This window comes from Eurosta solidaginis, chromosome 1, assembly GCF_040869045.1.
Source record: "Eurosta solidaginis isolate ZX-2024a chromosome 1, ASM4086904v1, whole genome shotgun sequence".
Taxonomy (NCBI): Eukaryota; Metazoa; Arthropoda; class Insecta; order Diptera; family Tephritidae; genus Eurosta; species Eurosta solidaginis.
The window spans coordinates 347,659,499-347,803,677 of record NC_090319.1 but is presented as its reverse complement, the minus strand read 5'-3'; the positions used below and the strand labels follow the sequence as shown (position 1 = coordinate 347,803,677).

Sequence of the window (144,179 nt, the reverse complement as noted above, 5' to 3'; positions counted from 1 at the left end):
TTCGTTTTAGAAGTATGGTTCCTTCAGCAAAGTTTCTTATTTTGATCCCTAGAATATGATTTTCACAGAGCAATGGGCGATTTTTTTGCCTCCCGACAAATCGACCCGGCCTGATGTACATACATATATATATGTATTGTTTTCTCACTGAAATTAATTACCAATATATAATAATTTGCATAAACACTGATTGAACTTAATGTAAATAGCAACACCCATAATCAAATGCTAAACATATGAATGTGTGCGTTTGTATATTAAGTGACTTAAAATATGATACTAAACTAGTTAAATTTATATTTACATTATTCATTGAGTGGTTAGTTGAATGGATCTTGAAGTATAACCGTTTCCGTGTATGGGTAGAGACGACGATTTGGCGGGCGGTCGAAATCGAGTTTCAGAAATTTGTTTATTTTAATGGAATCGGTGTATGCTTTGTCACCTTGACCTGACACCGAATTCTGGTTAATAATATTTGTACGAGTTTGCAAATTTCGACATTTATCTGATATTGGTTGTACACGCGCACGCGCCGATTGTACAACTTGCTGATGCTTTGCATCCACTTGCCCTGAACCCAATTTTTGCTGATCACAATGGCCATCAGGATAGCAAGTGCTGACAACACGTGTATATGCTCGTACTTCACCTACTGGATTTTGTTTCTCAAAATAATGATCCAATTGGTTAGCTTCCGATTGCGAAATGTAATTACCCGCAACTCCATTCAATGAGTTGTCGATTTGTCTTAACTGATTACTTTGTTGAGCGAAATGGTCCGCGACAACGGCTGGCTGATAAGGTTGATTGTTGTTACTATAAAAGAGTTGAGCTGGTTGCGAACTTAGTGAAGCTGGTAGAGTTGCTCGTGATTGATGTGGCGTTAGCAGAGGATTTTGATGCGATGTATAAGGAATAGAGCGAGGTGGTGATAAATATGTTGCGCCGCCATATCCAAATTGATGATGTTCTAGCGTTTGTTCAGGTGACGATTGAGATAACTTCACTTCATAGTTCTTGCCAATAGGTTCTAATGTACGTACAACCGCTTTCAGTACGGGTATCGGAGGGTGGGCTGGGTTGTAGGACGGATTGTCTAGCTGCAAATTGCTATGGGTCGCGGCTGGTGGTGGAGCGCCATAAAGCGCATGCGGAAAATGGGTGTTGGGGAAAGATTGTACTGGCTGCAATTGTTGTGGAGGACCGTACCCGATGCTATAGCTAGGGATCACGTTTAGGAAAAATGTTGAAATCTGAAAATATTTTATATTGTTCCTTTTTTTTTGTGCTGCTAAGAATATTTGTTAAAGTAGATTTACCAATAAAATGTTTTGCATATTGATAACCGTATATTATTTAAAATTAGTACGCCGCTTGTTGTATGAACTTCCAAACAAAGATCAGCGCTCCGTAATCACGTTGGTTTCACTTTCGTTGTCCGCGCACAAATGTTGCTGCTGTTGGGTTTCAGAAAACTGCTTTGACCATTGATGAGTAGTCAGGCAAATGTGAATCTCTCGTAGCGTTGATAATTTAGTAATGTTTGATGATATTTGGTCTTATGAAACAGGTTTGCCTATGCTAATGCAGCTTAGTCTGTTCATTCAAAATAGTATTAAAAAGTGAAGGCATAAATAAACAGAGCCTCAAATGCTATGAGCTAATACAAAACTGAAATATTTAATAGGACAAATTCGCAAAGCTAATAGAGAAATAATAATAAGCAAATCAAAAGATAGCTAACTTAATTTAAATATTTTGGCTACCATTTTACGCTGAAGAGTTTAGACCTATAGGTTTGTACTAGTTTTGAACAAAATCTAGATGTTAGGGCAGTTTAGGGTTTCCTACAATGCATTAATGGAAGAAATACACTAAAAAGATGATTGCCAATAGCTGATTGAACTGACTCGCTTTCTTTCATAAATCTAACTGAACTATAATCTGATTGATTTTTTGAGAGGCAGCAAGCTTTGAGCTAAGCAGGGCTCTCATATTCAGACATTTTTGCGCTGTAAAAAGTTAATTTCAAAATGAAAAAGTATTTGACTTACAAGACCCGAAGCAGCAGTATTACGGGCATGACATCTTAAGTAGATTGCTATCGCAAAAGTTGGCTCTTATTGCGGTATCCAGTCTGAAGGCCTGCTCTCATTCAATCATATTTTGGTGCAACTACCAACTCTTCGACCTCGAATAGCTCAACGGGTATAACGTTTTTTTATTTCTTTTAAACCGCAAAGCACTTTTTGTATAACGAAAGATGCTCTGCACCCGAGGTTTCATTAATGCGATTGCATCAAACTGCTCCCATATTGGAAATTGCCCTCAACCGCCTCACCAGTCAGCAGCTACAGATCCGCTAACTGACGCCTTTCGCCCTCAAAAAAACAGCCCATATTTCTTCTTCGCATCTTCCTACTGCGATCATAGGCAGCGTTCTTGGATATTCCTCATCGGGCCAGTTGTCCCTTCTGGGGCTAAATCAAGCACCTCTAAAATGTGTCATTAGCTCGAAGTTGTTCTTAGAGCAAGTCCTTCAGGTAAGTGAGAATGCCATCAGTATATTCCGTGAACAATTTTTTTCAGCCGCTACGAACTTAACGAATCTCAACTCATTGTGAGATTTTTAATCGTGAAGGTTGAGTTGTGATAAATAATTCATTGGCGTCCCCTTATCGAAGTCTGAAGTTTAACCGTCATGCAACAAGCCCTTACTGTCTACAATCGGGACAGCAATTTCTAAATAGATCATATTGAGCCCTAACAGCAGTTTCAGTGTAACGAAAAAAAATTACATTGGAATGAACACATTTTTCGTCTTAAAATAATTGAATATCAATTTAATCGTCCCCTTCGCTATTTACACATAAACAATTTTTTTTTAAACCTGTCTCCAAGGTCTTGTGATTGTGTCTGCATGAAACAGCTTCGAAATTGGTGTCACCAGTCAATATTTCCTTTTGTCAACTCACGGCTTTTGTCTTCGTCTTTCCTTTTCCAAGCAAGCCGTTTACATCACATAAAATGGCGTGAGTACCAGGTATTTGTGAAGTTCGAAGTGTGAACAAACAAGTATAAGTCTAGAAAAAATAATGTTTTTTAGCTAACAAGAGCTCACATAGAGGTTAGCATTATACCACTACGAACTTTACTTTACCAGAAAAAAATAGTTTCGGTCTTTTTGAGTGGAGTTTTCTCGACTTCCTTCCAGTAAACGGCAAGTTCGCGAAATACTGTAGTGCATTTACTGGTTTGTTATCGACTTATTATCGTCGCGTCGATCGATTTTTCATTTAAGTTTTAGAAGCGTATCATTCATATAAAACCGATAAGGTGTCGATAACATCGATAATCGATAATACTCCGATAACAGTCGTAACAAAGCGATAGGAAATCGTTAACTTTTCTATATCAAATAAAAAATTTTCTTGAGAAAAATCGTTAACTTTACTATACTAAATCGATAATAATTTGGCATGTCTCCTATTACAAATCCATAGATAATCGATTAGTTTTCGATATCATAGCTTTATGATAAAAAATCGGTAAGTTTTTTATACCGAATGAGATATTTTTTCTATAGCAAATCCATAACTTTTTGATAACATATCGAGACATTTTTGATGTAAACTGTTAACGATTCGATAATAAATTGACGAAACGCCGTCCGGGTTTCTTTTCCTTGCCTGTCTTTATATTGCCTTCTTATCACAGGGTCATCGGGTTCTTATTGGTTTTTTATCGATTTGATATTAAAGTTGTATTATGGGTCTTTCTTAACAAACCGATAAGGCGTCGATAGCAGCGATAGTCGATCCGATATTAAATCAAAATTCTTCTGTAGCCAAATCGATAACTTTCCGGTAATAAATCGATAACAAACTGGCAGTACTCCGATTACAAATCGATAAATAAACGATAGCTTTTCGATAACATATTCAGAAGCTTTTGACACCAAATAAGATATTTTTATAGAACAAATTCATAAATTTTTGATAACATATCGATAACTATTTGATGTAGATTTTAAAGTTCTGATAATAAAATGACAAAACGGCGGCTCTTTTTCCTTTATTTTCTGTTCCTTCCCTTGCCTTGATATCGGCTTATTGCCGGGGCATCGGGTTCTTATTGGTTTTTTATCGATTTTATATTAACGCTTTAATATGGGTCTTCCATAACAAACCGATGAGGCGTCGATAACAGTGATAATCGATTTTGATAACTTTTTGATATAAACTGCCAACAAATTGACAAAATGCCGTCCGGGTTTCCTTTCCTTTCATTTACACTCTTTTACTTGCCCTGCCTTGTCTTGATATGCTATCTAATTTCGCTCATATCAACTCTGCGACAGATATGTTACACACATTACGCTAGAGTGTAGTGATTACACTTACGTTCTTTATTACAGCATAGCATACCACTTGAAAAGGTTATGCTTACACTCACGATTACACTTTACAACTTACGCTTACATTCAGGATTCTTCCATATCATGAGCAAAGATGTTCACACATCAACGCAGATTAGTCTTGAAGGCAGTCGTCTTCGAGATTTTCTCACCCTAGTGGTAAAGACGCTAAACATTTGATCCCATGTCGGGACAGTGGTGATTTGACTTAATCTTTTGGATTCTCCTTAGCGAAATCTGGAGGTTGACCGCTTTGTAGCAACCTGATAAATTTGAGATCCGTACGAAACAAATATTTAACCCACCACTCAGACTAACACTTTAAACAAATAAAATATAATAAAATAATTTAATTATTTTGCGCATAACAAAGGAAAATAGTTTTGTTGTTGGCTTGCGTGTTGTTATCTTTTAAACGTGTAATCTCTTACGCAACATGTGAACAACAAGAAAGGCCCACTACCAATCAATCATAAGCCGCCTTGAGAAGATAGTATAAAACATCGCCGTTGTAAGTCGAGCTACGAAACTGTATGACACAAGTTTTTGGAAGAAAAATTAGCACTTATGATTTCATAATTTTTACTGATTACTTATCAAATGATTTTAAATATCTCTATGTAACACGTTGGTAATCACGCAAGATATACGAGATCGTCATCATTATTGCATGTTATACCTACATATCGATGGCCATAAGCAAAAATCGCCTAAGTCCCATTTAAAAGAATAGGTGTTAGGCGTTCATTGCATGTAATCACACGTGTAGATATCGCACACCTAGATCAAAGCAGTGATCAACTCAAAAAATCGTAATGTTCAGAAAATGTGAATGTGCGCGAATGCACTTTTTATTTTCTACAAAGCCCTTTCTCGCTGATTAATGGAGGTATAAATAAAACAAGTATGCAGTTTGGTTGCTATTGTACTGGGAAACGCGATGATAATCATAGCTTCAAAATTTCAGACTTTTGAGTTAACTGCCTTTCAATTTAAGTGTGCGACATATATGCCTGATGAAAGACAACCTGCAAAATACGTGATTAGATAGGCTAACTGTGGCACGCGCTTTCATCTAATTGTTTGCTGCAGGCGGACAGTTGCGCATCTGCTCAAACACGTGTGCTGTAATTATGTCTACGAAGTAAGGGAAAATACTAAAATTAATTATTGAGCAATTTAAATTTAATTATAAATTAAAAAAATATAAATTAAAAAATTTAATAAGAGGTTTATTAAAGTGCACTACGCTCAGGAGAAATAGGCCAGAAACCAAACCGTGTTGTAATTTGATAATAAAACTAATTCCTAGCATTTCTCTACTAGTGGCAAATGTGGGACAATTGATAAGTTTTAGAAGACTACTATAAGGGACCATATTATAGAGGGAACTGGCTGTGGACTGATTCAATTTGATTTATAGGTGCCTGGTAACTTCGGTTTCAAATTATTCAACCGTATCGGTCAAACTAATGTAGCGAAAAGAGTAGGGGTGCAACTAAACTATACGAATTAAGGTCATATGGCCTTTTTTCCAATTGAGTTGAGAAATAAAAGCTGGGAGCGTGTCATTATTCTGTATTACAAAATTCTGGGTGACAAAATTCTTTAAATTGCAAAAAAATTCTGCTTGAACAAAATTCTGCATGTTTAATTCTGGAAGTAAAAATTCCGGAATCATGGCATGGCGTAGCCGGTGTTGGATCGGCTAAGGGTTATTTTTTGAAAGTCCGGCCGAAGGCCGCCTACGCAGGGTATACTACGCAGAAGGACATCACCATGGCAGTAGCCATGGTTATACCACACACCCGGACTTGGCATGGCGTAGTCCAGGGTTATTTTTTATAGGCGCGGCCGAAGGCCGCCTATGCAGAAAGGTGTTCTACGCAGAATTACTGTGGATGGCGCACTTTTTCAAAATAATTACATGGCCTTTTTAACATTGTTAACATTATATTTTAATACAGAATTTTGTAATACAGAATTTTGAAAGCAGAATTTTAAAAAGCAGAATTTTGTTTTTAGAATTTTGTACATACAGAATTTCGACACCAACCCATAAAAGCTAATAGCACTATTTCTACTGTAAATCGGAAATCAAAGCTATACACATTTTTTTTAAATGAGAAATTAAGTTAAAATTTATAGCCGTTCCGACTTTAAACAAGAATAAATGCCTGGCAACGCTGTCTCCTAATCACATGTTCATTGGGTATGATATCTTATCTGTCAGTCATTTTGACTGGGATTTTTTTTATTTTAACAGCAAACTTTTGATAAAATCTCCAAATTGACTGCGTATCCTGCTCAAACCGAATGATTGCAATAGAAGAGAGATGAAAGCCGCATCTAGTGGACTTAAGATATCACACTAGTCAAGATCCACAACTCATGTGCTTTTTTCTTAATTGGCGCGTTTATCTCGCTTAAAAAAAAAAAAAAATCGTGAAAATGAGAATAAATAACATATTACGGCAAAATGAAAACGTTACCTTACAACGGAGTAACTATGGTATTTTCAAGAAACCGGATTTTCCGGCTCCCCGCGTTACAGTTTTTATCGACCGCGATAAGGTCGCGTAAGTGATACACATGTCCACATTGCTTCATATAGAGTTAGCACCATTTAGGGCTGGAGAGCCTATTGGTATTTTTAACTTTTTTTAACTTTATACATCGTGAAACGCTTAAATTACTTTGTTGTTACAAACCGGCTCATACTATGTACAAATACACACCGAGTTGGCAATTTATACCATTTGGACAATTTATTACGCAATTTATCATATAATAAATTGTAATAATAAATTGCCACTTAATAAATTACTTCAAACTGCGAATGCAACCTTGTAAAGTGTGTTTATTGAGAAAATTTAAACGTCAGTTACGCATGGCTCAACTATGTGGTTGCCCCATCTCATCAGCTGATCAATTTAAATCGAAATTGCCTCAATTTCCTTTTCTGTTTGAACATAGTATTAGGCGAACAACTTAATTGTGTGTTAAGCACAGCAGGGTATAATAATAAAGACAAGTTATTTGAACACATGTATATACATTTATCTGTGGGGTTAAACAAGAAAAAATATTTTTGTATGCCATTTAAACAGAATGTGACAATAATAGTCAGACATCATATTTCAGCGAAAATATTATTATTTACCGTTTTAATTGTTTGCTTCTTAATTTTTTTTTTTCAACATTAATGCCTTTAATGGCAAAATTAAACTGTTTGCTTACATTTGTTTTTTATGTGTTGTCTTAAGAAAGCTACTACTGGGGTATTCCATAGTTACGGGTGGGACATTTTGACTAAAATTTGACTCAAACTTTAGGTTATTTTTACTTAACTAGTAATTATAGAACTTTTGAAATACAACGATACAACGCTTATGAAATATATAACTTAGGTATGTCATTCACATAAAAAAATACGACTTTCTGAGAGTGACGGGTGGGACTACGAAATCACACGCCTATGTAAGTGGATGACTGCACTTTCCGATTCGATACAAATTTTCCAAATTTGGCCATACCATATGATTTAATGAGAAACTAGGTGACCTGTAATATTGTCAGTGGAACTTTCATCAATTGATATTAATTCGCTTTTGACATTAATTCCAAATTCGAGAGAGAGTCAGTGTAAGAATCATTTTGGAATGAAATCATTTTGGCAAAAGCCAATTAATGTCGTAACTTCTACGACACCATCACAGAGCTTTGGAATAAAAAGCCTTAAATTTCAAATATAAGTCGACTATTACGGTACAATTTTAAAAGTTTTAGTCCCGGTGTTTCAGTACAAGAGCAACTCAGTTTGTCAGTTAAACTACGCTCAAACTTATTCTGCAGTTTTTCAGTCTACTTAAACTGAAGTTTAAACTGAGCTTTAGCGGCCGATCTGACAGGGTTAAACTCTAGTTAACCTATCGGTGATTCGCGTTCGTTCGAAATATCGTTGAATATACCCAACACGCATTTGGGCTTAAGTACCACTACAGTTCATGTTGATAATAAGGCATACTTCTAAAATCTGAATAGCTATTACGAAACGGTGACTCAGCTTGAGAATCAAAAGAGGGAATTTTTTATAAAGCGAAAAATTCTATTATTTAAGTTGAAATAAAATAATAAAAAAAAATGTTTAAGTTAAACGGTTTTATTGAAAACAATACTTACATGAAGTATTAATAATATTAAAAGCTATAAAATAATTAGGTAGGTCCTAGGTACTAGTCATCACACTCCTCATCAATCTAGGTTGTTGATTAGACATTTAAATAAAAGCGTTGGGCACGTGAAATTTCTAAAAATGTGAGGCGTAGCATAACCTGATTAAGGTTAAGTTGGTTTTATATATGATTATGAATAGAAATTTGACGCACCCAAAGCTTTTATTTAATTGCCTGATCAACGCCCTAGATTGATGAGGAGTGTGATGACTAGTACCTAGGACCTACCTAATTATTTTCTAGCTTTTAGTATTATTAATACTTCATGTAAGTATTGTTTTAAATAAAACCGTTTAAGTATCTACAATGGTTTTTGTAATTGATATTAGAGAAAAATTGTAAGTTTACAAACGGCGATGGTTACTAGGACATGTTTCTGAATTTCACTTCTTCATCAGCTAGCTTTTCGGGAGCTGAGCGTTGAACTCGAATCTCCAACATTCATATCAGTGCAAGCCTTTAGCTGCTAAGCCATATGAATGTCCCGTTGTTCGCTGTACAATTGGTCTCTAAGAGTTGCCTTTTTGTTTATATTCCTTTTGATCACCATGTAGGCACATACACTCTGTATGTAGTTTATTCCTAATGGTGTGGATATGATTTTTAGGCGTGCTTTTGAAAGCTTAGTAACATTTGTTCGGATTTTTACAGTATTTGTTTTTAATACTTTCGCTGTTACTATTATATCAATATGATCATATGTATTTAATTTGCGAGCTTTGCTCATATTGCTTTATACAATGGTTTTTGTAATTGATATTAGAGAAAAATTGTAAGTTTACAAACGGCGAAGGTGTAAACTTACAATTTTTCTCTAATATCAATTACAAAAACCATTGTATAAAGCAATATGAACAAAAATCGCTAATTAAATACATATATATAATTTATTTTTGATAAATTACGCTTCATGACTGCTATCAATTAGGTGTTTATTTCTCACAAATAGCTGTTGGCTTTGGTGGTACTAACTTGGATATTTTTTTTCACCTTCACCTCAACTCGATATCCAAGATTTGGGATATCAACTGGAGAAACGTGTTGAATATTCATTTGAGAACTGTACATTTCTCAAAATCTCTCAAAGGTTGGATAATAACTTGAAAATGCTAATGACGTGGGAGATGAACTCGAGAACTATAAATTTTACAAAATTTCTCAAAGTTGGATAGTGATTGGAAAATGAAGTTCGATATCCACTTGAGAACTATCTGTTTAAGAATAACTAGATAGTGATGTTGGATAACACCTCCGGAACTAGATATACATATATTTAGCTGGAGAAGTATCTTTTAAATGTTTGTTGGGTAAGCAAAATCCAGCTGTTCTCGTATCTACAAATTATATAAATAATAAGAAAACCAATGTTGCCGTACAAAAAAGCCTACCCCAAAGGCGGCCTTAAACTGTGACTGAAAAACTTCTCAGCAGTTAACTGGAGTTTAAGCAAACTTAGTTTAGGCTTAGCTTAACCAACTGTTGAAAACCCGGGCCTTAATAGCACTAATTAATAAACTAAAAAGATATTTTTTCAAAAGCTGAAACAATTCGGGAGATTTATATGAATTTTTCTTTTTCCTTGAACTTTGGAAATTGGTTCGAAATAATATATCAATATCGTATCGTCATGTGAATAGAAAATGTGGAATTAAAAATTGTGCGGTTATCGCCTGTGGCTATAAACTCTGGAAATTACTTCGAAAAAATATCTTTATATCATATTATAACATTAATAGAAAATATGGAATCAAAAATCATGCAATTTTAAATTTTCGGCCGCGGCGCTTTTTAACAAAACGCCAGATACATCAATCTCAGTACCTTTTGAATAGTCTAACAACCGGAACGCAATTCACAGTCTTATTAATCCCAGCTGCTCTTTGCGTAGGCGGCGTTGAGCAGTACGACAGGGTACTATGGGCAATTGAGATTCTCTTTCGTATTTGTAATTAAAGTCATTGATATCAATTCTCTTTCCAAAGCGGACTTAAGTTAATTGACGTTAGTTCTATTGACACTATTACACGTAACCAGAAACTTATATCCATCTTCTACTTAACGCGACATGGATTGTTTACAAATAAATAATATATAATTTTAAAAAAACTAAAAAATACGCAAATATGTTGCCGTTTTAGTATCTACAATCCACTTATATATTTGATGTTGACAGCACCGTAGCACAGAGGTTCAGATGTCCGCTATTAAACAAAACTCGTTTTGTAGCGAGTTATTTAACCACTGCCGTGAGTCTTCAATAATTTCCGCTAGATGGGTCCTTTGCTAATATATAGAACCACACTTTAACTTGTGACGGGTGGTACAGGTTGCATTGGAAGCGTATGCTCTATAAATATAATAAAATTGTCGATATCTGTACATTGAAGATATTTCAGAAAAATTGATGGAAGAGGTCCTTATTGGACAACCTGAATACAAATCAGCAGTTTTTAAAATTTTTGTCTGTCTATCGGCATGTCCGACTGTCTGTATGTTTGTACACGCATCATTCAGAAACCACTGCACAGAGTGCAAATTTCACTGCTACATCAGCCGAGGTTTAACTTAAATCTAAGGATACATTTCAAACACCTAGATCTCTAGGGAGTTCAAATCCAAAACATGGACTTGCTTAATTTTTAAATGTATTTTACAATATGGATATCAAAGAAAGCTGCTGATGAGAGTTTTAACAAATTCGAGATGTATCTCAACACCTTTCCCAGATATAGGCTAAAATATGTTTCAGGGATATTATTATAAATACAACTATTATTATAAGTAATAATACCTCGGAAGCGGCTTCGATATTACTAAGCTTTCGTATCAACGAATTCCTTATGGGGTACATTTTTAAAAACGATCCATAGTGTATGTTCGATTATAAAACTTAGGAGAAAACATATATAAAAAATTCTAGCTTGTCACATTTTTGGATTATTTAAATTTATGTTAAGAAGATAGCTCGAACTTTTCCATACAATGACATACCGACATGGTATATATATCTTGGTACATTGGGCGTAGTTTCTAAATGTGCATTACGTGTAAGAATTTTAAGAATTTCTGGTTGAAATTCAAAAAGACAATAATTCAACTCCACTTTTCTATCCGTGATGTCTTTTCTGACTCTACTCTATGTTTTAAATATAAATGTTTCTTTTTATCATATCTAAACGCACGAAGTATGGGTTTTACAAGCTACTGAACCATTTCTTCCAACTCGCTAAGCATTAGCTTGGAAATATAGAATTGACACTAATTATTTATCTTTAGTTCAGGTGCTCAGGTCTCTTTTGAAAAAAAAAAAAAAAACAATAATATAAGAAAAAAAAAAACATATTTTAAATAATAGTAAACAATAATTCCTATCCCACCTGATCTGTAGTAAACAAGAGTCTATTTTTAAATATGACTTTTCTTAATGCACTATTATGTATATAGTATGTACGCATGTAATTGGGTCACAAAGCTTACCAGACGATGTTTACAGAAAACACAAACTCCCAGTTGCCTGTGGCGTATAATGAAGACAAACTGATGATGATATATAATTAATGACTATCTCATTATTATTGTAAACAAACCTCAAAAAAGAATTAGAGGAATTGGAATTGATTAAGCATACATTATGACGAAAAAAAAAAAAACTTTTTTTTCATGACACCAAAAAAAAAAAAAAAAAATTACAGGTGATTGGATTTTAATGAATTTTTAATACAAAAACTGGTTCGAACAACTAATTGTTTATTAAAAGATGTTTGACATTAAAACAAATGCAAATAGCAAATGCTTAATGCACATTTCAATGACTACGTAGAGGAAAAATATTTGCAAGCAATAAGTCAAATTATATGTAACTGCTAAAGACCGCAACATAAGAATGCCCATAAAATGAAAAGGAGCTTTCAAAGTAGTGCCAATCTGCTAATTGCAATGTTTTGCATAGGTCATAGAATGGTTTAGTTGTTCTGCCGTTTCGAGAGACAACCTTAAGGTAAATGTATTTTTGAAGTGGCTATCTATTGCATTAGACATAGCCGGGAATAGCGCACTAACTTAAAAAACAAAGGCAAGGGCTTGACTGCTTTGGCTGTGTCGATGACTTCAAACTTTTCAGGAATGGAGCTGATCAACAACCCTGTAGGGAAAATATCATGTTCGAAACTGGTGCGCTTCTTCTGCATTCGGAACTACTACTAGTTCTTTTACATGATTTCAACTGGCGAATTTAACATGGCGATGTCCCAGGCCGTGGAAATAGGTCCACGCCGCATTATTTTTTTCTAGTTCCACTTTGGAACTAGCTGCTTTATTGGCACTTTTTCGATAGTTCCGAACTAGTTCAAAAATTTTCAGTTTAGATCTAGTTCTTTTCTGGTAATATTTCGTTGAATCCGAACCGGACCGTAGTTCTACATATTGCTTCTAGTACGATATTATCCCCTCTTTCGTTAGTTTCGAAACGGTGAGATAGTATGAGAAAAGAACGCATATTGATAGCTAAACCTCCCTAAGCTGGTAGCAGTTTTATTGTTGGTGGTTTAAGGAGTGCGTCAGAAAAAGTTAGTGCACGCTTTTTCGAAAAAAACTCTGTTAATAGGATTTAAAAATTATAAGTTTTATGGGAAAAACTTTGAAAAACATGTAAAATTATATTAGGTAAATCCCATCAGTGCTGGTTATTTGCGCAATAAATATGAGCCATTGTGGATAAAACAAGTATGATATCTTATCCGTCAACTGCCTGACAGGATGTTCAATATGGCTACTTTTAAGCTTATTGGCAGCGTTTTGACAGGGTGTTCAATATGGCGGCGCATAGGACCGGTTATCTTCAGCGGGTGGTAGACAGAGATAGAGAATGAGATAGCGATAGTCAATAAAAAATCAGGTGATCCATTCGTAATTTTGACATCTATGCAGAAGTTATCACACTTGTCTTAATCACAATATATGAGAAAAAAAAAAAAAAATATTGTGTAGAGGTTGTAGAACTTTTTGTAAATAATCCAAAAAGGAGTTATAAAAAGATTTTAAAAGAGATGCAAATTTTAAGACTTAGTATTAGCCGCGTATAAAATCAGTTTAAGGCAAATGTGAGGTTTCATCGCAAGAAAGAATACGGAAGAAAAAAGTGCACGTAGTGACCGTAAAAAGGCAAAAAGTGTGGACTCTATGTTAAAGGGAGATCAAAAATCTCTCAGGATGCAACAAAGCTCGTATGGTCGGGAGTTCGCAGTAATTCGTATGCAGATGAAAGGCAAACGTATGCAGAAGAAGGTCTGACATATAAAAAAAATTTTATCATCATTTTACAATGTTTTCATATTTATCTATAAGTCTTACGCTTAACAAACTTCCGCCTTTCAACGACTCCGCAATCGAAAATAACAAATCCGTAAGTCATGCGGATGCACCCCTTGTGTCGGTTGGGCTGCCTTTGGTGGTTAATCCGTTGGATTTATTATTATTATTATTAAGACGTACAAAGTTTAAAAATACTGGATCGTAATGCAACAAGGAATGTTGTGGCCAGGTCACGAGTAAAACAGTTGTATACAAAATTTGTTCAGAAATATGAATGCTGCGTAATGGACGATGCAACTTACGTGCTTGCTGACTTTTCACAACTCCTTTGCCAGGAACTTGTATAACGCCAGAAGGTAGTGTCTAGTTAGTATGCTTATCGTATGGCTTAAGTATTCTCTTTTCAGAGATATGATAGAGATCGTAGAGAGAGGTTATTGCCTTAATTGCCGCTTGACTACCTATTTATATATTGACGCCACTGCAGCTTAAACACGCTTTCTCCAGAATTTTGCTGCTATCTTTACGGCTATAACTTCCGTCTGAAAGATGCTGCAGCAATTTGGATGTAGGATCTATTTATTTATCGATTGACACAGTAAACAGCAGATTCGACCGCTTCCATTAATTTGGAACCATCCGTATACACATGTATAGTATCTTCTGTCATTTATGCACCTTGGCACCAACTCTCTATTTTGGTCCCAAGATCTCTTTCGAAACTCAGGCATGGAACCCTATATTCCGTTTGGCCTATATTAGATGGCGCTATACTGCTATGGCTATAAGGACTACACTCAAGTTATTTTGAAGGGCCATCCGTCGAACCACCTAAGCAATTAGTTTATAACCAGCGTCCAGCATTGGTGATAAAACCCCACCCTGCAGCATTCCTCTGTTTATAGATTTTGTTACCTCGTATAGACCCCATTGCAATGTGATTATTCTGCTGCTTAACATGGAACCGATCCAATTTGTTAAGGTTGTTTACGTCCAACAGTTTATAAACATTTAAAGCATTTGCGTTTCCGCTCACCCTTAATCACTTTTATAATCTCGTATTAATTATCCTAGTAAGAATAGGAAATGAGGTAACCAACAACTACGCGTATTAGCACCAAATCCAACTAATATTCTAAACAAAGTTAATCCCCTGCGAACACTTCTCAGATATTGATACTTTCAGCGACACAGCGACAACACAGCTCAGACTTTGAAGCTGGGCACCCATATAAATACCTAAACTGTTTTCTGTATTATGCTCCAGTTGTTTGGCAAGGCTAAGACTTTGTCTAGTTAAGTTAGCATTGGAGTTTTAGTTGAGAAGATGCGTCCATATTATTAGCTAAGCCAAGGCTTAGACGGTAGTGGCCAACACTTTAATACCATTGCCGTTTTGCTTGAAAGTTGACGAGATGGTAGAGAGAGAGGGTCAATGCATGCTTAGTAGAATGCATGAGTAAAGTACATGGATGGTTAAAAGTGTACGAGGGGGGTGAACATTTTTTTCTGCAAATTTCTAAGCAGCAGCAAAAACACATAACAAAATGGGCAGCAGCACTTAAACGGCTTCCTGCGATTGCGAAGAGATTTAGCAAAACAAAAGACTAAACATATGAGTAGTAAAAGAGTGCAGTGCAGTAGTGCCGTGATACTTTTATTTGGTGAAGCGATGGGGCTGAAGTTTGGAATGGCTCATTTTCTGTCTTGTCTTTCATTTTGTATAAAGTTGAATCCACATTACAAAAACAAAGGAATCAAAATTGAAAGTACTTCTTACTTTACAAATGCAACCTCCACTGCCACTAAAGTTTAAAATTATGAAGGCACTGGCCAGTAGCTCCTCGCGAAGGGATAAAGGTGCGCGTGGTCAGTTTTAACGACCAAATTGAAAAACCCTATCAGAACCCAGGATGTATGTTATAAAATAACTCCGTCCGTTTGGCAAATACTGGAAGCTCCCTAGGGGTTAAGCAACTTTCTGCTTTACATCTAACAGCTGTATCACTCCTAATAGCTGGGGTCTTAGCCTGGCAAGCACAGGGAACGAGCACAGAACGTGATCGATCGTTTCCTCCTCCAACCCGCACTTCCTATATCTGCTATCACTGACCAAGCCAAATTTAAAGGAATGTGACTCCAAAAGGCAGTGTCCAGTCAGAATACCCGTCATGAGGGAGGACTGTAGCTCTTTTTAATGACAGATGTAACTTTGTTAGTCTAAGTTTGTAGGACCTACACATAATTTTCTACACTTTACAGCCCCGCGCATGAACCCACGCCTTTCCCTCTTGGCGAAGCATGTGCACCTCTCGCCCTCGCTTAATCTCGCCCAGTCTAATTGCGACTTCTACGGAGCAAGCTTCAAAGGATGCGCCCTTTTTAGCTATTTCATCCGCTTTTTCATTCCCATCTATTCCCATGTGCCCTGGGACCCAATATAGATGTATGCTTCTCCCTGTTCCGATTCTCTCCAAAGACTGTTTACGCACTAACACGCATTTCGATGCTGTGCTATGCGAGATTATTGCTTTAATTGCTGCTTGACTGTTAATATAAAAGTTACCACGGTTGCAGCTTAAGCTATTCTCTTCCAGGGTTTCTACTGCTTTGGTTACGGCTAATATTTCCGCTTGGAAAACGCTGCAGTAATCCGGCAGACTGTATGATCTTTTTATTTCAGGATTAGCGCAGCATACCGCAGACCATACTCCTTCTACTACTTTGGAACCATCTGTGTACACATGTATCGCTTCGTCCTCCATTTGGGCACACTTGGATTCTTTGAAAGGCTAAAAATTAGATTTACTTATTGAAAGTAGTTTTATTGGCGTTCAAATTTTTCAAATCAAAAAATTCAGTAATAACAAATAAAGAAGTCTAATTTCGGGTGAAACCGAACATTACATACCCAGCTGTACACTTGAAATGCTGTTGTTGATTGTTTTGTGTGCTTTTGTTGGTAATAGTGTTACATATGGTTATATTCTGAACTACTTTTTCTTCGAGCTATGGATCCCGAAACATCGAAACTTGCTTATCCATAAAGGGGAAGTGCCACGCCCATTTTTTTAATTTTCAATTTTTCCTATTTATTGTTATAAATCCACTTGCAAAATGAAATAACATTGATATAAAGTTTTTTTGCAAAGATATAGCTTATTTTATTCGTCCACGACCTTTTTAAAGATCTTTTATATAAAAGTGGGCTTGGTCCTTACCCGATTTCGTTAGTTTTTCTTCAAAGCATTCCTTCTCTTTTGTTACGATAAGTTTTACGATTTTTAATTTATCATTAATAATATTTGTAAAATTGATTCTATCACAAATGGGCGGCGTCACGCCCATCTTAAAATTTTTTTTTTCAAAGTTTTATCAAGTCTAAATATCAGTCCACGCGTCAGATTTCATCATTCTAGGTGTATTATTTACCAAATAATCAGTTTTTTGTGTTTTCTAAAATGTTATATATATAAAAAGTGGGCGTGGTTATCATCCGATTTCGCTAATTTTCAATAACAACCTATTCTGGGTCCAGATAAACGCGTGTATCAAATTTGGTGAAGATATCCCAATATTTACTTAAGTTATCGTGTTAACGGACAGACGGACGGACAGTCAGACGGACGGACATGACTCAATCAAATTTTTTTTCGATACTGATGATTCTGATATATGGAAGTCTATATCGATCTCGATTCCTTTCTACCTGTACAGCCAACCGTTATCAAATCAAAGTTATAATACCCTGTGTACAAGTGCAGCTGAGTATAACCTAGTTTCATTTGGCAACTTGAGGGCAGTGCCGCACCGCAACGTCCAATTGTTATTATTATTAAATATATTAATGTGTCGATTATAGTTAGGTTTTATTTATCATGTTTCATGTTTAAGTTTGGGCAACACGTTTTTTAGTTTTATTTTTTACTTTAGGGATTGGCGTAATTAGGCCTTAAAAGAGGCATTACTATAAGGCGTATGATGTACTATATTTTGCTATTATTCTAAGGTTTATTTATCAGGAGTGAATCCAGTGTTCCTTATTGGTTATAACTGGTTACGCCAGTTTTTGCTGGGTATGTACATACAATATACAAAAACCACCTCAAAACTTAAATTGTTTTGTTGCTATGAAAAAACACGTGCCTTATCACCTACATACATGCACGCACTTTTCAACGACAGTGTCTGTCGTACTGTCTGCGATGTAACCCTGAATTTTCATGCGTGCATGTACTGAAATGAGAAAATGTAAATGCAACAAACGTAACACTAACGAGAGAATGAAAAACACGACGGTAATAAATGAGCGGAGACAAAATGAGGAAATTCGAAAACCATATACATATGTATATAAGGGACATTCCATGTCACTCATCTAACCTATGGATTTTCCATTACAGATTTTACTGAAATTTGTACATTCTTTTTGTACCATTTGAAAAAGTTTTCTATAATTTTTTATACTCAGTTGAGCAGAGCTCACAGAGTATATTAAGTTTGATTGGATAACGGTTGGTTGTACATATATAAAGGAATCGAGATAGATATAGACTTCCATATATCAAAATAATCAGGATCGAAAAAAAATTTGATTGAGCCATGTCCGTCCGTCCGTCCGTCCGTTAACACGATAACTTGAGTAAATTTTGAGGTATCTTGATGAAATTTGGTATGTAGGTTCCTGAGCATTCATCTCAGATCGCTATTTAAAATGAACGATATTGGACTATAACCACGCCCAATTTTTCGATATCGAAAATTTCGAAAAATCGAAAAAGTGCGATAATTCATTACAAAAGACAGATAAAGCGACGAAACTTGGTAGATGAGTTGAACTTATGACGCAAAATATAAAATTAGTAAAATTTTGGACAATGGGCGTGGCACCTCCCACTTTTTAAAGAAGGTAATTTAAAATTTTGCAAGCTGTAATTTGGCAGTCGTTGAAGATATCATGATGAAATTTGGCAGGAACGTTAGTCTTATTACTGTATGTACGCTTAATAAAAATTAGCAAAATCGGAGAAGGACCACGCCCACTTTTAAAAAAAAATTTTTTTTAAAGTAAAATTTTAACAAAAAATTTAATATCTTTACAGTATATAAGTAAATTATGTCAAGATTCATCTCCAGTAATGATATGGTGCAACAAAATACAAAAATAAAAGAAAATTTAAAAATGGGCGTGGCTCCGCCCTTTTTCATTTAATTTGTCTAGGATACTTTTAATGCCATAAATCGAACAAAAATTAACCAATCCTTTTGAAATTTGGTAGGGGCATAGATTTTATGGCGTTAACTGTTTTCTGTGAAAATGGGCGAAATCGGTTGATGCCACGCCCAGTTTTTATACACAGTCGTCCGTCTGTCCTTCCGCATGGCCGTTAACACGATAACTTGAGCAAAAATCGATGTATCTTTACTAAACTCAGTTCACGTACTTATCTGAACCCACTTTACCTTGGTATGAAAAATGAACGAAATCCGACTATGACCACGCCCACTTTTTCGATATCGAATATTGCGAAAAATGAAAAAAATGCCATAATTCTATACCAAATATGAAAAAAGGGATGAAACATGGTAAGGTAATTGGATTGTTTTATTGACGCGAAATATAACTTTAGAAAAAACTTTATAAAATGGTTGTGACACCTACCATATTAAGTAGAAGAAAAAGAAAAAAAGTTCTGCAGGGAGAAATAAAACACCCTTAAAATCTTGCCAGGTATTACATATATAAATAAATTAGCGGTATCCAACCGATAATGTTCTGGGTCACCCTAGTCCACATTTTGGTCGATATCTGGAAAACGCCTTCACATATACAACTACCACCACCCCCTTTTAAAACTCTCATTAGTACCTTTAATTTGATACCCATATCGTACAAACTCATTCTAGAGTCACCCCTGGTCCACCTTTATGGCGATATCTCGAAAAGGCGTCCACCTATAGAACTAAGCCCCACACCCTTTTAAAATACTCATTAACACCTTTCTTTTGATACCCATATTGTACAAACAAATTCTAGGGTCACCCCTGCTCCACCTTTATGGCGATATCTCGAAACGGCGTCCACCTATGGAACTAAGGAATACTCCCTTTTAAAATACTCATTAACTTTTTTTTTGATGCCCATATTGTACAAACAAATTCTAGGGTCACCCCTGGTCCACCTTTATGGCGACATCTCGAAAATGCGACCACCTATACAACAACCACCACTCCCTTTTAAAACCCTCATTAATACCTTTAATTTGATACCCATATCGTACAAACACATTCTAGAGTCACCCCTGGTCCACCTTTGTGGCGATAGTCCGAAAAGGTGTCCACCTATAGAACTAAGCCCCACACCCTTTTAAAATACTCATTAACACCTTTCTTTTGATACCCATATTGTACAAACAAATTCTAGGGTCACCCCTGGTCCACCTTTATGGCGATATCTCGAAACGGCGTCCACCTATGGAACTAAGGATTACTCCCTTTTAAAATACTCATTAACACCTTTCTTTTGATACCCATATTGTACAAACAAATTCTAGGGTCACCCCTGGTCCACCTTTATGGCGATATATCGAAACGGCGTCCACCTATGGAACTAAGGATTACTCCCTTTTAAAATACTCATTAATACCTTTAATTTGATATCCATATCGTACAAACGCATTCTAGAGTCACCCCTGGTCCACCTTTACGGCGATATTTCGAAAAGGCGACCACCTATACAACAACCACCACTCCCTTTTAAAATCCTCATTAATACCTTTAATTTGATATCCATATCGTACAAACACATTCTAGAGTCACCCCTGGTCCACTTTTATGGCGATATTTCGAAACGGCATCCACCTATAGAACTAAGGCCCACTCCCTTTTAAAATACTCATTAACACCATTCGTTTGATGCCCATATTGTACAAACAAATTCTAGGGTCACCCCTGGTCCACCTTTATGGCGATATCTCGAAACGGCGTCCACCTATGGAACTAAGGCCCACTCCCTTTTAAAATACTCATTAACACCTTTCATTTGATACCCATATCGTACAAACGCATTCTAGAGTCACCCCTGGTCCACCTTTATGACGATATCTCGAAACGGCGTCCACCTATAGAACTAAGGCCCACTCCCTTTTAAAATACTCATTAACACCTTTCGTTTGATGCCCATATTGTGCAAACGCATCCTAGAGTCACCCCTGGTCCATCTTTACGGCGATATCTCGAAAAGGCGTCCATCTATAGAACTTAGGTCCACGCCCTTTTAAAATACTCATTAACACCTTTCATTTGATACCCATATCGTACAAACGCATTCTAGAGTCAACCCTGATCCACCATTATGGCTATATCCCTAAATGGCGTCCACCTATAGAACTATGGCCCACTCCCTCATAAAATACTCTTTAATGCCATTCATTTGATACACATGTCATACAAACACATTCCAGGGTTTCCCTCGGTTCATTTTCCTACATGGTTATTTTCCCTTATGTTGTCACCATAGCTCTCAACTGAGTATGTAATGTTCGGTTACACCCGAACTTAACCTTCCTTACTTGTTAAAATTATTTTTCCCCATAAAAGTAAAATAAAATGAGTTTGTAGACGGTGCATAATATTCTATAACACAGGCCTGCAAAAATAGGCTTTTTTTGTTTTGAATCAGGAAGTCATTTCCGACGTATTTTCGCGCGCTGAATCCGAATCCGTCCTCATATTTGGCCCAGCATGTCAGGATTTTGAGATATCCTAACCTAAAACGATCTGCCAGGTCTGAAGCCACTTTGATAGGGTCCAATTAGCCGATTTACGATGGGCTTCATTATTTCGCACAACTCACTTGAGAGGAACCTTTATGCGATATAAAAAAGGTTGATTTTCAAAAATATTAATTATAAAGTGGTCCTGGACGTCGACCAATTTAAACTTAATTTTCTTTCTACTCAATTCCCAAGTGTCATCTGTTTATCTATCTTCGGTAGGAAACTATCCCATGATTGAATTTTACGAAATTTGCGTTATCGAAAAGTTGCATGGCTATTGTCCATTTGCAATTGTTTTTAACAGGGGCGGAAACTGTTATTCCTTTTATAATAAAATTCCGTGCAAAGCTATTAATTTTCGACTTTTAATATATTTGGATTAAGATAAAAATTATTTCCGGATTTTTATTACCTGGGTCCGATAGAACTAGTTAAACTCGGACTTTTAAAAATAAAAGTCCGGAAATAAAAGTTAAATCCGGACTTATATTTTTTAAGAGCAAAGTAAAAGTCCGGCTTGATAACAAAGAAACGGCTTATCCGAAATAAATTTTTTTTACGTTGGCCTTAAAAAATATAAGTCCGGATTAAACTTTTATTTTTAAAAGTCCGAGTTTAACTATTTCTATAGGACTCAAAAAATAAAAATAAAGATTTTACTTTTATAAGTGGACTTTTATGGAAAAAATGCTGTTTTTTTGTTGTGATTATTTACTAACAGCATAGTAATGCTAATATCCCCACAATATCTAAATTTTTTTGAAGTTTTCGCATTAGCGAAAGGACCGACGTACATGTCTCAATCAAAGGCTTTTTCGATGTTTATTATTTTGATATAATTTATGGCACGTTATAGATGAAAGTTATAAAACCCCTTTGTGCAATATAATCAAATTGCAATGATTTATTTTTTCAATTGGACTCATTCTTAAATGAAATTTTCCAAAATTTAATTCAATAGTCGTGTGGTATTTAATATATAAATCACTATTTAATAATAAGCACTATTTATTTTTATAAAATATTTTTATTTAACCGCTCCTAAAAGTATGTTACAAAACGTTTTTAAATATTTCAACCGAATGAAAATTTTTGAAAGACAATATTTTACAATTGAAAAATAAAAATTAACAAGAGCAAAAAAATTCAATTTATTTAAAGTAGGTACATTTAAAGTTGAATATAAATATAACCCTACAATACTCCCCCTTCCGGAGATTTAATGTTAAATAAATTAAAAGTAACTTTCTTTTTTGTTTTTGTGTTAGGTATCTGTATTTTATCGATCATTGCTGGTTTTAAACGATCAATAGGAATAGATTTAATTTCATTGTTTATTTCAATTTTAAATTTTTTAATATCTTTTTCAATAACTCTACAAGGACCTTCATACGGATGTTGCAAGGAATGTTTGTTTATTACACGTACAAAAACAAAATGACAATCTTTTAAATCTTTTGGAACAAAAATGCCACTAGAATTTTGATGATATTCCAAATTTGATTTAAAATTTTTAAAATGTTCACGCAAACTACTTAAAACATCCGTTTAAGTTATATTCTCTGTAGTTGAAACAAATAATTCACCAGGTAATCTTAAATTTTGTCCATAAACCATTTCAGCCGGTGTTGCTGAAATATCTTCTTTAAAAATCGATCGCAAACCCATAAGTACTATTGGTAACTCTTCATACCAATCTCTGGATCCATTCCTAGCCATTATTGAAGATTTAAGCTGTCTATGAAAACGTTCTATCATTCCATTAGCTTGGAGATGATAAGGAGAAGTTGTTATTTGATGACTTCCAAGAAGTTTCATTAATTATGAAAACAAGTTTGAAGTAAATTGAGATCCCTGATCTGTTGTTATTTCTAATGTAACTCCAAAACGTGAAATATATTCTTTAAAAAATTTATTTACAACCGTAACTGCAGAAATATCTCTTAGTGCGAATGCCTCTGGCCAACGTGTAAATCTATCAATTATAGTTAATATGTAACGATATCCTTTTGAAACAGGTAAGGGTCCAACAATATCTAAGTGAATGTGTTAAAATCTAGATTTTGGAATTGGAATTTGCATAACTGGAGATTTTGTATGACGATGTACTTTCGATTTTTGACAACTTATACATTCTTTAGACCAAGTATTAATATCTTTATTCATTTTAGGCCAAACATATTTCTTAACTATCAAACGACGTGTAGCTCTACTACCAGGATGTGAAATCCCATGTAACATATCAAATATTATTTTTCTTAAATTGTTTGGAATGAAAGGCCTAGGATTTTCTCCTGACATTTCGCACCATATATTAAAGTTAAGAACTGGAATTTTTATTAGTTTCAAATTTAAAAATGTTTGCTCTGAGGTAAGTTTGCTTAATTCACTGTCTTGTTGTTGTTCACTTTGTAAAATTTTTAAATTAATGTCCGAATTATTAATCGCTTCTACTTCAAACGCACGAGATAATGTATCAGCTACAACATTTTCTTGTCCTTTAATATACCTATTGTCATTCGTAAAGTGCGCAATGAATTCCATATGTCTAGTCTGTCTTGGACTGCGTTCTGTTTTTGAATTTAAAGCAAATACAAGAGGCTTGTGATCTGTGAAAACTGTAAATTCACGTCCTTCTAGAAGGTAACGAAAATGTTTAATGTTCAAATAAATAGCTAATAGTTCCCTATCAAATGCACTATATTTAATTTCGGATGGAGACAATTTCTTTGAAAAGAATGCAAGTGGTTCTGACTTATTATTAAACGTTTGATGTATGACACCACCTATTGCCGTATTGGATGCATCTACATTTAAAGAAAGTTTTGCATCTTTGTTAAAATAATTTAACAATATCGCAGATGCAAACTTTTCTTTAATGCATTCGAAAGCTTTATTAGATGTATCGTCCCAAATTAAAATCTTGTCTCGTTTCTTATTTGTTCTATTAATTAAATCATAGATAACTGTCGTAAAGTCTGCTAATTTTGGTATATATCGATGGTAATAATTAACCATACCAATAAATTTTTGTGCCTGCTTAATAGATTTTGGACGATCAAAATTTCGAATGGCTAAAACTTTTTCTTCTGAGGGTCTAATTCCCCTTTCAGAAATATTATGTCCTAAAAAGTCAACATTTGTTACGCCAAAAGTACATTTACTTGGTTTTATATTTAAACCGTACTCCGTTAGGCGCTGAAATAGTACGCGAAGATCTTTGAAGTGTTGTTCCTCATTTTCGCTTGCCATGAAGAGATCATCAATATATGTAAAAACAAAGTCTAAATTACTAACTACTTCATTAATAAATCGTTGAAAAGTTTGCGCGGAGTTCCTAAGCCCGAAAGGCATTCGTAAAAATTCAAACATGCCAAAAGGCGTAGTGATTGCAGTTTTATAGATATCCTCTTCTGCCATTGGAATTTGGTGATAAGCTCTTACCAAATCTAATTTTGAAAATATTTTCTTATTTCTTAGATTCATGTTGAAGTCATGAACATGGGGCAAAGGATAACGATCAGGAACTGTTACGACATTTAATCTTCTAAAATCTCCACAAGGACGCCAGTCATTTAACTCCTTCTTGGGTACAAGATGTAAAGGAGATGCTACTGCTGAATTAGAAGGTCTACATATCCCTGTCTTTACTAAAAAATCGAATTCAGTTTTAGCTACTTTGAATTTAATGGGGTCTAAACGTCTTGGTTTAGAAAATGGCAAATTTCCTTCAGTGACTAATCTGTGAACTGTTGTATGTCTAACTGGTTGTGAATAATCTGGTTCAGAAAATAAAGAAGGAAATTCTTTTAGTAACTTTGTAAATTTGTTATCAACAGCGAAAACTTTTGGTAGCGAAACATTACAAACACATGAAATTGTGTTAACTGAAAGACTTGTTATCGGATCTACTAAGCATTTGCGTTTAACATCAACTAAGAGACCATATTTACACAAAAAATCAGCACCAATAATTGGTTTAGCTATATCCGCTATTAAAAACGTGAACGGAAATTCGCGACGCAGTCCTAAATTAATATTTAAAAGTTTTTTACCGTATGTCGAAATCGTTGAACCGTTAGCTGCAGTTAAAATAATATCTGATGACTTTTTTGAACTTGTAGATTTTCGATATCTAGAAGGATTTCTAAAACGATTCCTACTAAAAGATCGGGACCTTGAATAATTTTGACTCATCTGATTTTTAATTTCACTGATCTCTAATGACAATTTTTCAAAATTTTGCACATCATGTTAGTTGTTTGAACCAAATTTGAAATAATTGCATTTTCGCTTTTAGAATTTAGAAAATTACTAACTGAGGCTATTTCATTTTTATTATAAACTTCCCAAATATTATCGGCTAATTTAACTAATTCACTTATTTCATTCAAATTCGAACTAGTAAGAATAATACTTAAATTTTTGGGCAACTTCCTTATCCAAAGCTTTTTGAGAACTTCTTTGCTAAAATTGTTTCCAGAGAGTAGCACTAGAGACCGATAAAACTCAGAAGGTTTACGATCTCCCATTTCTGAATCGGATAACACACGATCTAATTTGGCATTCTCACTTAATGAGTGCCGTTCAATTAAAATTTTCTTTAATGCAGAAAATTTGTCATTTTCAGGAGGATTTTGAATAAAATCAAGAATTGTCATAATTACATCCTGTGGAAGTGCAGTTATGACATATTCATATTTTGTCCCTTCCTGAGTAATGTTCTTTCGACTAAATTGCATTTCAGCATGGATGAACCATGCTTCAGGGCAATTAGTCCAAAATTGGGGAAGTTTTACCGATGTAGCAAAAATTTCATTATTTTGATTCACATATGGATTTGGTAAATCATTTTGATAATTTTCATTATCCAAATCAATAAGTGAATCGTTTACTTGATTTCGTGGTGTAGATGTACGTATATTATTTGATGGTGAATGAAACATTGTTAATAGAAATAACTACAAAAATTATATTATAGGAAGAAATAAAAATGTCCGGAAAGGAGCGTTTACAAAACCCAAATTATTAATCTATTTTGATACATATACAGATACATATAAATAATATTAATACTAGATACAGCTCACCAAATATTTGTCGCAATGGTTTTAAAATTGATTGATGAATTTAGACAATGTATTGTGCAATGGCTTTAAAATTGATTGATGAAATTAGACAATGTATTGTGCAATGGCTTTAATTGTTTTGTATTTGTAGCTTTTGTTGTTGTTGCTCTTGCAATGTTTGATTGAAAGGCTGATGTTAATGATGCAGCGGTAACGTCTGAAATAATGACAATCCAAAAATACGACGAAGACGACGTCGTGCAGTTGAAAATAAACTAATTTTATAGAAGTGAATCTAGTTTTTGGACCACCACGTTTACGTCAAATACGCGTTAGAGAGGGCTCTTGTGATGTTCACGATATATTTGGTATATATTTTCAACTTGTTTTTCAGATAATTCTTCGAGTAGTGAGGACTCTTCACACTAGTTTAAAGGTACGAATTACAAAACTTTTAGCGAGTTAGAGCTGGACGTTGCAAGATGTTACGCACTTTATTTGAAATTGAATTTAAATAAATCTCTTCGCTGGTCTTTTGTAAATCAATTAAAGTTTGTTCAAGTGCACCACCTTTAACAATTTGTTTAAGAATTTGCTGATAAAAACGTAATAAGTTGGATATAGTAAACAGAAATATGGTATCGTTTTCGGAAGTCAATATGGTTTCCACTCGCATAATATATGTATAACTAAGAAGAGAATAAATCGATTTTTGCTGAACATCAACTGGTGGCGTTATTATTTCATACAGCATACAAGAATTAAAATTTGATTCGTTGTTTTTGAAGGACGGTTTTTATGTTTGGCTGGCTAGATCGCCAATGTGGTATTTAATATGTAAATCACTATTTAATAATAAGCACTATTTATTTTTATAAAATATTTTTATTTAACCGCTCCTAAAAGTATGTTACAAAACGTTTTTAAATATTTCAACCGAATGAAAATTTTTGAAAGACAATATTTTACAATTGAAAAATAAAAATTAACAAGAGCAAAAAAATTCAATTTATTTAAAGTAGGTACATTTAAAGTTGAATATAAATATAACCCTACAAATCGTAGTAAATTTTTTTAGTGGGTTAAGTTCGTGTGGCATGACCCGTATGCGTGTATGCGTATATTTATATGTACTCACATAATTTGCTACAAATGAATGAAATTCCATGTACTCATGATTCTTCCATTTACGAGTACATAAAGGTTGTGTATACGCCGTGTTAGCCACTTTCAGCTGCTGAGGCATTGATAAAAGCGCGTATGAATAAAAAGATGACTCCCCATATATGTAGGTATACACGCATTTATGCTACGATGCATTTACATATATAGTCGTCTACACTGCACGCACTCATTCAAGAAATGTTTGAATGCTTACACCTTCACATAAATATGTGTGTGTGTATTATGTACATATGTAAATATATGCGCATATGAAACTTTGATATTTTTTTAAGGACGTGCGAATAAGGAAGTGCAGTCTTTGCATGTCATATGCATGTGTTCCTTGTCTGGCTTTGAAATTTCAAGTGAGAATTTTTCAACTTTCATACGGATTTCTTTCAACGCATTTCCTTTTAACATTGCCTTTCTGTACTACTTTTTAGGTTGCGTTAAGTGCACTAAGCCGGCTTATTTTGCAATTAAAAATATTATTCAAACGCACAACAATACACAAACAACAAAGTCATTTACATTGTCTCAAGTGATGGAGGAAGTCTGACGACATATATATATGTATGTATGTTTGTATATGGAAGTATGGTCGGTGCATCTAAGAACATAACAAAAGCAGTGAATTAGTTTTCAATTCTATACCGCAGTGAAGCATAGCACAGACTGAGATTCGAAAACAAACGATATGTATCGCACACGGGGTTGAGTTGTCTAATCACATTGGTCGAACCAAAGAGGATAAATACAATAAGAGCCGTCACTCGTTATTTTGTGGCGAGTATCTCCCTGGAAATTGAAAAAATTGATGCCGAATGTTTTCTGAGAGGGACATTTTTAATTGTCTGGCATTTATCCATGCCGTATAGGCCCCTTGTGCAACTGTGATTTTTGGAAAGAGAATTAAATAAATTAATTAAATACAGTCGAAAAATAAACACAAATACCCCACGAAAATGTATAGAAGACATTTATAAACATCTCGCCAAAAAAAAAGTAGCGACTACCTCCCAGTATACATCGAGTAAATGCCAAAAAAATAACGAGTGACGGCTCTTATTGTATTTATCCTCTTTGGTCGAACTATGAAGGAGTCTCCTTTACTAAGGCTTTTCTAATTTTTTGGTCCTTAAAAAGTTGTAGACCATAACATTCTTAACAACGAATTCCAATTCCGAATGTTCTGAGTGTAAGACCCCAAAAAAGTCGAGGTGCACATTTAGCTCAGCTGATAGCACTGAATGAGACAGCAGCCCTCTTTTATATCTGCGAAAAATTTGACCAATTCTTCTGTCTAGTGCAGCGTGGACTACCTTCAATTTCAGCTTAGCCAACCTCCATTAAACAGCTGATAATGTGCATGTTCACACATTCCATTTGCGTTCTGGCAAGTACTAGGCATCTGTAGAGTAAATGTTCAGCCCTTCTATTTCACCCTCATCCTTAGAGCTTCGACAAAAGTTTTCATTGGGACTCTCGTGCGTTTGTCGTGTACTCTCATCAGTGTCCCGTTAATATTCTTATAACTGGGCCCAAAACGACTCTCATATATGCGAGGAAAGGTGTGTCGATACACCTCACAGGTGGGTTCCAGAGCCCATCTGACGCTGGCTTTCTCGGTAAATACAGACATGAGCCACTGTTTGCCAAAAGCAATAGGAGGAGTAATATAATTTAACTGGCTTAGTATGAAAACTGGCTTTTCTTGCTAGTTCATCAACAATACAGTTTTCGGGTACACTGGGTACTCACATCACTACTATGGTAAATCAAGAAGCTAGTTCATTTAGCTGAATAATCCCGGTACTTGCAACTTCCTAGTAATCATTTGTAATTAAGTAAAAAAAAAAAACAAACTTCAGAAAAACTTAAATAAATAAAACTTGATACATTAATACATATTAGGGTGAACCAAATAAAAATAAAAATTTTTCTCATTGATATAGTCAGAGCTGAACGATCTACAAAAATATATATGATTTTTTGCTAAGTTTATTCTTTTTAAATGTAATTGGAGGATAAAATATAATCTTAATTTGTATGATATATAGCATATGTTCATATAACTTCATCAAAATTCAGCCATTCAAAAGTTAGCTTCAGTTTGCATTTACATTGACTAATTTGGTTTAAATTCGTCCTCTAGCGGAACTTTTTGTTATAGGTAAACTACTGCTTTCGGCCTCTGAAATGTTTAAAATTTTGAGTCGCAGGCTTACCTGGAAGCTGCATAAAAATCTATCGCAGGATTCTAAGTATCGTACTGATTATTTTGTTTTTATCCGTCCGCTACCTAGCAGATCTTTTCTTCACTTTTGTTGCCTTGTTCTATTGCTTTCAATTAGGTTTTAAGTTTTAAGTTTGTAGGTAATTGACAAGCCTTCCCCTTCTGTACGACTTTTCTTTCCGCGATTGTATTACCTATTCTGTTTGGCCTCTTAAATATGTTTAAAACTCCAAACCTCTATCTCTCAAGGAATTTAAATGTCGTATGAAATATGAAATTTCTTAATCATCTCGATTCGTGCACAACTAGCAGATATTATTGAGTTCAGTGTAAGGTCTGAAGTTTTTCATTGAAAGATAAGTTACTGAAAACCCGATTACAAGATTTTACCCTTTCGATATGAATTTTTTAAAGATCTCGAAATATGTCGATAGCCGCTCTATATGGTAGACTTTTTTCTTCAGTATTGCGTTTTATATGGTGTTGTTGTTGTAGCAGTGCTTCGCCCATCCAATAGGTGCGATCACTCATTAACTGTCATCAAGGAGTCCGAGGAAAGTTGCAGATTCAACAGAATTGGACCAGAGAGAAAAGAATGTTAGAGGCATTGGTAGTACATTGTAATTTAGAAGATGGTTGGTGTCATGTGGGGACACGTTGCAAGCAAGACATACATTATGTATGTCCGGTTAACCTTTTACAGTAACCTGATCCAAGTTGAGTTAAAGTTTAGGGTATTTGACTTTAAAACAGAGGTGAATTATCAAGTGCCGCATTTCCTCAAAATGTTTGTGATGATGAATTCCTAAGTCCCTCGGAGGCGGAGCCTCTTCAATCAGAGATCTGTTGGGATGCCCAGCTTTCTGGGTGCTCTACAGAAACTGTTTGTTCAGTATTTCATTTTTCTCTCTAGTGGGGAGTACTCTCGCCTCACGGTGTTCTGTGAAAATAAGAAGATAACCCGCAGCAGTTCTGAGAACAGTGTTTTGACAGACCTATTGTTTCTGCCAGTGTGTATCTCATTTAGTTTGTTGCATTTTATATAACTATATACATATATTCAAAATTTAAGATCTCTAAGTTATCGAAAAGTTACTCAAAACGAAAGCAAATTTTCAAAATTTTTATGAATTTTAAATATCTAGATCACTGCCCCACCTAGCGAAAGTTTTTTCCTGATGTTGCATTTTCATTGGATTCTGAAGTGTGTTGCTTAAAAACGATTGGAAGATGTATTGAAATTACGGGCAAACATAAAAAATGACTCAAATAAAGGAAGTAAAATGAAGATAGTCTCCTTAAATGTAATACTTCATATGTACGATCTAATACATACGTTTATACATATGTATATGTTACAAATCAGTTTCGAAGCAAAATATCGCTCATATAAAAGATTAAAGTACAATATTTTTTATCAATTGATTGAAAAAATAAAATAAAACAAAAATGTATATTTCATTGTAATGCCTCTTTCTTCCTCCTTGGTTAATACTCTAGTGGGTAATGCATATACTCGTTAATACTGCCGATATTGAGACTTATTTATATGATATGCATAATTATAAGGATGAGTCTTTGTTCAAGCAGGATGAATATGCATGATTTTCTAAATGCCCCAGACTGGAATATAATCACACACATACATAGGGAAGTGTTTATGGATGTTTATACAGGGTCATTCCGCATCGTAAGTTCAACTCCAGAGCAAAGAAACATCGAAAAATAAGGAACACGCTTTTTCAATTAGAAAAAAATGTTTCAGGCTCGAATTCGAGTCCTAGGCCAGAACAATAATTTTTGGTGATAATTATTGTTTTTTTTTTTTTAATTTTTTTATAATTGAAACATCAATTTTTTATTGAGAATAGAAGAAAGAATTAAAAAAAATAGTAAATTTTCAATTATAGAAAAATTAAAAAACAAATTATCATAAAACTTATTATTAAGGTCTTAAGCTCGAATTCGAACCAGGAATTCCTTAACATTAGGCCGATAAAACAAAAACAATTGAAAGAAGCTTTTCTAATCGGGATGATTTGGTAAACACTCCGAGTGAAATTCTCACATGAAAAGCATCTCAGTGGAAATTCATCTACCCTGCAGATGACGTTCGGAGTCGGCATAAAACATGTACATTAACCCGGGTCGATTTTTATGGGCGAAAGGAAAAATAAATTTTCATATGTATACCCTGTCTGACCCAAAAATGTCCGCTAAAACGTTTGCGGTTGCAGTTTCTGAAGGGTAGGACAGGGTTAGGCTTTGTTAGATTAGGTTTTTTCCTTAGGTCTCTACACGCTAGCCGCGCTTCGAGAAAATGTATTATTTCTTTTCTTGTATCATTTCATGTACATAACTTGAATTTAAAATTATTATAACTTAATATATACATGCATGTGAGTATAGTTGGTGATATGATTTTATGAAACAATACTGTCTGCAACTGGATACAGACGTGAGTTTAAATTTGAGGTATTTAACTTAGCATACAGTAATGAATATTTTTTATTGCAATGAATTAAAGATTTTTAGTGTACTAAATATATTACTAATAAAGTTCTTGAAAGACTCGATCAATTCTTGATTCCGTGAAATATCTATTATGTTGTATGGTTGTATGTTGAGCTCCTTGCAAAGGGTTTCATGAATTCTTTTCGCATTTTGGTACCTGGGACACGAGTAGATTAAGTGACTAATTGACTGTGCTTCTCCTTCGTTGCATGGACATAAGTCTGTATCAATAATATGGAAGCGCTTCAAGTAGGCTTTGCAGAAACTGTGACCAGTTAAGCACTGCGTCATTTCGAATGAAATTCCAAATCTTTCACTATATATCTCTGCTTCTTTTGGTGCCTGGAAGAATATTTTTGTGGTACTGCCTGTCGATTCATCTGTGTATTTACGACGCCATGCTTCTTGCGTTTCTTGTTGTATAATTGCTTTAGTATAGCTCATTGGACTTGTTGTCAGACCTGCCGCTTCCTTGGCTGCTTTATCTGCTCGCTCATTTCCGTCGATACCAGTATGAGCTTTTACCCAAGAGAACTTAATTTGGTTTTTTTTTGACGTAGAAAGAACAACCGCTTATGTATTGACGGTATTAATGGCGTCGTACTGCTTCTATTTTTGATAGCTTCAAGACATGATTGGCTATCACTAAAAATGTGTAGGTTTTGTGTTGCCAAGTACCTGTGAGCCCAGAATAGCGCAGAATCGATTGCATACGCTTCAGCTTGGAACACGCTGCATACATTGTGAAGCTTAAATATTTCTTTTTCAGAAGTTCTATCTGGATGGATGATAACAAAGGCCGATCCGCATTCTCCCGTTTCTAGTTTGCTTCCGTCTGTAAAGATCTGTGTGGTACGATGTGCTATTAAGCTATCAATTTCGACCTGTCTACTGCTTTTGCTATATTCAATGGTTTGCCGATCGGCTGGGTGTAGCAAGTCTTTCGGATGTATATCTCTATCTAAATCAACTTCTACTGGTAACCCAGGTTTTCCGCCTTGTTTTCTGACCTCGTGTACTTTGCTTATTTCTGCAACTTTAAGATGGAGTGGCGTGAACGCAGCTAGTGCTAGTGCAGAAGTTGCGGACACAGTGTGAAAGCCACGTATCGCTCTTATAGCAAAACTTCTTTGAAAAGATCGGAGAAGCTTACGGACGCAATAGTAGTTAGTTGCTCCTCCCCAGACACTTGATGCGTAAGTAATCATGGGCTCGACAACTTGTCTGTATATTATCGCAACATTTTCGGCATGCATTCCCCATGTATGTCTCACATATTTGCATATATTATTAAAAATTCGTTGCGTTTTTCCAATGATATAGCGTGCATGGCTGATAAAATTTAAATTGTTATCTATTATAACTCCGAGAAGTTTTATAGACTCTACGAACGGCAAGTTAGTTCCATTTAAGTAAATTTTTGCTGTTCTAGATTTTTGTGTAAGCGCTATTGCCTTCGTTTTATCATCACCAAATTGTAGTTTGACATCGTTTCCCCATTTATGTATTTGGCATAAAGCAGCATTAGCTATACATTCGAGCTACGCGCGTGTTTTTGCGTCCACGGTAAGGAGCACATCATCGGCAAATGCTTGAATTTGGCATCCATTTGGTAGTTGCATGGTAAATTGGCTATCTAAAATTATGTTCCAAAATGTAGGGCCACATATGGTTAGGTTAGGTTAGGTGGTAGCTGCCCTGATAAGGATAGCTCACTTGGACAACACGAAGGTCCGTTGTGATACCACATACACCAAAAATAACGGTGACTTAGATCTAGCTACTTAGAGAATCGTTGGGTAGCAACGATAAAGCTCCGAATGATACCGATCTCAACTTTGGATAAATCCTTAGGAGATCCAAGTGAGTCGCGACCGAAGTACTTTCGCCTAGTTCTGGCAAAAGCTGGGCAATCAATCATAAAGTGATTTGGTGATTCCACCTCATCATCCTCCATACATCAACTTCCGGACAGGTTATACATATGAAAATTTTTTAGTAGGTTATGAAAAAAACCTTAAAAATCAAAGTCAAAAAAAGTCAAACAAATGAAATTTCGCAGGCTCGAAAATTATTTTTTTGTATATGCGTAGTGGAACTTTTTTCCTGAGCCCAAATTCTATCCCAAAATCGATGGCGCGATATCGGTTAATAAATCAACCCAGTCTAATATACATAGGCCCCATCTTGCCAATTTGTGGGGAAAACTAAAAGGAGCATGACGCAAATTTTTTATTATGCCAGAAAAATAATGGAAATATTTGCTCGCTTTTGCCGGTGGGGACCTTTTTTTGCAAAAATTAATCTGAGACCCTTAACCTCTGTTAACACGGTAGTTCAAATCGACATCTTAAGTACTCATTCAAACAACTTATACATTTTTAGTTTTTTTAGACCGCACAATTAGTACGAGGATTTGTTTTCCCTTAACAGAACTTGGGAACAAATCTTGAGCAATCCAGAAGTTTATTCTCTGCTGATTTTGAAGCATGAACTAATTTTGCAGGCTGAACACCCTGTTTTGAAAATCATTAGAAAGAAATTAAAATATAAAAAGAAAATACATTCCTAAACATGAGTTCAGTTGCAGCAACTGCGATGTAGGATTTGGGATTGCAACGTTCTTCAATAGCTTACATAAACGGCCGTGCATAATCGACACCAAAAAATGGTGCGTGCAAAACTAAATTATTAGACGGCAGCACTGAGACTTTTTATACTTAGCGTGCTTTGCACACAGAGTGTATTAACTTTGATTGGATAACGGTTGGTTGTACAGGTATAAAGGAATCGAGTTAGATATAGACTTCCATATATCAAAATCATCAGTATCCAAAAAAAATTTGTTTGAACCATGTCCGTCTGCCCGCTAACACGATAACTTGAGTAAATTTTGAGGTATCTTGATGAAATTTGGTACGTAGGTTCCTGGGCTCATCTCAGATCGCTATTTAAAATGAACGAAATCGGAGTACAACCACGCCCACTTTTTCGATATCGAAAATTTCGAAAAACCGAAAAAGTACTATAATTCATTACCAAAAACGGATAAAGTGATGAAACTTGGTAAAAGAAGGTAATTTAAAAGTTTTGCAATCTGTAATTTGGCATTTGTTGAAGATATCGTGATGAAATTTGGCAGGAACATTACTCCTATTACTATACTAAACATAATCCTATTACTATATATGTGCTAAATAACGCTCACTTAAAAAACAAAAATGTTTTTTAAGGTCAAATTTTAACAAAAAATTTAATATCTTTAGAGTATATAAGTAAATTATGGCAACATTTAACTCCAGTAATGATATGTTGCAAAAAGATAAACAAATAAAAGAAAATTTCAAAATGGGCGTGGTTCCGCCCTTTTTCATTTAATAAGTCTAGAATACCTTTAACGCCATAAGTCGAACAAAAATTTACCGATCCACTTGAAATTTGGTAGGAGCATAGATTCTACGACGGTAACTATTTTCTGTTAAAATGGTCAAAATCTGTTGAAACCACGCCCTGTTTTTATACACAGTCTACCGTCTGTCCTTCCGCTCGGCCGTTAACACGATAACTTGAGCAAAAATCGATATATCTTTCCTAAACTCAGTTCAAATACTTATCTGAACTCACTTTGTATTGGTGTAAAAAATGGCCGAAATCCGACTATGACCACGCCCACTTTTTCGATATCGAAAATTACGAAAAATGAAAAAAATGCCATAATTATATACCAAATACGAAAAAAGGGATGAAACATGGTAATTGGATTAGTTTATTGACAAAAAATATAACTTTAGAAAAAACTTTGTAGAATGGGTGTGACACCTATCATATTAAGTAGAAGAAAATGAAAAAGTTCTGCAGGGCGAAATCAAAGGCCCTTGGAATCTTGGCAGGAATACCCTTCGTGGTATTACATATACAAATAAATTAGCGGTACCCGACAGATGATGTTCTGGGTCATCCTGGTCCACTTTTTGTTCGATATCTCGAAAACGCCTTCACATATACAACTAAGCGCCACCCCATTTTAAAATCCTCATTAATACCTTTAATTTGATACCCATATCCTACAAACTCATTCTAAAGTCACCGCTGGTCCACCTTTATGGCCATATCTCGAAAAGGCGTTCACCTATAGAACTCTTTTAAAATACTCATTAACATCTCTCATTTGATACCCATATCGTACAAACGCATTCTAGATTCACCTCTGCTCCACCTTTATGGCGATATCTCGAAAAGGCGTTCACCTATAGAACTCTTTTAAAATACTCATTAACACCTCTCATTTGATTCCCATATCGTACAAACAAATTCTAGAGTCACCCTGGTCCAACTTTATGGCGATATCGCGAAAAGGCGTCCACCTATTGAACTAAGGCCCACTCCCGTTTAAAATACTCATTAACACCTCTCATTTGATTCCCATATCCTACAAACGCATTCTAGAGTCACCTCTGGTCCACCTTTATGGCGATATCTCGAAAAGGCGTTCACCTATAGAACTCTTTTAAAATACTCATTAACACCTCTCATTTGATTCCCATATCGTACAAACAAATTCTAGAGTCACCTCTGGTTCACCTTTATGGTGATATCTCGAAAAGTCGTTCACCTATAGAACTATGGCCCACTCCATTATAAAATACTCTTTAATACCTTCCATTTGATGTCGATGTCATACAAACACATTCCATGGTTACCCTGGGTTCATTTTCCCTTATTGGTGATTTTCCCTTATTTAGTATCCAAAGCTCTCAGCTGAGTATGTAATGTTCGGTTACACCCGAACTTAGCCTTCCTTACTTGTTTCGAAATAATTTTAATCATTCCAGGGTATGACTTCTGAATCGAAATCTTATTGGGATAATTTCAACACTGTTTTGGGAAACAATTTAGAGAATTTGTTTTAAATAGCGCAAGTTTCTTTGAGATGTTTCCGGGCTTAACTAGAGCTTAGCTGTTTGGATGGTTTTATCTGTTCAAAATGTCGTGCTTCTTCTTGAGCAAACTACCGCCAACTGGTAATGCCAAAGAAATTTAAATCGTTTTACAGCGGAGTTTGGGCCCTGCCTTCCTCCGCTTACGTAGGAGGGTTCCGAAAAGAATATCTTATTGGCCGGAACATCATCTTTGATCTTCATATTATGCTTAGCCGGCTACGCTGTGTTATTATTCACTGAAATATGATGATGTCTGCATAAAGCTCATTCAGCCCATCATTAAATCGTCTTCGACAGCTGCTGCCGCCAAAGTGTAAAGCTGCTTAAGTCTTTTAAAGAAATTTTCTCGCGAAAACTCTCAGAGCCACTTCGTCAGATGTTGTCTGTGTCAATGCTTCTGCACTTTATAGAACGGATACGATAAGGGCTTTGTTGAGCATGATGCTTGTTTGCCGAAAAACGACTTCACTTTTCAATTGCCTACTTAGTTCAAAGTAGCATTAATTGGCAAGAATCACTTCCGGGAACTATTTCGGGATTATAAGTCACATAAAAATGTATTGTTATGTCCATTTTTGAATTTATTGCTTATGTGCTCTTTTAGAACTGCATACTGGGGTTCCGAAATACCAAATGCTTTATTATTCAGGAAAACACAAGAACTCGCCCAACGGTGAAGACCAAAATCCGAAGCATTCAGAAGAATATTGACATTTTGTCCCAGAAGGCGTTATAGCAGTGTATCCACCCTTTTCTACCCCATATTGTGGGAATGTATAATCTCTAGGGTATGACAAAAAATAATGATTTTTTCCGCTGTCGAAAAAAAAAAATGTGTCAGAGGGGTCTTTTTACGACGGCAAGAATTTGGGTCCGTAAATTTAATTGTGCAGAATTTGATGTTGGAAAAAACACACTTCCCGTGTAATTGAAATGGAAAAACCTCAAATTCAGTGGAGAACCTCTTAAATTCAAAATAAAGAGCTCCTCCTCTGATACATTTTTTGTTAAGACATATTCTCTGTCTGGTGATAGCGAAAGAAAATAATCGTAATTTTTTGGTAGACTCTAATTAACACGTTGCGATGAAAAAGCAGGCAGAGAAAGGCGGCCAATCCGTTGAATGGAAACCGATTTCAATTTCCTTGGTTTCACCACATGACGCCAGTTAGCATGGCGAAAAAGCGACTGGGGCCCCATTTTAGACGGCCATAACAGTTTTAACGCTTAAGCTCCAATCAACTAAGTAAGTAAGATGAAAAAGGTATTCGGCTGTTGACTGTGGTGCTATTGGAAGAGGAGGGAGGCCATATCCTGTTAAAGGCTGCCTTACTTTTCGCCGTTGGCGTCAGTAAACATAGATAAAACGTATTGCGCCATGAATAGCTTCTCAGTGCAATTTCATCTGCTTTGCAGGTTGTGTAAAGATGATTAGCATGAGAATTTCCAACACATCCACTCGAAAACATTTCTGTCCATTGTGAATGCCCTCAATGAGTGTCGCGTGGCGGCTCATTCGTCCAATCTGATTACTTTCAAGTAGAACTCAACAAGGAACTTATCGACTTTATCGGTTCTAATGCCTTTAAGACGGCCAGCCTGCAAAGATCGTTACATTGATGCCCAAGATTTCACTGTGCTGTAGCAGTCTGGCTGCTCTCTCTATGTCATAGACCTCTGCCTGGAAGACACTGCATGAGTCAAGAAGTCGGTACAACTGATTTCAACAAAGTCGAGCTCCAGTTCCCTTTTTCATGTTTGATTGTTATGGCTCTGCCACTGTTCAGGCACGTCTTCCATTCCTATCTCAAAAGATGTATTTTGTTCTGCACCCTCAAGTCAATAATCACCGTGATGTGGACGGTGTCGGATGTTAGATCAGCTATAGCCCCATTTAGTCGTCCTCTTGCCATGTAATCTAATATCGTAGGCGTAGAAACCCTTTTGGACCTAAACCTGCACGAAAACTTGTATAGATATCAGGTGAAAATTACGTTCAACCTTTTCTGTGGTTCTCTGCTCACTACGCCTAATATTCCCAGGCATGCTACAAGAGCTCCGTATAGTATAGGCCGAATGACTTTGTTGTACATGCCATAGATTATATGCGGGGTAGTCCCCAGTTGCTCCCGGTAATCTTTTTGCAGGATACCACACCTACTTCCGGAGCTTTCTTTGATCTCACCTTAACGCTCCTTTTTCAGCTTAATATGGAGTCGAGAATCCTGCCAAGATATTTGGTTTCAGAGGAGAGCCTCGGAAGTAAATTGCGCCAAGTAATTTTTTGATATCTTTGAAGGATTGAAAATGTCATATAGATATAAGGCAGCATTTTTTTGTGGCCATGCGTATATGTCAACTATGTGTGAGTGAGCGCTATGACAAATAAAATAAACATAAAATCGCAATAAAACACAAAAAGTTAAAATAAAATAAGTGACAAAAATATGAAATTGTGCTCATCTCGAAGCCAGCGTACGTTTTCCTCCTTTTTACACTGCGCGGTGTTCCATACTTAGATCTACGGTGCAAAAGGTTGCATCAGCGCTGAGCCCCTGAGACATGAAACGTCAGACATTAAGACACACATACACACAGGTACACAAAAGGGTTTACATGTACGTACGTGCACACAAACATATATAAATGCAAAATCAGCACAAAATTTACACTGGATTGAGTGGAGTCTGTCTGATGTTGAGGGTGGCGGCGCTTTTGGATGCGTTGCTGTGCATTGTAAAAAGAAGACATTTCTGCTCTCGAGTCGCTCGTCTTTGGTGACTTTGCACGTGCAACTGCACAATAACAAAAACCATACAACAATACCGTCTGTTCGCTGCTCTACTACTGATATATTGACATACCTACATATGTAAGTATAAGTGTATATAAAGTGATGGGGTGTGAATGTTTGCATTTGTATGTGTATGAAGTGTAAGCAACATAAGAGATTATGTATGAAGCGGCATAAGAATGGTTTTTTGTTTTTTTGTGCTACATTTTTTTGGGTTTCTTTTTAATTAATTTTTGTATTTTTATTTTCGGTCACACACTTTTTAAGGACTTTCACATATACACTTATACATATGCAAATATAAGGAATAACATATGCATGTACCCATATGCGAAAAAGTTCTTGTCCTCTTTAATGAGTACTCTCACGAGTATATTGGGATTACAATAAAAAAAAAAAAAAATGATTCTTTGTAAAATATCTTTTGCATTTAATATTGTTTTATTTTACGTCTACACCAGAAGTAGTGAATAGGGTGTTACTTTGAATGATTCACGGGTTCAATGTCCGCACTTGCTATTGTACAGAGCAGTACATAGCTTCTTTATTCCAATTGTTAACGATAAATACATGAAGCCATATTTAGCAGAATTGGCTTTGGTTTGTCTTAACCCTAGGAGACCTAACATCAGCGTACTTTGTCTTCTTACAAATTATTTTTAAAAATGTCAAGCAAAAATTTTAAGTTCAAAAGAATATTCCGGCAGACTGTCTTATGACTTTAAAAAATTCTCATATATGTAGGATGAAAGTATTAGCTCCGTTTCCGTGTAAGATCACGTTTTGTGTTATATGTGACTTCTTCGAGATTATTTTGAACCACAGCATACAAACTCATTACGAGATCGCACAGATATCGAACGACCGTAAATACTTCCTGTAATCGAATGGTACAGGAAGGGAACAAAGGCCAGCAGGGCTCAAGAATACCAGATTCATTCCAATGAAATTGGCCGGTCCACACGTTGAACTGATATATGATATATTATTCCGATCCAATGGTTTCTAACATTGTATAATTAGAAGCCGGAGTATACTCGCCTAGAAAATTTCAGCAAGATATCTCAAAAATCGAGGGAGTAGTTTGCGTTCAAACACACGAACGGAGAGACAGGCATAGGCTAATCAACTGAGATCGTCAAACTGATCATTTCGACACACTTATTTGTGGGTCTACCTCTTCTCCTTTAATGACTTAAAATTTTGAGATTCGGGCAAATCTAAATATATCGTTTCATTTTCAAGAAAGGCATAAAAACATGATTTTTGTTATAAAATAACTCATTCTTGATGACAAAAAACTGCATTTCAAATTTACCTGATGTATTCCAGTTGACCTCTACTTAAAAACACCATCGAGGAAGACAAAAGTATTTCAGATTCACGGATTAGTTTTTGCTTGTGTTTTTAACATTGGTTACAGGAATTGAGTTTTTCTAAAGTAGTCTTCATATTCTGAAATGAATTTGCGGTTGTCTGAAATAGATTTCAGCTGTTCTGAAATAAGCTTGAATACGCTTTTTTGATATTCAATTGAACTTTTTGAAACACAAGTGCTTTTATATAAAATACAGTTGGAAAAACAGGGGTAAAACTTTGGAAGGCCAACCCCACTTGGTGTTTCCCAATCTGTTAACAGCTGGAGTCTTGCCAGCACAGGACACAAACATAAAACCAGCTCTAACACTGTTTATGTCTAATTTCAAAGCGTGTGGTGCCAGTATATAGTGTATAGTATTAAACTATGCCCATCTTACATTCTGACGGCTTACTGAACTTTTCTGAGGGAGTTTTCTAAGGAATCGTTGATGTTATTTGAACCATGAATCCAACCTGGAATCCTAGGTAGGGAGGTGCAGTATAATAACACTATATAACATCAGCTTCGCAATGATATAGTTCCGAAAAGACTGGTCTCGTCATGCAAAAATTCTTTTTAGGTTGAAGTAAGGTGAAATCATATTACTTTGGCTTATTTCTGATAAATTGAGCACAGATAAGCATGAACTGCAGTAAAAAACGCGTTTTTGGTTTATTGAGATCCACTGTATGGACTCATATCCGCTTATTGGATATAAACAAGCCGTAGTGAGCTCGATAGATCACGTTACCTTGCAAAAGTTTATGTCTATCCAGAATTTGCTTATCTGACTCCAAGTCTATAGCAACCTATACACTAGTCACGTCCGTTTACGAAATAGTTATTTTGGTCAATAGATCAACTAAATAAGTGCACAGGATATTGCTATGCTCTAAGACCAAATATTGCTAATCCTAAAATAGTAGAGGGAACTTGAGACCGAGTTCAGGCATTTCAAGAGCACACTTTATCGTAATACTGTCGCCCTCAAAGCTTTAACCAAAGGGGTGGCATAAAGTCAACGACCATAACGAAAATTTATCTTATGACTTCTTCAAACCGCTACAAAGTCAATCGCTGTTATTACCATATGAAATGACCACAACGTCCAAGTTCAAATGTCTACAATACCAACGATATGGACAACTTGACCATAATGCTTTTCTGAAATGGTTATACAACAACTTTTTTATCTTAAGTGGCACTAAGATCAATTATTTTGTTTCCACCACCATATTTACAATTTTAATAACTGTTTAATTACAGTTATGTTGGTTTTCCTAAAGCTCAGATGGAAAATTTCCTTTATTTCAAATTTTCTTTATTTCAAATTTTCTGATTCATTCTAGTGAAAAATCGATAAAAAAGTGGCCCAGTGAGTTTCTTAAAGAGATAATAAAAACTTATTCTACTAAGAGTCGTTTTCAAGTGAAACCAAAAGTCAGCTGTTTGGCCAGTTTCGTGCAATCACAATAGATCTGTAAGGTTCGTTCTACAAAATATTTACAATTATCGGGGGTTGGTCACCCAGTGTTGGTGAAAACGAAAATATCAAATGAAACTGTCTGGTAGATCACTATCCTCCAGATAAATTCTAACTTAACTGGAGACGGTGAAAACGGTCCTAAAAGTCCTAAGAAAATTTGGAATACAAAATCGCGTTGAAGTTTTTTATCTTTGTGCTGTATATGGCTTTTTTAGCAAATGGTTATATGGTCAAAGGTAAAATTCCTATAGTCATAAAGTCAAATGAATTTGTGACCGCGTGTTCGAATCGAGAATTTGTGACCATTTACAGTGATCGTAAGGCCAAATAATCATATGACAATTTGAAGTGGTCATAATGTCAATTGACCTTTTGGCCGTTGACTTTATGTCCCTGTTAAGGCAGACCTTTTTGTTGTTTTAAGAATTTTCAAGTAGCGTTGAAGAGTGATCAATTTTTCTTTAGCTGGGTACAATTTGAAAACGGGATAAGAAGGTGTGTTTATTAAATGATACACAGTCTAATGGCAACGTTAGGAAGACCAAACAGTATAAGGAAATCTCCACAGATATCATACTCATCACTCTACTCCGAGCTGTTGGCAGCTGTCAAAATAACACCTGCTTATAACACTGTATCAGAGCTAGCCATACAAATGACATTGGGAAGTGGGAATCCTTTTCGTGTTGGAAAAAGAAGAAATGAAAGTCAGTTCAAATTGACATTTGCGCAGTGTTCTTATTAATAAACTCCTAAAACTTTCTACATGTATACAACAACCCACTCGAATTGGCTAGTTAATTTAGGATTAGCGTACTCTGGCTCATGTTCAAAAGTAACTATGTTAATATGAATCAATCATAATTTCATGAAAGTAAGTCGAGTACTAAAAAAAATTTGAGCACATATGTATAATTAAGCCTCGAGGATTGCTATAATTAGAAACGTGTATTTGCAAACTAATCTTCTCAGACTACACTCAAACTTTGGCTCTACCTCAAATTAAATATGTACTACAACAAAATTTCACCGCGCACACAAATACCAGAAAGTTCCCATTCTAACCAATAAATGTAACGCTCACCACTCAAAAATTGAAATACATTAACGTTCTTGTGCAAACACTTTAAATGTAACATAACAGTACTTTGTGTTGCACACACGCTCCACGTAAGCTAAATGCAATGTAGCACTCTTAGCTTTTCTAAAATGTTTCGGTTTTCTTTTTTTTCTTTTTTAGGCCATAACACAAATTGAGCAAAAAATAGGTGAAAAATCAGGTCTAAATAAAAACAAATAAATTTGTGGCGTTGAGCATGATACGGCTTCTCTTTTCCCTCTACTAATAGAGTATTGGATACCATGGGTTAGTGACTTCCTTTACGTACCAGACACAAATGCCTGGTCCTGTCCTTACACATACAATAAATATATATGTATATGTGTATGAAGTCCTTATTCCAGCAACTTGCATCTAAAAATGCTCTATGCGTTGCGCTGTTCATCATCATCTCCTACGCCTTCTTGATGCAGCGATTGCTTTTTTTTTGGTCCGCCTTCTCCTTGCTGTTGACATGCACTTATTTTGCATGTGTTTCTCGCTGTTGTTTTTGCTCATCCATATCCATGCCCATATTATTTTGCCATGCATCAGTCGACGTCATTTGTCGCTCATCACCGTCATCTTCGCCTTTGCCTAGTCGTTGCAACAAGATCCGCTCTTTTTTCGGTTTTTTATTTTTATTTTTGGGTATCATCAGATTTTACATTAACGTCGCCAATGTCGTCAGCAATTTGTTTTCTGCCTATTTGTGCAGCTACCCATATTTTTTCTCTCAGTATTCACTAAACTTTGGCATTACATTTGTAAGCAAGTAAATAAATCCTTAGCGATAAAGCATTGGAATGAGGACACTTTTAGTGATGTGAGCGTGAAGTGATTTTTGCAGTAACAGGCATGATTTATGCTTGATTTTGTTTGAGCGTCAGACATTTTAGCAAATGGACACGCAAGGACCGGACAATGTTATATTAGTGTTACCAGGAGCCTGCCTGTGCCTTTCACTCCTCCACCAACCCATTGCACATCGCTGGCAGGTTAGTTCAGAAAGAACCCCAATCAAGTGCCAATACTTATGTTATAGAAAAACCAGGACTTGCATTGTAAAACAACTCTGTCCTTTTGGCAAATACTAGACATGTTTAAGGACTTTGCATGATAGCTTTCTCGAAATCTGTACCCTGCTTTGCCAATTTATCAGCCTTTTCATTACCTTCTATCCCTTTATGACTGAGACTGCTAGGATACCAGGATAATAATCTGCATGTTTTATCGCTGGGAGGTCAACACTGCGAGGTCTTCAATGATGTAGCTGTGCAGTATATATAAAGCGGTTTCCTTACCATAATTGCAGCTATCAATCTGCATTTCAAGTTTTCGTGGGATGATGGTAGCGTGCTCCTCTTACCACAGCGAAGTTCTTGGGTTCAATTCTCGGGCCAAGTAGCATCACAACTTTAGAAAAAAAATGTTTTTTCCCCTCGGTAGAGATTTGGCTAATACTCCGAGTGTTTTTCTGCCTTTCAAATGCCGTTCGGTGTCGGCATAAAATATGTAAGTTCCGTCTACCGGTTTGAAGGGAAAATTAAAAAGGACCACAACGCAAATTGGAAGAGAAGCTCGGCTTAAATATCTTTGGAGGAAAATCGCGCCAAGTTTTTTTTGTATTGATGACCCTGCTCCATAGTCCGAAATACATAAAATACCTACCAATACTGTGCTGGTATCTTCGGATTCCCACACTGCAGCATCTGCAGCGTATTCTTCGAATTTAGCACGCATGGAATACGTTTTTTAGACTTTGGTATCGTGAGATCTGTATCCTGTCCATCACCTAAATCCGTGCGACCGTATAATGCATTTAGAGATTTGCAACATAGCCCTCAAAGTTTGGAAGCGGTTTATTTTGCTTTCCAGGTAATAAGCTCCTTTTCTGGCTTTTTTCTGCCTACTAAAAGCAGGCTTAGCACCTTTTTATTCTTCTCGAAGATTCTTCCTACTCATACCTCCTATTGCCAGCGAACTGATTTCGACTTGTTTCTACGGCCCCATGCATCCTTGCCAAGCGCTCACCCAACAGTTTTGTTAGGCCATCTGCCTCTTTTTCGCGGAGCTCGTTGACTTTCCGTAACTCTCGCTCACCAGGTCCGATGCATCGCTTGTAGAGATTTTAACATCTCTATCTTGCAATTACGTGCTCCCTTTCTCCTCTTTATAATGTAATGAGATTTTAAGTACTTCATCTTGGTCGTATCACGATTAGCGGGGTTTGCAGTTTTTGGTCACCGACATCCCGACTCCCCTATGAACCGAAACGGCGTAAGTGAATGTCCATAAGCCACTAAGCTATATATTCTTCTTTTTCTTGTAGCGATCAAGACCCTCCCCGACAGTTTTGGGGAGTGTTATACAAGTTGAATGTCCAGTAGTAAGTACCATTAAGCAGCTAGCCTGATCCAATATTTTCTTTGCTGCACACATCTCTAGCCTCTGCAATTATGTAAACAAGCATGTGTGTGTATGATGTGCAACCGTCAATTGCATTCTTGTTGTTGGTGGTTTTGCTTGCGTTGATGTTCTGGGGCGCTGTGTCGTTTACGTCGAGTAAACTGCTTTAGGTTTTGTTGGTTTTTTTATTTGCATTGCTGTTGTTATTGTGTTTGCATTGGTAGCGGTGTTGTTGCATATGTGCGATTTTTCGTCTCAGTTTACACTCGGAAGATTTTGTATAGGTATAAAAGTATAACGGGTTTATTATTTTAATTTTGAATTTCCTAAATTAAGACTTATATACCCTTCCCAAATAAGAAGTAGCACATAAACTAAAGAAAGGAATAATCGAGTTACATCCGGCCTGCAGACCTACTGGCCAAGCATATAGTTTTAACAGCCCCAACAAGGCTTACGACCTAGCGGAAACTTAAGTGCGATTTCTATGACGTCATTAAAACTAAGATAAACCATATGGACACGTTACTGAGCTGCGAAAGAGCTCTTGGAGCGGAAGGGTGAGAAAATGCCAGGACATACGCATATACCGTTTAAGCGTTAACTGAAGCCAGTTGGTAACATCATGCCGTACTGATTAGGCCCAATCAACCTGTTAATGATCGCACGTTCTTGACGGGACCTTATAAATAAAATAAATGTAAGGCGCGATAACCTCCGAAGAGATCTAAGGCCGAGCTTCTCTTCCAATTTGCGTCGTGCTCCTCTTGATTTTTCCCTACAAATTGGCCGGACGGGACCTACATGTTTTATGCCGACTCCGAACGGCATCTGCAAGGCAGATGAGTTTTCACTGAGAGCTTTTCATGGCAGAAATACAATCGGAGCGCTTGCCAGACACTGCCGAGGGGCGACCCCGCTTAGAAAAATTTTCTTCTAATTGAAAAATCTTATTTCTAAAATTTTGATGTTGCTTTGCCCGGGAGTTGAACCCAGGGCATACGGTATGATAGGCGGAGCACGCTACCATCACACCACGGTGGCCGCCGGCCGGACGGGACCTTATACGTGATATAAAAAGGAAAGTTTTCACAATTTGCAGGACCCCTCTGCTTGTGGACTGCGTGAAGCCTGCAATCGTCAGTCATGCATAATCCCATCATACAAAGGAACTCGCAATTTAACAGGACTGTAAAGGTCATGTGGAGACACATTGCAAGCGGGACATACATTGGCTATGTCAGGTTTAATTCTGGATAAGTAGCAATGTAACCTTTTAAAGATCGAAGATGAGGTGGAGTGATGCGCGTCTCCCTGGGGAGGTTGCTTTCCTCAACTGAGAGATTAAGGTATTTGTCTTTAAGAAGTCAGTTCACCAGGCAATTTCTAGCATAGTAGTCTTACGCTTTTTGGTAGATGTCCCTTCATTATCCTCCTTTATGAGGAGTATTCTCGTCTCATGGTGTAAATGATGTCATGTACATAAAAGAGGACATCCTGTGGCAGTTCTGAGCGCGGTGTTTTGAAGGGCCTGCAGTATCCGTAAATTACGCTTATTATAAAATGGGCTGTGTGTAAATGGCATTTAACGTGGTGTTGGTACTAGTTAATGTTCGGTAGCCATGCGGATGATTGGCAAGCCGCAGGTTTACGTTTGGGCTGCTTTGTGCTTTTAGAGAGCAGGTGTGACAATCGAGTTGGGAAATCATTGTCAATCAGTTGCGATTGACCTTTACCTTTTATTGTTTGCTTTTGGCGTGAAGAGAGGTATGCGCGGTTTTTGGGTTAACAAGATAGTCGATGTTAAGGCCTCGAATCGTGCGCATATCTACAGTGCCAGATGTTTAATGTATGTTTTTATGCTTGAACCTGGTGTTGCTTATGATCAAGTTTCGGACATCGACGAAGTCGATCAATATCAATCCCCTAGGTGAAGTTTCGTTGTATGAAAAGGAAATAAGATACAGAAAACATGGAGAATCTACCAATTTTGCTGTTTTTACAGGATTTCCAAAATTTATTTTAAAATTATTTTTTTTCTTTTAACTCTTCATAAGATATGGGTTCAAAGCAGTGAGGCACTTTATCACCTTTTTGTTCTTCCATATATCGTGATACGCTATAGTGTGCATTCCTGGTCCCCACATAGTCCTTCTATTCCTTCGGCGCATCTCATATGCACTACTCTTCAAATTTTAACACTCAAATATTGGATACTGCCACTATGGAAAACCAATATCTCACAATCAATGTAATTTGTATGTACCTCAAGGATATATTCAATTCATTGCGATTTCGATCTTTTCTCTTTTTATTCTGAAATCAACTTCGGCAAAATGAATTTTTTTTAATGCCCCTTTTACGGTATACAACTCAACTTAGTTGTGTTGTAATTAGCACAACTCAACTTTCAGACAACTCAACCCCTCTTTGGTATTACGAATTACAACTTATTTCAGCTGAAGTTGAATTGGTGCTCCCAACCTAAGAAAGTGACGATTTGGCAGATAAATGATCAGCTGATCAATTTGTGGCGAAAATATAAGCATTTGCAAAAGTGATTTTGTTATTACAAGATATTATATGATATGAAATCTATTTTACAATGGCGAAAATGTTGGTGATTAACACGTCGCCAATACGGAAAACATTCGCTTGATCATTTTAATCCCTTGGAACTACCAAGCACTAAGTAAGAAAATGTTTAAGTGACAAATGATGAGCTTCAAATGAAGTTTGCAGATTTGAAATGAAGCATTTTGTTCATTACTAAACAAAATTAAGGACCATTTTCGCAAACGCTTTCGAGGGAAGGCTGTACCCCTATTTTAAAATTATGCGCCACACTCAGATTCCTTGCTGACGGCAACTGTCAAAAATGCTGTGGAAATGATTTTGGTTTTGGACTGGTTTTAGATGGTATTAAGGAGCATATCTGTGCGCAGTGGATTAAAACCCAAACAGCAAAAATTTTATTTTACTCTAAAACAGGCTGCCCAGGAGTAGTGATTAGTATCATTGGAACCCACGTTCGCATAATTTAAACTATTTTGGCTGCATCCAAACTGCGGCCAGCCTCGTCCAACTTCGGAATGTCACTCCATAAAGTTTAAAAGTTATTCAATGTTATCCTTAATTTAAACGTTTTTTTTTTTTCTATAAATATGCACAAAATTGTTGATTATTGTTTGATTAAAAAAGGAACCACCGGCTTTAAATTTTTTGCATCTTTTTGTAACGTTTTATGAGCCCTGCACCATCTAACTCTTATCAAAGGTGATCTCAATCTCCGTTTTTAGGATTCAAAAGCGGAAGTTAAAATTTTTATTTCTTTCGCAAAATATTTACAAAAACCCACAAAATGGGCCGAGAGGGTCCAAAATATGAAGCCCGATCCATAGTTTTTTTGCACAGAAGATATTTCTGTGTTGGCGGCATTTGGCTGCGATTTGTAAAAATACCCAACGCCTTTCTGCATTAGTGTGTACAAAAAATCTGGAAAAATACAAGCATATGAAAATTTGAACCGAAATTATATGACAAAAATAAAATTTTTAATTTTTGTTCTCGGACTCTTAAATCGGAGGTCGAAACGTGTCTTTTGATACCAACTTTGAAAATTTTTGTTAAAAATTAGGTGGTGAACCGTCTTCTAAAATGTAACATTTTTTCAAAACAACTGCAAAATTGTATGAGACAACTGCTAGTAATCAGTTGTAAGATTGTGACGTCTTTGAGAACTACACCAACACAAGGTTGTAAACGGTAATGCCACAAAAAGTTGTTACTGGACAACTCAACCGACATTTTTTTTGACAGGTTGAGTTGTAATCTGTAATACCAAATTGCGAAATTTCAACCCAACCAGAATTGAGTTGTAAACGGTAATAGGGGCATACATTTTGGTTTTCACACAAATAACGCAACTCCTTGTTAAATATGCAAAAAATAAAAACGTTTCGAGTGGCGCACAGTTCGGTTTGCCAGATGTAGGGTACTTTGTTAACAAGTGATTCGAATTGCATTTAATAATTCTACCAACCACACAGTTTTTGCTGCAACAACCTTTACCGCTACTGTTTTTGTGTTTTTTTTTTTATTTTGCTTTTGGTTTAATTTTTATTTATACGCTGGTTGGCCGATGTTTTTTGTTTTTATTTATGCTCTTTTTTGTTTTGGTTTCATCGCCAGCCAAGCACTTCATTTGCTGCACAAGTCATTCATGTTTCAATGACGTCGCCGGCGACGTTGGTATTTGACGTTGCCTGCTTACGTTGAGGTGATGCCGTGTCTGTTATTGTGGTTGTTTTAACGGTAGCAGTACACATACACACTTATGCATTTACCCTGCAAATAAAATAGGAGACAGTAGCACAAAGCTACAGTTTTGCACTGGAGGTTTAATTAATACCTTGAAACTGGTGCTAATCGGATGCAGGACGGTACAGTTGGCAGCCACACTTGTACCAACAGCGCTTGGGTCTGAGCTACATATTGTGGTGAATGTTGACATCACTAGGCTGTTAGTAAATAATCACGCAACAACAAAAAAAATTAAGCAGCGACTCTTATATACATGTCCACGTTAAAGCTAGCAACATTTATATAGAAGGCGACGAAGAGATACCTCATACACACACACATATGTAGTCATCAGCCGAAGTAGTTAATCACACATACACACGCATGTGGCTATAAACTACAAATATACACGTTTATAACTGGTAACCAAGCAGAAGATTCTAGAAGGTGAAACGTCTAGACCTTTGGAGAGAGAGTGTAAAAGCAGCGCAAGCTGAGTATTCAGTAATCAGTTTGATTTAAACACGCTGCTGTGAAGTACGTGGTATTGAAGTATAATTGTACTACTCCTAAGTAGAGTAAATAAAGCCCATATTGCAATACTGAATATTGGAGTGATTTATTCAACAGTTTAGCGATTCGAACATTAGCAGAAGGTTTGGAATAAGCGGAGTTTCCCAAAATTCGTTACAATGTATATGTTTGTATTAATCAAACCAGTCCAGAATGCTTTTAAGAGATCTACATAGAGCGATATTTGCCATTTCAAAGGACATCACAATGCTAAAAGTGTTAGTTCAAAGATTATCGGGGGGTGCGAATTGGAACTAGTGCCAACTATTAATGCAATAGTTCTGCGCTTGTTTTGAACTGGTGGGATTCGCTGCAAGTAACATATCAGAAAATTTGCGAGAATAGTTTCTAATGAGTGTGGGCCGCAATAAATCTCGTTGGCCTTTATTGAGCCATAATTGAACCCCTCCTGTTCCTAAGGGATGTGGTTGGGATTAGTCAGTGTTGATGTGGGCGGTTTTAAGTTATACTATACACCTTTTATATTAAGATGTACAAAATTTTGGAAAAACAAGGGATGTCACTCCCTTTATTAGCAAAAGTTTAGTTATCGCTATATATCCACAATTGCGGGAAGCAGGTATCAAATATTTCGTGTAGAGATTATACATATTAGGGTGAGAAAGGTAGAGGGAGTGGGAGATGAAATGGGAAATATAAAGGGAGTGGTAGCGATAGAGGGGTAGTGCTAGTACGAATAGAAGTGGTAGAGGGAATAGGAGTGGGTGTGGTAGTGGTAGTGGGAGTTGGAGTGGCAGTGGCAGTTGTATTGGGATTGTGAGTGATAGACGGAGTGGATGGAGGAGTGGGGAAGGAAGTGGATGTAGGAGTGTTAGTAGTATTGGATGTGTGAGTGGAGTTGGAAAAGGGAATGGGAGTGGGAGTAGAAGTGATAGTGGTAGTTATATTGGTAGTGGAAGCAGGACTGTTAGTGGGAATGAGAGTAGGAGTGGAAGTAAGACTGTTAGTAGGAGTGGGAGTGTAAGTGGTGGCAGTGGGAGTGAGAGTGGGAGTTCGACTGGCCTTACCTCTGGATATTTATTTTGGTTAAAAGTCAAATTTTTCCGATTTTGATCAAGTTTTGTTGCTTCGTGTGTTTAATTAGCATATAGAGTACTCTTTGACCCTTTTTAAATGCATGCACGGAGTAGTCGCAATTTTTGGACGGAAACTACCACCCACACATTGAGATCTCATTTATATATACCTATGTAGTCTTATATGTGCATATAAATATATGTGTGGAACGATGAGAATGCACTCTCTGTGATCTACGTTGCTAGAACCCTTTTCCTAAGCTGGAGCAGTCAAACATTACCCTTACACCGCACTACAGCTGCCAACCATTATTCATTCATTACACTCAACCTCTTTTTCTACAGCAAACACTACATATATGTAAATATGTCTGCATGCATTTGTTTAGGCGCATTTTGTCATTGCAAAGCGGTAGCGGCAGGACGCCGGTTCTTTTTGCTTGTTTATTTATGTTGTTGTCGTATCAGTTACAATATGCTCCGTAAAAGCGTATGCAATATTTCCACCTTTCTATATTGCTGTTTGCCTACTTTTATTTAACTGAAAAAGCGTTAATGTTCACACACCCACGTATGTATGTGTGAGCTACTGTAAATATATATATCTGAGTGCGGCTCGCCACATTTGTTTTCGACTGCGACGCGTTGCATTTGAAGGGCCGGTCTCTCACGCCGCTGACTCTGAAGACTTTTCAACCGAAGTCGACGTTAGCTTTAGCGTTGTGGCTGACTTTCTGGCCCTAGACTTTCAGGCTCCCGAGCAATCAGCCGGCCGTTTTGCTGCACAGTTTGCCGGCGTGTTTCGTATACTTTGGTTGCATTTTTTTAGCAAATTCGTCATCGTTCATCTTTGTGGTACAGATTATATCGGTGCGCTTAGAGCTTGTAATTACCAACAAAATTCACACAAACCGCACATATCCGGAATTGCAATTCGCATTCGCATTGAAAATTGCAATTGCATTTTGAGTTCGCGTTTTGCGTCGCGTGCCTTATTTGTTTTAAAAATTGATTTCTTTTTTGGCTTTTGGCACTTGTTTTGACGCGGTGTGACTTTGTGAATAATATAGAAACATATGTACATACATATGCAAGTATATGTATGTATTACTTCACATACATAGGTCTAGTGAATTCATAAATGTGTTTAAAATCATAAAAGTGAGTGAGTTTGTGTTGCCTTTGTTATTAAAGGCCACGTGCCGAAAACTGAAAAGCAACATGAAAACAAGTTATCCCTAAGGTTTAATTTATATAACAAACCGGCATATGATTGCTGAACGAAAGGCTACTATCACACATCTCTATGTGGATTATCACGGTGCCCAAATTGTTGTTATTCCATTTGTGGTTAAAAACCTAGGAACTTCATTGTTTGAAGTGAATTAGGACACAAAATATGTGTTTGGAGAGATATTGGAAGAAGGTGTTTTGAAAATTAAAAGATTTGCATTTGTCGATATACCTTTAGAATAATTTTAGCCCTAGACCTATGTTTTTGTCCCGAAAAGCTGTTTTATGGAGATATATGTAACCCAATAAGTAGTGAACTCTGGAGCCTGGGAGCTCTTGACTTTTAATGATTATCTGATTTGAATGAAATTAATAAAAAACAAGTAAGGAAGGCTAAGTGCGGGTGTAACCGAACATTACGTACTCAGCTGAGAGCTTTGAAGACAAAATAAGGGAAAACCACCATGTAGGAAAATGAACCTAGGGTAACCCTGGAATGTGTTTTTATGACATGGGTATCAAATGGAAGGTATTAAAGAGTATTTTAAAAGGGAGTGGACCATAGTTCTATCGGTGGACGTATTTTCGAGATATCGCATTAAGGGGGAACACGGGTGACTCTAGAATGTGTTCGTACGATATGGGTATCAAATTAAAGGTATTAATGAGAGTTTTAGAAGGGAGTGGCACTTAGTTGCATATGTGAGGGCGTTTTCGAGATATCGACAAATATGTGGACCAGGGTGACCCAGAGCATCATCTGTCGGGTACCGCTAATTTATTTATATATGTAATACAACGAACAGTATTCCTGCCAAGATTACAAGGGTTTTTGATTTCGCCCTGCAAAACTTTTTCATTTTCTTCTGCTTAATATGGTAGGTGTCACACCCATTTTACAAAGTTTTTTCTAAAGTTATATTTTGCCTCAATAAACCAATCCAATTACCATGTTTCATTCCTTTTTTCGTAATTGGTATAGAATTATGGCATTTTTTTCCATTTTTCGTAATTTTCGATATCGAAGAAGTGGGCGTGGTCATAGTCGGATTTCGGGCATTTTTCATACCAAGATAGAGTGAGTTCAGGCAAGTATGTGACCTAAGTTTAGTAAAGATATATCGATTTTTGCTCAAGTTATCGTATTAAAGGCCGAACGGAAGGACAGACGGTGGACTGTGTATAAAAACTGGGCGCGGCTTCAACCGATTTCGCCCTTTTTCACAGAAATAAGTTACCGTCATAGAATCTATGCACCTACCAAATTTAACAAGGATTGGCAAATTGTTGTTCGACTTATTGCATTAAAAGTATTCTAGACAAATTAATTGAAAAAGCGCGGAGCTACGCCCATTTTTAAATTTTCTTTTATTTTTGTATTTTGTTGCATCATATCATTACTGGAGTTGAATGTTGACATAATTTACTTATATACTGTAAAGATATTAACTTTTCTTTTAAAATTTGAATTAAAAAAAATTTTTTTTTTAAAAAGTAGGCGTGGTCGTTCTCCGATTTTGCTAATTTTTATTAGGCAGACATATAGTAATAAGAGTAACGTTCCTGCCAAATTTAATCATGATATATTCAACGACTGCCAAATTACAGCTTGCAAAACTTTTGAATAACCTTCTTTTAAAAATGGGCGGTGCGAAACCCATTCTCCAAAATTTTTCTAATATTCTATTCTGCGTCATAAGGTCAATCCACCTACCAAGTTTCATCGCTTTATCCGTCTTTGGTAATGAGTTATCGCACTTTTTCGGTTTTTCGAAATTTTCGATATCGAAAACGTGTGCGTGGTTATAGTCCGATTTCGTTCATTTTAAGTGGCGATCTGAGATGAGTGCCCAGGAACTTACATACCAAATTTCATTAAGATACCTCAAATTTACTCAAGTTATCGTGTTTACGAACGGACGGACGGACATGGCTAAATGAATTTCTTTTTTTGCCCAGATAATTTTGATATATAGAAGTATATGTTTATCTCGATTAGTTTACGCCGTGATACCGTTATTCGAACATAATTAATACACTCTGTGAGCTCTGCTCAGCTGAGTATAATAAATCTGCAAGACATAATCGTTTGGCTATAAAAAGAAATAATTCCGCAATCCTACTCTTCGGGCCATTATTGAATTTGCGCAATGTCCTTTCGTTATTCATTTTAAAACAAAAATAATATAAAGCAAGGACGAGAGTGCCTGGGCTGTGCCGCAGACTTCAAACTTTGATGAAAGGAGCTGAGCTATAATCTTATCCCATTCTTAAAACTCGAATAGTCGATTGTATAAGATATTTTTATACGTCAAATACGTAAGTATTTGGTGAAATTTAAAGTTTTAGCTGTTGAAATGGGGCAGAAGTTACACAAAGCTTTTTATCTGAACAATCGGTTGTATGGAATATATGCTATATATTAGACCATTATATCTGTAAATTGTGGAAGATTTGACCAAGAAACCTCTTTTCGTAAAAATCGTGTGTATGGGGGATATATGCTTTAGTTTTCCGATTCGGTCGTTTCACACAAATGTCTATTCCGACACCAAAATATACCCGCTGACAAAATTTCATCAAGATATCTCAAAAATTCAGGGACTAGTTTCATTCAAACCGACAGATGTACATGGCTGAATCAAACCAGATTGTTAACCAGATCAGTTTGATTTACTTATAGGTGGATCTATCTAGAAGAACTTAGGAACTTACAGTTTTAAGTTTCGTAACAAACTTAATATAACATTTCATGATAGGTATAAAAATAATAATATTGACATTAAAAATGCTAAAAATAATGTATGAAGTTATCAGGAGAGAGACGTCAGTATATGAGGCTCGTGTAGTTCGATGTGTAAACATGCAAATGTGCTTCTAGAAAGCTAAGCTTTATAAATTAACTATATATGTAGAGCTCGCCCATGGGTTGAAGTTAGGCAACAACAGGATAAGCTTACAAGAAACAAATATCTTCGGAATTTGAGAGCTTCGTTGGTTTCTTATCGGTAACGAGCGATAACTACAAGTGAATATTGTTTTATTATCGGCTAATCACGATAGCGAACTATTATCGCAGGGTTATTGGTTGACTATCGGATTGTTGTCGCCTAGTCATTGGCTTTTAATTGATTTCTTATCGGCATGTTATCGAAGGGTTACATATGTGTCATCGATAATATTGTAAAGCTTTATGGATATCTCACTTAAAGACTTTAACAAATTAATAAGACGCCTATATGAAATTGATAATTTTTCTAGAACGAATCGAAAACTTTTTGATGACGCGTCGTTAGCTTTTCGATAACAACTCAGTAACACGCCGAAAAAAAATTAGTAACACACCAATAACAAGTCGATAATTTTTCGATATCACGTCGATAACAAAGTTACGTCAAAAGAAGTGTTAGTATATTAATGTAGGCAAACTAAAAAAAATTAAATACAATTTTTTAATTTGTAGGACTTTGTTGATATTATACAGATATACAGCACATTATGAAATAATTTGAGCTACTGGCACTCAACAACTCGTAACGGTCCGTAAATCTAACGTGGAAAGTCTCCGATACGGAGACTTGCGCTGGATGTGGAGGGCCCAGTTTAAGTGGGTAGTTTTTCTAAGTATGAACAATGTCCTTAATCCGCCGAATCTCGCAGTCAGGCTTACAATATCACGGTCAGTGAAACTTATTTTTGGACCCATTATAATAGGAAGACCAAATCAGCCTTGATGTTTCGCGTATGTAGAATTCGAGGAAAATACATTATACTAAAGAGTCCCTTTCCGTATCCCTGTGTCTAGGTGAAAGTGCAAATAAAAAAGTAAAAAAAAAAAAAAAAAATCAAACGTGCCAAAATAAAATATATTGCTTAGCAAAAAATATTTTGTGAGACGTCGGCTTTATTGCAATGTGGCTGTAATTTATATGAACAAAAAATGTAATGATATATATTTGTGGTGCCTATTTTTTATATTAGATATTACTTAATTTTAAGGGATAATATTGTATTTGTTTTTGTATAGATTGATTCTGATTCTTCGAAAAATATAGCCAGCAAGCAGACCTACTAACATCAAATTGCAATTAGCAACTTCTTAATGAAAGTGAAAATTCAGTGAAAACAATATCAGAAAATCAAAACCATTATTCAGAACCGCAATCACTTTGAAAAAAAAAAAAAACAAAAAAATATATAAAAATAAAAAAAAAACCAAGCCATTTTGTGCTTTATAGCAAATCCGAAGCCATCATTTTCGCGCGCATTTGTGACCGCCATTCAACTTCCGTTTCCGTTCTGGTGATCGAGTGAATATAACTTTGTGTTGCCAAAAAAAAAAAAAAATTTTATAAATATATATACAACTGGTGCGTGTATTCAACTGTAAATCTGTAAACCTGCAGTCCGCGAAATTTTGAGTAGTCCGTGAATGCACTTAATTTGCCTTAAGGCTCGCGCTGCTCAATTGTAATCACCTCCTCGCAAGCATTTCGCGCCTTCATTGTCTTTGATTGTGCCTGTGTTATTGTGCCTGTTACAAACAAACATACATATGTATATACAATAAACTGTTACATATCTTTGTACTACAAACAACCTAATTCACTTTTGCTGCTTGTTTATATTAAAATTGCTTTCATGCGTAAATTCGTGCATATTTTGATGATCCTGCCCCTTCTCGCCATTGCCATTAAGTTGTGTCCTTTTTTTGTGTTGTTGCCATAGTTAATGTGGATTAAGTGCACCGTACCAACAACAACTAAACAAACAACAACAAACTAAAGGTTTAATTGCACCAAAAGCAAATATAACAACAATAGTTATGTAATAATAACCAAATGTAACTAACGAACTGAAGCAAACTGGAAAAGCCATTCGACGCTAATTTATGTCTTAGTCATTACAACACACACACACACACACACACATATCTACATGCCTATTAAGTTGTGTTTTAGTTTGTGTTAGTTTACGTTATTGCACACGATTATTTTGTGTTGTTTTATGTTGCAACGTTAAAGTGTTGTTGCATCCGCGTTATGGCAAATTGAATTGCAAACACCAAAAATTTGTGTTGTTGCTGTTGTAGTGGCAAATTGCTGTAGTAACCGAGCTCATTTACATTTTCAAGCGGATTATACGAGAATATTATTTGGATTGCTTCCCTATGATTTTGGGTAAGTACCTTTGGCAAAGCTCTAGCATATAAATATTCTATTTGATATATTTAATCCATTTTAAATGAGCACGATAACATATTATTATAGATATATAATGAACCATTTGGCTGCCTTTATTTGCCTGATTAACACTGTGCAACATAAACTTTTAGGACGCAATAACTTCAACTCAGAATAAAGACCCATATGAATGGTTGTTGTGTTAATAGTGCTTTGCCACATCAATAGGTGCGGCGACCACTCACAAATCACCATAAAAGTTCTCCAACGGGAGTTCAAAGAAACTACCAGTTACAACATGGTTGGACCCTAGGTATTATGCTGTTAGAGGCATAGGTTCCAGATTACAATTAAAAAGATGGCTGGTGTCATGTGGGTTACATCAAATGCAGGGCAAACATTACGTATGCCAGGGTTGGATTCTATGTATATGGATTATGCTTGAGACCTCCTTTTGCTTATCTGGATCAAATTTCTGCATAGGCAGGTGTGGGATCTCATCATAGTGCCAACGGAGATGTTTATTTATCTCTCTTGGAGGCTGGATAAAGCAGTTGTTTACTGGGATGTGCAGATTTGTGACAATTTAGTCAAAATTGTCTGTTTAGCATTTCGTTATGCTCTTTTATGTGGATCACTTTTACGTAACCATGTAAATGATGCTCAGAGACAATACGGAGACACCGCGTAGCAGTTTTTAGTGCAGAGTTTTGGCAGGCCTGCAGCCTTTTCTATTGTGTGTTTTTCAGATTAGGCGACAAGACTGGCGACGTCTAGCACACGAGCGGTCAGCCAGCTACTTTGTAAGTTGTAAGCAGTGCTTCCTTAAGTTTCCAAGCGACTTGAGAGTTGTGGTTTGACGTTGTACTTTAGATACAATTTCGGGTGCATGCGCCTGGAAGATAAGAATGTTATCCAACGATAGCTTTTAGATCTTCGGGCGACTGACAGTCGGTAGAGTTATACCATCACCGTGAGCAGCCAATATTTACGACATCTGCTCCTTCCACGTCGTAAACAAAGTGACCGTTTATTTAGCCGGTGATAGTACCAGGTCGCGCAAAGTGAGGTAATTAGAAAAACTGGGGAGATAGCTATTTATTTAATAAATTAATTCATCTATTGAATGACCAGGTTATGTTGCTATTTACGTGCAGTCGTCGGACGAGGTAATGAAAGCCGCTCCTTCTGGTGGGGAAAGCGGGTTTGATGAGTAGACATAAAAGAGAAGTGGGAAAAGGACAACTGCCTGAGGCACCCCTGTACCTTTATATACTTTCAAAGCGTACCATCGGCTGCCCCAGATCTAGGTCACCAACAGCCTTGAAGGTCGAATCTAGGACAGAGATTTGTGTGTTCTTGTTGTTGTTGTACAGTACTTACCACCGTTTAGGCGATATGACCAATAATGGAAACGGAATGTGATGGGTTAAAGAGGGTTATACTGAATTAGGAGTCCTTGGTTGGGCAAAACCACTGCCATTTTGGTACGAAGACTAGGCTGTCGTGCTTGAAATGGATTCAGAGCACTCCGCCGTAGACCATGCTGTGTCCACTTAAGAAAACATTAGGGCACTGAGCTTTACAATGCCATTCGGTGACTGAACGAGAGTTTATGATCAAGAATTCTAAATATATGTGTACTGCTGAGTGGAATATCACCCTATCTCGGCGGCCGTTTCAAAAACGTCTTATCTCAGTAAATTTTTAATAAATACCTACTACAGACTTTGTTTCAAAAACGCCATATCTCAGTGTTCGATATTCAAAATACATTGAATTTATCTTCATATGGGGCGTCTTGAAACAATTTCTGATGTAGGGCGTTCATCAACAAAGTTTTGGAACAAATTCTGAAATAGTGCGCTTTCCAAAAGCTTTACGAGATTGGTAGTTTTTAAAACGATAGACGGGACAGGGTGATAATCCACTCAGCAGTCCCAGTATATGCGATTTTCTGAGACAAGGCTTGGACTGATTCGATCTATATCCTAATCCACTAGTTAGAATAGGGAGAAATAAAATATTAATACCGTCCTGGCAGCAAAAGTTCAAAGCTTTTCTGAAAGAACATTTCTCTGCCTGGGAGATGACTGACCCGATACCCTTATGCCTTTTGGGCAAGAATTTGGTTTCATATCCGAACAAGTCTATTATCTTCCATCCTGAGAATTTCCAAACGTCGCGATATATGACCTACATACTCTGTTGGGAGTACAAACGAAATTACAAAATACGAGAGTTTTGATTTAGAAAATAATACTTATGCTTGGATCTAAGTATTCGATGCATTCGATTCCAGCAGAACTTTGAAGTTTTATAAGTTTTAACATGTGCATACCTCGAATGGCAAAACCCAAACTTTAAGTAAAACAAGTAAGGAAGGCTAAGTTCGGGTGTAACCGAACATTACATACTCAGTTGAGAGCTATGGAGACAAAATAAGGAAAATCACCATGTAGGAAAATGAACCTAGGGTAACCTTGGAATGTGGTTGTATGACATGTGTATCAAATGGAAGGTATTAAAGAGTATTTTAAGAGAGAGTAGGCCATAGTTCTATGGATGGACGCCATTTAGGAATATCGCCATAAAGGTGGACCAGGGCTGACTCTAGAATTTGTTTGTACGATATGGGTATCAAATGAAAGGTGTTACTGAGCATTTTAAGAGGGAGTGGGCCTTAGGTCTATCGGTGGACGCCCTTTCGAGATATCGCCATTAAGGTGGACCAGGGGTGACTCTAGAATGTGTTTGTACGATATGGGTATCAAATGAAAGGTGGTAATGAGTATTTTAAAAGGGAATGGGCTTTAGTTCTATAGGTGAACGCCTTTTCGAGAAATCGCCATAAAGGTGGACCAGGGGTGACTCTAGAATATGTTTGTACGATATGGGTATCAAAGGAAAGCTGTTAATGAGTATTTTGAAAAGGAGTGATCCTTAGTCCATAGGTGGCCGCCGTTTCGAGATATCGCCATAAAGGTGGACCAGGGGTGTCTCTAGAATGTGTTTGTACGATATGGGAATCAAATGAAAGGTGTTACTGAGCATTTTAAGAGGGAGTGGGCATTAGGTCTATAGGTGGACGCCTTTTCGAGATATTGCCATTAGGGTGGGCCAGGGGTGACTCTAGAATGTTTGTACGATATGGGTATAAAACGAAAAGTGTTACTGAGCATTTTAAGAGGGAGTGGGCAATAGGTCTATAGGTGGACGCCTTTTCGAAATGTCGCCATTAGGGTGGGCCAGGGGTGACTCTAGAATGTGTTTGTATGATATGGGTATCAAATGAAAGATGGTAATGAGTATCTTAAAAGGGAGTAATCCTTAGTTCTATAGGTGGACGCCTTTTCGATATATCGCCATAAAGGTGGACCAAGGGTGACTCTAGAATGTTTGTACGATATGGGTACCAAATGAAAGGTGTTACTGAGCATTTTAAGAGGGAGTGGGCATTAGGTCTATAAGTGGACGCCTTTTCGAGATATCGTCATTAGGGAGGGCCAGTGGTGACTCTAGAATGTGTTTGTACGACATGGGTATCAAACGAAAGGTGTTACTGAGCATTTTAAGAGGGAGTGGGCATTAGGTCTATAGGTGGACGCCTTTTCGAGATATCGCCATTAGTGTGGGCCAGGGGGACTCTAGAATGTTTGTACGATATGGGTATCAAACGAAATGTGTTACTGAGCATTTTAAGAGGGAGTGGGCATTAGGTCTATAGGTGGCCTTTTCGAGACATCGCCAATAGGGTGGGCCAGGGGTGACTCTAGAATGTTTGTACGATATGGGTATCAAACGAAAGGTGTTACTGAGCATTTTAAGAGGGAGTGGGCATTAGGTCTATAGGTGGACGCCTTTTCGAGATATCGCCATTAGGGTGGGCCAGAGGTGACTCTAGAATGTTTGTACGATATGGGTATCAAACGAAAGGTGTTACTGAGCATTTTAAGAGGGAGTGGGCATTAGGTCTATAGGTGGACGCCTTTTCGAGATATCGCCATTAGGGTGGGCCAGGGGTGACTCTAGAATGTGTTTGTACGATATGGATATCAAATTAAAGGTATTAATGACGGTTTTAAAAGCGAGTGGCCCTTAGATGTATATGTGAAGGTGTTCTCGCGATATCGACCAAAATGTGGACCAGGTGATCCAGAAAATCATCTGTCGGGTACTGCTAATTTATTTATATATGCAATACCACTAACAGTATTCCTGCCAAGATTCCAAGGGCTGTTGATTTTGCCTTGTAGAACTTTTTCATTTTCTTCTACTTAATATGGTAGGTGTCACACCCATTTTACAAAATTTTTTCCAAAGTTATATTTTGCGTCAATAAACCAATCCAGTTACCATGTTTCATCCCTTTTTTCGTATTTGGTATAGAATTATGGCATTTTTTTCATTTTTCGTAATTTTCGATATCGATAAAGTGGGCGTGGTTATGGTCGGATTTCGGCTATTTTTTATACCAAGATAAAGTGAGTTCAGGTAAGTAGGTGGGCTAAGTTTAGTAAAGATATATCGGTTTTTGCTCAAGTTATTGTGTTAACAGCCGAGCGGAAGGACAAACGGTGGACTGTGTATAAAAACTGGGCGTGGCTTCCACCGATTTCGGCCATTTTCACAGAGAACAGTTACCGTCATAGAATCTATGTACCTACCAAATTTGAGAAGGATTGGTAAATTTTTGTTCGACTTATGGCATTAAAAGTATTCTATACAAACGAAATGAAAATGGGCGGAGCCACGCCCATTTTGAAATTTTCTTTTATTTTTATATTTTGTTGCATCATATCATTACAGGAGTTGAATTTTGACTTAATTTACTTATATACAGTAAAGATATTAAATTTTTTGTTAAAATTTGAATTTAAAAATTTTTTTTTTTAAAAAGTGGGCGTGTTCTTCATCCAATTTTGCTAATTTTTATTTAGCACATATATAGTAATAGTAGCAGCGTTCCTGCCAAATTTCATCATGATATCTTCAACGACTGCCAAATTACAGCTTGCAAAACTTTTAAATTACCTTCTTGTAAAAGTGGGCGGTGCCACGCCCGTTGTCCAAAATCTTACTAATTTTCTATTCTGCGTCATAACGTCAACCCATCTGCCAAGTTTCATCGCTTTAATTGCCTTTGGCAATGAATTATCGCATTTTTTCGGTTTTTCGAAATTTTCGATATCGAAAAAGTGGGCGTGGTTATAGTCCGATATCGTTCATTTTAAATAGCGATCTGAGATGAGTACCCGGGAATCTACATACCAAATTTCATCAAGATAGCTCAAAATTTACTCAAGTTATCGTGTTAACGGACGCACGGACGGACGGACATGGCTCAATCAAATTTTTTTTCGATCCTGATTATTTTGATATATGGAAGTCTATATCTATCTCGATTCCTTTATATATGTACAACCAACCGTTATCCAATCAAACTTAATATACTCTGTGAGCTCTGCTCAACTGAGTATAAAAATCTTATACGAATTTACTGTATATTCGCTTCACTGGTTATTTCAACGTATCACTTTTCATTCTATTCAATTGTAAGGCTTCATTGCTAACCTCGAACCGCCTGTCAGTGCTGATATCCCAGCCGTTTTGGTGCACTGCCATTGGCGTTGTCACAGCCATATCCCGACCAAGTAGTTTTGCCACATGATGCCGTCGACTTTCCTGTTGCAATAGCCGGCTTAAATTTACCTAAAACTTTGTACGTCAACCGGGCGAATACAACAGTTATCTACAGCAAAATAAATGCAAGAGTCATTATTAAGATTGCTTTTAGGTTCATTATTATTTTCGTCGTCATTATGCTGATGAGTGTCAACCTTGGCCGTGAGCATTGCACCGCCACTAGTTTGCTGCAATAGCATTGAACTCCATATGTGTGTAATCATGCGCACACATAAATAAATATGTATATGTATATGCATCCGTATTGTATTATATGAATATATATAAATGTGCTTCAATATATGTTCCCAGTAATAGACACTGCTCCGGCGGCTTTTGTTGCACAGCCCGTTCGTTGTCATTCCAGCCTGCATGCCGTCGGCAAACCTCGCACTTTACTGCAACTTGCATTACAAATTGCAGCTCACATTGGCAAAAGCCTTATGCCACACATTTGCCGTCTGTCATGCGACAACTGTCTGGCAATGGATTTGCAAGTGGCCCGTATACTTGCCACCTACTTGTTTGCTTCCTTAGTGTGCATATTTATATAGCTCTACATAAGTTTGAATGTATGTATGGGACTTTCCATGTAAACTTAACATTTCAATGGATTTTGATTTACTTTTTTTTCTGAAATTTCAAGAACAAAAAAAAAAAAAATTGGAAAATACTTTCATAAGGATCTTTCAAGTTTGTGTCTTTATACACGGTGGGCCAATAATACACATCAAAACGTTTGAAATATTTATAATCCAATATCTGATTTTCTTATGGAAAGGGTACGAATTGACGCTGAAGGTGAGTAGGAATAGGACTGTTCTTTGTTGTGAATGAGATCCACCAGTAAAGGTACAAGTTGTATCTCAGTTGTACATTTAAAAATAGTTTATAGCAGTTGTGAAAATCATTCAAATTCATCGATTCTTTCGTTGTATCACCCAACACAAAGTGAGAAAGATGAACATTCTAGGTGAACAAAACTCCGATAATTATTCTAAAATGTTTAATGAGTATGCTAAACAGTTCCCAAACTTTTCTGAGGTACCCTGCTACATTTATGGTACTTCTATATTGACCCCCCCCCCCCAGACCCCACATTTGGGAAAACACAAAAAACCTGATGATTTAGTAAATAATAGACCTAGAATAGTGAAATTTGATGTGTGAACTGATATTAACATTTTTGATAAAAATTTCAACAACGATGTTGCCTTTACTTTTGAAGTAAAATTAACGAAATCGGTTAAGGACTACGCCCACTTTTACATAAAAGGTTTTTAATAGATTCTTAGTTTAATAAAATAAGCTAAAATTAAAAAAAAAGCTTTATATCAATAGTGTTTCTTTCCCCAAGTAGAATTGCAACAAAAAAATGGAAAAATTTAAATTTTAGAAAATGGGCCTAGAACCGCCCCTTTTATAACCAAACAATTTTTCATGTTTCGGGAGTTATTATTCGAAGAAAAGTGAATGGATCGTAATAAGATTGGATACACATATTTTCCTTGTAGCAGGAAATATTTTTAGAAAAATGGACGAGATCCGTTTAGGACCACAAGAAAATTTTTATACAACAGATATTGTTAAAGTTTTTTAGTCAAAATTCAAAAAGTATATGTCTGTATTAAAGGAAAAATTGCTTTCTATTTTTTGGTATATTTAAAAAAAAGGTAGTGCTTAAAACTTTTTTATCATCTTTTTATTATCTGATATTTTTAGCAATATTCCATTTTCCTCAAATCCCAAAAAAATTGGCCTTTCAAGGCTTTCTTGTTTGATAAGTTTATTCTTAATCGTTTACCCCATACTGCGCCGTTTGCTTATATTTCATATTTTTTTGTGGAATTATTGCGGCTGGTTTATATAATATTCTCTATAACAGTGGTTACCAGTTACTACCTAACTTTTTGTAGTTAACTAGAAGTGAGCTACTTTCCGAATTTCCGTAAAACTATTGGTCAACAAATTACGTATTTTTCCTCCTGTAAATCTTTGTATCACCTTCAAATATATGTACGAAGATAGCGAACGCTTACTATTAAGTTTCTTTATCTACATGTTTATTAAAACTAAAAATTCCTCGTTGCTTCTATGAAAAAGCATGAAGCAAATGTCGAGTACAATTTTACGCCCGCGACGCTGGATTAGCCCTCGTATTTGCCTTTGTTGTTTTCATTTTAGCTGTTATACTTATCTTGACGTCCTTGCAATTCCACATCTTAGAGTCTCATTGCTCTCGAATACCAACCGCTACTGCTGTTGTTGCATTCACTAGCCGCTTGCCGCATTCCCAAGTGTCAGGTTGTCAGGCAGTTATGCCTACCTGTCCATGCATTGACTAATACACTGAACATCAACTGTGGAAAGACATTCCTGTTCAACCTATTGCTGCTGATAGCCTGCTACAATGGCTTGGGGTATGCTGCAAGTTGTTTGCTTTATGCAACATGCAATATACTCGTACTCGTGGACTTACTTGCAACGTACCCTGACTATGTGCCTGTGTTTGAATTGCAGTAATCTCTAAAACAAGCTTTTTCCACTCTTTTCGAATAACGGGTTATTGTTTCCAAGTTTTGTTAGTATTGTCTGTGCATTCACAGTTCCTGCAGCTATTGCTGTTGCATTCAAAGTTTTCATTGTTGTTGTTAGTGTAGTGCGAGATATGTGTATCTATGTTTGCTTTTGTTGGTTTTGCTGTTGCTGTCACATTGGTGCAATGAGAGTGCCATTTACCAAACAAAAATAATGGACTTAATTGAAAATACAAAATTTTGTCTGTCTAGACAGTAAATTATGTGACAATTGTTTTTAAAATTCTTTTTCGCTTTTTTTCTTATGTATCCTTTTGTTTTGATTTGATATTTTCTATTTTGTTTGCATTAAAAATTAATTACTTTGCGTACATAATTTATTTACTATTTATAAATGTGAAGTCCCATAAGTTTGCATTATAAATTTGCATGCATTTATACCGTACTTTTTATGTGTATGGGTGTACACAGTATGAATGTTTGCATATCGATCAGCATTTAAGAAACTGAGGGGAAGGGAGCCGTTTCAATATATAAAACATAAAGAAGAGGAAAGTATTTAATTTCGCAAGACTGGGCATTGCCCTACATATTCGTTGGCGGATAGAATCGCCAACGACCGCCCGTCTTATATCAGCGCAGTGATTAAAAAAAGTTTTACAAATTATGCAGATGCTGACGTAGACACCAATCAAGGGCGGATCTAGGAAGTAATTGAGATTGAGCAAAGTTCGGGGAGGCAGGAGTGGTTTGATTCATCTACTTATAAATATTTTATGTGTTTAAATTTATTGAGTAAATAGCATCAGTCCTACGAAAACTAATACCACATTTACACTAAAAAGAAAAAGCTTTTCAACACCCCATCAAAAGTGGATCCATACCAGGTGGTGGCAAAGCGAATTCAACAAAATCGCCGTGCTGAATAATATCAAGTCGAAAGAAAATTTTCATTGATTTCGATTAACTAACATATTGTTGTAAAAGTTTTTGTATGGAAAATATGAAGAAGAAGCAATCAGCTGTTGGGATAATAACACCTGGTATTGAATACGCCTTGCACCCCATCATGCCTCTCAAAACCCTAAAATCAAGAAATAATATTAAAACTGTTGACTCCATGAAAATTCCTAATTTCACACATATAAATACATATGGGCCAATCCCAAAAACTTTTACTCTTTTGTATACTCGAGTTTATCCGATCTGATGATTTTAAAAATCAAGAAAATTGATAGTAAGTTTTTGCAGAACTTCGAAACGTAAAAAACCTCAATTTTTACACTTTTTCAAGCGATACCCTTGATTTTATTATTTTAATTTTTACGATAAAATTTTGAGGCATCGCTGAAACGCTATGGGATTTAAACTGAATGTTGTTTTTGAGACGGGGATTCGAAAAGTATGAGCAAAATTAATGTGCCCCTCCCATACTCAAAACTATCATCAATCAATGTAGCGATACTTCTTTTTTTGTCATTTTCGATATTGACAGTTTTTTGCTTATAGCTTTTGGAGGAACTGAGTATTGAAATTTGGAAAAGTGTAGAAAAAAATTATTTTGAAACGCAAATTTGGTACAATAATTTAAAAAAAAATTTTTTTTACATTTTTTGGCGATTGCCAATATTTTCGTATATTTGCCCCATGTATAAACATCAATAACTTTCCTTGCGTGAATATTCCAAGATGAGGCAATTAATGGTATACTACATTGGTGCAGAAAAAAATTAACAAACGGGTATGAAATATTTGATGGTTACCCGGTTTCATATTTTTGCCGATATCTCTAAAACCGGGTTTCGGGTATCAACAAAATTTTACCTGAATATACCCCACACAGATGTGTACATCCTGATAAAATTTCAACACAAACGGCTAAGAAGTGTTTAAATAAGTAAACAAATTTAAGGTTTTCCGGGTTTATATTTTTATCAATATCTCGAAAACCGGATCTCGGGTATTAAAACTTTTTTACCTAAACATACTTAGTTCACATATCTATATGTTTTTAAAGTTTCAAAAGAATCGGTAGAAAGATATTAAAATAAATGTCTTGCAAACTTTGCAGTAAAAAATATTTGGCGGTTATTCGGTTTTATATTTTTACCGATATCTACAAATCCGGGTCTCGTGTATCAAAAAAATTTTACATAGCTAACAGCTGCATATATCTCCATATTTGTTAAAATTTCGATATAACCGGTACATAAGTGTTGAAATAAATGTATATTTAACATTGCGACCTCAATTTATATATATTTTGCTAGGTCTTTTCACTATGTCTTTTTGAGGCATTACGTAAGACGAGTAACGATAATGCACTATATGCTTAATGTTCCTAACACAAAGATATTTGCGTGATACCATATTGCAAAAAAAAAAAATTTTTTTTCTCCAAAAAAACCAAAGTTTGGCGGATATCCCCATATGCCCCACAGGAACCTAACTTAATCGTTTAGTTGCAAGGTTTTTAATAACTGAAGTAATTTAATAGGGAAATAATAGGGAAACAAATTGACTCTGGTATATTTTTGATTTATTCAGATTTTTAGCAACAACTTCATTTTGTCGCAAATGCACTGTCTCAGCTGCATGATAAAATTTGGAGAAGTTGAAACCATTCTCTCTTCTCAGCGGCTATAATCATTTCGGATAAGACAAGTGCGATATCTTCGGCATAGACGACAAAATTACAAATAAAACCGATCACCTGATTTTTAAAATGACTATCGTGGCCTCATCTGTAATGCTGTGTCCTTAAAGGACGTGTTGCGAATTCTCTTGTTTGCTTTGTTTTTAACACGCTTTTATTTGCTTTAGCTGTATGTATGCTTGCTTGTAACTCTCAAGGCTATGCGCGCAAAGAAGAGTTAGACCCATCTAGCGGCAATTATTTAGGCAGTTGTTAAAACGTGTTGTGCTTAATAGCGGTGACACGACCTCTGTACTACGGCGTGTTTTTTTTAACTATATTTATTTATCTAATATCAACTCTGTAATCAACAAATTCAACTACAGTGTACTCTCTCTTAAACGGACACCTAATATACTGCCAAATTCGTCCGCTTATGAGAGGTGTCCGCTTATGAGAAAAGTATTGTAACGAATTTGCTGCAAATCCTCTTATTTGCAATCCTCTGCTAAGTTCGAATCACTAAACTGTTGAATAAATAACTCCAATATTGAATAATGGAGAAATGGCCTTTATTAAAGTACTTCACAATAACACTTATACTTTGCTACTCGCTGGCTTAATAACCAAACTGACTGATAACTCAAATGAAACTCTACTATTGGCCGCCAGATCGCGTGCTTAATCAAACTGATTGATAGCTCAACTCAAACTGAATTACTTTTTACTCGCTTGTGCCGCTTTTATAGTTTACGCTGCATACATCTAGGCTCTTCTATTTCCAGAACTTACCAACTATTTCGAGTGTTTATAGTTCTCATATAGTTTCTACTTGTTTACAATTTTCTACTTTTCAGCGTCTCTCAGATGTATGTGAGTTTGTAGTTTACAGTCTCTCGTACACACATAGGCGTTTAAGTAAATGCATCTGTGTGTGACATCTCTTTCGGCTGCCTTATATATGTGTATACATGATTTGATTATTGACGTAAATACTGCTTGGCATGGCCTTAGCATCGCCTTAGTGATGGTATAGCTTAGTGATGCTAATATCCGTGACACTGCCCTCCACCTAAGTCTGATCGTCCCGATCAGACAAATCTCCCGATCTAACTGCCGCTAGCATCTCCAAATGTACCACTCTTCTAACCCGTGGTTTCCCAGTGGTTTGTATGCGGTAGATGGTATCACTGATCTTCTTCACAACTTTGTACGGGCCTTCCCAACTGCACAGAAATTTAGCTGGAACACCTTTCCGCCGGTGAGGGTTGTTTAACAGTACCAAATCTCCCGCCAAGGAACCTTCCGAATTAAAGTTCTTGTCATGTCAGTGTTTCATCTTACTACTCATTACCCTGGGCCGTTCCTTTACAATCTGTTGTTTGGTCAATGAACCACTTCGTAGAGCTTGCGCTGGACGAATTTTCTTTGCATAATCGGTATCGTTCCCACATTTTACAACAGTAGTGCGCTCCGGTTGGAAATTAGCCTCGCATTCTTTCTCGGAAATTCGTTGCTTCGTTTTCCTGCGTCTTTTAGGTTTTGTCAATGCCAGTGTTTCTCTCGCAGCTACTTTTGATTTTGATTTATTTGGCCCATTCGATCTATCAACCTTTACCTTTGAACTTCATGGTCTTCGTCGAGTATTCTCCACCAGTACCCGATTACTGCTGAACCCTTTTTCCAAACTAAAGTTAAGTGGCACATCTTGGTTCTCATAACGCATCACCCTTCTCTGCATATCGATCTTGATGTCATGGTCAACCAAGAAATCCACTCCCAATATAACTTCATCAACAATCTCCGCCACAACAAATTTGCGTAGAACCATGACCTTCCCAATCAATACTTCACATATCACTTCTCCCTGAACTTGGTTATACTCGCCAGTGACCGTACGCAACTTTGCTCCAGGTAACGGTTTTACTCTCCTGTTGACCAAGTCAGATCGGATCAAGGAATGAGATGCGCCCGTATCTACAGTCAGTACTCGTTCTTTGCCATCCACATTCCCTCTGACGGTAAGACTGCTTGATTTCCTTCCAATGTGCGACACAGATATCACGGGACATTCAATAACCGGGGCAAGTTTTCGTTCTTTACATTCGACACGCTCTTGCTCATTTCCGCTAGCTTTGCGTTTACGGCCACCCACATTGTTGGAAATATTAGGACCAAGATCGCAATGACGTGCAATGTGGCCTGGGTTGCCGCACTTGAAACATTTAATAACTCTGGCATTCTTCTGTTGAGATGCCTTCAGTGCTTCCAATATTGCGTCTACCCACTCTGGCCTTTCTACTTCCACGCGATGAGCTTTGTACGCTGGCTTACTCAAAAGTGAGGCTGTTTCCTGTGTCAGTGCATGCGATACCGTTTCAGCAAACATTAGTTTTGGATTCGCATATGTAGCCCGCTTCGTTTCCACATCTCGTATGCCATTTATGAAGCTCTGGATTTTTACCCCTTCAGTGTATTCCACGGGTGCGTCTGCATTTGCAAGATGAGCCAATCTTTCAATATCTGAAGCAAACTCCTGCAATGTCTCATTTGCTTTTTGGTAGCGGTTTTGTAACTCAATTTGGAATATCTGTTTCCTATGCTCGCTTCCGTAACGTCTCTCTAAAGCGCTCATCAATGTTTCGTAGTGGTTCCGCTCATACTCTGGGATGGTCTGTAAGATTTCCGCGGCAGGCCCTTTCAGTGCCACGAACAGAGCTGCAACTTTATCTTCAGCATTCCATTGGTTCACTGCTGCGGTCTTCTCAAACTGTAGCTTAAAGACCTGAAAAGGAACAGAACCGTCAAAGGATGGTATTTTTACTTTTGGATTACTCGTTGAAACTGCTGGGCGATTTAGTTGCAACTGCTCGATACGTCCTCTCAAAGCATCCACCTCGGCCTCAATTTTTTCTTCAAACTGTAAAATTTTTGTATCTTGCGCCTCCAACTTCGAGGAAATACGTCCTTCTTGCTCTTCCAGTTGAGCAGAGATCTGCGCTGATATTTGTGCCGACATTTCGGATATTCGTGCCTCTTGTGCTTCAATCTTCGATGTTATACGGTTCTCCTGCGATTCCAGTTGAGATGACATATACGTTTTCTGTTCTTCCAGTTGAGATGACATATACGTTTTCTGTTCTTCCAGGTGAGTTTCCATCTTGGATGCCATATATGTCTTCTGTTCTTCCAGTTGTGATGCCATATACGTCTTCTGCTCTTCCAGTTGTGATGACATTTGTGACGACATTGATGCTACTGTCGATGTTTGTGCAGATATTGCAGCCAATATCATGTTCAAGTCTGTGCTGGTAACCGTCTGCGATGTTTCGTTTTTCTCTTCAATTTTTGTTGTCTCCTCGCCATCAAGATGAAAGACATGCTCTTCCACATCAATTCCTTCTGCTCATTGCCTCTCTTAGCCGTGCCTGAAGTTCGAGCTTAACGCCGCTTGTATTCAATCCACGGGCTTCCAACTCCTTCTTTAGTTGCTGGATCTTCAATTCACTGAACTTTGCCATGTCCTTGTTGTCCTCTGGAATTTATTCAACAATTCCCCTTCTGACACCAATTGTAACGAATTTGCTGCAAATCCTCTTATTTGCAATCCTCTGCTAAGTTCGAATCACTAAACTGTTGAATAAATAACTCCAATATTGAATAATGGAAAAATGGCCTTTATTAAAGTACTTCACAATAACACTTATACTTTGCTACTCGCTGGCTTAATAACCAAACTGACTGATAACTCAAATGAAACTCTACTATTGGCCGCCAGATCGCGTGCTTAATCAAACTGATTGATAGCTCAACTCAAACTGAATTACTTTTTACTCGCTTGTGCCGCTTTTATAGTTTACGCTGCCTACATCTAGTTTCTTCTATTTCCAGAACTTACCAACTATTTCGAGTGTTTATAGTTCTCGTATAGTTTCTACTTGTTTACAATTTTCTACTTTTCAGCGTCTCTCAGATGTATGTGAGTTTGTAGTTTACAGTCTCTCGCACACACATAGGCGTATAAGTAAATGCATCTGTGTGTGACATCTCTTTCGGCTGCCTTATATATGTGTATACATGATTTGATTATTGACGTAAATACTGCTTGGCATCGCCTTAGTGATGGTATAGCTTAGTGATGCTAATATCCGTGACAGTATTATTGATGAATGTTTAAACAGTTTTATTTCCAAAACAAGAATATTAATACATACAAATAAAACTGAGTTAGGAGGTTCATAAAGCTTTGTTCATAAATTAAAGAATAAAGTTTTGTGTATAAAATATTCAAAATAATTTAAAAAAGTCAGAAATTTTCGCTTGGCAAGTTTTTCCTTTAATACTGTACTGGTACTTTTGCGCAAAAGCTTTTGATGTCATCTTGGTTTACACTACCGGCTTCTCCAGAAATTGTACGGAAAGTTATGTTGTGACGTTGTTTGAACATTTCCAGCCAGCCGGATGATGCACTAAAATCGTCGTAATTGAGTCTAACTGCAATTTCTTTAGCTTTGCTCTTTATAAGTGTGCCTGACATAGGAATGCTCTTATTGCGAGCCTTCACAAACCATTCGTAGCAAAATTTATCAATATTAAGGCCTTTGGGCTTCAGCATACTCCTTTTTCTCTCCGAGTTGACGTCAGTGCCCCACAAACTTAAAATTTTTTGCGTTTTGTTGATCTTACATTTCTTTGCCAACTCTCGCACACTTAGTTTTTCTTTCTTATGAATTTCAATGATATTAACTTTGTGTTTAATACTCAAGACTACTTTAGGCAATGCGATTCACGTACGTACACACACAAAAAGATACTAACTACTATTATTATGTTTTTTTATGTTTTTTACTGTATTGAAAACAGGTTCTTCGTATTTAGGGGATTCCCGTACATCCATGCGCGTATTAGTGAATAAGCAACAGCTGTACGAATATGGTAAAGAGTAAATGAAAAAAAGTGTTGTAAGCTGTCCGGCTATGGGAAATTAAAAAGCCGTTTGGGGTAAAAAGCAAGCGTCCGCGTCCTGTTATGGGAGGGTTGTCCGATCAAAAGGGAAAAACTTAAAAAATGCTTAAAAAATTTTTTGGTACTGAAAAAATTGTCCGTTTAGGAGAGGTGTTCGCTTAAGAGAGGTGTCCGTTAGGAGAGAGTACACTGTACATAAATCATCGGCATATGCGTAATAAAATCTTGTGAGATTTTTTTTCCACACCCAATTAGTAAAATTTAATAAAACATATTTTCCTATTTAACGCCATGTAACATACATTTTCTGTCTGCTTAAAGGATATATCAATATATATGTTTAGACTCATAAATAAATTGTGAAGGATTTTGGTTCTAATTCTTACCAGAAACTTTTTTTGCAAACACTTTTAAGCAATTTTCGAATATCCATTTATCCATTTACCACGAAAGCAATAAGAACAAGTGAGGAATGTGTGAAGTAAATGAATGCGTTTTATTAACTTAAATTATTACAACAAAATAACAATGAACCGATATATATAATTGTAATTGCTGTTGAATGTTGGTAAATTGAAACCACTTGTCAACAAAATCTTCAAACAAAATCCAAAATTTGCATTTAAATTGACTAAAGTTGGATATATGTGTTTGTATGTATGTTAACATTGAGCAAAGAAGAAAAGTGTTTGTGAGAGCTATATTCCGTGCTTGTAATAATATTTAGTGTTATCGGTAACGAAAACTACAGAAGCGGGTTGATAAGCGCAACACAAAGCTTCCGCAACCCAATTGTCAACCTTACCTACGCGAGGGGAATTCTCTTACAAATACGAGTCTATTATACACATATTTAGCAGGAAAGATGGCCTAGAAGGTTTAATCTGGTCATATTAATCGTTCACGAGATGGTCGGGATAGTACCTTAATGGTCCTTCCTTTCCGGAACGTAACGGATCTATATCCGGTAAATTACCATTACATCGATAAAACTCCTCAAAACCTATAGTGATAAAATAAAAATACGTCACAATATATTCTACGGAGTTTTCAGCCGAGCTTCTCTTCCAACTTGCGACGTGCTACTTTTTAATGTTTCCTACAAATTGGCGAGGCGAGAGCTATATGTTTCATGTCGACTCGGAACAATTTTTGCTGAGAAGATTTTTCATTTCAAAAATTCAATTATACTTGGAGTGTTACACCAAACCAGAAGTACGATTTATTATAATATATCAGCCTCTGGTCCACTTTCAGAAAAGAAAGGAAGTACCCCTAAAACAAATTTAATTTAAATCGGGCCCCCTGGTTTCTCAAATACTATCTTTGTCAAAGATTTCATTTCAAGCAAATCGCGTCATAAATAAGATTTTTTGGAATAGGTCGGCTACTGGTCCCCTTACCGGAAAGAAAAGTCCCTCAAACTATAGGCTAGTCACGGAGGTACCCCTATGCTAAATTTAAAACGCACCATACTTTATTTTATTTAGAATATGTCAACCTTGGTCCACTGCCCGGACCAAATTGTGAATCTAAAGCAACCCCAAACCCCTTTGAACATTCAGGCAAAACTTTATCAAAAACGGTCAAGTGTTAAGGAGAAGTTCAGTAAAAGATAAACGTTCAGAAGAAATATATATGTATAAAAGATAGACTAAATCTCTTTGGTGTACAAACATTGTTATATTTGTACATTAGACAGGGTCGAAAAAAAAGTTGGTAATGTCCGCCCCTAAATTTGAAGATTATGTTAGAGGGTTTCGGAAATATTTAAAAAAAATTTTTTTTGATCCTTCGAAATACAGCCAAAAAGGTTTTTTCGTTGTAACTTGGTTTTTTGACGACCGATTTTTAAAATTGATATGCCATTATTTTGGCCTTGAGAAGCCCCACATTTCCGTTTAATGTCCTTTTAAGCTATGAAGTCATTTTCACATGATTAGGTCAGCTAACCGGAGATAGTACTTTGTTTACTTAAGCCTCAATCCCTACGAAAAAGTGGGTTTGTCCAATACCCAGAAAAAAAGTTGATTTTGTCGAATAGTGTTATTATTATAAATACGAAGGTTTGACTAATTTTTTGAATTTTAACTTCCCATATTCATGATATTTGGCATATCTTTATTAACTTTTCAATGCAAACCCTGCAATTTTTCCTCCAAAAATATCATGAGTTTCAGGTCTAAGTATAATAAGAATCAGGTAAAATAACAGTTGCAATAAATATTGAAAGTGCTATAACTTCTTTGTTTATTATTTTAGTAATATGGATTCAAAGCAACATTTTCTTGAATTTTCAAGTACTTTCGTTTGGTAAAGAAAAAAACATACATTAGGGGGGTAAAATTTTGTTAGCTGACCTAATCATGTGAAAACGACTTCATAGCTTAAAAGGACATTAAACAGAATGTGAAGCTTCTCAAGGCCAAAATAATGACATACCAATTTTAAAAATCGGACGTCAAATAACTAAGTTACAACAAAAAAACCATTTTCGCTGTATTTCGAAGCATCAAAAAAAAAAAAAATTTAAAAAAATTTTTCCGAAACCCTCTCAACATAATCTTCAAATTTAGGGGCGGACATTAGCAATTTTTTTTTTTTTGTATGGGGACCAACCCAGTCTAATGTACATACATACATACAAACATATGAAAACTAGAGGCGCTATTTCTATTTTATTGGAAGATTTTTATCCAATACATAGATACATCCATATACATATATCCCACTCAAAGCAAGTTAGCTCGTACAATTCACAGCGAACAAACACACAAATCGCATTTAAAACCTGTGACTTTGTGTCACATTTTTTTTTTAAATTTCACACTTTTCAAAACTTCAAAAATTAGTTCATAACTTACAGTGTAACAATTTGTTTATTCATTGTTCTTGATAGAACTCAGTAGTATCTCATTTTATAGGTAATATTTTCGGTAACTAACAAAATAATCCTAAAAGTAATGCAAGGCATGTAAAATTCAATAAATATATGTACAACTAACCGTAACTGTAACAAATATATGCAATCACTTTTATTATTAATTCTTTAAGCGACTCCATTATGTACTTTGGTATTTTATGTATAGAAATTCCCTGGAAATTAACATGGCATGGCACAAAGCGAAATTGTGAAAGTTTTTCATATTCATTAGAATAATATGTGAATATGAATACTTTTTATCGAATTTTGTGTTCCTTTATGTACAATTTTGGGTTAAGAGTAAATACACAAAGATTAAAATTGTAATCTGATTAACATGTAACATTTCAAAACTAAGTTCTTATGTACATGCTAAATATATAGCATTTTCTTTGGAAATTAAAAAGTTTCTGTGTAATATTGGGCTTCTACCGTGATTCCAATCAAGAAGAATATACCATACGGCGAACCGCTTTCGCCAAGTAACGCCACAGTTCAAAACCAAATTTTAGCGTTTGTTAATAGAACAGCCACGGCCACCGTGGTGTGATGGTAGCGTGCTCCGCCTACTATACCGAATGCACTGGGTTCGCACCCCGGGCAAAGCAACATGACAATTTTAGAAATAAGGTTTTTAAATTAGAAGAAAATTTTTCTAAGCGGGGTCGCCACTCGGCAGTGTTTGGCAAGCACTCCGAGTGTATTTCTGCCATGAAAAGTTCTCAGTGAAAACTCATCTGCCTCGCAGACACCGTTCACAGTCGACATAAAACAAGTACGTCCCGTCCCGAGAATTTGTAGGAAAAATTAAAAAGGAGCACGACGCAAATTGTTCTCTTCCTTCTTCGGCCTAAAATCTCTTCGGAGGTTATCGCGCCTTACATTTATTTTTTTTTTAAATCAATAAAACGGGACAGACAAGATACTTCACTGCAATTAGGGCCACCGGGAGCCGAATGGGCACCTTTCACAGGATTTGGTAAACATCTGGTAGGTGGTTGATTTATGAGGTCTGAAAGATTCAATCACTTTGTCAGCAAGAAACCCTATCTTGTGGATTTATCAGATTAAATAGTTTGTTTTGCTTCACATATTTCTCGTTACGAAAATGTAATTTCTGAGCCGACGGTAAAAAAAGAGATTATAACATAGTCATGTGTTCCTGAAGCTGATTTCAGATTAGAGATAGGATTCTACCAGGTATTTACCATTTTTATGGATAAATACAAGGAAAATACCCGGAATATTTCTTTTTTGTATCTGTTTTTGCATATTTAAAAATAATTTGAATCGAGGCTGCTTGGAAAGACAGTTCAGATATTAAATTGATACATCATTTGAAATTGACACATTTTCGTTTTGATTTTAAAGAAGCAACCCAGCAAAGATTCGAAATCAACAATTTGTCCGAACTCATTTAGGAGCGTGTAGTAAATAGGATATGACTCCTAGCAGGCGCATAAACAGCTCATATTTTACCACTAATATGACTCCTGCACAGGTCTCTTTCCGATGTCATTTATGAGCCTTATTGGCCTCATAAACTGCTTATTTTGAGTTCTATAGTGACAAAATTCAGGGCTTTTAAGAAGAATTATTGACACATATCCTAAGTGGAAAAAAAGGAACACAATTTTTATAATAAAACTCCCCTGAAATTATCCTCTTAATAGAAATGAAATATGTAAGTTTTAATTGAATTCATATTTTATTTAGAATAAATTGTCACAGAAAAATTTCAGAATTTTTATTCCGGAGCTGCCTAGTTTACCTATTTTAATATTTTTCGTTTGTTCATAATTTCATCAAATTTGAGTCATAACAGACTCTTGGGTGATAAAATTTCTGAGGCCCATATTTTTCACATATTATTAAAATAAAATAAATATAAGGCGCGATAACCTCCGAAGAGATCTAAGGCCGAGCTTCTCTTCCAATTTGCGTCGTGCTCCTCTTGATTTTCCCTACAAATTGGCCGGACGGGACCTACATGATTTTATGCCGACTCCGAACGGCATCTGCAAGGCAGATGAGTTTTCACTGAGAGCTTTTCATGGCAGAAATACACCCGGAGCGCTTGCCAAACACTGCCGAGGGGCGACCCCGCTTAGAAAAATTTTCCTGTAATTGAAAAACCTTATTTCTAAAAATTTTGATGGTGCTTTGCCCGGGAGTTGAACCCACGGCATACGGTGTGATAGGCGAAGCACGCTACCATCGCACCACGGTGGCCGTCACACATATTCACATATTATTAGACTCCAGAATTTTTGGGGGCTTCGAGAATGTTTATAGGGTACACATAAGCTACCCCTCGAACATGCCCATGCCGCTCATAATGTAATACTGTTTTCACACAGACGGCTTATTGAATAATAAAGGCAGTTTTCTACATTAAGACGCTTATTGAGCTCAATCTTCCCTACAAAATTCGAATCTATTATTATTTCATTAGTAGCTAATCGAATGCCTAATGAAGTCAAAAGTACAATGCAACTCTGTTGGCAGCGTTCCGCTTCCGTTTCCGGTTTTTAGTTTTTGGTGTGTTCAGTGCTTAAAAATGTCATTTGTCAAAGTAAATGTCATTGTCTACATGGCGGAACGATACAAGGTGGCCGCATCGAATAGCTGATTATAACCTTTTTTATTTGATTTGATACATCAACTACCGGCGCAGTACGATTTTGACATTTGTCCATCGAATTTACAAGTACATGGAATTTTTTTATGTTTGTAGGTATGTCACCATGCTGCCACCTTGTATCGTTCCGCCATGACTGCATTGTCATTTTATTCGCTTGACATTTCATCCTTCATACTAATCGAGCAGTTACTTCTGTGTGAAAGCAAAAAATTTACGATTTCATTAGAAGGTGAAATGAGATCAGTAAGTATCTGTGTGAAAACAGTATAAGAATCTAAAATGAGTGGTAAATTAAGGAATCAAAGAAAGGATCATATGGGGCCTTTTATTACTCCGATGTGATGGCATGCCAAATATTTATATTTGTCAAAGCATGTTTGGAACAAATATTGATATTTTATTAGGACAGTTTTTCATTAAAAAATGAATGAAAAATGAATTACATTTCTATATTATTGCTACCTTTCCTGTTCAATTTTTTGTTTTGGTAGGTGTCATCTGATAAGAGTTCATTAGAAACTGGAAAGAGTTCCAGAAGAGGCTAAATATAACTTTTTTATTTTTTTAAGATTCATATCGTGCTCTTATTTAGGCTTATATGATATTTGAGAATTGACTCATATAGGACGACCGTCGCAACACTTTGACCTCCGAAATGAGCTCATAACGACTGTAAACGCCCCGATTAAATATTTTTTTCTGGCTCGTTTTTTTCCTTAAAATGTTTGATGGGCAACTTAGAACTTTTGCAATGGCATGCATTATTGGGTAAAGATTTTTTGAAAACGCTGGATTACACATTAAAATTATTTCAACCGATAGCAATGGATAACTACCCAACAATTTAGTACATTTTGGATTGAATTTGTGTGTTTCTTTCCCATATTTTCAAAAAGATAATTTATACCCCTTTTTTGAGTAAATATTTAGGTATTTACCCATTCTTACTATATATGTATAACAAATTTACCTGGTATTTACCATTTGGATATTTATCTCTATCTCAGATTGAAATCGAAATATCGACGAAGTAAATACTAAATACAATTTTGGATATTGTGTTTTATTTTACTATGGCATTTAAGCTCATAAAAAGTTTTACCATAACGAAAACCTATGAAGCTATCAAATATCATCAATAATCAAAATTTTAAATTATAAAATTCAGGCGTAAGAAACTCAAATCCCGACATTTTATGCTGCAAATATGTCTAGTACACAAAAAAGTAACGAAGTTTAGGATGAGACCAGCATTACTTACCCAGCTTTTTTTTAAGAGAAGCTCTTTTAGTTCTTCAGATTATTCACTCATTTTTACACTCGTTGTTGCAGGGGCAACGCTCTCCTATACACAATCCAGTTCTAAAACAGTTTTGCTCGGGTCTAGATATGTATAATAACTATATCTCTTAATTTCCAAAATAACATGAAGGGCTTTTAAGGTACGGCTTTAAAATTTTGGCCAGTGCCCCAACCATTTTCAAAAATTTCACTAAAGGTCTATGTTCCATCACATAGTCAAACTACTCGCCAATTTACACCATTAGTACTACTTTTTATTGCACTGTTTAAGTTTTTCTCATTTTTCAAAATTTTCGATTTCGAAAAAGTGGGATGATTCCTATCATATTCATCGGCAACATATGTTCATTATCTCAAATTTGGTGAAGAGATGTGTATTCAATCGACTCCGACCGTTTCAACAAAAGCAGATATTGTCATAAAAAACACGCCCTTAAACAATTTCGTTGGGGTTGGTAGACGTTTAGTAGTTTTATGGCATTGATAATATCATAAAGGTAGTGATTTGGCAAATAAATCCATTGTATTTCTGTCATGAAATGCTTCTCAGCAAAAACTCATATGTCTTGCAGATTTGTAGGAAAAATTAAAATAATGACACAATTCGGATGAGAATCTCGGCCCATATATCTTCGAAGGTACAGCGCGCCAAGTATTTCCTTTTTCCTCTTCTTTTTATACGTAATTTTCCCTTCTTCTTACTCTCAATATTTGTCTTCTCTAACTCTTAATCTATTTCCTCTGTTTTTCCCAATTTTTATCTTTTCATATTTTCCCCCTCTACTCCGTTTCCCTCTTCTCTTCTTTTTCCTAAAGCTCTCCCATTCCATACCCCTTTCCTCTCTATGTTTACATTACTTTTCCTTTTCTTCTATTTGACCTCTAAGTGTTCCTTCCCATCGTTCGTAACCTTTTCCCTCCTTTTTCAAACACCGTTTTTTGTCTTTCTTTTCCCCTTTCTCTATTTCTACATCTTTCTTTTGGATTTAATTTTCCTCTTTCCTTAATGCTCACTATTTTTCTTCTTCCAATTGTCAAGCTTTCTTCCTGCGGTTTTTTTTTCTTTTAGCCCTCTCAAATTCCCTTTCGCTTTTGTTTTTATACTCAGTTGAGCAGAGCTCACAGAGTATATCAAGTTTGATTGGATAACGGTTGGTTGTACATATATAAAGGAATCGAGATAGATATAGACTTCCATATATCAAAATAATCAGGATCGAAAAAAAATTTGATTGAGCCATGTCCGTCCGTCCGTCCGTCCGTCCGTTAACACGATAACTTGAGTAAATTTTGAGGTATCTTGATGAAATTTGGTATGTAGGTTCCTGAGCACTCATCTCAGATCGCTATTTAAAATGAACGATATCGGACTATAACCACGCCCACTTTTTCGATATCGAAAATTTCGAAAAACCGAAAAAGTGCGATAATTCATTACCAAATAGGGATAAAGCGATGAAACTTGGTAGGTGAGTTGAACCTATGACGCAGAATTGAAAATTACTAAAATTTTGGACAATGGGCGTGGCACCGCCGACTTTTAAAAGAAGGTAATTTAAAACTTTTGCAAGCTGTAATTTGGTAGTCGTTGAAGATATCATTATGAAATTTGGCAGGAACGTTACTCCTATTACTATATGTACGCTTAATAAAAATTACAGTATATAAGTAAATTATGTCAACATTCAACTCCAGAATGATGTGGTGCAACAAAATACAAAAATAAAAGAAAATTTCAAAATGGGCGTGGCTCCGCCCTTTTTCATTTAATTTGTCTAGGATACTTTTAACGCCATAAGTCGAACAAAAATGAACCAATCCTTTTGAAATTTGGTAGGGGCATAGATTTTATGATGTTAACTGTTTTCTGTGAAAATTGGCGAAATCGGTTGATGCCACGCCCAGTTTTTATACACAGTCGTCCGTCTGTCCTTCCGCATGGCCGTTAACCCGATAACTTGAGCAAAAATCGACATATCTTTAATGAACTTAGTTCACGTGCTTACTTGAACTCACTTTATCTTGGTATGAAAAATGAACGAAATCCGACTATGACCACGCCCACTTTTTCGATATCGAAAATTACGAAAAATGAAAAAATGCCATAATTCTATACCAAATACGAAAAAATGGATGAAACATGGTAAGGTAATTGGATTGTTTTATTGACGCGAAATATAACTTTAGAAAAAACTTTATAAAATGGTTGTGACACCTACCATAATAAGTAGAAGAAAATGAAAAAGTTCATTAACACCTTTCATTTGATACCCATATCGTACAAACACATTCTAGAGTCACCCCTGGTCCACCTTTATGGCGATATTTCGAAACGGCGTCCACTTATAGAACTAAAGCCCACTCCCTTTTAAAATACTCATTAACACCTTTCGTTTGATGCCCATATTTGCAAACAAATTCTAGGGTCACCCCTGGTCCACCTTTATGGCGATATCTCGAAACGGCGTCCACCTATGGAACTAAGGATTACTCCCTTTTAAAATGCTCATTAACACCTTTCTTTTGATACCCATATTGTACAAACAAATTCTAGGGTCACCCCTGGTCCACCTTTATGGCGATATCTCGAAACGGCGTCCACCTATGGAACTAAGGATTACTCCCTTTTAAAATACTCATTAACACCTTTCATTTGATACCCGTATCGTACAAACGCATTCTAGAGTCACCCCTGGTCCACCTTTATGGCGATATCTCGAAAAGGCGACCACCTATACAACAACCACCACTTCCTTTTAAAACCCTCATTAATACCTTTAATTTGATACCCATATCGTACAAACACATTCTAGAGTCACCCCTGGTCCACCTTTATGGCGATATTTCGAAACGGCATCCACCTATAGAACTAAGGCCCACTCCCTTTTAAAATACTCATTAACACCATTCGTTTGATGCCCATATTGTACAAACAAATTTTAGGGTCGCCCCTGGTCTATCTTTGTGGCGATATCTCGAAACGGCGTCCACCTATGGAACTAAGGATTACTCCCTTTTAAAATACTCATTAACACCTTTCATTTGATACCCATATCGTACAAATGCATTATATTCACCCCTGGTCCACCTTTATGGCGATATCTCGAAAAGGCGACCACCTATACAACAACCAAACTCCCTTTTAAAACCCTCATTAATACCTTTAATTTGATACCCATATCGTACAAACGCATTCTAGAGTCAACCCTGATCCACCTTTATGGCTATATCCCTAAATGGCGTCCACCTATAGAACTATGGCCCACTCCCTCATAAAATACTCTTTAATGCCTTTCATTTGATACACATGTCATACAAGCACATTCCAGGGTTTCCCTCGGTTCATTTTCCTACATGGTTATTTTCCCTTATGCTGTCACCATACCCCTCAACTGAGTATGTAATGTTCGGTTACACCCGAACTTAACCTTCCTTACTTGTTTCTTTTAGTTTTTTCATTCTATTACCCTTTTTCTATCACTCGACTTCCCCGTTTCCTCCTCCTTTCTTCCTTCAAGTATTCGCTTCTGCCATCTTTGTGTTTTATTTTTTACTTTAAACTTCTGAAATTTGATCAAAATATGCTGAGCACGTTTTTTTTCAATTTCACATGCGCCACTGGGTGGTGCGATACATTTTGTATGTCAGCAAAAGTTACTCATACGCCATGTACGTACTTAAGTGCAGAACTTTTGTTTGGTCATAGCACTGAGTTCACAAAAACTTAAAGTGATTGCATTGAGTGATTTAAAAGTTTTTATTAAATTTAAGCATTCCATTATAAAAATAGCTGTCCATATGAAATAGACAAAAATTGTGCAACCAAAATATTTTGATTAAGTTATAAGATTTTGAGTATGAATTGTGTGTGACAAAATAAAGTTTGAAAAATAAAGCAAAGAATGATAAATTAGAGGAATGAGGGATCTAAGAAAAAAGAAGGAGAGAGGTAGAGGGTGTAAAAAAAGAAGAGGAAGAGATAAGGTAATTATAAACGGTAAGAATGAGAAAAATTAGGAGATACATTTTAAAGATCAATAAAATCTTATATACTGATTGTTTGAATTTGAATAAAGGGAAGGAATGCGTTAAAATACACTTTCTTATTTAGATTAGTATCTGCCCAACCCGAGTAATGCCGGGTACCCTGCTAGTCATAGTATAAATTATATAATTGGGTGTTTTGTCTTTATTCTTGCAGCGTCTAATGCCTGATCTCAAATAGTTATATTCCACATTTCCTACCCGCACCACCTATACCCACGGAAGATTGATGCTATGAAGGCAACAAGTAACCTTAGTTATAGCCACGCAATTGCAGTCGCCAATTCTAGTGCCAGCTCAAGCTCCACAGACACGTCATATACTGTCAGCAATAGTAGTGTTACAGACGCTAGTACAAAACTTACATCACCTTCTGCACCAGCTGCATCTGCATTGATTTCAGGTGGAACGACAATCGCCAGAGCGATTAAACCAAAACCTGCAATCAAAACTACGAAAGTCAGTTTTGCACCTCTAGACGTTACTTTTCCGCCGCCAAATACGACTAATATCAATAAAAGTAATCTCACTACGTCGGCCACGTGATACGAAAATTCGAAAATGCAACACAACAACATCGTCTGCGAATGGTTGCGCGCCATCGGTATGCAACAATATGCCGAAAGTTTTATGGAGAATGGCTATGATGAGCTGGAGATCTGTAAACAAATCGGTGAGATCGATTTGGACGCCATTGGGGTGGACAATACGCAGCATCGGAATAAACTACTGAAGAGTGTGCGTGCATTGAGAGAAAAAGGGGCAGCTATAGTTTATGTTATGATCAATGATCCGAAGGCGTTGAGTAGTAGCAACGAAATATTAGCCACAGATTGTGATGGGCCGACCACTATGAAAGAATTGGAAGCTGTAATGAAACGCCATCTTGAAGCTGATGGAATACGATTAACAGCGCATCCGTATTCGACACCGGTGAGTTACTAAAACTTAGTATATTTATTTAGGAACTCTGAGAACTTCAAAAAGGGACTCCACCAGTTAATACACAGAATCTAATATAAACATGACGTAATTCAGTCGATTCGAAGATCCTTTAAGTTATAACCTCTATTTCATTTATCCATCAAGTTCGGCAAGTTAAAACAAAAATTGGAATTTAAGCTGATACAAAGGTTATTCAAATTCTTGTTGTTTTTGTAGTATACTTCGCCCAGTCTATCGTCATTACCACCCAAAGCGAAGCCAACAGTCACCCTAACGGAGTACAAAATCTCTTAGTAGCTTCAACAAGTTTCAAAGGGGTGGACCCTAGGGAAATTGGTGTTAGAGGTAAAGGTGCAGACTTGTTTGGGAAATTGTGAATCATGCCGATTCCGAATGGGAGATCTTGTGGAGCTCTGGTTTTTTTCGGTATGCATTTTTTGAAGCTTTTCCATTTTGGTCAACTATCAAACTAATTCGATAAAAAGTTGGTCGGATCACAGCCTAAACAGCAGACAGATGCTCCTATCCTCCACTATGACTGGAAAATTGGAGTACCAGAGGTGACGAAAGGCATAGAAATCACCGCGGGTCGCTCGCAGTTTGGCCTTTAGTAAACTACTTTTGTCAGTATATAGATTGAGTCTGCTCTCGTTTAAGGGGTTAGTTAATGCTAATGAGAGGCCCCCTCTCTTGCTACTGTCGCGACCATTTCTGTGAAAAATGTAGTCAACGAATGTTCACAGGATACATTTTTCTTTTAACTTTGTCCTTCGGATTGATGTCGATGCGGATGGTTCGCCACTATATAAAGTCTGTAATGGCCCTGATGCTTTATTTAAAAATTAAGAAAAGGCCCGGAGGTTGTCACCCGAGGGCCAAGGACTGACTAAGCCCCAGTTAATTCAAAGGGTAGCGGTCGACCAGTCGTTGTTATCAACGTAAGTTAGCAACAACGTTGTTAAGCCTAGAAAATCTAGGGTAATGATAATCTAAGGACGGCCAGGGCCAATGCTTGGCATTATTATTCATTTTTATATTTGTACTGACTGCTTTTGGGTGCGAACAGAACGTATTGGAAAGAATGTGGCCTACCCGTGGTAGGATATAATATATTTCCCTAGAGAGACGGTCGAATTGCGGGGACTTTTGTGACGTGACAGCTCAAGGGAAAAAACAGGTTTAAACTCTTGTTAACTTTAACTCCAACTAAAAAACTGCGCCCAAAGATTTGCTGATATTTCTAGAAAGTAAATCCCTTCTAAAATTCTCGCCTTAATCACGGACTTAGAAGAAACAGCATTGTTACGCACGTGATACTTACATATTCGCATATATATAGGTGCACAGCCAAAGCAGCAAGTTCTTTTTTATCCACGACCTCTATTTTTCTTAAAAGTTTTATTGAATCGCGTATAAAATTCATATCCTCCTTGGAGTATGAAGCCTTCGGTCTGCAGCTTGAGCACCATAAATTAACAGCACATAAGATTTGTACCAATGTCCCACCCACTAACAGTTTCAATGCTCCAATTATCAAATGTTTTTGTTTGTCATTTTGCCCTAATGTCACACCACCGTCGTTGTAGCGTACAAATGTCCTGCGGAATGATAGCGTAAGCGATTTCGATTTCGTGGCATGTCGTTTGGGATTTTTTGCCCGACTAAAAAATAAATTTATGGTTTCGACCTGGTCGCTCTGCTGATGACACAATTTCTTTTTCTTGTACATGGTCATACATATTTACCATGGAGCAGGCTTACGTGCATATTTGTAAGATAATCTGTGATGTTTCGTACCTGATGGCCGCTGATGTCATTTTGCATTTCACTTTGCACTTTAACATATTATCGTACTACCAAAAAATTTAGGGTCACTACAAATACATATATACATATATATATGCTTACTTTTTATACAAATTGAGCAGAGCTCACAGAGTATATTAACTTTGATTGGATAACGGTTGGTTGTACAGGTATAAAGGAATCGAGATAGATATAGACTTCCATATATCAAAATCATCAGGATCGAGAAAAAATTTGATTGAGCCATGTCCGTCCGTCCGTCTGTCCGTTAACACGATAACTTGAGTAAATTTTGAGGTATCTTGATGAAATTTGGTATGTAGGTTCCTGGGCACTCATCTCAGATCGCTATTTAAAATGAACGATATCGGACAATAACCACGCTCACTTTTTCGATATCGAAAATTTCGAAAAATCGAAAAAGTGCGATAATTCATTACCAAATACGGATTAAGCGATGAAACTTGGTAGATGAGTTGAAATTATGACGCAGAATAGAAAACTAGTAAAATTTTGGACAACGGGCGTGGCACCGCCCACTTTTAAAAGAAGGTAATTTAGAAGTTTTGCAAACTGTAATTTGGCAGTCATTGAAGGTATCATGATGAAATTTGGCAGGATCGTTACTCTTATTACTACATGTCTGCTTAATAAAAATTTGCAAAATCGGAGAACGACCACGCCTACTTTTTAAAAAAATTTTTTTTTAAATTCAAATTTTAAAAGAAAAGTTAATATCTTTACAGTATATAAGTAATTTATGACAAAATTCAACTACAGTAATGATATGTTGCAATAAAATACAAAAATAAAAAAAAATTTCAAAATGGGCGTGGTTCCGCCCTTTTTCATTTAATTTGTCTAGGATACTTTTAATGCCATAAGTCGAACAATAATTTACCAATCCTTGTGAAATTTGGTAGAGGCTTAGATTCTAACTGTTTTCTGTGGAAAAAGGCGAAATCGGTTGAAGCCATGCCCAGTTTTTATACACAGTAGACCGCCTGTCCTTCCGCTCGGCCGTTAACCCGATAACTTGAGCAAAAATCGATATATCTTTACTAAACTCAGTTCACGTACTTATCTGAACTCACTTTGTAGTGGTTTAAAAAATGGCCGAAATCCGACTATGAGCACGCCCACTTTTTCGATATCGAAAATTACGAAAAATGAAAAAAATGCCATAATTATATACCAAATACGAAAAAGGGATGAAACATGGTAATAGGATTGGTCTATTGACGCAAAATATAACTTTAGAAAAAAACTTGGTAAAATGGGTGTTAGACCTACCATATTAAGTAGAAGAAAATGAAAAAGTTTTGCAGGGCGATATCAAAAGCCCTTGGAATCTTGGAAGGAATACTCTTCGTGGTATTACATATATAAATAAATTAGCGGTACCCTACAGATGATGTTCTGGATCACCCTGGTCCACATTTTGGTCGATATCTCGAAAACGCCTTCACATATACAACTAAGGGCCACTCCCTTTTAAACCCTCATTAACACCTTTCATTTCATACTCATATAGCACAAACAAATTCTAGAGTCAGCCCTGGTCCACCTTTTTGGCGTTATCCCTAAATGGCGTCCACCTTTAGAGCTATGGCCCACTCCCTCTTTAAAATACCCTTTAATACCTTCCATTTGATACACATGTCATACAAACACATTCCAGGGTTACCCTAGGTTAATTTTCCTACATGGTGATTTCCCCTTATTTTGTCTCCAAAGCTCTCAGCTGAGTATGTAATATTTGGTAACACCCGAACTTAGCCTTCCTTACTTGTTTTTTTTTGCTTTTATCATTTAGGGAATTCATAAGGCCGTAAGTGGTATGCATTGTGAGTTCATACAAGTGGCGAATGTTTGAGAAAAACATTCACAATAGTAAACAGCCTCGATCACCTGTTCAACCGCTGTTCGATTGCTTAAATCATTTTCCAATAGTATAGCTCTAAAGTCACTTTTTGTCTGCTAAGCAAATGTCTTAACCTCTTCTTGTTTACCATAAAAACAAGACTATGCGAAAACGGCTACGAAGCTTGTAAAGACACTTTGAGTACTTAAGTAGAGAGCTTATCAAAACTATGAATTCGTAAAAGAAATTTTGCAGACCATTTCAACGCAAGCTCAAATTAAGAGCCAGTCTTGTGAAGTTTTTTTTTCATTTGGCATTCAGGTTTTCTAATATAAATGTAGCACTTATACTCGTTTTGGTGGGGGCAAAAAAAAAATTTTTTTTCATGCCTTAAAGAAGCGGGGTGCATTATATTGAATTAAGCTATTTAAAAATTGTTTGATTCAATACTCAAAATTAACAGCTTTTTGAAGTCTAGTGCTATTGTTGAAATCAAAATTGAGACATGCTGAAATGCCATGGTTGCAATGTGTGTAAAAGTGTTGCATATGGATTTACACCTTTACGTGTGTTCATTTCGAAAGCACTTGATATATACAAGGTGATCGCTCCTTAGCATCTTTCAACAAAAACTTGCAAAGTTCAAAAAACTATCTTACGACAAATTATTAAGATAACTCAGCATGTTCGCCATGTTCGAAAATTATTTTCCTAGCTGTAGCTGATGTGATAGTAACTAATGCCTTGTCATCTGTTTGCCAATCGTAAATATGGGACAACAGCGCGCCTTTTGTATATGACGATAGGTTGATACTATTATCGTGGAGCATCCACGTCCCAGCTGGCGCATAGAATCTATCTCCCACCACCTACTCTAAACATAACCACCACAAAGGTAAACTGAACATGAGTAAAGGTAATTAGCTGCATTTCTTGCTCACGGTAGCATCCATATAAAGTTTTACATTACAAAAAAGTTTTCCGAATGAAAGTGTCTAAGTTTTTAGGCGCACTTTTCAAAACTGCCTACAAAGTCTTAGAAATCGATAAACTGCCGCTTTGTGCCACTTAGTAAAAATCCACTGTTCTGTTTGTGTTGTTTATGAGTTTGCCAGCAGAACGTCATAAAATATTTATGTTTGCGCACACCACGGATGAAGGCATTGCTCTGGGAATAACGCTGATAAGGCACGTTTCGATTGCACTTAGCGCCTTCAATTTTGTTGTTTGAGTGCATTTTTAATGCATTAAATATGCAGAAAAGGCCTTACACTTGTAATGGTATTATGTATACCAGAGCTTAGAGCACAGTATTTTCAAATAAAAAATTGTATTCACCTTCTACTTTAACTAAGTAATATGTATGTATGTAGAAATTGTATGACCTCTTTCCTGTTACTAAAGGTTTGCAAATGCATTGGATACTTTGTAGTAAATACAGTTTTTAACCGCGTTTAGGTTAATGGGGAAGAGACATGGTTTTACTACTTGATAATACTAGCCGTGTTTTTTAACACGCGTATATCCGTTTACGCTTAAACTTTATATGGACTGCTAAGCGACAAACTTTAAATACACCTCTGAAATTGCTGCGCATAAAATTTGTCCTACTAAATTTCAATACGCATTATACTCAGATGCAACTGAAATATGTGTCTTTGTTTCAGCCTCTACACTAATTCTATGTATTCTATGTGTGTCCATAATTCATCGAAACTGATTCAGCTATATGTTATACCCTATGGCCATCAGAGCGTTGTGTCTCCGCTTTTCGGTACACGCTGTGGCTGTAGCTAGTTATTTAACCACTGCCGCTAGATGGGTCTACAAAGCATTATCTAAGCGTGGATAGGCGTTTTTTTCGCGCGCAAACGTAAACGTATACGCGTGTATAAAAAAACACGGCTACTATATAAATAAAAAAAAAAATAAATAAATGTAAGGCGCGATAACCTCCGAAGAAATCTAAGGCCGAGCTTCTCTTTCAATTTGCGTCGTGTTCCTCTTAATTTTCGCTACAAATTGGCCGGACGGAACCTACATGTTTTATGCCGACTCTGAACAGTGTAAGTGCAAGGCAGATGAGAAAAATTTTCTTTTAATTGAAAAACCTTATTTCTAAAATTTTGATATTGCTTTGCCCGAGGTGTGAACACAGGGCATACGGTGTGGTAGTCGGAGCACGCTGCCATCACACCACGGTGGCCGCCATTGATAATACTGCATTTATCTAAATACGTAAGCATTGTTACGTATATAATATATTTCAGGGATTCTCAATAGCGAAACTAGATTAAGTTGAACTGACCCGTCAAATAAAAACCTCACATTAGAGTGTTAAAAAAAATGTTAATTGAAAAATGTTTTTTGTTTTCTTGGCGTCAGTGCCAAGTCCCCGTGAAGCTCGGTGTGTATACATTGAATTGTATGCCTAGAAAACTAATGTTTCAAGTTAGCTAGAGCACGCCAGTGAGTTGAAGTTAAATCACACCAGAAACAAATAATTTCGGGAAATGGAGCTTCGTCTCTTTGTTTTTTCTAACAACCAATATCGACGAGTTATTATGGAATTGAAGATGTTGATAAGCGCAATACAAAGCTTCATAGCTTCCGCAAATCCAATTGTACACTCCACCTACCCGAGGGGAACCTTTTACAAATTTGAATGTATCATACACATAGCGCAAAGGACCATCAACATCAATAACACTCCCCAAAGCTTTCAGAAAGTGTCTTTATGGCTAAAACAATAACAACGAAAAGTTATTGTTTTATTATCGACAGCGAATTATTTTCCCCGAACTATCGGTTTGTTATCAGCCTGTGTTTCGCCTAGTCATCGGCTTCTTATAGGTATCTTATAGGTTTGTAATAGCTAAATTACAGATATGTTATAGATTTTATACAAATTGGCATTACTCCGATACAAAATCGAAAGCTTTTCGATATTAAACCTTTTTTTATTACAAATCGGTAATTTCGACTTTTTGCTACCAAATCGATAACAAGCATATTAAAAATTGTAATATTTCTTGAACAGATCGAAAGCATATCACTTTTGATAGCTTATCGATAACTATCGATAAATAATGGGCAACCTTTCGAAAACAAAATTATGACTTTTCTATAACATACCAAACCATTTTTATAACAAATCGATAACTTTTTGGTAACAATTTCACAACATTTCCATTATAAATCGACAACTTTTTGAAAAAAAAAACGATAACTGGTATATAAAAAATCAGTAAGCTTTTGTTATTGCAAGAAAATTTATAACACTTGGATAATAAATCGACCACCCTTGAATCAAGATATATGTTGACTTTTTTATATCAAAATTATCGAAACAAAGTTTGACTCAGCCATGTCTATCCGTCCATCCTTTGACTAGATAAATTTTGTAAGAACTGAGATAGTTTTCGAAATTCGGTACAATGACTTATCTGGACCCCAGAAAAGTTAAAAGTTTTGCATGTTGTAGATCAAAGGCAGTTGTGTAATATACAATATACATATGTGAAAATTGGTTAACGCTCACTTTAAAACAATTTTTATACTCAGTTGAGCAGAGCTCACAGAGTATATTAAGTTTGATTGGATAACGGTCCGTCTGTTAACACGATAACTTGAGTAAATTTTGAGGTCTCTTGATGAAATTTGGTATGTAGATTCCTGAGCACTCATCTCAGATCGCTATTTAAAATGAACGATATTGGACTATAACCACGCCCACTTTTTCGATATCGGAAATTTCGAAAAACCGAAAAAGTGCGATAATTCATTACAAAAGACAGCTAAAGCGACGAAACTTGGTAGATGAATTGAACTTATGACGCGGAATAGAAAATTAGTAAAATTTTGGACAATGGGCGTGGCACCGCCCACTTTTAAAAGAAGGTAATTTAAAATGTTTGCAAGCTGTAATTTGGCAGTCGTTAAAGATATTATGATGAAATTTGGCAGGAACGTTACTCCTATTACTATATGTACGCTTAATAAAAATTAGCAAACTCGGAGAAGGACCACGCCCACTTTAAAAAAAAAAAATGTTTAAAGTAAAATTTTAACAAAAAATTAATATCTTTATAGTATATAAGAAAAGTATGTCAACTTTCAACTCCAGTAATGATATGGAGCAACAAAATACAAAAATAAAAGAAAATTTCATAATGGGAGTGGCTCCGCCCTTTTTCATTTTTGTCTAGGATACTTTTAACGCCATAAGTCGAACAAAAATTAACCAATCCTTTTGAAATTTGGTAGGGGCATAGATTTTATGACGCTAACTGTTTTCTGTGAAAATGGGCAAAATCGGTTGATGCCACGCCCAGTTTTTATACACAGTCGTCCGTCTGTCCTTCCGCATGGCCGTTAACACGATAACTTGAGCAAAAATCGACATATCTTTAATGAACTTAGTTCACGTGCTTACTTGAACTCACTTTATCTTGGTATGAAAAATGAACGAAATCCAACTATGACCACGCCCACTTTTTCGATACCGAAAATTACGAAAAATGAAAAAAATTTCATAATTCTATACCAAATACGAAAAAGGGATGAAACATGGTAAGGTAATTGGATTGTTTTATTGACGCGAAATATAACTTTAGAAAAAACTTTATAAAATGGATGTGACACCTACCATATTAAGTAGAAGAAAATGAAAAAGTTCTGCAGGGCGAAATAAAAGACCCTTAAAATCTTGGCAGGAATACTGTTCGTCGTATTACATATATAAATAAATTAGCGGTACCCGACAGATGATGTTCTGGGTCACCATGGTCCACATTTTGGTCGATATCTCGAAAACGCCTTCACATATACAACTACCACCACTCCCTTTTAAAACCCTCATTAGTACCTTTAATTTGATATCCATATCGTACAAACTCATTCTAGAGTCACCCCTGGTCCACCTTTATGGCGATATCTCGAAAAGGCGAACACCTATAGAACGAAGGCCCACTCCTTTCAAAAATACTCATTAGCACCTTTCATTTGATACCCATATCGTACAAACAAAGTCTAGAGTCACCCCTGGTCCATCTTTATTGCGATACCTTGAAAAGGCGTCCACCTATAGAACTAAGGCCCACTCCCTTTTAAAATACTCATTAACTCCTTTCGTTTGATACCCATATTGCACAGACAAATTCTAGGGTCACCCCTGGTCCACCTTTATGGCGATATCTCGAAAATGCGACCACCTATACAACAACCACCACTCCCTTTTAAAGCCCTCATTAATACCTTTAATTTGATACCTATATCGTGCAAGCACATTCTAGAGTCACCCCTGGTCCACCTTTATGGCGATATTTCGAAACGGCGTCCACCTATAGAACTAAGGCCCACTCCCTTTTAAAATACTCATTAACACCTTTCGTTTGAAACACATGTCATACAAGCACATTCCAGGGTTTCCCTCGGTTCATTTTCTTACATGGTTATTTTCCCTTATGTTGTCACCATAGCTCTCAACTGAGTATGTAATGTTCGGTTACACCCGAACTTAACCTTCCTTACTTGTTTATCTTATCCTAAAAAAATTCAAACATTGAAATTTGGAAACCACGCCCACTTTGTTCACCTAGCCGTGACGTGGTGTTAAGTAAATTTAATTTACGAACTTTTTTGAACTCATAATACATTGATTAATAAAGTGGGCAAAATCAGATTATAGCCACGCCCTCTTTTTGGATATCGAAATTTAAAGAATTGGAAAACTGCTATAAAGCATTACCAAATTCCTTTAAATTGTTGCAACTTGGGAGTCGATTGAATTTATGACGCAAAAACACATTAAGACACCAGGAAATATGTTATTAAATATCTCCGTCCTTTTGGCAAATACTTAAAAAGTTTTCTAGGGGCCATCATAATTGCCGCCAAAAGCTTGAGGTTATGTTATTGATGGTGATAGTACTTTGCCATATATAGATCCGGTACGCTTCGGTAACAAGCACAGTTAAGATACCAGCGCGACCATCTCAGGAACAATTTAATATGACCACATCTAGGCCATTCCGCCCCTCCCCCTTATTCCATGAGGAACTTGTAATCGCGAGAGCCGCTCCTACGAAATATGTGTATGATTCATTCATATTCGTAACAGGATTCGCCTCGCGTAGATTAGGTTGACAATTGGGTTGCGGAGGCCATCAATCGCGCTTATCAACCCTTTGAATTCCGCTGCATCGGGATCTGACAACTCTACCGCCCTTAATAGCAGAAGCTTCAACCTTGCTTAATAATTTTTTCTGTAGCTCGTAGATCTTACATCTGCATTTAAATAAGCCTTACTTATTAACAAGTCGTAACAGAAGGCAGTGTCTCGTACACACGCTCATCGGGAGCCCCAAGTGTTCTCTTTGGAGATTTCAGAAAATTTGTGAGGCCTTATACATTGTTCTACTCACGCTTCCTGCTCGATTGATCATATCTGTGGTCATAAGCAATAATCGCCTAAATCCCATGTAGAAAGATATCCTTTTACCGTATATTCATGGAGAGCTGCACCCTTCTTTCCCATCCGCTTTTTTGTTACCTTGTATCTTCTTACGACTACAATTTCCTAAAAGGCACTATTGTGTTGTGCTAGCCAGCATGAACAACTTATTGTCGGATCGGCGCAGAATAACTGACTCACTGACCAATGTTCCTGGCCTTTGGTGGGAAGAATACGCGGGTCGTCTTCTGAGAGTGAGTCGTATGGTTAAGTCTTATGCCACCACAAAAGATTTTCTGGAGACAATTCACGATTATTTCAGCTGCCAATACAGCATAAAATATACATACATATAAACAGAGAAACTAACAGAATAGAATATATCACATACACATATGTAGCCGTCATCTGAGAACCGAAGTTATTACTCACACATACACATGCGTATAACTAAAAGACTAAAGCTATTCGAGAAAGTTGTTCGTGAAAAATCGAGACCCTTGGAGAAATATGAGAACGAGGCAATATAGAGTCGCACGGACGGACGGACGGACATGGCCCAATCAAATTTTTTTTCGATACTGATGATTTTGATATATGGAAGCCTATATCTATCTCGACTCCTTTATACCTGTAAAACCAAACGTTATCCAATCAAAGTTAATATACTCTGTGAGCTCGGCTCAACTGAGTATAAAAATGATCGGCTAAATTTGCAAGAACAAAAAAAAAAATCATATACTCCCAGATTCCCTCAACCTAAAGTTGAAACTTAACTTTGAACATTTTTTCTCAGTCTAGACTAGGGTTAGATTGAAGTGACCGGTCAGTAAAGACAAACACCTCATATAGACTGAATGTGTGCATAGTGTTATCAGAATTTGTTTGACGCCCAAACAGAAAAATCTCAATTAGGTACAAAGACTTACGTTAAAAATAACTCCGTCTCATTGGCAAATATTAGAAGTTTTCTAGGACTTAGTTTAATTGCTGCCTCGAGATCTGGCAAGTCTGCGACCCCTTGTAGTTGGCGCATTGACCTCGCGAACGTAGGCCACGAACACAGAAGGTGCAGAACGGTTTTTCCTTCAGCTCGCAGATCTGCTGTTACGGACGAGGCCTAACTCATAAGTATGTGACGCCAGAGAGCAGTGTTCAGTGTCCATAAAGTGTTTTTATATTAAAATTTAAGAGTTACTTTTAAAGGTATCAAGCCGGAATGGGAATAAGGAACAAACGACACCGAAAAATAGTCGAAACCCAAATCGGAACCGAAATCGATGCCGCAACTGTAATAAAACGAAAATCGAGATCAGATCGCAACTAACTGTTTTTTTTCTTCTTCACTCTTATTTGCTGACTACATGTATGTGTGGTTGCTTGCCTTGCTGTTGTTGTGCATTTATTTGTAAGCAGTATAGTGATCGAAATGCAAATATTCGCCACAAAATGATATCTTCAAGGGATCATGATTTGTGGATTGCAAAACTGTTAAACTTTTTTCCTACAACTGTAGGCGGCGCCACGGTCAGTTTTCAAAATATCATGACTTTTCCAAATTTTTACAAAAGCATTTATTACGACGTTATAATTCTGGTGTGATGGGGTGAAGGCGCTTAATACCTCGGCTTCGTATATACAGTTTTTTTATGTTTCGTGGAAGGAGGAAATGCTTTATGCGCTGTCCGGGATATTTAAGCATCACTCTCCTAGTGTAGGACTCGCTTCTTCCATGAAGGGCTACCCTCTAACACCTAACCTCCCAACGCCCGCACAAATCCCTATACATGGTACCGCGTTTAGCATTACTTCGGGCACGGGTTCGCGCTACTTGAGCTCTATGGATTCTCTCACGCTAATGGGCTAGGCATACGTCTTCTCGTTTACTGATAAATATATGCCTTACATATGTGCTGACCGTATCCCATCTGTCTCCTCGGCAGGTCATGCTATTGATGACACGCCCGGGGATAGGTTGCCAAGTACCTCTTCTACCCTCCTTCGCTGATCGCAGTACTGCCCGCATTCGTAGAAAGTGTGGCTACATCGTCTATTTTCCCACAGCACATGCAACTCGGGTTATCAACCTTGCCTATTCTGTGTAGGTATTCGCGGAAGAAACCATGTCCGGTTAGAAACAGGTCAGGTAAAAGTCTACCTATCCGTGGATTATTATGATTAAATTATACTCATTACCTCCAGTAGGCGTGGCAAGACTTTATTGACCCCCTTTTGTATTTATTGTAATGTGGTGTTACCAGTCTTTGTATTCGTGATAGTAGCCTGCCCATAACGTTTTATTTATTCGAATAAATTTAATACATTTTATAATACACAAGTTTTGGATTTAATGCGCTCCTTTTAAGTTGTCTAGAGTCTTATTTATTTGCCGCTGAAAACATTCTAATAAAATGCACATTCTGCAACATTCCCATAACATTACAAAATTGCCTGATGATGATTACGTTGGCGGTTTTCGAAATGGGTCCATCGCAATATGCCATTAAATGTTTCTTTATTTTCATTTTCTCTTAGAAAACATAATAATTGACAATCAATTATTATAAGCCGGTGTTAAGCTCATGAATTCTTAAATATAAGTATAAACTGAACACATCATTAAACAAACATACATAAAAAATGCTTCTAATTGCACTACAAGAAATTTCACAAACGAATAAGATTTCGCTACAAGTGCACTATATGTGAGCAGACTACAGACGGCGGCTTGACTATATGAAGATATGTGGTCCTGTAAATAATGACAAGACATTACAGACTCTGCGCCTACCTGCAGTTTGTTTTTATTTATTTTCTATAATTTAAATTGTTTTTGATTCGGCTCAGTTGGAACGGCGCGGTAATCATGAAGTGAATTTAAGCATGCAAGCTCAATGTTAAGTGTTTGTAGATGCAACGTTGTAGGTAAATTAAAGCACGTGCAAAGCGGTTGCAATAGCTCTCAACCAGCTCAGACGTTGCAAGTAGCTAAAAGCTCAGAAGACAAAGTCGCTGATACTCCAACTTTGTGCTCATGTATGTTACAATCATGGTTTATATTTATGAGTGTGTTTGAATGCATAGGAGCGGTTGCTATTTAAGTTTATGCTTATAGAGGTACCCTGAAAAAGTAACTTTTTATTAATTATTATTTTGTCTGCCTATAAAAACAACAATATTATATGTCTTGAACATATGAATATGTACATACTCTTTCGTGTATGAATCACATAGACATGACTATGATGCACAGGAAAGACTCCCGAGGATGCTGTATGTGCCATGGCTGGCAAAACGCACAAAAAACATATACTATTAATTTTATCATTAAAATAAAAACAACGTCATTCTACTTTTGGATACTATGGTAACCTTACTAATATGAAGATTAGCAGGAAGCTAGGAAACCGTAATGTGTTACATTTCTCAAGACATTCTACAGCAACCCAGCATGTGCACGGATAATCCGCCAAGCTGTTCATATTTGGAAATAAAACGTAAAAATATCGTGTCATTAGCATATGCTGTCAGATAAGAATTAAAGTGAGCTCTGGAGAAAAAAATGATTACCAAGCCATATAAAATATTGCTTTTGATTTACAGCTTGCAAAACTTTAAAAATTTCTTCTTATAAATGTGGGCGGTGCCACATCCAATTTCCAAAATTTCACCAAATCATGACTTTTCCAGTTTTTACAAAATAATTTATTACAGCGTCATAATTCTGCTGTGATGAGGCGAAGGTGCCTAATACCTCGGCTTCTTATATTAATTGCCTCCAATAGGCGTGGCATGATTGACCGTTTATTGTATGTCTAGTAAATTGAGACGTTCCGTTTCAATTTTTGCATACATGTCTACAATGTATTGGTGAAAAAGTTTAGAGCTGCTGCCAGTTTTGGCATTAATAACATCAGCTTGTTAGTAAAGGCCAGTCTTAATATCTCATATAATATTTCATACAGCATATAGTGCGATAGATTTACGTCCAGAGGCAACGAGCTTCAATGCGGCTTTAAGTCTACCTTCAGGCGAAATGAGCTGCTTTTTTGAATTTGAGTTTCCTGCAAAATTAATACGGTTATCCGAAAAACCTTGACTTATGATACGATCAGCTTCGTAAAAAATGATGCCACGGAAGAATAAAATAAATTTTGAACGGTGCCAGGCAAGAAATTTAACAAATAGCCTATCTTAATACTAAGGGTTGCCTTGGTTAGGCATTCTTGAACAAAATCTCTACCGGCGAACTAATAAACTCACCATTTTCATACCTGTCCTGATTTATGGCTTGAATTTTTCAACAGCATGGAACCTTTTTAAATTATACATGTTTGTTGTTCCCTTTCCTTCTCTGTCTCCTGGCAATTGGTTTGTTTCTCTTCTTTTTTCTATTCCCTTCATCTCCCACTCCCTTTTACTATTCTTTTCCATCATTCACTCCCTTACTCTCTACCTTTACCTCTTCTCCTCCCTCCTTGTCCCACTCTTTATCGCCATTTCTCCTGTACCATTTCTTTTAAATTTACCTGCCTTTTCCCTAACCCTTTTTCCCTGACGTCCTACCGAGGGGCGGAAAGAAGTGGACGGAAGATGGGCGATGATCGTTTCTAATGTGACCACATAACTCAAAAGTGCAAAAATCTGTTTTACTGATAGCTATGGCCGGTGTCCTATTCTCCTTGGGGAAAGCAAACATGCATAGTTCCTGTGCTATTGTGGATATATTTAGGGATTACCTGTAGAGGGCTAGCTCCCATATATGGCAAGCGTTTCTGGTTTCGCTTTTTCCCCAAATCTTGATGTATGGCCAATAGTATAAGCATTATCCTTGACAGTTATTTTCTTCAATGGAGCTCTGGTCTGGAGAGCAATACAAACTACGTTTTCACGTTTAAAAGGAAGAGATAAAAACATGGACCTTGCAAATTTCTGATAGGCTTCGCATGTATATCAGTTATCCAAATTGTGCTCCAGTTGCTTGATTCACTATTATACCCTCAACGGAATAATTGGACGGAAAATTATAATGAGCAGGAAGTATCTGGGCAGCCTTCTGCCCGGAATATATGTGCGCAGGAAACTAAAGAGAGTTTTCAGTCAAATGCCTCGTTTATTAAAGATGTTATAAATGTGATGCTCTGCCCCTCTCACTCTTAGGAAATTTAGTCAGACAATCAGGGACATCTTACTACTTTCTAATCGAAATTATCTCGCTGCCAGTGCATAAAGATATCCCTAGCAAAGGTATTGCTGGTGTTTGGGCCTAAACGGGTACTTGCAAACTGAACGCGGTGTCTGCTTTGGATTTAATTATCCATTTCCTGTCTGTGTACACTGAAAGAAATGGTGCTATTAAATTCAACAAATCGGTTCTGTTGTTCTTGATTTAACGGAGATTCGGTAAAATTGATCGAATTATGGTTAATTCGACCGAGTTCTTTGTCAAGCGAACAAATCAGTTTAGTCATTTCAACAGAAGAGAAATTGTAGATCTTAAGTTAACAAAGTTCTGTTCTCACAACTGATCTCACTGGTCTTTTCAACAGCGATCAACAGTCAATACATGAGCAAATTTCAAACGCTCTCTACTTCACTGCGCTCTCTACTTTGTACTTATGTATTTTTGTACTATATGTATCACATATTTACGTATGTATATGGCGGCCACCGTGGATTGATGGTAGCGTGCTCCGCCTACCACACCGAAGACCCTGGGTTCACACCCCGGGCAAAGCAACATAAAAATTTTAGAAATAAAGTTTTTCAATTAGAAGAAAATTTTCCTAAGCGCGGTCGCACATCGGCACTGTTCGGCAAGCACTCCGAGTGCATTTCTGCCATGAAAAGATGTCAGTGAAAACTCATCTGCCTTGCAAATGCCGCAACATATGTACTTTCGTACAAAGCTGTCGCAACAACTTTTTTTGTTCATTTGACTACTAAAACGGTCAATTACGAATCAACGATTTCTGCGCAGTTGATTCAACATCTTGTTGCGACGGATAAAAGTTGACAGAAATTTCGGTTGAATTGACCCATATTCTTTCAGTGTATCTATTCCTCGAGCTAGCTAAGAAACCGATGACTGATACTTCCACTTGTCAAGGGTAGAGGTGTTTCTGACCAATTGTTGGCTACAAGCGCTCAATGGAGGTACAATATATCCGACAGCGATTTTTTGTTATCTCCTTTGGCTTCCTTGGCTCTCCTTTTTCTGCCTAAATATTTATTCCTACATCGCAGAGATTGATTTACGTCCCTTTTAAATCTAGTAATACAGCACTTTTTATTACATCCAATCTACGTTGCTTGCATTCGAATTTCCTGCAGCGGCCCAGAAGCTTTTTGGTCTATTTTTTCAGCACTTAAACTGCAGTTAGTTTTATTTTTCTTATTTTTATTCTTATTTCAGGAGGGAAAACGTGGCTATTTAGAAGGCCTTGCTGCTCACTACAGCAAACAAATTAATATGCCGTATGAGGACGTGCTTGATGCAATCGAAGAAGTGCGCGTATCTAAATGGAAAGAACGACATGTCCGCATTTCAACTGGACACACTTTATCGCGGCGTACGGGTGGAAGTAGCAGCAGTGGAGGTCAAAGCGCCATATCAGCAATGCTAAGTGGTGGTGGTGGTGGTGGTGGTGTTGGTCTAGGTATTGGATTCGGTATGATCGGCGGTAATATCGCAAATCAATCAACCATGCCGACAAGTCATAGCCAACCATTGTATGTGCCTGGAAAATATTTGGTACGTATACGCCATGGATGTATGGCTGTAGGATTTGCAATGAGCCTGAAACTGTTATGCTCTTAAACATATCGTATGCAGCTAGTGTAACTCAAATTTACGTTTTTTATCGTTTTTATTGAATGCACTTTATCAAATGATGGTGTTGCATTTTGTTACTTCACTTTGTACTTTATTTGTTTTCATCTTGCATCTTTTGTTATTTTTTTTTTGACCGCCTGCAGCCATCAAGTTGCCTTTCAAACCGTGAGGAGAATGAAATATACAGCTATACACAAAACGATTTAGTTAATCGTATGGCCAGAACTGCGATTGATTCGAAATCGACGGTTAACCTGAATGGCATGCAACACAGTTATCCTGGAGCTAGGCGAAATGTCTTCTACGATTTCTCGGCAACAGGTGGGTATTCAATGAAAATTGTGCTGGTGGTTTTGCATTCAATGAGTTATTTGAATTGAATTCACCATCACGGAATTTATTTGGTTTTAACTTTTATTTCTTTTTTGCTGTTATGCTGTTCTACAGAAGGACGAAATCAAAACAAAAGGCGAACGGTATTTGCGCGCTTTCTTAGTGGTCTAAAGCAAAGTGGCGACGATAACAATGAAGGAATGCAATTGAAGGTGAGTAGTGTTAGAATAACGATTTTGAGGGAGCTTAAACCTGTATATAAAACTTCTTTTCGGTACAAAACTATAATAGCAATTTTATTTTTTTCCAAAATTTGCAAAAACATCTTTGGTTAAATTTAAACCACTAATTTTTTGCAGTCCAAACCTTAACCATAAACATGGCATGATATAAAATAAAAGCCCCAATAAAAGAAGGTGACGGCTAGACAAAATCAGAACAAGGTTTTGATACATTTTTTGGCTAGAGAGAAAAAATGTTGCTAAGTGATCCAAGGATTTTTATTTTACTTTAGAGCTTTAAAGAACTTCCCTATAGCCTATTTACCTGAAACTTTGAACGAGGCTTCGGGCTCTAGAAGGTTGAAACATTTAGGATAAAAGAGTGTTCTAGATAGCTCAAGGATCGAGATATTCAGAAAGTCCAGTTAGAACATATGGAATATTACGACCGCTATTTGAGTAACTTCCAGTTAAGCCTGATTCTTAAAACAAGGAATATACTTCAGAACACCATGACAAAGCAGCACGTGGGAAACAAACTTTCGCTAGGGTCTTCAGGGATCGTGAACATTAAAAAAATCGTCTGACTTTAGAAATCTTGCTCCAAAGTTTTAAGGAACTTCCCGATAACACAGAGACCTGAAACTTTGATAGAAACTTTCGGCTCTAGTAAATTGTAATATTTGCGATAAACGAGTTTACTAGGTTGGACAGGGTAAAGAGATATATAGGGAACTAGACTAAACTCGCGGCTCCACCTACGAAAAACTCACTATACAAAATTTCATTGCATTCCATGTTGTATTTCAAAAGTTATAAGTGCCAAAACGAACAGGCATTGAATTTTATAGATATAGATTTAGAAAGTCAATTTTCAACATGTGGAAAGTTGCGACCGCTCTTTGAGTAACTTCCCCTAGAGCTGGATTCTTGCAGCTACGAACATACTTCTAAACTCCATGACCATGCGACATGAGGGAAACAAATTTTGACTAGGAAATCCAGCGATCGTGCAAAAAAAATCGTCCGAACTTGGTAATTTTGTCTTCGGGTTTTAAGCAACTTCGCGATAACCTACAGATCTGACACTTTAAATATAGCCAAGGGTTCTATTAAGTTGTAATATTTAATATACCACCAATTTTTTATTTCGGGCAGATATCGGGATATTGAGATATATATTTAGAAAATGAGAAACTTCTCGTGGAGCTATATTCTTGAAACATAATTTAGAAGAAATATAATGTTGGAAAAGTGTAGTATTTAGAACAAAAGAGTTTCTGGGGAAAGGGATCGAGATATTTAAAGGTATTTAGAAAATCCATTTAGAACATGTAGAATCGATTTTAGAGTAACTTCTCATTGAGGTAGACACTTGAAACCTTACACCAAGTTAGTCTTGATGGACTTTGAGTTATCATCTTAGGTCGATAATTGCAGTCTACCTTTATAGTTTCAAAATCAAAATTCATCATCATTATGTCTGTGTTTAAGGACAAATTCCCTGCTACTCATCCAGCCATTTATAGAAAGGAAGTGTTTAAACATTTTTATCTATTCTTTTTTATTTATTTTTTATGTATTTTTTTAATTATTTGTTCTAGTACATTTTACTTGAACAAAATTGTGTTTCTGTTTCGTGCTAAACTTTCAAAACATTGTTTCGTGCCATTTTCTTAGGGTATGGTTCTCACTATGGATAAAGGGCCAATTAATGGTGACTTATAACCATAACCAGATAAAACAGCTGATCGAGCCTTCCTTATGGAAATCAATGTAATCGATTAATGGTGCCATACCATATCGCTAACGCCATAACCATACCATACCCAACCAATTGGTTTTTCGTTTCTCGCCATATCCATAACCTAACAAGTAAGGAAGCCTAAGTTCGGGTGTAACCGAACATTACATACTCAGCTGAGAGCTTTGGAGACAAATAAGGGAAAATCACCATGTAGCAAAATGAACCTAGGGAAACCCTGGAATGTGTTTGTATGACATGGGTTTCAAATGGAAGGTATTAAAGAGTATTTTAAAAGGGAGTGTGCCATAGTTCTATAGGTGGCCGCCATTTCGGGATATCGCCATAAAGGTGGACCAGAGGTGACTCTATAATGTTTTGTACGATATGGGTATCAAATTAAAGGTATTAATGGGGGTTTTAAAAGGAAGTAACCCTTAGTTGTATATGTGAAGGAGTTTTCGAGATATCGACCAAAATGTGGATCACGGTGACCCAGAACGTCATCTGTTGGGTACCGCTAATTTATTTATATATGTCATACCACGAACAGTATTCCTGCCAAGATTTTGATTTCGCCGTGCAGAACATTTTCATTTTCTTCTACTTAATATGGTAGGTGTCACACCCATTTTACAAAGTTTTTTTTTTAAATAAAATAAACCAATCCAATTACCATGTTTCATCTTTTTTTCATATTTGGTACAGAATTATTGCATTTTTTCATTTTTCGTAATTTTCGATATCGAAAAAGTGTGCGTGGCATAGTCGGATTTCGGATATTTTTTATATTTATATAAGATAAAGTGAGTTCAGATAAGTATGTGAACTAAGTTTAGTAAAGATATATCGATTTTTGCTCAAGTTTTCGTGTTAACGGCCGAGCGGAAGGACAGACGGCCGACTGTATATATAAACTGGGCGTGGCTTCAACCGATTTCGCCCGTTATCACAGAAAACAGTTATCGTCATAGAGTATATGCCCCTACCAAATTTCACAAGGATTGCTAAATTTTTGTTCGACTTATGGCATTAAAAGTATCCTAGATAAATTAAATGAAAAAGTGCACGCATATTTTGAAATTTTCTTTTATTTTTATATTTTGTTACACCATATCATTACTGGAGTTGAATGTTGACATAATTTATTTATATACTGTAAAGATATTAAATTTTTTGTTAAAATTTGACTTTAAAAAATTTGTTTAAAAGTGGGCGCGTTTGGTAATTTCTATTTAGCGCACACATAGTAATAGGAGTAACGTGCCTGCCAAATTTCATCATGATATCTTCAACGACTGCGAAATTATAGCTTGCAAAACTTTGAAATTACCTTCTTTTAAAAGTGGGCGGTGCCACGCCCATTGTCCACAATTTTACTAGTTTTCTATTTTGCGTCATAAGGCCAATGCACCTGCCAAGCTTCATCGCTTTATCCGCCTTTGGCAATGAATTATCGCACTTTTTCCGTTTTTCGAAATTTTCGATATCGAAAAAGTGGGAGTGGTTGTAGTTCGATTTCGTTGGTTTTAAATAGCGATCTCAGATGAGCGCCCAGGAACCTACATACCAAATTTCATCAAGATACCTCAAAATTTACTCAAGTTATCGTGTTTACGGACGGACGGACGGACAGACGGACGGACATGGCTAAATGAATTTCTTTTTTCGCCCAAATCATTTTGATATATAGAAGTCTATATCTATCTCGATTAGTTTATGCCGTTACGGATTACCCTTATGCGAACAAAGTTAATATACTCTGTGAGCTCTGCTCAGCTGAGTATAAAAATATTTGAGTTGGTGAATTTAATAACTTTTTGTAAATTTTATTCATTGTTTTGAATACGCTATGACTAAGGGACTTATTTTTTGTGGAATATGTGTGTAATTTTTTGCGTTTTCTTAATTTTTATGAAATGTTAACGATTTTTAGGTTAAGGCACCATTAATCGATCACATTTGAGGTGGTTATGGATATGGGTATGGTTACGACTATGGCGTTAGGGTTAAGGAAGTTTAATTAGCCCTTAAAAATACATGCACTACAACCTTACTTACATCCTTAGCGAAAATGAACACTAATATTTATATATTTAAAAGCAAAGTAGCGCAGGGATCCTGAGTTTGTCACTCAGGCGAAGGTAATGAATGGTATTTGAATGTGGGTATATGTATGTGTGAAGCCTTTGGGAGCGGAAGTAAGAAATTTGACAATGGAACGTTAGGCTGCTTGTTCCTTTCACTGTTCAATCTGTATCTCACACGGTTTGCTTTATTTGCCTAAAATTGAATATCCTGTTTTGATGTTATTGTCGCAGCTTAATATACATATCTACATACATATCTGCATGCATATATAGTTCCTCCCCAATATTGCCAGTTTCGTGTCAGACTATATATGTAGTGGTACAAATTCATTTGCAGACAGGATATTGTGAGGATTCCTGTTAATTTGCGCCATTCAGTTATGTACACTGCGGTTTTGTGCACATTTTTGCGGTTACCATTTTTCAATGGTTGCTTCCGTTTTTTTTTTTTTGGAGATTAAACTAGGCTAACTTTTGTTTGCATATTTCGTATATCTTCGCCCACAAGCGCTTATAAATATACACATGAATATACCCAACAAACATTTTTATGCAGCCTAAGGCCCGGGTTTTCAGCAGTAGGCTTAACCTAAGTTTGGTTAAACTCTAGTCAAATTTAATCTCCGGTAACAGTTTGAGGCCGCGTTTGGGGTAGGCTTAGTTGTACGGCTACATTGCTTTTTATTATTTTATTATTACCCAACAAACATGGAGAACATAATTATCCAGACTTAGCTAAATATATATCTAGTACTTACTTAATTATTTAAATAGCGCTTGACCGTTTAAACGGTTATGGCCTTCCAACAATTGGTCACATCAAGCGATTTTAAATCGTTCTCCACCTCGTCCTTCCAGCGGAGTGGGGGGTTCCGGTAGAAACACTTTTTTGGCCGGAGCGTCATCTTTCATTCGCATAACATGGCCTAGCCAGCAGAGCCGCTGTGTTTTAATTCGCTGGGTTTCCGGCCATAAAAGGAAAGAATGTCACGAAAAGGCCGATGAATTGGCAAATGAATTTGCAACACTCGCTGAAAGGAAAATAGACGTCGATATCCGTTTGGTAGCAGTTAAAAGAACACAGGAGCTGCATATGACCCATCAATCAGGAAAGGCGTGGACAAAAGAACGGGGCTACAAAATTTCTAAGATTATGTGCAAAGCCTACGATATCAGACTCACAAAGTAGCTTATATCTCTAAAGTGAGAGGACCTAAAGCTCATAAGTTAGGTGTCGCAGGTCACATCAGTTGTAGAAAGTGTGAACTGCAGAAAGAGCACGTTCTGTGTTCGTGTTCTGCGTTCGCCAGGTCAGGGCTCAAGCTATTAGGGGCAGGAGCAATTAAGCCAGGTCGTAGAAAAATTCTAGTATTTGCCAAGAGGACGGAGGTATTCAATAACATTAGGCTTGGTACCTGATTGGGGTTCTACCGTTTGGTCGTCAAACAAATTCTGGTAACACTATGGGCACATTCAGTCTATGTGAGGTCTTTATTGACCGACCAGTTCAACCTAACTTAACCTAGTTTAATTGTTTGTTATTTTAACAAACCATGATTTGATTTTCTTCAAGTATTATTTGTTTGACTGAAATTTCACCTAACTCGCTTTATCCACAAAACCCAGTGGTTTTTTGTTGCCCCATACAAACGCATGTTTATTTAAGGATTTCCCACACACACGTATAAAACTTTCCGTAGCAGGTTTCTATTTTCATTTTACCACAGAGCATTAGGGCAATCAATAGTTTGTATAAAAAAGTTATAGCTTGTTTTTTGTCAAGGTTAAAAATTCGTTGTTTCACTTACAAACCTACATCCCCGCTTTTATATACTTTATATATTTTATATTTGTTAATATTTGACACATGATCCTTCTCAAAAGTACGCATACATATACATCAGCGAAGAGAAAAATAGCAGTGAAAATTTTTTTTTTTTTGCAAATGTCAAACAACTTACTATTTTTTTTATTCTTGGTATTTAAAAAAAAAAACACTTTTACGAGTTTTTTTACCGAAACTATGCAAAGAAATCTCAAACCCGTTTTCGAAAAAACTCGAAAATTCGAGGAAATGGTACGACAATTTCCAACTGTTTAATTGAAGTTCCCTGGCTTTTTTTTATGAAGCCGATTTGTAGTACAATCAACTTTAGTCACAGAGAGTGGAAGTGGAAATTTGGTTTCCCAAAGAGTGTTTCAGATTTTCTTTCATAACCATTGCCATGCCATTTCGCCTGAATTCATTCTGGCGCTCCTTTCGAATTTTCTATCGTAACTGAAGCTAATGTTGCTAGGTGTATCTTCAAAATAAAATCGAATGCTGTTGGCGATGATGGGATACCTATTAAGTTTATAAAGTTGATTTTCCCCTATATTTTAAGCCCCTTAACTGATGTAATTAATCATTGTTTCACCACATCCTCCTTCCCTGATTCGTGGAAAGTCGCTTGTGTGTGTCCTGTGGCGAAAAGTAAAGTTGCTTCTTCCCCCAGTGATTTTCGTCCAATTAGCATACTTTCATCTATGTCGAAAATACTGCATTTGTTAATGGCTGATCAGCTTTCTAAGCATCTATCTGAAAATGATTTATTATCTCCTCTGCAATCGGGATTTAGAGCAAAGCATGGATGCTCAACTGCAATGATTAAAATCATGGACGACTTGAGAATATGCTTTGACAAAAGTGAATTATCTCTCTTATGTTTGCTGGATTTTTCAAAAGCATTTGACTCAGTTGACCATCCTCTGCTTTGTTCTAAGCTCAAATCTTATTTCGGGTTTGGTGAATCAGCTTTGATGTTTTGAAAGGACTATTTATCTCGTCGTTTTCAAAAGACAAAAATCATCGCAACTTAAACCCCTGAAGCGTGATGTTCCCCAGGGCTCTATTTTGAGTCCCTTGCTATTTAATATATTTGTTAATGACGTATTTTTGACTTGCAAATACGCTACCATGCACGCGTATGCTGGCGATATTCAGCTGTATCTTTCAGGTCCCCTTGTTAATATTAGTGTGGTTGTTGAAAATCTAAACAAAGCTATAGACTCCATTTCTCGTTGGGCTACTCAGAATTATTTTAGCCTAAATGCAGCAAAATCATATGTCCTGCCCATACATAGTCGGAAAGTGATGGGTGAAGATATTCCAGCTGTTACTCTGAACAATTCTGCACTAAAGCTGGTGAGTAAAGTTACCAACTTGGGATTCGTAATCAACTCTTCTCTTAGCTGCATAGATCATATCACCTCGACCATGCGCAAAGTTTTTGCCACTCTGAGGAATCTGAGACAATCTGCACATTTCACCCCGCTTACTATTAGGCGTAATCTGGCGCTAAAATTGATTTTACCTATTATTACATACTCTGAGTTAGTATATAGTAGACTTGATTCTAGTTCTTCTCACAAAATAGACGTTCTATTTAACCACGTTTCCAGGTATGTTTATGGATTGCGTAAATTTGACCATATTTCTGCGTGGAGAACCTCTCTTCTGGGATGTAAGATTTCTGAATATGTAACACGGCCTATGAAAAGGTGGCTTATGTAATACGAAATCCATATATGAAATCCAGAAACTGTATTTTCTTATATCAGCTTATTCACTGCAAAACACCTCGGTATCTATATGATAATCTCACATTCCCCAGATCGGAGCGCTCCTTGGAATTAATACTTCCCACATTTAAATTCAAAAATTCGGAAAGTCTGTTTTTCATTCACGCCGTTCTTTTTTGGAATTCAATTCCTTATTCTGTAAAAAGCCAGTTTAATAAAGGCAACTTCAAAAAATTTATCTACAGTCACTTCTCTGCTTCTCAATGAATCAATATATTTTTAAGAGTGACTTAATTTCAATCTGTAATGTTTGTTATACACATTTTAATCTTAACTTAATTATAATTACTTTATTTTATGAAATTTTATTTTATTTTTAATTATTTATTTTATCGGTCCCAGCAAGCCAAGATTAGTGGGGTTGTTTATTTGCATTACTTTTAAGATATGATGTATCCGATATCTCTAATTTATTGTTTCCACAAGCATTTGTATTTTTGATAATTTTGCTGTTGTACTATAAAAGACTAAGTCTTAGTGTACTAATGTTTAATTACTAAATAAATACAAATACAAATACAAATACAAATACAAATACAAATAACAAAAAACAAAAAAAGTTTTGCAGTTGGTGTGGAGGAAAACCTTAAATGACCTTCAAAAAAAATTCTCAAAAATCAATGTGAATTTTGAGAGACCTAAAATTTGTAGTTTTTTGACTAGAATTTATTCGGCAACAAAACTGCATGCTCCGAATAAAAAGTTCGAAACTTTTGCAAGAATTTTTTAGTTTTTGAAATTTTTTTGAAAACTTTTTTAAGATTCCTTTGCATATTTTCAGTTGCAAAATTCATAGAACGTTCTTTTAAATAACGAAAAAAAAAATTATTTACGAAATTTGATATTTGCTCGCTGCTTTATGCAAGTATGTGGGTATGGTTATAACCTACAGGGCTGCTCAACAATTTTTATATTGAAGCATAATCAAATTACATATATAAATTGTATGTACACTGAAACTCTTTTAAATTAAAAAAAAAGAAAAACAAGTAAGGAAGGCTAAGTTCGGCTATGGAGCTATGGAGACAAAATAAGGGAAAATCACCATTTAGGAATGAAGAGGTAACCCTGAAATGTGTTTGTATGACATGTATATCAAATGAAAGGTGTTAATGAGGGTTTTAAAAGGGAGTGGCCTTTGTTGTATATGTGAAGGCGTTTTCGAGATATCGACCAAAATGTGTACCAGGGTGACCCAGAACATCATCTGTCGGGTACCGCTAATTTATTTATATATGTAATACCACGAACAGTGCTCCTGCCAAGATTCCAAGGGCTTTTGATTTCGCCCTGCAGAACTTTTTCATTTTCTTCTACTTAATATGGTAGGTGTCACACCCATTTTGCAAAGTTTTTTTCTAGAGTTATATTTTGCGTCAAAAAACCAATCCAATTACCATGTTTCATCCCTTTTTCTGTATTTGGTATAGAAATATGGCATTTTTTTTAATTTTTCGTAACTTTCGATATCGAGAAAGTGGGCGTGGTCATAGTCGGATTTCGGCCATTTTTTACACCAAAACAAGCTGAGTTCAGATAAGTGCGTGAACTGAGTTTAGTAAAGATATATCGATTTTTGCTTAAGTTATCGTGTTAACGGCCCAGCGGAAGAACAGACGGTTGACTGTGCATAAAAACTGGGCGTGGCTTCAACCGATTTCGCCCGTTTTCACAGAAAACAGTTACGGTCATAGTATCTAAGCCCCTACCAAATTTCACAAGGATTGGTAAATTTTTGTTCGACTTATGGCGTTAAAAGTATCCTAGACAGATTAAATGAAAAAGGGCGGAGCCACGACCATTTTGAAATTTTCTTTTATTTTTGTATTTTATTGTACCATACTGTAGTCGAATGTTGACATAATTTACTAATATACTGTAAAGATATAAAATTTTTTATTAAAATTTGAATAAAATTTTTTTTTTTTAAAGTGGGCGTAGTCGTTCTCCGATTTTGCTAATTTTTTTAAGCATACATATAGTAATAGGAGTAACTTCCCTGCCAAATTTCATCATGATATCTTCAACGACTGCCAAATTACAGCTAGCAAAACTTTTAAATTACCTTCTTTTAAAAGTGGACGGCGCCACTCCCATTGTCAAAAATTTTACAAGTTTTCTATTCTGCGTCATAAGTTGAACTCACCTACCAAGTTTCATCGCTTTATTTACCTTTGGTAATGAATTATCGCACTTTTCGGTTTTTCGAAATTTTCGATATCGAAAAAGTAGGCGTGGTTTTAGTCCGATATCATTCGTTTTAAATAGCGATCTGAGATGAGTACCCAGGAACCTACATACCATATTTCATCAAGATACCTCAAAATTTACACAAGTTATCGTGTTAACGGTCAGACGGACGGACGGACATGGCTCAAACACATTTTTTTTCGATACTGATGATTTTTATATATGGAAGTCTATATCTATCTCGATTCCTTTATACCTGTACAACCAACCGTTATCCAATCAAAGTTAATATACTCTGTGAGCTCTGCTCAACTGAGTATAAAAATGTTTTAAATGTTTAAAGAATTTGGATGGTACCCCTTAATGAATAAATTTAGAATTAAAATTTTTTTCAGTACCACAATATTTTGAAACAATTTTTGGTGTCAAAATGTTAGTGTAAAATTGTATATCATACCGAAGTGCCTTGACTTCATATGAAAGTGCTTTTTCTTTGCACTTTCATATAAAAATCAGTCGCTTTCATATGAATCGAATTTGTATGTGAAGGCATACGGGAGTGCTAGGAAATTTTTTTTATATTCAAAGTGTGAATTTGTAGCTGTGCCTATTCTTCAGGGCAAAAGAAAAACAAAAGTGTTTTAAGTGTATAGGAGTTGAGCAGTTCTGGTTATAAGTTTTGGCGTTGTTGGCTGGCTTTGTGACTTTTCATTTATATTTTGCTTCCTGTTCTATGCGGTTTGTACCCAATTCTTAGTCCTTTTTCTTTTTTCTTTTATTTTTCCAAACAGTTTTTTTTTTATTTTGTGGTCAATTTTTCTGAATTACCTCAACTAAGCGTCAAGGTGCCGGAAAATACGCTTTGGGCTCGGTCAATCGACTTGTACTGAAACTGCAAATACTTCACAGCAATCCTTGGCTCTGGATATTTTAGTATTTAATTTTTTTTTTGCAAATGCTGTTATTTTTATTACATGACAGAAATTTAATTTCTAAAGCTATGCATTTTGTGAGGGAAGCAGACAGGATGGTTTCCTTTCATCTTCAGTCATACAATTTAGTATTGTTTTTACGATTTTTCTATTATTACTATTATTCTTGTTATTTTTTGGTATATATTGCAAACAAACGTAGCTAACATCCTGTTGTTGTTGCAGAGATAAACAAAAAAGAAAAACGCAAACAGGTAAAAAAGTGCAAAAGTTAAATTAAACTGTATACCAAGTGTTGATTGTGGTAATAAAGAGAAATGCTGTTTACAGGATCAACAGTTTTGAAAGTGTGCTTAAATACCAGGGAAATTTGCTCATTACGTGGTCTACAACGGAAATGTTTTTTTTTTTTTTTTTGGCTGAAATTTTTTTGACATTTCCCAGGTAGTAAGTTTGCAGTTTCCTAGTTCGTTTGAAACCACATTTTTGTTTGTATTTGAATCTCAATTCGAAAGACATATTTTAAATTGGTGACAGTGACGCTTTAAGTGGAAATCTCAATGGAAAAGCGAGCAAATGGCAGGCGAGCATTGACTAAGTATGAAGTGCTACGATGAAGTGAGCGCAGTATTTATGTTAAAAGAAAAACAGAAAACAGTTTTGTTTTGTTGGTGTTTGTTTGTGTTAAGGGTAATTGTTGTAGGTGTTACTTAACTTTATATTTTTTATCTCATTTTCACGCTTAACTTCTTTCCTGTCAATTAAGCACTTCTTTTTAAAGAACTTATTGCGTGGATGGAAATTAATAAGTTTTGTTCTTTTTGTTGTTGCTTAAGTTAGGTTACGTTGAACTGGCCAGTCCATACAGTCCTCGCATAAATTGGATGTGTTCATTGTTATCAGAGTTGGACACTCCGTTAAAAATCAGGGCAGTATCTATGAATAAATAAATGCATGGCACGATAGCCTCCTAAGAGATTTTAGGCCGAGCTTCTAGTGATACGAATTTTCGGTTCGGAACTACATATAACACGTTCGTAGTTAGTTTTTCATCAGTTATAAAATCGATAATTTGGACTCGTATATTTTATGTTCAACATATATTTGAAAACCAGGCCACCACCCAAAAAAGCGCGACTAGCTTCAAGGAGCTTCGACTGCGGGTATGCCTTTTTTCCTGATCGAAAAGCCATTAGAGGTAACATGTAGATTTCCGGTCCGGTGCGGATTCAACGAAGTAGTAACCGGAAAAGTACTAGATTTAACTGTAAAATTGCAAACTAGTTCAGAACTATCGAAAAAGAGCCAATAAACCAAATAGTTCTAAAGTAGAAATTTGTAGCTAGCTCAGAATTAGCGAAAAGGTAATGCAGCGGGTACAATTTCCACTGCCTAGGTCCTACGACATTTCCATGTTAAATTCGCCAGTTGAAAGCATGTAAAAGAGGTAGATGGTGGTTCGCAATGCTCTTAAAGTGCGGTAGTTTTGAACTGCAGGTATTTTGTAAAGTAGCTCCGTTCTCTTGACATATAGTGAAGTATTTATGGCACTTATCCTACCTACTCTTATTACATCGGATAGCTGCGTGCCTCCACATAGCTGCAGTCTTAGTTTGGCGAGCGCAAGACATGTACACATAATGTGTTTGATCTTCACTGACGAGACCTAATTTAAAAGCATATTACGCAATTCCTCGTAAGAATACTACTCTTTTTGTTACAAGAATAACTTCGTTAGTCTTGAGGTGCAAGAGCTGTACATAATCTTTGACATTTCGAATCCACGTCCTTGGTTCCATGACTTTTCTTCTTTATCGATCATGTACAAATCTTGTCTCCTTTCTATATCGCCCATTCGGATTGCAAGAACTACAATACAAGCTTCGAGGCATATGCTCTTCTTAGCTAAACCGAAAACCGAAAAAGACGGAGGAATCAACTATCTAGACCTCACGATAAATATTGATAAAGAAGCCAAGAGATTTAACTATGACATATATAGAAAGCCAACGGCCACCGACACAATAATACATAACACCTCAAATCACTCCCACAGCATAAAAATGCAGCATTAACCGTCCTGTGCATAGATGGTTTCCGGGGTAACTTTTGCATTTTCAAAAGCCATTTTTAAATAATCTACAAATAGAAACGAGTTAAAATTTTGCGGCATCCTATGGGAATAACTTTTCTACAAAAAGGAGAGACAATTTTTCAAATATAATTTCACAAAAATGATTTTTTTAATAAATTAGTTTATTTCTAGTTCTCCTGGCTGTAGTTCTCACGTTTTTACGTAATCTACAAATAGAAACAAGTTAAAATTGTGTGGCATCCTATGGGAATAACTTTTCTACACAAAGGAGAGACAATTTTTCAAATATACTTTCATAAAGATGGTTTTTTAATATATTAATTTTTTGTTACTAAAATTAATTTTTTATTACTAGTTCCCATGGCTGGGATACCCAGCTACCACTAGTAATTCTCACATATGAACTGCATTGTGGTACCCGTGTACCCAGCCATGCGAACTAAGAAGAAAAATTATTCATGAACAGGACAGTTAAGGCACTTGGTACATAGACTTGAAAGAACTCCTCTTACACAAGAGGCATATAAGAGAGAACTTAAGGTCATATATAATATCGCTGCAAACAACGTATATAAAAAAGTACTAGTAGATAAGCTCAGAAGGACAAATGGAGAACGAAAAAGAAATAATGGAAAGGAAAATAATAGCTGGACGACTATGACATATACTGGAAAAGCAACATATAAATTGGCAAACTTCTTTAAAAAATACAACATTAACACAGCATTCAAAACATCGAACAATCTAGGGCAAAAACTAAGAACTAAACCGTTTAGCAACCACGGCGTATACAAGGTTACCTGTGGATGCCAACTTAGTTACATAGGCCAAACATGACGGCAAATAAGAACATTAGAGAACATGTAAGAGATTACAACAAAAAAATACGGAATCCAAACATTATACCCGAGTCTAACTTCGCGAATCACATGGTCGAGAATGAATGTTCCCCATCAAACATCAATAAAACAGTTAGGGTTCTTCACATACAAGCAAAAGGCCGACATCTCAACGTACTTGAAAACATGGAAATCTACAAACAGAAAACATTTGACGGTAGAATAATAAATGAACTGATAAACACAATTTCTGACACAATATTCGAGCCTTTAAAACTTGTTTACAAGAAACAAAGTAATCACACAGCAGACAAACACAAAACAACAAATAAACACAAAATAATTACTGCACCAAAATAATAAACCAACAAAGAAGGTCAATCGACTAAAATTACGGATTTTTACCTGCCCATTTTTTTTTATTCAGCCACACAAATCGATCAGTAAAAACCACCCTCGGTTCTGAATGAACACACAGCACATACACGTAACTAAATATACACACGCATCAATTTTGACAATACCTGCTCATGTACTTACGAACTATAAATACAGGACAAACGACAACAACAAAGCAGAACGAAAATCGGCACTGATAATGGCACAACGCCGAAACCGGTTTGTCTCAAAACCAAATTTGACAAGGGATGACGGAAAATTGTTCCATATACATAATTTATCCACGCTGTCGGAAAATCAACAAAACAAAACAAAATAAGTCTTTTACAATTTCATTAATGCTCGCCTTCACCTTAATTCAGATTCCAAGATTTGCTGTTGGAAGCACGAAAATTCTGCATAACATATACATATATTGCAAAGTATCCTTTTTCCATTAATAGCATACATATAAACGTGATCATGCAAATTGAAATATTAATTATTAATAATTTATTTTGTCACTCATTTCATTTATTCATTTTAATTTTCAGTCATCAGAAAAGTTGAAAGCCTGCAGTACGATGAAACGAGTAGAGCCACATCAGAATTTCGAAGAGACAATAAGACGAGTAAATATGAATTAAAATTTCGCTGAAGAAATCTTACACAATAACTTTATTTTTTTATTTATATTTTATTGCATTTCATATACATAGTTGAAGACACAAAAGAAAAAAGCTGAAACACACGATAAAGGTATACATGATAGGAGTAAGGCTGAGATGGCGCACACCATGGTCAGTGAAATGCCACTCAACAATTATACGAAGCATCCTTAGGACATGGTTAAATGTGAAGCAACACTTCTGAACGAGCAAAACGAATTAAACGATACACAGTCAGGGAAGCAAGAAACGAAAGAAGTGGAAAAAGCGCAAGAAGCAACTGAAAGTATTAAAGTAATCACTAAGGACATCAATGAGGACGAGAATTGCAGTACGAGCAACACAACTGGCAAGAGAGTAATAAATGATATCGACAAACATATCTACGAAAATCAACTGTGAAAGTAAGGGAATGAATTATGTAGAAGTTTAAAAGTATAAAAAGTTTTGTTAAAGACGCAGTTGTTGAGGGGAGTAGCATAGTAGAGAGGAAATAATTCATCAGATGCGGAGATGGTGCGAAAATGATAATAACTTTGCGGTTGTAATTATGCATTCAATTTTCCATTTCTCGAATTGGCTGACACGAACAAGCAAACGGAAAGTAGAAAAATGTCACAACCACAAAGGAAAAGAACCAAAGGCATATTATAGTAGTAGTAACTCTTCGCTTGGTAGATTTTGTTGGCTAAATTAGTTTCATTTATAGTTTTAAGGAAAATATTGGCATTGGTATAGCTGCAAGCGCAAATGTGAATAAAAAATTCACAAACGCATATATGCAAATAAGAAAGACCTCAATTAAAACTTGCACCAATAATTTAAGCTACTTCAATCGCATCGGGAATGTTTAGATGCAGTTAAAAGGAATATACTCGATCAAACGTAGTACTATAAAATGTTATACATATGTACATCTATATATTGTACAAACTGGGAGTGTATATTCTTTCAAATTTTACTATGCAATGGTTTTCGGTATTTCCCCACAAAGTCGATCATAGACGAAGAACTGCATAGGGTAATTATAGATTCAGAGAGAGCTTCATGCAATGCAAGAAATACAGCTTAAAGTGTCCCACATTTACATTGCCAAAAAAATTTACTAACTTTTTTTTACTAACTATTATAAAGTACATTTTAAAGCTTCTGAAGTACAATTGACTATTTTGAAGTACAAATTATGTTTTCTGGAGTACACTTGGAAAAGGTGTTGTACAATAGGTATCTTACACATATACACTCCAGACGCCAAATTCTCCGACAAAACGGAGGAGGCGAATATGGTTTGATTTACAAGAAAGAACCGAGTTTGACTAGTTATATGGTGGGATAGGTAACACAGAAACAGTAACACCGCAGCAGTAAAAGAGGCTTAATAGAATCGGGTTTTCCACAAACCAACTTCATCATTATATTAAAACTTTTAATTTTCATTTAAAAAATGCTAATATTTTTTGCATGGCAATGGCCCAAATTTATTCAGAGGTGGTTACTTCTACATTAATTTTAGTCCCAAAACAAGCTTGCCTATTGAAAACTGCTGTAATAAAGACATGATCCCCATCAGGATATCATCACATCCAAAAAGATTCAACCACAGATGGCTTTTATTCCGCACGCACGAGTTAAAATCTGGGCATGTGAGACAAATGCATTTTTTCCCCTTAATTTTTTAGAAATTACCTAAAATTGAAAATTTTCTTAAATACGGCGTAAGGTTGGGACTGAATGTGTCCAACATGTTGTCAGAATTCGTTTGACGAACAAACAGAAGATCCCAGTCAGGTGCCAGGACTAATATTATAGAATGACTCCGTCCTCTTGCCTAATTGCTTCCCCGAAATCTGGCAACTCTGCACCTCTAATAGATGGAGCCTTGACCAGAACGTGCTCATCCGTTTCTCCTTGCAGCTTGCACTTCTTACTGATGCTGTTACTGAAGAAGTCTTACTCACAAGCATGTGACGCCAGAAGGCAGTGTTCAGTTAGTATTCCCATCGTAAGTCTTAAGTCTTTTCTCTTCAGAGATATGAGCCACTTTGTGAGTCTAATATCGCAGGCTGTGCACATCATCTTCGAAATGGTGGGTACCCACGAAAAACCGAACATTCATTAAGAAACTAGTGGAGGTATACAAAATATCAATGATCAGTATTGGAAAACCTCCCAGCAGCAGTACTGTATGTCTTTCTGTACATTCCACCCATAGACCTGGTCGTCAGAAAAATAGTGTTAATAAGCCAACGAACCACACTGCTTCGGGCAGTTTGAGCGCAAGTCCTACAAGCTAGCTGAAAGAGGCGAAATCTTCGGAGCTTGTACCCTAAACGGATTGGGCAAGATAAAAAAGAGGTCAGATTGCACTTGATCAGCCAAGATGAAAGGCGCAAAACCAGCACGGGACTGAACATTGCTGGGGATTACGATATTAGGTTAACAAATATACTCTTCTCACCAATATAAAGGAAGAAAAAATAGATTACTGTAAGCTTCTGGTAGGCACTCTTACCGGACATTGATCTCTGGCATCACATGCTTTTAAATAAGGTTTTATAAGAGAGCGCTGATATGAGGAATTCGTATTGCGAGAGGAACTGATTGAGTACGTTCTGTTTTCTTGCTCCGCAGTCACCTGATTAGGATCGTCAGCCATTACGAGTGACATAGTTATCAGATCTAGAAGCAGCATGACGAATGGATCGTGGAAAGCTTTAAGTATTTGCTAAGAGGACGTTGCTATTTTATTACTTGTTTCCTGATTTTTGACGTGGTATACACGTTATTGCAGCTCAACTAAAAGGATTGATGGATTGATAGGTAGGTGGATGATTCTTGAGTTAACTACGAAAAATACATAAATCATTGCGTTCTAAAAACTCAACTTGAAATGAAATTTACCCGTTATCAATCATTGCAATATCATCTTAGCACGTCAGGCGACGTCGGTCTATAGGTTGTTAAGATGTTCATATTGCTGCTACAATTTACCTGTTAGAATATCAAATGATATATGTGAGAAGCATTTTATGACGTTTCTATCGCTTTTTTTTGCAAGCGGAAGCTGTTTTAGGAAGCGGAAGCTGTTTTCCAACAAACTCCAACTTAGCTTAAGGTGATATCATCTTCAAATTAAAAGATACCTTTTGTGTTTGTCAACAGAAATTTTGTAACAAACAACTACCCTAAGGGCATCGTTTGTGCTGTGGTTTACTTATTTTGGCCTGGAGAGTAAAAAAAAACTCAAAACTTTGTTTTAGCTAGAGAACATTTGATCAAATACACCTCCTTATCCCTAAAGATTTCCATATTATAAGGTTGGGAGATAGTATAATTTAATATTTATAACACATACATCAGTCGCCGTGAGACGACGCGAAGACTGCAAAATCAGCTGAAAAATAATGAGACATTCTCATTTGATTTTATGATAAGATGAATGGAAGTGCTTCGAACACAGATTTAAGTTTGCTTACTATCAAGTCTAATGTTGACCAAGACCAAGTCAAAATTCAAGTCCAAGTCCAAGTCCAAGTCCAAGTCCAAGTCCAAGTCCATGTCCAAGTCCAAGTCCAAGTCCAAGTCCAAGTCCAAGTCCAAGTCCAAGTCCAAGTCCAAGTCCAAGTCCAAGTCCAAGTCCAAGTCCAAGTCCAAGTCCAAGTCCAAGTCCAAGTCCAAGTCCAAGTCCAAGTCCAAGTCCAAGTCCAAGTCCAAGTCCAAGTCCAAGTCCAAGTCCAAGTCCAAGTCCAAGTCCAAGTCCAAGTCCAAGTCCAAGTCCAAGTCCAAGTCCAAGTCCAAGACCAAGTCCAAGTCCAAGACAAAGTCCAAGTCCACGTCCAAGTCTAAGTCCAAATCCAAGTCGACGTCCACGTCCAAGTCCAAGTCCAAATCCAAGTCCCAGTCCCAGCCAAAGCTTTGTCTAAAAAAAGTTTACGCGTGGACCTCCCTTACCATTTTAAATAAATCAAATAAATGCAAGGCGCTATAGCCTCCGAAGATACTTTACGCCGAGCTTCTCTCACAATTTAGGTAGTGCTTCTTTTTTTAATTTTCCTACAAATTTGCGGGCCTGGAAGTACATGTTTTACGCCGACTCCGAAAGACTTCTGCAAGGCAGATGAGTTTTCACTGAACAGCTTTTCATGGCAGAAATACACTCGAAGTGCCTGCCAAATCACTGCCGGGGGCGACCCCGATTAGAAAATCTTTTCTTTGTTTTGGAAAAACTTGTTTCCAACTTTTCAATGTTGGTCTTCCCAGGGCGTGAACCTAGGATGTGGGCGCGTTTGGGTTTATTATTGAAATGGTATAGAATTGAATTACGGCAAAATTATTTTCTTTTCTTTTAAGTGTGAAACTATGATTCAAATCACAAGGAAAGGAAAATCACTGCAACATATCCCAGCGACTGTGAAATCACAATTTTGTTCAGCACTAATCCAATACCCACATCCATACAGGCAGTTAGACATATGTATTACAGACACAGTAAATCGCATGGACGATAAATTAGGCACATCATTCACTTTTACAGTCGATGCTGTGGAGCCCCTAAGCTTCGATACCGTCTCACCAAGCGAATAAACGAGCCAACGGGCGTGGTGAATTCTTTTGGCCGTCAATGTGCTTAAACGAGGATAACAACGTCCGATACACCAGGGATTAGCTGTGAATAAGCAAACACCAAATGGTTAACAAACAGACGGGTAAATGAAAATGAGAAAAAGGTATAGATTTGTTGCAGGCTGAACAGAGTGGAGAGACTGAAAGCTACTTCAGCACCAACAAAATGTTTATGGGCTGGCAAGTGCTGTATCGACAGAACATCACAATTACAATCGATGCTACTAAATGACCGAAAGGACTTTCTTGCGTACGCATATGTGCGTACATATTTTAACACGTTCCGGCCAATTCGATGTGTATTGACAACCTGATATACATAGCTATGTGCTGGTTGAAATTCTTTGTAATGACCTTTTTTTTGGCTATACTTTGCCTTTGTGGTTATATTCATTGGCATGCAAATGCGAAGACAATTCTTGGTTAGGCGAGAATTGCTACTGTTTGCATCAGTTTTGTGGTCTCGGTATGGTACTCAAGGAGATCACATCAGCCTCAGTCCATTTTTAAAGTAGTATTGAATTTTACTGACATACATACATATGAAACAATGCTCACTATTGGTATAATTTGTTGATGATGTTTGCTCTAATGTGAAAACCGTTTTTAAAGAAAGAATATATACTTGGTCTTATTTAATATTTGGGCTGGGAGTTCTCGAGATTTTCTATATTAGCAAAATACACAGCCAATATATTTTCCAAAATTTAATAATCGGTCATTTGCTTTTGGAATTTCATTATCATTATTAATTACTTTTAGCTCCCTAGGCGATTTTGGTCATTGTGCACCAAGTTTCGCCAGTCCCCGCTTCACAAACTCTGACGCTTACTGGGAGTACAAAGTAAAATCAAGTTGTCCTCTACCTGATTTTTCTAGCCCAGCGAACGTCAATCGCTTTTCCATTTGTGCCAAATTCAATTTCCGATCCATTTATTCGTCTTCCTTTTAAACATACCGTTAGGGTCACTGGAAGAACATTCAATCTCCTAAATGTTTCTTTCTCATATACATACGCCAAGAGCCTTATCATCTTTTCTCGACACTCTCCAGGACTGCGAGGCATGCATCGAATCAGGTATAATAAGAGGCATATAGGGTGGAATTTAGGATTGCGAAGAAATTGTATCTGTAAACAAAGATGAATTACCAGAACGCCAATGTGCAGATTCTACTTTTAATAAAGCGAGTATTCTACCTTGTCCCCTTTCACATCAAGTCCCATTTTTTTGGATACGATACAGAGGAGGCAGAAAATACTGCGCCTTTGATCAACCCAATTGTCTAATGCCGTATGTCAAATGAGTACTTCGTATGCAATATAAGGCAATCAACCGCAGTTGAGAGCGAGGTAGCGCTATCGTCTTCTTGTCGATCAGGCGGAGCACACTTGAATTTCATTTAAGAGTTGTAGGCCCCTTCTACCATCCTGTGCAAAGGTATTGCTGCTAGTCCGGTAATTTGTCATTCTCTCGAGCTTTTATATTTTGTATATGGGATATCCCCTTTCAATCTTCACAGTAGTCGACTGGTGGAACGTGTACTCTGGTATTGGATCAAGCTCGTCAACTCTCTTGTTATCTTACAACGAGGAAAAGTGTTACCTCTATAATTTAAGGCATCCCTGCAAAAATTTTTCACGTTACTGAGACCTTCTGTAATATGTCGGATGTTCTGACAGAATTTCGGACATAATTTCTATTAGCCAGTTTTTGAAGATTTACGCATGAACGAGGTTTCTCTTTATGTTTTCCCTCTAAATACAAAATGTTCTACTTTTTGTAGCGACATATACACTAACCGAAGGCTTTTGGAAGTTTATCGATGATGACGGCCCTTTGTTGGAATGTTTCGGAAACCAGTGGAATCCAAAAATTAACGCCAGTAAGGTTCTAGCACGACTAGGCCCACAGATATTGGTTGCCTCCAATGATAGGCATGCCTCCTTGGAAATATTCTAAGCCTCTTAAATAGATGGGGAAAATATGCTCTTACTTCTCTTGATGTGATTTGTTTCTTCACTGCAAACTTTCCTAGCTTTTAATTTCCCTCACAGGGGTTTGTGCATATGTTTTTTAACTCAAAGCTATGGTCAGTGTGGATACTTACGGCTTGTAGAATGCGCTCATAATGCGACCAATTTGGTTTCGTGTTCATTGACCAGGCGATAGTCAATTAGCTCTGTGTATCTTTTAATTCTGGTACCTGGTACTGAAGATGACCATTTTTTAAGGCGTGGCGAATCTATCATTCTCAATTCAATATTAAATGATGGACACTGAATTCTTCGAATGGAGGAGAATAGCGCCCTCCTTTGCGCATCCTAGTAATCAAATATCATTTATAATCAATTTTAAAAGAAACCTTATCCACTTCGGTCCCCTAATCTGTTTGCATGCAGGTGCAGTTAAACGCGACTGCTCATCTCACTGGAAACCGATACTACCACGACCTGGAAGCTTCGAGGTGATCATATCACATTCTTTCCAAGAACTAATTCGTTAGCACCCGGAACGTACCGAATCTACGTAAATATAGCCAGAAGCTTTCGACATCGACTTTAAATATTTTCCAAACTTTTGGCGGCCGCCCTGGCGTGATGGTAGCGTGTTCCGCCTATCACACCGAAGTGCAGAAGACAATAAAAAGTGACACAACGAAATTTGGAAGTGAAGCTCGACGAGGTACAATCCGTTAATTTTTTATTTCCATTAATACGCTTCTATCTAAATCTTTTTCTCTAAGTGTCTGCTTAACCTAATTATATTGATTCGTTTGCGTATCCGCTACTATCACGAAAGTCTTTGATTCATTTTGACTAAATTTGTTATTTAGATATTGCACGACTTTTTAAGCTGCCTGATACGTTCACAATGTTACCAGCTCTTTGAGATAGTCAAAAAAAATTTCTATCCAAAATAAGGGCATTTTACATGACCATGATCCATAAAGCAGACTTCATACAGGTAATTTTCTCTGAACATTCTTATAGTCCATCACGTCTTAGTTATATGGATTTGAACTAACAGGTTCTTAAACGGCAAAGTATCTTTGGTCAAGTGGTAAAAAAATATGGAAGAAAGAAAATATAGCTTCCAGTACAAAGCTTATCATTTCATACTAGCACTTCAACACCCCACTGTTAGTCCTTTCATAATTTTATTCTTATGACAGAGCTAAAAAAGCAGAATAAAACCTTAGTAACATGTTGCATGAGGACGTAGCAGCTTCTGGCCTCCGAAAAAATAGGAAAAAGTGATATCTAAAATTTGAAATGGTGGTATTTCAAGTGTTAGTATGAAATCGTACATATTTTATAAAGGCCAATATTCTATACGAACTCTTTTTAAACTCTGCAGGATTCTGCATAAATGGCAGAGGAACACTTTGTGACAACATTTAAATACAAATTAAAGGTAAACTAGGTATGTATGTATGTGTACATTTTATGTTTATGTGGAATTAAGTAATTTTAAAATTGGATGCTTTTCATTTTTCTTTCTAAAAAGTAGCATTTCAAATTTGTTTAATGAGCCATTTTGCATCTGAGCATTGCTAATGACGGCCTGCTGCATCGGGACATATACACTACATACATATGTATATTTATGCATGTGCGAGTATGTATTTGCATGCAACTCTTATTACTAAAATGCTATGCAGTTTTTATTTGCGCCCCAGGCATGTTATTGGCATGCATTTCCGCGCCTTTTGCCACCATTCTTGGTTCACCACATGAAACACAGTGCGCGCGACCAACACATTTACATTGTGGTAGTCTCCAACGCCATTAGGAAACGCCAATGCCACGCCACAAGCTATCAGCATTCAGCTACACTAAACGCTTTTTAACTTGTTTGCTAGTAAATACTAAGTAGTCGCACGTTATGGAATTTGCTTGTTGGCCTGCCTGTAATAGTCAATGTGCCGCACACTGAGTGTCCCTCTACGCATTCCCCATTCTTTACTAACGCCCCTGCCCCACAATGGCTAACAACTTAAGTGAATGTAAATCAAGTTGCTCGACGTTCCAATGCATATTCATGTATACATATTGAAAACCTTATATACATACATGTGTGGGTGCAAATTATGCTAGCGTATAAATAGTACACCCACGGATGCAAATACTGTAATGAATTTCAACTGCACCGCAAAACCCATTAGTGTACTGGAATTCCGAATTTGTGCAAAATTTAACTCAAACTTTAGTAGCTGTAAATGTGTTATTTTGACTTTTACGTGCACACTTCTAACGTGCTAGTATGAGCTGCTAGAGATATTTGTGTTAAACTGTACAGAGAGCGCGTAGTGCAATACGTGCTTGTGTGTGTGAGGTTCATACAAATATCTCCCTTTACATTATCGCACGTGCCTAAGCTGCAATTAGCTAATTTGGGTTTAGTAATAGTCAAAATATACTTTTTTATGAAAAAACAAATACAAAATATTAACGCTGTGCATTTTCACTTGTATAATTGTCCAACGTTCTGTGCATTAAAAATAAAATGTTTGCATTTAAACATTTTAACAAAATTGGAACTTTTTCTTGCACCAAAGTGACATGGAAATTTTCAGAAAATGCACGTTGTACATATCATTTTTGCTGACGTCCAAGACGTCTTAGTTATTTATAAACGGTTTTATTTAGGTTGACTTGACAGGCATGTCATGTTGGACAGGCAGCATTTTTTTGTAATTGAAATTTAAATAACTTCCCGATAAGCTACAAACTTGAAACTTGGAATATAGTTCAGAACCCGATGACAATGGAATAATAAGACAAAAATCACCGCTAGGTGGCGCAAGGATCGAGATATTCACAAAAATCGTATTTGTGTCCCGATTTGGTTCATATTTGGAACACATAATACATACAAGAATAGAAAGCGAAAAAAAATCACCGCTACGTGGCGCAAAGATCGAGATATTAAAAAAAATCGTATGTGTGGTCCGATTTGGTTCATATTTGGGACACATAATACATACATGAATAAAAAGCGACATATGATGTCCGATTTGGCTCATATTTGGAACAAATATTACATACAGTCCGGTAGAAGTGACATCAAAATATTTTGGAGTTGGAGGAGGGACAAGCTTGCGTGGCGCAGAGTTGAGTAAAGTCTTTGGAAGGATTATGTATTGAGGACTTAGATTGTAACAAATTGTCAGGAAAGAGTCCTTATAATAATGAGTCACTAAATGAACTAAATGGAATGAGAAACAATAGGCAATTAAATAAAGAATAAAAACCTGAAAATGAAATAATTAATATGTTGAACTTTAGCTGGCTCGAGGTCAATAAAACTACGTTGAATAAAACTACAGGTTTTTTGATTAATTTATTCCAATATATTTATTAGGCGATAACCGTTCTCAAGGATCTGTGTATAAATGTGATATAAACAATTTTCTTAATACCAAAAACAAAGTCAAAACATAAACAATATTTGTATATACATACATTTCTTTGCACGTCTTTATAACTTGACGCGGAGCTTGACACTGTCTATTTGATTGTTAGTAAATGACGAAACATGTGAGCAACGCCATCGGTATCCGTTTTGTAGTTTGCCGAATGTATGGTGGTGTGTTAATTATATGTAACATTTCTAGTGTGAATCGTTTGTTGTAGTGTTGTTCTTGTTGTAATATTGTTACTTTTTCAAAGTTGGGGGAGTGGCCGCTACTTGCACACTGTGCCATAGGTGAAGTTTTGTGTATTTGAAAAATGGCACTGTTTAACGTCGCATTTGTGTTGTGCTAGTCTGGTTTTTAACTTTGATTTCGTTGTGCCAATATACATACTTTTGCAAGGTTCTTGGTTATTGCCGTTACATGGAATTTTATAAATTACATTACTTTTTTCTAATTGAGGTATTTTTGACTTAGTTTTGTCGAACATGATTTTCAGAGTGTTGGTAGGCTTATGGGCTATTCTGACTTTTTCTTTATCATAAAAATCTGACTTAGCTAGTCGTTCTGATAAATGAGTTACATAAGTGACGGATTTGAAAATTTTTTTAGGGCTTTCACGGTCTTGTTGATTTTTTGTAAATTTGGCTCTTTTTAATAGTGTTTTTATCATGTTTTCCGGAAATTCGTTGTCTTTTAACAGTAACAGTAATTGCAGTATTTATTGTCATCGTTTTGGGATGTTTCGAATGAAAGTTGATGATTCGTCTGGATGCTGTTGCTTTTCTATATCACTTTAGTTTTAGCTGATTTCCTCTGTGGATTATAATAGAGTCAAGGTACGGCAATGAGTTCTCTTCTTCAACTTCTATCGTGAATTTAATATTTCTGTCAAACGAATTTAATATGTATAGCGTATTTTGTACTTCATCCTCCCGTATGATCGCAAATAAATCATTGACATATTTGATTAATATTCTTGGTTTACGGCTTAGCTTTTCCATCGTTTTGTTGAGCAATTCTTCCATTATGATATCCGCTATGACTGGGGATGCAGGGGATCCCATTGGCATTCCTTTCAATTGTGTATATACCGTATGATTAAATTTGAAGTATCTAGTTTCTTCAATGCAAAATTTAAGTATTTCCATGAAAATTTGTTTGGGTATATTAGTGTGTTCTTTTATAATGCTTTTAAAGTTACCACTTTGGTGTCAAAGACTATATCTCCACAAATCAAGTTTGTTGTTCTTGAGTTAACAGAGTTGTTCCGTAAAATTCATCGCACTATGGCTAATTCAACGGCATATCGACATATCTGAAATAATTGTTCCTTGTGTTTCAATCTTCGATGTTATGCGTGTCTCCTGTATCCATCTTGGATGTTAAACGTGTCTCTTTACTTCGAGCTGTGCTGAAATAGCGGTTGATACTTGTGACGACATTTGCTTCAGCACTGCTAATATCGCGTTAGTGTCAACACTTGCCAATGAGTTCGAAATCTCTTTCTTCTCCTCCATATTAATCTCTGACTCTTCCACATCAGGATGAAAAGTATGTTAATCAACGTCGATTCCTTCCAATTCCATACGTTCCCTTAGTCGTGTTAGTAGCTCGGATTTATTCCCAGTAGTATTCAATCCACGGGCTTCCAACTCCTTTTTCAGTTGCTGGATCTTCAAATCATTTAACTTGGCCATGTCCTTGTTGTTCTTCTTCTTGCTTCAAGCTGTTGGTTATGTGTGTGTAATATTCTTCCTTGGCTTGTACATAAGCATGGCTGCCTGCTTTTTTTGTTGTTGTTGTAATTATTTACTAACATCATAACGATGCTAATATTCGCCACAGTATTTTCAGGATAATATTAGGCGCTTTCAGCGAACACTATTCTTGTTGATACGTTGCAAACATGTTTCCTATGGTTCAGTGATACAATATTTCTTCTCTGAACGGCGAGTTGTGCCAGCTACCAAATGAAATAATTATCCTTAAATTGTTTTCCGTCCTCCTCTAAAATATGAAGAGAGAACTATGTTATTAATAACCAACATTTTTATATGTCATAGAACTTTCAGATAGCCGAATAAACACGTTGGACGAATGTAGCGAAAAAAATGTATGCTCAGTAACTTCGCTTAAAATCCCAACCGTTGAGTTGATTATAAATGTTCAACAATGTGTTCAGAAAATTATCATTCAACGATTGATCAACACTTGTGTTCGCTCATTACCAGAATGAATTTTTTCAATAGATAAAGATGCGTTCAAAGCAATATTATGCTTAAAAGTAACGTCGTCACAAACACGCAACATGTTGCATTTGTAAATATAAAGAAACTACAGACTTCGAAATTGAAACTTATTTCGCATTGTTCAGTCACATACAAAATTTCGCGAAGCACTGTCATAAAAATTCTCACCATAAAAGAAAAATACTTACTAACATATTTTGTCTCTTATTTTTTTTGTTTTTGTTTAAATGTAGTTTTTAATTGTGAAAATGGGAAAAATTATTTTACTTGCGAAAGCACTTATGCTTAGCATGTGGTAAAAGTTGAAGATTGCCAATTTTTGTGTGTCAGATGGCGTTAATATCGCTCGAAACACCAGCGCTAGGCGGCCAACGTGGTGTGACGGTAGCGTGCTACGCTCATAACACCGGAAATCCTAGGATCAAGGCATGGAAAAAGCAACATCAAAATCTTAAGAAAAAAGTTTTCTATTTTTATTTGTTTACCAGAGCTGTTCCTGTTTATGGCGTTCTCTGTTCTGTTGGTTTGATCGTTGGTTTTTCTCAGATATCTCTTAAGTTCGTGTGTTCCCATCACAAAATATTTCCCAATGAATAAGAAATAAAATAACTAAAAAAAAATATTTAAGTTAAAAGGTTTTATTGAAAATAATACTTACATTAAATAATAATATGTAATACTAACAGCTAGAAAATAATTAGGTAGGTCCTAGGTACTAGTCATCACACTACTCATTAATCTAGGGCGTTGATCAGACAAAGCGTTGGACGCTTCAAAGTCAAGCTAAATAAAACCGTTTAAAAAAGATATACTATTACTTACAAATACAGTCATTTGCAAAACATTAACTGACTTAGTTCAAAAATTTGAACTTAAGAGTGCAAAATTTTTCGGAGAAAAGAAACCGCCATTACACTTGTTGGTTCACTCGGAATCAACAATTTGTGCCAAGCTGATTCGAGAGCTATTTGCGATGGATAAAACTGTAAAGATATGTCGGTTTAATTGATTGCAATTCGGTTGACGTTACCACTTTTTTGTTCAGAGTAGTGAAAAAGTGGTGTAGGTGGAAGTCATGGAGTGTTCAAATGTTAAAATGAAATCGCAGCCGTCGTGAGCTAAAGCCCCGGGCAAAGCAATGTCAACAATTTTTAAAAAAGTTTTTTCAATTAAAACAGTTGTGTTCTGCAATACGTGATCGAAAACAATTTTTCAAATACAAATAGCTCGCAACTGGTGAATCATAAAAAGTTTGATAGTTTCATATTTAGCGTATTAGTGGAATTGGGTTTCGATTCGTGATCGGACGGGCCCAGTATTATACTTTTCGGAGTGATATAAAAACATATTTTGAAGTCAACATTGTTGCTCGTTGTATTGAGTAATGACAGATGTTAACAGTAAGCCGCAGTGGTGCGGTGGTAGCATTTCACTCCGAACGTGCTGAGTTCAAGTGTCATCCGAAGCAACATCAACATGTTCTTTATTATCATTATTATAATTTGTATTCTATTTGTAGAGTGGTTTTTTCACCACTTCTCGTAAATGAAATTCACGCTATTTTGTTTTTTATATAGAACAACAGAATAAAGTGCGGTTTTGATACCAAACAAGCCGACCGCCAATGAGACGCCGTGTGAAATTTTCGACAAAGAAATCACATTTTGTTGAAAGGGGCAGCACCGATTGTTTTTGAAATCTTATGAAAAAATAAATAAACTTTGACCCGATTTACATCCGAAGAGATATAGGTCTACCTTCTCTTTCGTCTTGCTCCTTTTTTTTATTTTTCACTAAATATGATCGAAGCGCCATCTACATACATTTTTTATGTCGACTTGCTTGAGGTGCTGCTAAACGTAATTTTGCGGGAGATAGGCAGCTCATATTCGGCCTTCGATGGCGCATTTAAACAGAGAAACAGACTGGGTTTTTTGTTTTAAATGGGGCTTTCCCTTTTTTCACTTTGGCACAGTATGATAGGGAAGGTGGTTTTCAGTTAGTCATGTTGCACTCCATTAATCTTAAGTTTATTTCCTGGATATGCGTTAAGGATTAAATTTATTAATTTATATTTTCACTGGAAAAGAAGTTCACAATAGGCCCGAGGCGTGATTGATGCAGCCTTCCAAGGCTCGTTTAGGCCGGTGTGGCTTCTTGACTTATACTAAATGTATAATAGGGCATATAATATGTTAATTTTTAACGGGATTCTCAAACTTAACATGGTAATTTCGCAACTAAGCTGATCAATTAAATATTTATCTATTAAATGCAATGATATGATTTTCTGTAAATACCATCATTACCAGCATCAACTAAGTTGTTAATAAAGAATTAAAGCTGTCCAAAGCCCCTCAATATCGAGTGTAGAATTAAAGATAAAATACATTCATTATAAAATAAAATACAAGTTATTGAAACGTACAAAAATATGTATGCCAATTACCACAATTATGCTTAATACAATTTAATTGGCCACACATATAGGCGATATTGAAGTGAAATAATGGAACATATCAAAATTGTGGGCTGGGAGATAATGCGTATTGGAAAATGGTGAATAATCTTTTCATTTGTGACTGTAAAGCATTTGAGTGGAAAATTTTTGTGTCAGAATTGTGAATCGAATTATTAAATACACATTAAATTTGTGAGTCTAAATGGCAATAAAGATAAAACCAATGTAAATTATGCCTCATAATTGAAATCATATGGAAATACTGAAAATTATGTACCAAGCGGAGTGTTGGTGTGAGTACAACGCATTGTAGTAGAAAAAGATTTCCTAATAAGGGAAAGACGTTTCGTAACTGTTATCGTTCGAATCACTGAACTGTCGAATATATAACTTAAAAATGTTTTTTGTTTACAACACTACTATGGTTAGAGTACTTCACAATTAAACTACTCGCGTATTTCACTTAAAATGTTTTAAAATGAAACATTTTGACTTTTCCTTAGCTTCCGCTGCTTTTATACGCTCATCGGTCTCGTTCGCCTATTTCTCTCACGGTCTAGACTTTTCGTGAACAACCTTCTCGATTAGTTGTTATGTACTCCACTTATGCCTCTGCATCTCATATTCTATGTTGCCTTCTACGCTCTTTATCTCATATTCACTGTTTTCTATTTCATTTGCTTACCTTGCCGTTGTTGTTGTCCAGCATTTAATAAGCGCGGCGTAGTGACGTATAGAAACAGCTTATATTCGCTACAAAAAGTACGTGATCTTTGCTGAGCAAAATAACAGAATATTATTCCAAAATTTGGTTTCAAAATGAAACAAATATTATTAACAGTTCCACCATTTTATTCAAAAAAGTATATTTTAGGGCTGAAAACCACCTCAAGAATCTTGAACCGGTTCATAGCCCGGTTCCTGGATACCACTTAGCCGCCGAAACGGTTCGGTTGAAGTGGTTCAACCCTTTCCTACATAGTGGTGAATTACCTATGAGATATCTAATGACAAATGTGGCATTCAGATGATCATTGTAGCTAAAGTCCCTTGGAATTGAATTTCTTTTCTGATATATGCGAATACGAAGTGGGAAATTTTTTAAATTTCGTCAGTTAAATTCTTTTTTTCGATAATTTAGAAAAATCTACAAGAATTTTATAACTGAAACTATGCAAACGTTTTCGAAATATTTATAAAATTGTAGCAAATTTTACGAGATTTTCGAAGTTTTTATTTAGATTTTCCTGAATTTTTTTGGTTTTTTTTCTTGAACTTTTTCGAAAATGTTTTCGAGATTGGTGAGTACAGATTCAGCTACATGCATTATGGAAACTTTTTTTATATTATCGAAAATAAACAAAAAGATTTAAATCGGTGAAACTTGAGAAAAATTCCAAATAATGCAACAGGGCTGCATCGACTCTCCCTTTGGTCACACCCTGTTAAGTATGAAGATATGCACAATAAAGTGAGAAGTATGCGCTTAAAGTTGAAATGCCATACCGCATTTGACGAATTATGAAATTTGTGGCATGTGGCATGCAAGAGCTGAATTGATATTCAAGTGCATATGAAATCACATGTCTCACACACATATCAGCACTCATTTATTGAATATAATTTTTATTTGTATTAAAAATAAAAATGTTAACACCAAAATTAAAACAAAATCAAACAATAAAAACTTGTATAAATTATTTATAAGTGGAAGTAATTACTTACATTACAGTGTAATGCGTTCAGTTAAAACATTCGATGCAATAAAAACATGTTTACCAAAACAATGATTGAAGTAGCAAATTATACCAAAAGTATGTGTATATATATGTGTGGATACACCCAATGTGGCATCAAGCCGTTCATCCATGAGTATTTTACTTTTTCTCTACTTACGTATTGGCGAAAAAACTCGGAGGATTTGAAAACCAACTGCAGAAAACAACCCTATTTAGAAGAATGGTTTCTGAAATATTCGGATGTAGTTATTACGTTAAAATCCTATATCTAAGTAAATAATTCAGGCAAGTTTTACAATAATTAAAACTGGTCCCTTGTCAGCTTTTAACTTAAGTTTCATGCCACATATACGGTTTAAAATTTCAGTTTTAATTTTAAATTATTTAGATTAATACATAAGCGAACAAACAAAATTTATTTTCAAATCCCAACAATTCTGTTTCCTTGAAGATGACAGTGTAGAATAAAGTTTCAATTTTGTACGTGATAAGTCCTAACTCTAAATTAAAAAAAAAAAAAAAAAAAATGAAAAGAAAATAAAAAAAATTTTAAGCACTTCCGTTATATGAATGAACAAAAATCAGCGCAAAATGTGTCCTTATTCAAAGACATATGCTTTATGAGCTTTGATTTTTAAATTTTGACATAGAAATTGTAAACCCATTTTAAGAGATAAAAATATAAAGGTGGGACGAGAATTTTATTGAATATGCGGACAAACATTCAACCGACCTAATACTAGTGAAAAGGAAATAAAAAGATCTGCCCCTAGTGCATTTGGATTAAGCTTTAGCACAGTACTCAAATCACATAATTTCGCAGGTGATTGTTGATGATGTCGAAATGGACGGTGCTCCGAGAACCATCGCAGAGGTTTGTTGACAAATAAGAAGCTATTACTTTTCAAACGTTCACACCTTTCTGTGCGTTGGAAATTCTCAACACGCAGAATATATAATACGTGATTAATTCTAATTAACACGAAGAACTTCTTTAATCGATAGTATATTATTGAACATGTTGTCGGACAAAATAAAGTATGCAATGAAAAATTGAAAATGAAAAAGTTGTTGTTGTTGTTGTAGCGATGAGGACACTCCCCGAAAGCCTTAGGGAGTGTTATCGATGTTGATGGTCCTCTGCCGGATGCCGCTCCGGTACGTTCCTGTAACAAGCCACGGCTAGTTGAGTTGACAATTGGGTTGAAGAAGCTATATATTGCGCTTTCAACCCCTTGAGAGGGTTCCGCTACACAACCTCTTGAATTAATTTCATATTTTAATCGCCTCTTTCGACAGGCATACCTACCGCGCGTATATTCTGAGCCCCCTAACCCGCTGGGGCTGAAAAAGTTGTTAACGATTTGTAGCTTTCATTCGCTATAGCAAAGCTTCCAACATCAAATACACACAATTCTGAACTGCCTTTTTATTGTTTTCTTGAGAAGAGGAAGTGGAGTATTTCGAGTGAAAACAAATTTTTTCTCGGCGTAAAATATGTAAGTCCCATCCTGTCAATTTGAAGGAAATAATTAAAAAGAGCACGACGCAAATTGGAAGAGAGGCTCGGTCTAAAATTTCTTAGGAGGTTACCGCGCCTTTCATTTATTTTTTATTTGTATTTTATTGTACGTTTTTATGTATGTAACTAGGTTATACCAAATAATAAGAAGAAAAAGTTACCTATACCAATCCGTTCCGAATTTTGCAGATGATACGGATATGTTTTTTGCGTGTAGTTAATTGGTCTTTAATAAAACAACGCGCTTATTCCGTTTCCAGCTTCAGAAAAAGTAGCTAAACATTTGAAAATAACATATTTAGGTGGGATTGAATATTTGACATTTAGGAGGAATCCTTAAAACAGCCATGTCTTCGTAAACTTAAAAATTTTTGCATATAAATTTAAATTGATAAGCATACCTTCGGGGTTATACAATTGCGGTGGTAACAGTACAAAATTTTTTCGTAATACATCCTAATATATGTACATATAATTCCGTGAACGATTTTTCTTAACAAAATCCATGCAATTGCTAATGAAAATTTATCGATGAATACTGCAGCAATTGATGCGCGAATTGTTGTGCTTATTAAAGGTGGTTAAAAATTATTTACATGCAAAAATAAAATATAACAAGTAAGGAAGGCTAAGTTCGGGTGTAACCGAGCTTTACATACTCAGCTGAGAGCTATGGAGACAAAATAAGGGAAAATCACCGTTTAGGAATGAACAGGTAACCCTGAAATTTGTTTTTATGACATGCGTATCAAATGGAAGGTATTAAAGGGTATTTTAAGGGGGAGTAGGCCATAGTTCTATAGGAGGACGCCGTTTCGAGATATCACCAGAAAGGTGGACCAGGGGTGAATTTTGAATTTGTTTGTACGATATGGGTATCAAATGAAAAGTGTTAATGAGTATTTTAAAAGGGAGTGGTGGTAGTTGTATATGTGAAGCGTTTTCGAGATATTGACCAAAATGTGGACCAGGGTGACCCAGAACATCATATGTCGGGTACCGCTAATTTATTTATATATGTAATACCACGAACAGTGTTCCTGCCAAGATTCCAAGGGCTTTTGATTTCGCCCTGCAGAACTTTTTGATTTTCTTCTACTTAATATGGTAGGTGTCACACCTATTTTGCAAAGTTTTTTTCTAGAGTTATATTTTGCGTCAATAAACCAATCCAATTACCATGTTTCATCCCTTTTTTCATATTTGGTATAGAACAGTGGCATTTTTTTCATTTTTCGTAACTTTCGATATCGAAAAAGTGGGCTTGGTGATAGTCGGATTTCGGCCATTTTTTACACCAATGCAAATTGAGTTCAGATAAGTGCGTGAACTGAGTTTAGTAAAGATATATCGATTTTGGTTTAAGTTATCGTGTTAACGGAAGAACAGACGTTCGACTGTGCATAAAAACTGGGCGTGGCTTCAACCGATTTCGCCCGTTTTCACAGAAAACAGTTATCGTTCTAGAATCTAAGCCTCTACCAAATTTCACAAGGATTGGTAAATTTTTGTTCGACTTATGGCATTAAAAGTATCCTAGACAAATTAAATGAAAAAGGGCGGAGCCCCGCCCATTTTGAAATTTTCTTTTATTTTTGTATTTTATTGTACCATATCATTACTGGAGTCGATTGTTGACATAATTAACTTAATATACTGTGAAGATATAAAATTTTTTTGTTAAAATTTGACTTAAAAAAATTTTTTTTTTTAAGTGGGAGTGGTAGTTCTCCGATTTTGCAAATTTTTATTAAGCATATATATAGTAATAGGAGTAACGTTCCTCCCAAATTTCATCATGATACTGCCAAATGACAGCTTGCAAAACTTTTAAATTACCTTCTTTTAAAAGAGGGCGGTGCCACACCCATTGTCCAAAATTTTACAAATTTTCTATTCTGCGTCATAAGTTCAGCTCACCAACCAAGTTTCATAGCTTTATTTATCTTTGGTAATGAATTATCGCAATTTTTCGGTTTTTCGAAATTTTCGATGTCGAAAAAGTGGGCGTGGTTATAGTCCTATATCGTTCATTTTAAATAGCGATTTGAGATGAGTACCCGGGAACCTACACACCAAATTTCATCAAGATACCTAAAAATTTACACAAGTTATCGTGTTAACGGGCAGAAGGACGGACGGACGGACAGACGGACATGGCTCAAACAAATTTTTTTCGATACTGATGATTTTGATATATGGAAGTCTATATCTATCTCGATTCCTTTATACATGTACAACCAACCGTTATCCAATCAAAGTTAATATACTCTTTGAGCTCTGCTCAACTGAGTATAAAAATACACAATTCTAAAGCACATACATACGAGTATATAAGGATATATAGCGTAGTTTTAAATGCAGATAAAAGGAAAAGTATCCCATTTAAAGTGACATTTTTTGAAAAAAATGTAATGTTTAACTTATACACGTATTGATATAATTGTAAATTAAAAATTACTAACGCGAATTAAGTTATTTATATAAATAATAAACATAAGTAGATATGTACATATATGCACTTGGTTAATGCTGCACTTTTATATTCACTGTGCTGGTGTTAAAGTGGGATTAATCTATTTAATGGTTTGCTTGGTTTGTTTGCATTGAGGCAAATTTAAAAGCAGTATTTTTGAGCAAAACTCATTACTGTCAAACAACCAATTGTGCCGAACATGATACCTCCATAACCCGCCTTGGTTTATAAACAACGAAAGCTAACAATTTTGAAAGATCGTGTAGGAGCACACCCTCTTCCCATTCGTTTCACCCAAAACATTGAAATCTGGTATATGGTAGTGGAGGCTTCAACGGTTTTATAGAAGTTGGTCATACGGGTATAGTAAGTGGTCTAACTAAAATGAGTCGCCTTTCCAGCGGATTTATCGTTCGTTTAGGATCATCTTTAGAGCAGCTTATAACATTGGATCTGGGATTGTTTTCCATTCGTTTGTAATGCTGCAGGATGTTCAGTGTGTCCTCCGACTTCATCACACATGAAATGCATCCTTTGCATTAGGAAATTGGGAAAAACGCTAATTAAGTTTTCAAGTTGCCTGAAGCATTGCACTGCTTTGTACCTGCTGAATCCAAGAGTGGTAGGTGATTCCTTGGTATCCTACAATATTCTGATCATGACCTTGAGCATCTTTCTTTCTTCAGATGTAAAAGTTTCGATAGATATCTTCCTAAGGCATACCTAAGATCTATTACCGCCACAGTTAGGAACTAATCAACTGCTTCGTCGCTTCTTCATCTTCTTGTTTATAACCAGAGTCGAACTGCTTGTTCTTTTTAGAACTTATTAGTCTGTTTGCTAACTTTATTTAGCTTATCAATTTCTTTATGGAAGTAGCGCCCCGTAATTTAAGAAATAAGCTAGTATCGACAATTTCAGACAGAGGCTTAATGAAATAATTAGTCAAGTTTTCTGCATTAAAGCCCTTATGGAATTCAATCTTCCATCCAAAATACTTATTCTTAATTACATATATCATTATTGCTTTATTGAAAGCCTAATGGAATGAGAAATTTAATCTGTATTTCTTAGTGTTCCGGATTCTATTGTCAGTACAATGAATGACAATCAGAAACAAGTAAAGATGTCTAAGTTCGGGTGTAACCGAACATTATATACTCAGCGTGAGCTTCAATTGTACATTTCATTTCAGAGAAATTACTTTTCTACATAACACGTGGCACCGCCCGTTTAAAAAAAAACTGTCTCCCCATTTCCTCTTACAATAAAACTTGATAAGTGGAATATCATTTCAAAAATATTTTTGCTAAGTTATATCTTATTATTTCAGTCTACCACCCTTTTAAAATTGTTTTATATCTAAGTTGCCGTGGTCTTCAACCGATCACGTACATTTTTACTAGAAATTTTTTCTGCTATAAGGAAAATATGTGTCACAATTTCATTACGATATGTTAATTTTTCTTCGAGTTACTGCTCCCGAAACATAGAAAATTGCTTAGTCATAAAAGGGGCGGTGCCACGCCCATTTTTTAAATTTTTTCTATTTATTGTTATAAATCCACTTGTGAAATGAAATACCATTTATATAAAACTCCTTTTGCAAAGATATAGCTTATTTTATTTATCCACGACCCTTTTTAAAATCTTTCATATAAAAATAGGCGTGGTCCTTAACCGATTTCATTAATTTTTCTTCAAAGCATTCCTTATAGTAAAGGCAACCTATCTACCGAATTTTGCTACGATTGGTTTAACGATTTTTGATTTATGATTATAATATTTGTAAAAATGATTTTATCACAAGTGGGCGGTGCAACGCCAATTTTAAAAAATGTTTCCAAATTTTTATCAAGAGTTTCAGTATCAGTCCAAATGTCAAATTTCAACATTCAAGGTGTATTATTTACTAAATTATCAGGTTTTTTGTGTTTTCTAAAATGTTATATATATAAAAAGTGGGCGTGGTTATCATCCGATTTCGTTCATTTTCAATACCAATCTTTTCTGGGTCCAGATAAGCTAGTGTACTAAATTTGGTGAAGATATCTCAATATTCACTCAAGGTATCGTGCTAACGGACGGACGGACATGGCTTTTCGATATTGATGATTTTGATATATGGAAGTCTATATCTATCTCGATTCCTTTATATCTGTATAGCAGAGTATTTTTTGGGGGCTGCTGACAGATGTTCGTTAAAGAAGCAGAAAGCTTTGAGTGAAAAGGAAAATTTGATTATTTCATTAAACGAAATTACGATTCCGTTAAGTTTCTGTGTGAAATCGGCAGACAATATCATTTCGGGGCTTTTATTTTTAAACGGGTGGCAGCGCTGTTTCAAAACGGATTGCCAAAACATAGTGTATGTCAAATGGGAGCCATAGTGGTAAAGAAAAAGAAGTGAAATTAAATTTCTATATTTTTATCATGCCGTTTTTTTTAGTTCAGTTTTCAGCTAAACTTTAAATAAGAAATTCGTCATAGCATCGAAAGTGAGATTGGTTTTTCGCCATTAAATTATTTTCCCAAATTTAGTACATAATTTTGCAAAAAACAGTTCCCACTTTGTAGAAAAAGTTGTCAGTCAACTTTGTTTGGCTTAAGTGAACGCGGAGATGGGTCACTTTGATGCAAATCTTATCAAAATCAACAACGCAGTTAATGACTACAGTAGCCCATAAAAAATTAAAATGCCTTAAATCTAAGGAAATAGTTTCTTATCATACAATTATAACAGGCAATTGTTGCAGAGCTGAATAAATAATGACAGCTACCTCGTAAAAAACAAAAAACCTTAGGGGGACTCATGAAAGCATATAAACTTATAAGGTGTAAAATTATATCCATTTACACACGCTGTTATATGAACGCACCTAGTAATACTCTTGATAAACTTGGTTGTATATCAGCGGTATTATTTCCAAACATAATTTTTTTGATTGTTATACAAATTAAAACATGACAACATTAAGAGAAAAATCAAAACTAAAACGCCTTTACTTGCTGATCTTGGAGATTTCTGATGAAAAAGAATGCTGTGATGTCTGCAAGGTTGCATTCCTTTGAGTTTACCGCTTTTACACAATGAAATGTGCGCGTAAATTTATACAAATTGTGTAAATGATTTTTCATACAAAATTTGACAGCACTTTTACGCACTAGATAAATTTATACGTTTACACAATTTATAAGGCATTTATACGGTAACATGTGCCCCCTACTATTAAATTACCAAATATACTATCGAGTACCGAAGTACGAGACGTCTGAGCAGCACTTTTTATACTTATCAACATCTATATTAATATTTATAGACAGACAAATTAACATAGTTACATTAAATATACGAAAGAACATAACGTACAAACACTTGTACATACAATGTCTGTCCGCAAGTACTCGTACATACTCATATAATCAGTTCATTTGAAATGATTCTGGCGCCGACATTTGAGAAGTGGGAACGCTATTTGGCCACTCGATATTGGTAATTGAATATTGCATAAAGTGTATTACAGAAAATTGAATCTATTACAAATTGCATGTGCACTATAGCATCTGGACAAGCTATTTACATAAATTTAGATACATAAGTATGTATGTACATTAGCATATGCTAGTGCCCTGCAAAAATCGCGAGTACTCCATGCATGCATGTATGGAGTACTTGCTATGGACCAAGCGAGTGCTCCAAAATTAACCACAATTCATACAAAAAATATGGTCCAATTAACATTGAGATGTCCTAGGACTGGACCATATACTCCAGCTCCGCATTACATCAGAGTAATCCATGGAGTACCCACAGTCCAATAAACATCGTGTAGTGATTACAATCATCAAAAACGAGCAACGATCGGCTTACAATAAGTTCGTGTAGAAACATGAGTTGGTCCATTGCTGCATTACAGTGGAGTATAATGGTAAGTACTCCAGGGACCACATGATCCAATGATTTTTGCAGGGTGCATACAATACCGCGTTTCTGGACACTTTTCGATGTTCCGAAATAGCAGGATTGCAGCTCAGGAATTCCGATATTTCAACTTTTTTGTACCCAGCTGTACTTGTACACAGGGTACTATAACTTTGATTGGATAACGATTGGTTGTACAGGTATAAAAGAATCGAGATAGATATAGACTTTCATATATTAAATTCATCACTATCGAAATGAAACTTTACTAGGCCATGCCCGTCCGTTCGTCCATCTGTACGTCCTTTAATACGATAACTTGAGCAAATATTGAGATATCTTCACCAAATTCGGTACACGATTTTATCTGCACCCAGAATAAATCGGTATTGAAAATGAGCGAAATCTGACGATGACCATGCTCAATTTTTCTATAACGAAAATTTTGAAAAATAGAAAAAATGAGATGATTCAAAAGCGAATAAGCTAAGCTAATGCAATTTAGTGTGTGAATTGGTTTTATAACGCCAAATAGAAGAAGACATTTTGAAGAAGAAATTTGGAAGTTTAACAAGTCGTGAATCAAAAGCCGTTAAAAATCTAACAATGAAATTTGGCAGGGACACTAACCTTGCCAAATTATAAAGACTAAGTGAAGTTAATAAAAATCGGTTAAAGATGGGCGTGACCCACCTGTTACTGTTTCCAAAATACTTTTAACGCCAGAATAAAACCATATGAGATCCGGTCTATGAAAAGGTGGCTTATGACTAAAAAAAAAAAACAGCTGTAAACAGCTGTTTCCCACAATTTCTTTCTTGAGTCATAAGCCACCTTTTCATAGACCGGGTCACATATATGTATTACTGCGCAG

At 36.2% G+C, this 144,179-nt stretch overlaps 2 protein-coding genes across 3 annotated transcripts in view; one reads left to right on the top strand and one right to left on the bottom strand.

Moving 5' to 3' along the window:
- LOC137244618 (uncharacterized) overlaps positions 1-1,503 on the bottom strand; it is a 1,976-nt gene extending 473 nt beyond the window's left edge. The window contains exons 1-2 of the mRNA XM_067773870.1: positions 1,323-1,503; positions 1-1,256 (exon numbers count right to left, since the gene is read on the bottom strand). The exon at positions 1-1,256 is cut by the window's left edge and continues 473 nt beyond it. Of these exons, the coding sequence (XP_067629971.1) occupies positions 321-1,256; positions 1,323-1,340 (954 nt within the window). The 5' untranslated portion in view covers positions 1,341-1,503 and the 3' untranslated portion in view covers positions 1-320. The remainder of the gene's footprint in view (positions 1,257-1,322) is intronic.
- Positions 1,504-86,342: 84,839 nt separating this feature from the next.
- Positions 86,343-119,670, top strand: LOC137244611 (uncharacterized). Of its 2 annotated transcripts, XM_067773854.1 has the most exons (7): positions 86,343-86,810; positions 103,362-103,539; positions 103,606-103,700; positions 103,925-104,102; positions 104,229-104,326; positions 118,779-118,856; positions 118,944-119,670. In XM_067773854.1, the coding sequence occupies exons 1-7, from the start codon at positions 86,439-86,441 to the stop codon at positions 119,064-119,066; spliced, it is 1,122 nt and encodes a 373-aa protein (XP_067629955.1). In that variant the 5' UTR covers positions 86,343-86,438; the 3' UTR covers positions 119,067-119,670. The 2 variants fall into 2 exon arrangements, with proteins under 2 accessions (XP_067629955.1, XP_067629947.1); XM_067773846.1 differs by having other exon boundaries at positions 103,362-103,700.
- Positions 119,671-144,179: the final 24,509 nt, after the last annotated feature.

Bases quoted from the DNA above. Each gene is read 5' to 3' on its own strand.
- LOC137244611 (XM_067773846.1), top strand. From the start codon at position 86,439: ATGCAACACAACAACATCGTCTGCGAATGGTTGCGCGCCATCGGTATG. The intron at 103,701-103,924 runs GTACGTATACGC...GACCGCCTGCAG, and splicing joins ATGTGCCTGGAAAATATTTG to CCATCAAGTTGCCTTTCAAA. The intron at 118,857-118,943 runs GTAAATATGAAT...TCATATACATAG, and splicing joins TCGAAGAGACAATAAGACGA to TTGAAGACACAAAAGAAAAA.